General features: G+C 55.1%; 5 protein-coding genes across 9 annotated transcripts; 3 read left to right on the forward strand and 2 right to left on the reverse strand.

Annotated features, from left to right (window-relative positions):
- Positions 1–12,416: 12,416 nt before the first annotated feature.
- SLC12A7 (solute carrier family 12 member 7) lies at positions 12,417–53,251 on the forward strand. Of its 2 annotated transcripts, none has more exons than XM_049767905.1 (24): positions 12,417–12,603; positions 36,273–36,364; positions 36,441–36,563; positions 36,939–37,085; positions 37,605–37,659; positions 38,743–38,873; positions 39,509–39,750; positions 40,170–40,381; positions 40,847–41,020; positions 41,589–41,687; positions 42,171–42,228; positions 43,256–43,430; positions 43,819–43,937; positions 44,027–44,125; positions 45,204–45,323; positions 45,552–45,656; positions 45,884–46,052; positions 46,560–46,755; positions 46,968–47,137; positions 47,613–47,744; positions 47,875–47,982; positions 49,028–49,200; positions 51,716–51,849; positions 52,477–53,251. In XM_049767905.1, exons 1-24 carry the CDS (start codon positions 12,444–12,446, stop codon positions 52,566–52,568), a joined length of 3,285 nt encoding a protein of 1,094 aa, XP_049623862.1. In that variant the 5' UTR covers positions 12,417–12,443; the 3' UTR covers positions 52,569–53,251. The 2 variants fall into 2 exon arrangements, with proteins under 2 accessions (XP_049623862.1, XP_049623863.1); XM_049767906.1 differs by lacking the exon at positions 12,417–12,603 and adding an exon at positions 28,211–28,355.
- A 3,631-nt stretch (positions 53,252–56,882) lies between these two features.
- On the reverse strand, positions 56,883–62,956 carry TRIP13 (thyroid hormone receptor interactor 13). Its single transcript, XM_049767938.1, has 13 exons — positions 62,863–62,956; positions 62,302–62,467; positions 61,406–61,535; positions 61,181–61,236; positions 60,781–60,871; positions 60,565–60,637; positions 59,386–59,449; positions 59,094–59,180; positions 58,133–58,239; positions 57,816–57,969; positions 57,594–57,706; positions 57,392–57,461; positions 56,883–57,313 (listed from the first exon to the last, which is right to left on the reverse strand). The coding sequence occupies exons 1-13, from the start codon at positions 62,952–62,954 to the stop codon at positions 57,218–57,220; spliced, it is 1,299 nt and encodes a 432-aa protein (XP_049623895.1). The 5' UTR covers positions 62,955–62,956; the 3' UTR covers positions 56,883–57,217.
- A 186-nt stretch (positions 62,957–63,142) lies between these two features.
- On the forward strand, positions 63,143–73,821 carry BRD9 (bromodomain containing 9). Of its 4 annotated transcripts, none has more exons than XM_049767921.1 (16): positions 63,143–63,259; positions 63,969–64,183; positions 64,271–64,403; positions 64,837–64,897; positions 65,092–65,236; positions 66,601–66,711; positions 67,472–67,647; positions 68,648–68,780; positions 69,459–69,534; positions 70,093–70,188; positions 71,303–71,435; positions 71,571–71,682; positions 71,964–72,002; positions 72,602–72,701; positions 73,140–73,307; positions 73,424–73,821. In XM_049767921.1, the coding sequence occupies exons 1-16, from the start codon at positions 63,208–63,210 to the stop codon at positions 73,522–73,524; spliced, it is 1,851 nt and encodes a 616-aa protein (XP_049623878.1). In that variant the 5' UTR covers positions 63,143–63,207; the 3' UTR covers positions 73,525–73,821. The 4 variants fall into 4 exon arrangements, with proteins under 4 accessions (XP_049623878.1, XP_049623880.1, XP_049623881.1 ...); XM_049767923.1 differs by having other exon boundaries at positions 67,532–67,647; XM_049767924.1 differs by having other exon boundaries at positions 67,535–67,647.
- Positions 73,822–81,040: 7,219 nt separating this feature from the next.
- On the forward strand, positions 81,041–92,512 carry TPPP (tubulin polymerization promoting protein). Its single transcript, XM_049767944.1, has 4 exons — positions 81,041–81,136; positions 87,617–87,922; positions 91,931–92,084; positions 92,171–92,512. Exons 2-4 carry the CDS (start codon positions 87,621–87,623, stop codon positions 92,363–92,365), a joined length of 651 nt encoding a protein of 216 aa, XP_049623901.1. The 5' UTR covers positions 81,041–81,136; positions 87,617–87,620; the 3' UTR covers positions 92,366–92,512.
- Positions 92,513–96,870: 4,358 nt separating this feature from the next.
- On the reverse strand, positions 96,871–118,270 carry CEP72 (centrosomal protein 72). Its single transcript, XM_049769031.1, has 12 exons — positions 118,189–118,270; positions 115,941–116,068; positions 113,889–114,081; positions 112,932–113,040; positions 105,519–105,697; positions 104,234–104,428; positions 101,902–102,200; positions 101,355–101,439; positions 100,834–100,997; positions 99,382–99,508; positions 97,770–97,881; positions 96,871–97,033 (listed from the first exon to the last, which is right to left on the reverse strand). Exons 1-12 carry the CDS (start codon positions 118,268–118,270, stop codon positions 96,871–96,873), a joined length of 1,836 nt encoding a protein of 611 aa, XP_049624988.1.
- Positions 118,271–139,360: the final 21,090 nt, after the last annotated feature.

Genomic DNA, 139,360 nt, shown 5'->3' on the forward strand with positions numbered 1-139,360 from the left:
CGTGCCATGCCAAGGGAGGCCTCCCCAATGCTAGGACTTTAGACATTATAGTTTACATTAAAATACAACAATGTGGATCTGAGTATTCGCACGTGTGTTTGTGAATGTTGGTGTGTGTTCCTGTGAGTTTGCATTGGCATGTGTGTTTGAGTGTGTGTGAGCGTTGGTGTGTATCTTTGAGTGTGTTTGTGAATGTTGGTGTGTGTTCCTGTGAGTTTGCATTGGCATGTGTGTTTGAGTGTGTGTGAGTGTTGGTGTGTGCCTGTGTTTTTGCATATGTGTGCATATGTGTGTTGGTGTGTATACTGATGAGGTCACGTGTGCTTGTGTTGGCATGTGCACCTATGTGTATGAGTGTCAGCATGAATCTGTGTTCACACTGTGCATGTGAGTGTTGGCATGTGCAACAGGGAGTGTGTTTTTCACATATCACAGGGACTGTGGACCCCATCTCCCTGAGGTCTCCTGAGACCAAGTGTGTCCAGCTAGTCTGAGGGAGCTTTGAGAGATATTGGCTCTTACTCCTTTCCTGTCAGTAAGACACAACCAGCCAATATTGCCTCCTGAGAAATGGAACATTCCAGAACCTCAGAGCTCTTAACAGTACAGGGTCAGACTGAGCATCTCTTTAAGAAATGCCCATGGGGACTGTGGGCATCCTGGCCACAGGGCAGGGTCTGGCCTAGTGACAACTCAGCCTCACCACATGGAATGAGCCATGTGCCATCTTGGTGTCCTGGGTCTGAGCACACAGTCTGACTGCTAGGTGCCCTACAGAGGGCATCCCCAAGCCCAGCCTCCGTGACTGCCACCGCACCTGCAGTGTCCAAGCCAATGTGGCTGGGCCCAGAGCAGCTGAGGAGTCCACGCAGCACTTCCTGCTGACCTGTGTCTGTATCCCTGCCCAAGAGCCCCACCATGTTCACCATGTCTGCCTTATGTGCCTGCACGTGTCTCATGTCTGATTTCCTGTGGTGGGATGCCCCTTCAGGCATGCCCAGCTTCAGGAGTTGAAACTTGATTTTGTTTTCAGGGATTGCGCCATGTTCTGAGAGTCCGGGAGAGCGTCTGTGCTCCAGATGCTGCATGAATGAGGTGTGGGGACTTCTGTGAACCCCACTGAGACTAGCAGCCCCTCAGAGGGTTGAGCCTCTGTATCACTGGGGATCTCACTGACAGGCTCCTTTGTGTCCAGGAGGCCTCACCACCCAGCACCACCATATCCAAGGGCTGTACTTACTGGTCCCCATGTCTGGGGGTCTTCCTGTCTGGGCTTCTGCCTGCCAGAGACCCGAGCCCAGTAAGCTCCAGAGCTAACACAAGGACCCACTGGATCTGGAAAGAGCACATTTTTTTTGGTTTTGTTTTGTTTTTTGGGTCACACCTGGTAGCACTCAGGAGGTACTCCTGGCTCGAGGCTCAGAAATCCCTCCTGACAGGCTCGGGGGACCATATGGAATGCCGGGATTCAAACCACCATCCCTCATCATACAAGGCAAATGCCTTACATCCATGCTATCTCTCCCGCCCAGGAAGAGCACATTTTTACTGAGCCTCACTGTTTACACCAGCTGTGCAGCTGTTGACTTTTGTGGAAGAATCCGGGTTTCATTCAGACAGCCCTTCCTGGAGGGTATTGTTTGGCTCTTCCTGGAGGGTGTTGTTTCCCCGAAGGGACGCTATCTCCAGACAGAAGATAGGCATCCCAACACCTGAGCCAGCTTCAATCCCTGCATCCTAGGGGCTCACCAGGAGCACTGAGGCCAGAGTAGCACCGTGTGGCAGACCAGCAAAGCAGGGTACCCACTGGCCAGAGTCTCCAGAGAGGCCCCTGAGGCTCTGAACACCTTTAGGAGGCCTCTAGTTTATCTTCTTTGGTTTATAGGCCACACCCTGCAGTGCTCAGGGGTTATTCCTGCTCTGTGTTCAGGAGTCACTCCTGGTGGTGCTGGGGGACCCTATGGGATGCCGAAGGTCAAACCCAGGTCAGTGGCGTGCAAGGCAAGTGCCCTCCCCACTGTATTATCTCTCTGCTCTCCCCCACTGCCAAGTTCACCTCCTGATTCTGGGTGGCTGGTGTGTACCCAGCACAATTCACGAGCCCGAGATGAATTCACACCTTCCTAGTCAGCAGGACACAGCTGACCTAAAGGAGTCTCAACGTGGCCACCCTTGGCCTTTGGCTTAGTTCTCCTCGGTCCTACAGGCTTCATGCTCTGGGGAGTCCAAGGGATCTTGTGCTGAGCCCGGTAAAGTCTCAAGAGTGCCAGATCAGACCTGGGACTGGTTTCTGGGACTGCTATTTGGGAAAATGGTAGCTGTACAGGTGCCACGCAGTTTGTTGGGGGGGGGGGCACCAGCAGCCAGAGCCGCTCGGTCTAACCTGCTTGCTCTAACCCACTTGCTCTGACCCAGCCGCTTACCTGCCCTGCCCTGCCTGGTCCTTCCTGATCTGAGTGGCCCATAAACTCCAAAGTGCTTCCCTGCACTTTTGTGTAGCTATAAACGCATTATTCTCATGAGTGCGATGACGACAGCCTAGTCCCAGAATAGCCCCAATTACCCAGGACCCAGTGCCTGGCCTGCTCCAGCCTCTCTCTGTGCTCTTTGGTCACTGACTCAGTCCATACCCAGGGGTTTTTTAGGGCAGGGACAGGATGGACACACACCCACACTGGGGGACACAGGGGCCGAGGGCCCCTTGCACCGCCCTGTCCCCGGCTTTGGTTCACTCACAGGTGCCTCTGCCCACTGACCCTCGGAAGGGCGTGGGAGGCGATGCCCGGTGTGGGCACGTGTGTATATGTGCGAGCAGGTGTGCCTTCCGCAGAGCTGCCAACCAGCTGGGCAGGAGCCAGGCCCAGTAGCTGTCCTGGGATATCCCCAGGACAGGGCAGGGCAGGGCCCAGGTAGCGGGTGCAGTGGGTCCTCTGTGCCCTGTAAAATGGTGACCTTTACCAGGAATGACTTGTCTGCCAGAGGGGCCTGGAGCCACATCCCCTGCTGCCCCTACTGGGTTGCTCCCAGTACACCTCCAGGTCCATCTGACATGGGGCACCACCTCCAGAACCGAGGGATGGTCTAGGACAGCTCCTGACTCAGCTTCAGTGCCTGGAATGGAGCCTAGGATGAGGAAACCCAAGTCCATCTTTCTTCCTTCCCCCAGTGCCCTACCCACAGTGCCCGCCTGCAGGGCTGACGGGAGCACCACCAGCTATTGGGATGCAGACTCGGCCTCTCCCTCAGCCCTTTGCTGCTTCCTCAGGTCTGTGTGGAGGCAGCCTGCTGCAGAGTGAGGTCTCAGGGACAGGATAGCACAGGGCCTACTCCCAGGTCCACCTGCCTCCCAAATGCTGTGGGGTGGTGGACAGAGCCTTCTCTGGTACCTGGGAGATCAGAGCCTTTGCCATGGGGACCTGCCGGCACAGCCCGTGTTTCAGTGGGAAAGGTCAGTCTGCAGCTGGGAGAGGGGACAGAGAGGAAGGACAGTGAGAGTGTGTCACCAGCAGCCCCCATCCCCGGAGCACTGTGTGAAGAAGCTGGTTGGGCCTCAGGGTCTTGCAGGTCCCAACACCACCCATGAGGGTGAGTGGAGAGACCCCTGACAGGGATATGGGACATACAGGCAGGCATCACCCTCTGGGGTACCATCCATGATAGGGTTCCAGGCCATCCTGAGCTCAGCCGTGAGCCACTGCAGAGGGACCTCTAGCCTGTGACCAAATACCATCCTGGGAGACATGTTCTGACTTGGGGAGTCTCCAAGTGACTCAGAGATGAGAATGAGGGAGCAGGGCTGGGGCGAGCCCAGGCTTTTGTGTAAAGCAAAAGCCCTCCCTGATGTATTGTGACCCACTCACACAGGGTGATCCTGAGCACAGAGCACAGATTCAGCCCCTCCTGGCACTGCCCAGCCAGGCTTGTCCATCCTGCAGAGGGTCTGTGAGAGGCCATGGGCGCCCAGCACCCACCCAGCTGCCCCCTCCCCTCCCGACCCCTGGAGATTTCCGAAAACTGGTCACATTGTTTTCAAGCCTGACAGGATTAACCATCAACCACAGGACGAGGACACAGGAGATGAGGTACTTTTCCAAGAGTCATGGTGACCCCTCACTTGCCCTGTGACCCCCCACATGCCTGTGACCCACACACACATTCCATAACTAATCCCACACTTCCACATGACTCTCACATACATGTCCTATAACTCCCACATCTCCACACATATCCCACACCCACACACATGTACTCCCTCATTCATGGCCCACAGACCCCTCACGCACACCCCTCACACTCCACACAAATGCACACACAACCCTTAGATTCATCCCTCCCACAGATTCTCACACTCTCTCGTCATGTCCCTGTACCGTATCCCTGAAAGCCCCCACAGTAGCATTGCTCACATCCTCCCTCACTCCAGACCTGCTTCACCCCCAAACTCACAGAGCCCCTCTTCAGTTACTTTGGTGGTCCCCACTTAATTGTGCAGAGGCCCAGTGGAGGATCTCAGGGCCTAGATGGAGGCCTGGATGGCTCTTAGAAGGTACAAGGGTGCAGAGACAAAGGACACAAAGCCCCTCGCCTGCTTCCCTCCAGCCCCATCAGAGGCAAAAATGGCACCTCATTCCACCTTCTCACCAGACCCTCACACAAAACAGCACCAGGTGGGAGTATTCTCTCATCCATCCACCCACCATCCATTTATCTGTCTGTCCACCCACCCACCCACTCATCAATCCATTCATTCGTCCGTCGTTTGTCCATCTATCCATCAATTGTCCATTCATCCTTCACCCCACCCACCCATTCATCCACCCACCTACCCACATCCATCCATCCATCCATCCCTTCATTCATTCATCCACCCATCTATCCATTAACCTATTCATATCATCCATCTACCCACCCATAGGTGATCTAGTGCACATGTGTACTTCATACATCTGAACACATGTGTATTCCGTGTCTCCCAGTGGCATATATACAGGTAATCTAGTGCATACTTGTGTTCTCTAGCTGAGTCATACACAGTGATGCTGTGTGATTGTGCATTCCAAACAATCAGAACAATTTGGGGGTAGGTGGTCCGAGGAGAGCTGATGAACAGTGGGGCGCAGGGGGTCCAAAGGGTGCTGAGTGGCCCAGGCAGAAGAGACAGCATTGGAGGCGGGGCTGTGCCTCGCTTAGAAGAAGTGGGAGCAGAGGGCAATGCAGGGCAGGGTGGTGAGTCACCTCTGGGGACACTCAAGGTCAGGGCAGCTGACCAGGAGTTCAGAGGGAGGGAAAATGGGCAGGGGTGAAGCAGGAAGAGCAACCCCTACAACCAGGACTCAGGACCACAGGGAAACCCATTCCTCCACTTGGCTCCCTGGCACCAGGAAGAACCCACCCAGTCCCTGTTTTCAGGGTGAAAATCCGCTGCCCACAAACACTCCTCTGCAGCCCCCTGCCCCTTATGCTACCCAGCTTGGAGATCAAGGCTCAGTCCAGGTATCCAGAGCCCCTGGACTGGGGTTGTGGGATCTGGCACCGTCCTAATTGTGAGATGTAGCCCGTGAGGCGTCTTCTATGGGCATCTTCTATGGGGGACCCTCTGTGTGCCTCAAGAAGGAATATTCTGGAGCCTGAGCGATAGCACAACCTGGAAGACTTTTGCCCTGCATTCAGCCAACCCAGGTTGGATCCCCGGCCCCATAGGTGTCCCCGAGACTGCCAGGAGCAATTCCTGAGTGCGAAGCCAGGAGCGCCGCCGCGTATGGCAAAAATAAAAATAAGGACCTTTCTCAAGGAGCACTAAAGATTGGCTTTCTGGAGTGGGTGGATGCAGTGGTAAGGCAGGAGCCTCTGGCACAGCCGTGGGTGCTACCGGGAGCAAAGCCTGGGCGGGTGGTTGTGGTTCCTTCCAAGACTGGTGCAGCACCGTCAGTGGCCAGCAGAGGACACCAACACACAGAGAAAAGTGGTTACAGGAAGGCCAGCAACACACACACGGTACTGGTACATGATGAATGGTATATGGCACACACGGAACATACAGTGGCATGACACAGGCACATGGTACACTTGATACATGCTTACATATGACACACATGGTAATACAGAACATATGACATAGTACACAGTATAGGATACACAGTACATACAGTACACATAGCATATGGAACACACGGAACATAAGTAGATGTGACACACAGGGCACTCACCACACACAAGACATGGCACACATGTTATGTGTCAATAAAGTACATGGCAATGCACAGTATGACACACAAAACACATGCACATGCTTACACATGGCACAGAGGCACACACCTGATACACGCATGGTCCACAACACACTCCTGCTTGGCACATGACACACATCTGATACACAACACAATCATGACACGGTGATGCCTGTTACAATTCACATGACACCACTCACATACATGGTGCACAACATGCATGACAACCTGACACAGGCCAACGCACACATGCACCTGTGTCCCACTCATCCTGCAGATGGGAAGGAGATGCTGGCAGTTTTGGTCACGGTCCCAACAAGAGTCCCAGAGAAGCGTAGCAGCTGTGTCCTTTGGCCTCTGGAGCACTGTCCATGCAGCACTGAGCTCGGCCACCTGGGCTGCCCCACACCCTGAACTTCTGCACCCCACATTCCACGTGCCTGTGTTCCCTCCCACCTGGGGCTAAGCAGACAGTGTCCTGGAGCGCTGGCAGGGTCTGTGGCCTCCACCCTGCACACCCCCAGCCTTGGGCTCAAGCTGGGCCCAGGTGCTCAGCTCACAGGCCACTAGTGCTGAAACCCGAGCTGTCCCCGGGGAGCCCCAAGTTTCCATGTCTCACTGCAAAGTGGGTCAGGCCCACTGGAGGCTGTGAGGGAGGTGACGAGGCACCACAGCCAGGCTCTAGGGCCACACCCGCCCCAGGTACCATGAGACCTGGCACAGCAGTGGGACAGACTCAGCCTAGAGAGGGCACAGCCCAGCCCAGAGTGCAGACAGTCCTGTACGGCCAGCGCAGCAGCGGGTAGATGCCGCCCAACGCCAACAAGTACTCAAACCAGAGCCCCACACAGCCTGGGAGCAGCCCCACGACTCTCCTGATTCCCTGCCTCACCCCGTACCCCCACTCACTGGCCAGACCCATCACCCTCCAATCTAGCAAAGGCAGCATCAGGCTCGAGTGGACCCGGTTGGCTCAATCCTGAGAGGACTCAGGGCGTGGAAGGACATGTAGGGGGTGGCAGCAGGCCCTGCCCACAGCCTCCTCCAAGCTGGATAAACCCCGGGTCACCCCCACACTTCACATGCAACTTGACTACTTTGTAACTTTTGGGCCAGGTTTGTGGTGCTCAGGATCACTACTGACTGGGCCCAGGGGACCGTTGGGTTCCAGGGATTAGATCTTGGTCAGCTATGTGCAAGGCAAGAACCCTCCTGCTGACCCCTTCACACACAAACGGGGGCAGTCTTCTGTTCCCAATAAACCCTCAAATCTGGGCACTGAGACTTTTGGGGAGACATGAAGAACTTGCACTTAGGGAACATCACGTGGCTGTGGTCTATGATCTAAGGAATTTTCTAGACATTTCCAACTTTAGGGATCCAACCATGCATCCATTCACCCATCCATTCATATGTTCATCCACTTGTCCACCCACTCACTCACTGATCATCCATCCATTCACCCACCCATTAATCTACCCATCCATCTGTCCATTTGTCCATTCATTCATCCATCTGTCCATCCACTCATACATTTATTCATCTGTCCACCCACTGATCATACATCTATCCACTATGCATCCAACCATCCATTCTTCTACCCATCTACCCATCTATCCATCCTAATCCACCCACCCATCCTTCCACTCTATATCCATCTACTTAACTACCCTCTAATAATTAATTCATCCACCCACCCATCCATCCATCCATCCATCCATCCATACATACATACATACATACATACATACACACATACATCCACCTATCCATTCACCCACCCATCCATTCATCTATGATCCATCTATCCATTTACCCATCTACCCATCCTACTGTCTGTCCATTGTCCACTAACCGGCCCAATGCTCAGTTCTCTATGCCTCCCTTCATCCCTCCATTCCCACACTCCCATTCCTTCACCTTGCACCCATGCACCAATCCACCCTCTTATCCACCATTCTTCTATCTTTGTTTGGACCTCCAGTGTCAAGTCTCATGGGAGGCACATGAAAGTGTCCCTCAACCCCTGGAGCTCAGCTGGCTGCAGATCAAGAGACACACGATTGCTGCATGTGGGAGTTCATGCCTCACCCTTGTTCCAGAATTTAAATGAATCAATTGCATTTTTTCCATGCTGTTTGAAATATTGGTGCTCAGAGGCCAGTCCCAACTCCTCTCACTGTGGGTCATAGCACACTTCTGGCCTGCATAGCATTAGCCCAAAAGATTCCATGGATTTTGGGCAGTTTGGAGATGGAAGAAAGCCTGGTAGTAGCACTGATACCCTCAGATGCCCAGCTAAGCAAACAAAGGTCTTATCCCCTGTTGACTGGGGGTTGAGGTGGAGCACAGGGGAACTGGCAGGGCAGTCCTGGACCTGGGAGATGCCAGGAGTGAGGCAGGCAGCACTCCAGTATCCCCAGTATTTTGAGGGAACATCCCTACATCAGCAGGACAGGGTAGGGCAGCCTCTCGGGCAGATGCTGCATTTCTCACTGAAACGAGAAGTTTCTTTCCATTTCTCAGAGCTGGCCACTTGGATGGTGCGCTGATGGAAACATGAGACCCAGGGAAGGATCTGGATGTGTTGGGGTGCAGTGATGGGAACATGAGGACCTTAGAGAAGGGACTGAGGGGTCTGGAGTCCTGGATGTGGATGGGGTTATGCTCATCTCCCTGGACCCCTCTCCAACTGAGGGATCTTCCTGTCTTCCTTCTGTCCCCAGCAGAAGAACAGCTGCTACAGCCTTGTGAGGAGTTGGGAGATGGGGTCCCTGAAGCCCTTCAAAATCCCAATAATGGGTTCACTGGGGGACTTCCAGGGCCCAGGTCCTGGACTCACACCTGCTCACCCCTCTGGAGGCCCAAAAAAGTCTCAGCTCCTCCAAGAGCCTCATGGAGACAAGAAGGTGAACATTGGGGCATATTGTGGCAGAGGTGGGCCCGCAGGGACCCCCTGCCTACCAACCTTCACACCACCTGTCTGTGACTCTCCATTTCCCCTATCTGTCTCTCTCAGGCTCAGTGTCTATATTTTTGTCTGTGTCTGTCTATCTGTGTGTCTATAGGTGTGTGTGTATATCTGTTTGTGTCCGTATGTCTGTGTCTATGCCTGCTGTGTCTGTATGTCTCTGTGTCCATCTATGTCTTTCTGTGTCTGTGTGTCTGTCTCTGCCTGTCTCTACTTGTGTCTGTGTGTACCTACATGTCTGTGTCTATGTCTGAGTCTGTCTGGTTGTCTCTCTGTGTCTCTATGTGTGTGTCTATCTATGTCTGTGTGTTAGGTTACACCTTGTTTTTATTTTTTTAGGTTACACCTCATTTTACCTAAAACAAAGATCACACCTGGTTCCTTTTTGTGTTTGTTTACAACTTAGATTTACTCCAAAACAGAGATTGTCTTACTGTAAACCTGAGTGGGTCTGGCTCAGGATAGACTGAACTATCTACACTTACTGCCTTACTGCCCCACCAGCGGGTGGTCTCTGCACTCAATAAAAACATTAGTCTGGCAGGCAGCTTGCGCTACATACGAGGTAGAAAACTGTCAGACTACATGTGTTTCACCCTCAGCCTGGTTTGGATTATTTTATACACGACTCTGATTCAGACTCATTCACCTGAGCTTGGGGGTGATTTTACATCTGTGTGTGTGTGTGTGTGGGTGGGTGGCTATGTCTGTGTATCTGTCTAGGTCTGTGTGTCTATCTGTGTCTGTGTGTCTGTCTCTCAGTATCTCTTTCTTCTGCCCACCTAGTCTAGGCTTTGTTGGTGGCAGAGCAGCCTCAAGGGACAGGAAGGAAATGTGACTGGTGGCCCAACACCCCTGAAGCCCCTGTCTGCTCTGCCCCAAGTCCCCCATCAACACCCCTGTCCTTTGCCCCTCCAGTCCCAGAACTTGGGTGTTATGTGTGGGCCTTGGCCCTAACCTCTCCAGAGACCCCAGTAATAGTCAGTGGAGCCTCATCTGTGTGTCCTGAGCACCCCTGGGCCTGGGAGGGACTTACCTTCCCTGTAGCCAATCTTCTGCTTGGGGAGCACTGGGGTGGCACCTGGGGGGGGGCAGTGGGCTGTGGCCAGTCAGTCTGTGTGATTCGTGACTGCTGTGACCGGCCTGGCTATAAATCCATGTAATAGATATAAAGGTAACAAGTAACGTATTAGGTGATTAATACAGGTGTTTTCAACGTGGCTATAAATTATATGATATATATTAAGGTAACAATGTATTGGGCTGTTCAGGTGGGGCTCTTGGGGCTGGTGTAGCACTAAGGAAGGACCGTGAGCCTCCCACAAATCCCCCTCACTTCCTCCTCCCAGAGTTCTTCCCACCTTTGCTGGCCCTTCCCTCCGTGAGCCTCTGGCCGTGGGTCCAACCTGATACCTGGAGCAGTGCCTAGAAGCTGCCCTAGTCGAGCCTGTGTTTTGCAAGGGACCAGCCCTTTCAGCCACAGACTAGACAAGGTTTTCAGCAAACAAAGTCATTCAATTTGCCCTGGAATATCTAGAAAATTCCAGAACAAGAACAAAAAGGGGGAAAGAAACCAAAAGAAGTAAAAACAACAAAGATAGACAAAGCCATCATTCTCTGCGGTGTAAAAGATCCCTGCGAAGCTTGTGAGGAGGAACTGGAAAAACGGTGCCGGTAGGGCAGGGCAGGGCAAGGCAAGGCAGAGCAGGGCAGTACAGAGCTGCAGGCGCCCTGGAGGAGGCGGCCCTCGAGGTCCCGCCCAGCGCCGGAAAGAGAGGCCGCACCCCTGGGAGGGATGGGGCTGGGCGAGGCGAAGCCCAGGCTGTATTGAGCACCCCTCCACTGAGACCAATGGAGGGGTCTCCAAACCACCTGAGGAGGGAGGGACACTTGCCCTGCATTCGACCTTGTTCTGAATCCGACACAGTTTCGTCCCCAGAATGGCATATGACCCCCAGACTGCAGGTGCCACTTCTGAGCACAAAAACAGGAGCAATCCCTGAGCAGAGCCAGGTATGACACGCCCTGCCAATACCTGCTTCAAGCATCCTGAATGGTCTGGAAAACAGCAGGGTCAGGGAAGGCACAGGGACTATCCACACTGGTGAAGGGGATCTGTGGGGAGACCCAGCAGGCTTCCTGAGCACCCTGAGACCCGGAAGGCTGAGCAGCAAAGAAGTGGGTGTGCCCTGTGCAGAAGGCTTGATGTCGAGCCTGTGGGTGCAGGTGTGGCTGTGCATGCGGGTGAGCCCTGTGAGGACAGGTGTAGCCATGTGGGTGTCCTGAGATCTGCTGCAGACACGAGCAGGTGACACAGGTGACCCTTTTGCTGCCACCAGTGGACATGAGAAGTCTAAGAAGGTGGGCTTGGGGCAAATCACTTCCCAAACCTGGGTCTCTCCCCTTGTTGACCTCACCTCTTCCCCTGCCTCCAACAGGAGCAGCACCTCACAGCTACCCTCGCCCCAACCCAAGAAAGGCTGTGGGTCACCTCTGACTAGGAGAGTAGAGCACTCTGCTCAGCCCAGGGCTGTGCTCCAGGGAAAAGTGTTGACTTTCTGTCCTGCTGGAATGCATGTGTGAGGGGTGGATGGGAGGCAGCCCCCGCAGGCCACCATGTGGGAGTCTGCAGGGCTGTAGCTGAGGTGAGCCCCCTTAGTTATCACCCTGAAGCTAGCCTTAGCCCCTCACTCACTGCACCATCCTGGGACCACTTCTTCAAGCTCTTCTGCAAATTCTACATTTCTGGCCTCACAAGGAAAGCATCAAGGGGTCTTGAGGGCCGAGCCTCGGGCCAAGCTGGGTCAGTGTCCTGGGGTTCCCAATTGTACAAGGGCGTAGGAGAGGCGCGTGTCTCCCCCATCCTCCCCATTTTGTCTCTCCCATCCTCCCCTGTCTCCCCAGCCTTCCCATCCTGGACATGGTGCTCGGTCCAGTGGCGAGTCCCTCCTTTCGGGGATGCTCCAGGCTCCCGGGCTTCCAGCGCGGGCCACCGGAGGGCCCCGAGGACAAGGTCGGGCAGGGCAGGGCAGGCCGGGCCAGCGCCCTTTACCCACGCAGGCCCCGCCCCGCACTCTCGCTGGATCTCTGGCCCCGGGGTGCTCGCGGCCCGCGCCCGGGAGGCCGCCCGCACCCCGCGCCCGCCCCGCCCGGGCCCCGCCCGCCCGCCGCTCCGCCCGCCCTGCCCGCTTCCCTCCTCTGCCTTCGCGAGTCCAGGACGCAGCCGGGCTGTCGCTAGGGGCACCATGTCCCAGCGCTTCATAGTGACCCCTGCCGAGGGGGACACGGGGACGCAGCACCCCAGCCCGGCCGGGACCCCGGAGCCCGTGCCCGAAGAGTCCAACTCGGAGACGCGCGGGGACGCGCTACCCATTCTGCGCTACTGCCACGAGCCGAACCGCTACGGTAGGGGTGGGGGGCGCCCAGCCTGGGGCGGGGTGTGTGTGGGGTCTGGGGCGGGGACTAGCGATCAGGGCAGGGGGGACCCAGCGCCAGGGCGTACGGGGCTGAGCGCGCATGAGGAAACTGTGCCGGTGCCCTCTGCCTTCTCTGTCCTGGCAAGGACCGACTAGAGGGACTGGAACCCTTGGGGGGCCTTGGACACCCCAGCACTGCCTGGTCCCCTGGGTTCTTCCCCTCGGCTGAGTTCCCAGCCCAGCTGGCGACCCCGGGTCCGGGGTCCCCCTCACTGTGCGCAGGGCTGCCCGTCTCTGGTTGTTTCCTGGAGCTGGACTCGGACCTGAAACCCGGCTCCAGGGACTCTGCTTTTCTCCCCCGTGGTTCCCGGTAACGTGGAGCATCACCTGTGGGCCTAATGCCGGACCTGCGTGGGGTGGTGTTAAGGTGTACGAGCTCTGTTGTCTGGGTGCTGCCTCTGGACTCTCCAGGTTTTGAACGGCACCCAGCTCATGTCCCCCTCCTGGATGGACACCCTTTGCCCAGCCTCATGCTGTGTTGCGGCCTTGACATCTGCCCGCCTGTGACTGCCTGCCCCTGCCCTGTAATGTGCCCAGCTGGGCTGTCCAGGGCACTGCCCAGACTCGGTTTCACCTCCCTTCGCCTCCATCCCCTCCAGCCATCCCTGTGTCCCGGCCCTCACTGCACCTGCTGACCGTGTTTGACAGAAGCCCCTGAGCCCTGCGCTGAGGGCCAGTTCCTGCAACTGTCACCCTGTGTGCCCACCCTCAGCGAACAAAGGTCCTTTGATTAGTTGGCGCTGTTGCTCCACCCTGACTCAAGTGGGCAGGAGGCAGCATTGCTGGCATCAGGCCCCTGGGAGGAGGCACCACCAAGTGCCAGGTGGGCCATCACCCAGGATCCCTCCTTGCTTTGGGGGCCCCAGATATCAGTGCAACATCTACCCTGTGCTAACACCCCCCCCCCCTCAGTGATGGCCAGACACAAATTCAGGGCACTGGCTGGCTGGACTAGCTAGGATTGGGGCAGCCCAAACCTTGTGCACAGATGAGAGGGAGAGGACAGGTGTGTGCATGCATGCAGGTGAGGGGAGAGGACAGGTGTGCACCCCAGGTGAAGAGACAGGACAGGTGTGTGCCTCAGGTGAGGTGAGAGGACAAATTGTGCCCCCGGATGAGGGGAGAGGACAGTTGTGAGATGTACATTCCCAAGTGAGGGTTGAGGACAGATGAGCTTCCCCAGGTGAGAGTTGAGGACAAGTGATCTCCCAGACCTGGTTCAGATTGGGGGGCATGTGTACTCTGCAGCCTTTTTTTTTTTTTTGGTCTTTCGAGCCATACCTGTTTGATGCTCAGGGGTTACTCCTGGCTAAGCGCTTAGAAATTGCCCCTGGCTTGGGGGGACCATATGGGACGCCGGGGAATCAAACCGAGGTCCTTCCTTGGCTAGCCCTTGCAAGGCAGACACCTTACTTCTAGCACCACCTCGCCGGCCTCACAGCCTCTTTTATAAACGGATTTGGGGAAGACCTTAGGCTTCTTTGTGGAAGCAGCAAAGCCCCATATCCAGATCCACATCTGGTGATAACCATCGTCACCATCTCCCTTAGTGCTCCCTTCCTTGCCCTTGCGGGGTCCCCTGACCTACAATGACACCTTGGCTCCCCGAATCAGGAGACCATCCCTGAAGCTGGCAACAATGGCAGAAGATTCTGGAGGCGCGGCCAAGGCAGCTGTGGGGGCGGCCATGCTGCCTCGGGCTGGAGGGACACAGCTCAGCTGTTGGAATAGAGATGCTCAGCCACAGCTTCCCCAGAGGGGGCACACTGAGATCTAGGGTCAGCAGTGTGCTCAGGTACCCCTGAGCTGCCCGTGTTCTCCTAGGGTCCTGACTGTCTTGGAGTTGGGATGAGCCTGGGCCAGGGGGCTATCTACAGTTCTAGAACTTGTAGGGCTCATAAGGGTGACCATAGAGCGGACCAGTGGGGAGGGCAGAGAAAGAGGTGCTGGCCAGGGGTGGGGGTATAGGGACCACGTACTTCCTGCTGGGGTCTTTGCCCGGTGTGTGAGTGTGTGCATGTGTGTTGTGTGGAAGCATATATATGAGTGTGTATGAATAAATGTGTTAGTCTGTCTATGTATGGGTATAATGGGTGTGATTGTGCATGAGTGTATGATATGAATGTGTATATATGTGAGTGTGTGAATTAATGTAAGTATGTCTGTTTGTGCATGAATGTGTGTGACTGTGTGTATGTGGGAGTGTGAATGAATGTGGGTATCTGTGTGTGAGTGTATGTTCATGGCTATATGAGTGTATGAAAATGTGTGTATGAGTGAGTTTGACTATGTGAATGAATTTATGCATGTGAGCATATGTGTCTGAGTGTATGAATACAAGTGTCAGTGTGAAAATGCGTGTGAACAAATGTATGTGTCTGAGTATGCAACTATGTGAGTAGATGAATACATATGTCAGCGTGTATGAATGTGTGACTGTGAGTATGAATACAAGTGTGAGCGTGTGTGACTGTATGAATATGAGTGTTAGTGTGAATGTATGTGTATGAGTGTGTGAGCGTGTGAGTGTATGACTGTATTGTGTGAATATGCGACTATATGAATACGAGTTGTGTGAGCGTGTCTTAGTGTGTGAGCTCATGCCTCCGTGTCCGTGAGCCACAGGGTTCGGTGTGGTGCTGCCTGGCCTGCTCTGCTTTCTGGTGCGTGAATATTTCATGTTGCTTTGCGTCTGCTGCCACACCAGAGGCCCTGGGCACGCCAGGGAGGCTGAAGCCTCCTGCTTCTTCAGGGGTTGGCTCCAGTCTGCTGCCCCCTCCCCTCTTCTTACCCATACGAAGACCTGGATCCTGGCCAGACGGGGCTGGGACTGTCAGGCTCAGAGAGAGCTATCTTGGGGTGAAGGGGCCAAGGCGATGGATGGGGTCAGAGCAGGGTGGCCAGGGAGAGTGATCGTCTCACAAGCTGCATGTGGAGACTGAGAGGCCCACAGACCAGCTAAGAGGATGCCCCAGCCTGTAGCCTCAGACTCAATTCTACAGACCTCCCCCAAGTAGCAGGGGGACCCCACAGAGTGGGCCTGGAATAAACCTGTGACCCAGCACCCCACTCACCACCTAGGCACAGGAGCACACTCTGGCAGATAGACAGACAGACACAGTCTGGGAGGGTTGTGCACTAACTGTACCCCAGTAGCCCTTGTGCAGTTCAACAGACATGGAAGACATGAGCAGTGGGGACAGTCAGGGCTCCTGGGCCGGAAGGACATGGGTGGGAGGGGCTGGGTGTGTATTTCCTGGGGGTGGGGGTGGGTCCTGGCTGGGAAGAGGAGGAAGTTCTGGGGGCGATGGAGGTTGACTGGCTGCCACATTGTAGCTTACGTGTATTTTCCTGTAATAGAAGAGCCCAGCTCAGTGCCCCCAGAATGAAGCTGAAAAGGAGGTGGGTAGGGTCCAGGCAGCTTCCTGCCCTGCCCTGTCCTGCCTGGCTTCATTCTCACCCAGCAGGCGTCCGGCATCCGGGCGTGTGCCAGGAACTGCTGGCTGGTCCAGGAAGGTGTGAATGCAGCGCTGGACCTGGCAGGAACTCTTTCCTGCCCCTAACCACCCTCTGGCTTCCTGCCCCCTCTCCTCTGTCCCCACAGGGACCCTGTGCCAGCCTGTGTTCCCTGGGAATGGGGTGACCTCCTGCAGACTCCAGCCAGCCCCTCCCCTCAAGGGGCTCTTTGGTCCCTGCATCCCAAAACCACAGTCCCACCTGGGCTCTGCCGTTACTCTGCCTTCCTCTGGGCAGGGAGGAGTTGTTTGCTGACTTCTCTGGTGCCATCTGGCTGTTGCCTAACAGGGCAGCCTGTCCCCAGTGCAGGACATTGCCCTGGCCTGCCTGTGACGCTGCAGTAAACAGAAGCTCCAGCCTGGCAGTATGGAGTGTGGCCTGGGGCTGGCTGTACACACACTGAGTGTGCTACCTGTCTGCACATGCCTGCTGCCTGTGTGTACCAATGTGCATCATTGTGCATAGGCACATGTAGGTGTGTGTGCACACACACAAGCAGGTGTGCATGTGCTAGTATATGACCTCATATAAACACACATGACACATGTCCATGCATGCTCATGTGTCCATGCATGTCTGTGTGAAGCACACATAACAGTGCAATGAAACCGTGTGTTCACACATACTCGCTAGTGTGTTCGCACACATGTGTGTGCTGGTATACACACATACACACATGCCTGTGTAGATATATGTTCACATGTTACTTGTTCAGGCACATATCTCTATGCTAGTGTGCTTGTTGTGTTCATGTGTGCATGTGCTAATATGCTTGAATACACATGTACATGTACTAGTGAACATGTGTAGAGGTGTGCTTGTGTACGTGTGTACTATTGTGTGCTCATGTACATCGTATGCATGTACTAGTATGTACTGAACATGTTTGTGTAGTCATGTGCATGCTTATGTATGTGTGTGCCTGTATACGTGTGTATGGCCAACAGAGCTCATCAACCACCTGGTAACCTAAGTTGTCTGTGAAGTTGTTGGTGCCACTTTCTGTTGGACCTTAGATATGGTTGTGCCCCCTGGAGTCCCTGGCAGATGTAGAGCTGAGAGCTTCATCCAGTGGCTGCTCCACATGGTCTGTGGAGCTGGATCCCTAAGGTGCCTCTGGGGTTGAGTGGGGGCCTGGAGCAGCCTCCTGGGTTTGGACCTCCTGCCTATGTTAAAGGCATCTGGCACCATGTAGCCAGACAGGTGGCAGAACTGCCAGGTGAGCACAGCGATGGGCAGGGGGAGGTTCTCCATTTAGGAAGCCACAGCTAGAGGCTGGGGCCCACTGTGGTGTCCACACTCAGAGGCTCCCATATTTGGGAGGAGCATCTGCTGGACTCAAAGTCCACAGGTTTAAATATTAACCTTACCCAAAACTGTCTTCACCAGCCCTTCAGAGCACTTTTGGAGCTGAACTGAGGGGTGTGGGCTGAGGGGGTGTGGTCTCACCACAGAAACATGAACCAACGCGCTCAGGAAGCAAATACGAATCTGTGTGTGTGTGTCTGTGCCCCACATAGATGCCTGAACACACAGGCACACACTGTCCGATGCTGCCCTTGTCAGACCTGCATCCGCTGATGGACCAATGGTGCCTTCGAGCAGCAAGGCCTGTGTTTTCTGACTCTGGAGACCGCTTCTCCCAGCCCACTTGGGGTGCTGGGAGCTACATCGGGGGTATGGGGTGTGGCTATCATACGCAGGGGTGTCCATGATTCACAAAGTCAGTTTGAGGCTCTGCATTGCGGCTAAAAGTCGAAGAAGGAACTTTTGGGCCTCGCCACTTCCTGTTTAGCAAGGATGGGTGCAGGAGGCGGGGTGTAGGCACTTCTCAGTGTTCTTCACGGTGACTTCCTCTGCCAGCCAGCCTGATGACCTGCAGCTGGCAGCAAACAGCAACACAGAGACACAAAGGACAAATATTGACACCTGGCAAAGGAGTCATGGTCCATGACATCTGTCCCTTGAGGTCATTGTGTGTGGGGGGCTATGGGGTCTGTCATCATCAGGTTCCCCTCTCACACCCTTTCACTACCAGGGGCTGGAAGCTCCCCACTGTGGCCAAGTCCCTGCATGAAGATGTGGGATGTAGTCCTCCCCAGCCAGCAGGCCCCAGTGGTCTCAGCAGGACAGAGGTGGTGTGGGCCAGGTCTAACTCGAATACCCCAAGGGGCAGTGAGGCAGGCGGAGTGTCCATCAGCAGGACTGTTCCCGTGGGCAGGTTCCTGTGGGCACTTGTGTGGAGGTTTCACTTGACCCGCCACCCTTTCCCACACAGGGCTCGAGCCTGGAGATGGCAGCTCTGGTCAATGTAAGTAGCCAGCTAGGCATTGGCAGTCTGGGCAGGTACCGTGGATACTGGCATGTGGCCAGGGATGCCATGGCTGATAGTCCCATGGGGCACCATCCCATACAGGAAGTGAAAGGTAGGACCAGGCAACAGGAAATGTCCAGAGAAAATCTTTGGATCCTTGGGACAACTCAAAGCTTCTCTTTTTCCGGGCTATAGCAATAGTACAGCAGGCCTTAGCTTTACACACTGCCGACCTGGGATGGACTCAGATTCGATCCCACCATCCCACGAGCCTGCCAGGAGAAATTTTTGAGCTCAAAACCAGGAGTAACCCCCGAGTGCTGCCTGGTGTGGCCCAAAAACAAAAAGACAAAACAAATCGAAGCTTCTCTTTTTCTGTTTCTTGGGGAGCCACACCTAGTGGTGCTCAGAACTTCCTGCTGGCTTATTCAGGGCTTAACAGAACTTCAGGGCTCACTCTTGGCCAGCTTGAGGGACTGTGATGGGGGTGCCAGAACTCTCATCTGGCTTGGCCACATACAAGACATGCATCCTGCACTATCGCTCTGCCCCACCATTCTCATTTTTTGGAAATGGTGTGGAATGTTCTAGAACTGACTCCTAGAAGACTTTCTAGCAACTTTGTCTCCAAGTTCACATCACGCAGCAGTTTTTAATGCCCAGAGGACATTGGAAGTCCATAGGACCCTCTGGTGTCATCCACAAGTGCACAGGACAAGGGTGGTGCTGTGACCCATGAGTGTGTGGTGTGCCTGTCAGTGTGACTGTGAGTATGACTGTGAGGGTGACTGAGTGTGGGATGTGTGAGTGTGACTGTTAGTAGGGGACAGTGAGGGTCATTGAATATGTGCCTATGAGTGTGGGATATGTGAGTGTGACTGAACAGGGGACTGAGCGTGTGACTGTGAATAGGAGACTATACGTGTGCTTGTGGGTATGACTGTGAACAGGGGACTGAAAGTGTGACTGTGAGCAGGGGATAGTGAGGGTCACTGCGTGACTGTGAGTCTCCCTCAGGGCATCTGCCCCAGACTATATAATGCGCTCTTAGTCTTCAGGTTTCAGAACACGGGGTGGGTTTTGCTCATTGAGCACTTGTAGGAGGGGACCTCTTGGGGACGAGGGAGCCACTGGCACTGACACACCCTCTGTCTCTGCTCCCTGGGCCTAGGCTTCCTCCCTGCCACCTGCAGGTTCCCCTGTGGCTTCATCATGCCCAGTTGCCAGGAGACCCAGCACAGCGCCCAGCACGGCTATCCCCCTGGATTAGAGCTGGGCATGGGGGGGTGTCGCTGGGCAGCGCCAGCTTGGCTGTCGCCAGGCCCCTGTCCCTGTGGGCTGCTGGGATGGGAGAGGCCACAGGGAGTGGTGCCTGCTGGGTCCATGAACCTGAGAGGAGTTGAACTATGTCCATGTGCATTCTCATGAGTGGCCAGGTGGCACCTGGGCACAGGGACATGCCCTGCACATGAGGCCATGTTTGAGTGAGGCCCCCACTTTGTGAGCCTGCATTATCCCAAAGGTCCACCCAGATCACATAGTGCAGTAGGAAAACTTTGGAGCACTGATGTCCAGAGTCTCTGTGGCCACTTGGGGGCTGTGATGTAGGGCTGCAGGTCTACCCAGGTCAGCCAGGCTTCTGTAGATCGCAGCGCCATCAGATTTGGGGAGCTGCCTTGAGCCATCAACATCAGTCGGCAACAGAAAAGGCATTCTGGGCTGCCAAGCACTGGGTTTTATCCAAAGGCAAGCTGGTCCATGCTCTGACTAGTGACTGCCTGAGGGGACAGCAGGTTTCTCTTTAAGGCTCTGAGGCCTGGATACTTCTGAGGGTTCCTTTAAGCCTCCAGTTTCTGTTTGCACAGCAGCCCCATGTGCACTGGGGGCTTGTAGCAGCCTGGAAGTGCCCTCCTGAGGACATGTGCAAGCCATCCTGAGCCTGAGTCAAGGGGCCCCCATGGGAGAGGCCTCCTTAGTGAGGTGGGACATCGGTGTTGACATGAGACCTTCGAGGTCTGGAGCCCAGGGATACCCAGAGTTACTTGCACCTGGAGGATAGGATGAAGTTGGAATGGGGCTGTGACTGGGACTTGTGTGTGCAGGGGGTGGGGGGAAAGTGGGGAAATGACTGAAATGTGGGCTGGCTGGGATTTGGCCTGACTGGGATGTGGCAGTGTGTTGCAGGAGCCCCAGGACAATGGATCTTGGACTGGAAACACCAGCCCTGTCCAAGTTCTTGTCACTCCAGGGGTCTGGCCTGCTCCCCATGACATGTCTATGCCATTGGTTTATGGTCCGAGTTCCAGCTGACCTTTAACTCTGAAGAATTGAGATGGCAGGTGGTTATCTTATACCCTAAATCTGGGCTAGGAAGCTTGTCCTGACTCTCAGGGTGCTGGATTGACTGTGGGGCACTGGCACCCCTTACTTTGGCATCAGGCCAGCTGCTCTCCAGGGCTCCCAGCACCTTGTGAGGCACCACTACACCACCATTAGGATCCTGCTGGCCTGGAACTCGGGTCCTTTGATCCTACCGACCCTGGCCCCACCACCCAGTTCTGTCACTGGCCCCAAGTGTCTGGCTGGGATGAAAACAGTCACAGCTGCTCTGCACCCCCTAATTGTGTCCCCAGGACCTCCCACAGAGTTTCTGGAAACCCCTTGGGTGGGGCTTACTGACCCATCCTGGTCATTGTATAATTCTGCTGCCGCCCATGGGCCACCAACAGGGACTCCTACTGGTTACTGCAGACCCCGGAACAGTCTGTGCTCATCCCAGATCCCCAGTTGTCTCTAGCGTATCCTGATTTTGAGGTACCACACTGAGCTCAGGTTGCTCCCCAATGTTTCTGGACAGTTGGCAAGGGTGGGGTGCTGGGGCCATGGGTGGTGATGGCATCCGCTGGGCCACTTGCAAGGCTAGTGTGAAGTCTGGACTATGTTCTGTCTCCTGTCTCCAAGCTGGGCGGCTATCGGGTCATTGGGCAGCTGCTGTGTGTGTGTGGGGGGGGAGAGGAGACGAGGGACATGAATTGTTAGTCTCAGAAAGTGGGGGCCTGGAAAGATGACACTACGGGCACCTGGCCAACCCAGGCTCCTCATAGGTCCCCTGAGCATAGCCAGGTGTAATTTCTGAACGCAAAGTACTGCAGGTGCACCCTGCAAACCTCAGGAGTTTGGCTGTGGATTGACTGGCCGCAACCCAAGCCTCACAGCACCCACTCCTAATCACAGGGGTGTCAGGGAGTCCCCAAACTGAACAGGGGGAAAGGGAAGATTACCTTGTTCTTGGGTTGCACTCACAGGTTCCAGTGCCAGAACTTGTTTCTAGAACCTTCCATGAACCTCACTGACTCTGCTTCCTCCTCTCCTGTGCAGTGCTGAGTTTAGGGGGTGGGTTGAGACAGCTGCTCTCCCCCCCCACCTCACCCCACCACTGTCTCAGGGCCTCATGATGGGCCCTAGTAACAGGCTGGCCAGCAGGGGTCAGGGCAGGACTACAGTGGAAAGGGACTCGCCCATTCTTGGGGCTTTTCACTTGCGGGAAAACTGCTTTATCCTGTCCTTTCTCCCCAGGAAGGTGCTCCCCCTTGCTCATTCAGCCCCTGGTGTCTGGTCTCTGTGTAGTCACCTTTAGACAGGACACCCATCCCAGGCACCCTGCCCTACTGATGCTGGCGCCTCGGCTTCTGGCATCTAAGGGTCTGGTCTGCTGTGGCAGTAAGTGCAGCTGCCAAGTGCCCTGCTGTGGTGGGTACTGTAGTCTCAGCACAGCCATTGGGGAGGGCCTGGCTGCCCGTGGTCAGTCCAGAGCTGTGCTCAGCAGAAACACCCCCTCTCCCCTACCTGTCTGTCTCTCAGTTCAGCTAGATTTGCTCCAAGAGGCTGTTGGGATCATGGAGACTCATGGTGGGTGGGGGGTGGCCAAGGTGGTGAAACTGGCCAGGAGGGCTGGTCCCTTCCCCACACTGGGAACAGGCACTGGGGCTCCTAAGGTGCCTGCTCAGCTGGCAGCCTAGGTGCCTCTTGACCCTGCAAGAGTGGGGTGTCAAGCAGGTGCTGGAGCTTGGCACCCCATTCTCCAGCAGGCACTGCGGGGGTGTCAGAACCTGGGCTTGTTTGGAGCTGCACAAATTCAGGCTCATATTTTACAAGGGTTGGGTCATGCCTGGCAGGGCACAGGGTTGACTCTTAACCCCGTACCCGGGTCATTCTTAGCAGGGTTCTGACTGACGAGGACTCTAAGGGGTGCCGGGGATCAGACATGTTCAAGGCAAATGCTTTAGCCCTTGCACCATCTCTCTGGCCTTCTGAAGTTTATCTTTGGAGTTGTAGCAAAAACACCCTAAAGACTGGATGGGCTGGGCGGAAGAGCGTGGCACAGAAGCAGGATGCAGCCATGGTAGCCAGGACTGGTTTCCCATCTCCAGCACTGCATCCGGTATGAGCATGGCCAGTGTGGCCCTAAACAAATACCAAACAGAGTCCTAGACTAAATCGGTGGGGGAGGGGCAGTGCAGCCAAGAGAGAACCAGACCGACTGCTTCAGCTGTGTTTCAGCCCGGAGCAGCAGCTGCACTGAGGCGTCCACACACGGGCAGCCAGGCATCAGTGTCTCCAGAATGTTCCATCTACCCAGGGACATGCATCCCACCTCCATGGGACATAGGAAGCCAGGTATCCCACAAAGCCAACCTTAGGGTCTCCCAGGAGTGGCCCTGGATGGGCTGATCATGGCCCTCGTGGCAGGATCTTCTAGAAACAGCTGGACATAGTGCTGTGGCATTTCTCATCCACTTGCCACAGCCTGCACCCCACCTGGGAGCAGGATGCATCCCTGGCTGGGTCTCACGCACTGGCTGAATGGGATGGTCTGGCTTCTCTGTTCCTCAAGAAAGTGCCAACTCCCAAGGCGCTCCTTGGCCATTGGCTGTCACAGCACAGGGCTATGGCTGCAGAGTGCACCAGTCCTTGCTGGTAGTATCCCACTCTGCCTGCAGCTGGTAGCTGCCCAGTTCCTCAGGATGGCAGAGCATTGGGGAAAGGTTCCGGATAACCCCCAGGTGTCAGCACACACAGGCAGAACCAGACAACTGTGTCCACACCGTCACAGAAGCCTGAGTATACTCACACACGACACGTGGGTGTACTCACACCCACACACTCAGACCAGCAGGTGAACTCACTTCACACTCACAGACAGATACGTAAGTAAACTCACACCCTTGGACCCAGGTCACTCAGGCTGGCACCCACAATCTCACAAGATAGTTTATGCTCAGATATATACATCACGACACTCAAAAATTCTCACACCCCTCTGTACTCTCTGAAGTGGTGCCTATGTCTCCCCCCATACTCACTGGACACATGCAGATGGCTAGTCAGGTGACTAGATTGGGAGAGAGCCCTGCCTGCAGCACCCCACTAGTGTGGGGCCTGTCTTGGCAAACATACCTTCTATCCTGCCTGTGTTTTCAGTTTTCAGGCAACCCCCAGTTCTACTTCCTCACCTATCCCTGTCCCATCCTGCTCCTACTTGAAAGTGCATCTTTTCTGGATTTGCCTTTGAGATGGGGGGGAGGGGGGAGCTTCCCAGGAAGTGCTCAGAAGATTCGGCTTTTGATCAATCTGTGTTGTTTGGGCCCAGAGGTGCTGGGGACTACTAAAACACACTGGCCATACTTGAGGAAACCAGGAGATGTGGAAGTGAATTGGCTCTTCTGTGTCCCAACCCCCAAATGTGTCCCTGGCCTTGGCTCTGCCTTTCTCATGGGCAGAGAGTGCTTTTGCCACTGTGAAATTGTTTTTTCTGTACTTGCTGTCCCTGCATGGATGTTCTTGGCCCGTGTTTCTGGAAGGATCTGGTGGTAGATGGGATGGGTTGGCTCTTGGAGCTGGACCCATGCAATCTTGTACTTTAATGATGACCAAAATCTTTATCTTCCTTGATGATGGCCATGACTGTGTCACACACTTGGTTATGGTACCAGGGACTCCCCTAAGAACATAGGAAGCAGCGTTTATAACCTTTGTACCAAGCAATATTGGGGAAAGCCTTCTTGTGACTACATGGTGTGTATGTGTGTACACGTCCCATGTATGTACATGACCTTTGTATGTACATGGAGACTCATGGTGGGGGGGAGGTCCAAGGTGGTGATACTGGCCAGGAAGGCCAGTATGTGTATGTGTATGTGCCCACATGTCTGCAGTGAAATCTGCCCTGAGGTCCTGGCCAAAGAGACAGCAGCCCTGGACACAGTTGTATTGCTCAGAAAGAGCAGGCAAGCCTGTGGCCTCTCTGCTGGAGACAAGGGAAGTCAGGAAAGCAGAAGCTGGACTTTGAACTGGAGGCTGCACTCAGTGTGTGGGACACTTTGGCAGTCACTGTTGCTGGTGTGTGTCCCAGGATCACTGCCAGATGAGCTCACGTGTGTTTGCAGGGATGCGTGACTGTGGCCAGCCCTGGTTCTGGTTGCGCATCTTGCCAGACACAGCATTTCGGGTTTGGATGGTTTCATCAGCTCTCGCAAAGTTTTTGCCAGGACACAAAAACTCCCAGACTCTCCTTTCCTCCTTCTGGGTTCCTGGGTGCCTGGTCACAGTCACTGGGACCTCAAGCAGTGCCTGTCTCCCCTTTCCCAGAGGGAATCAGAGTCCTGGGTGGGTCCCTTGGAGGGTGGCATATGACCTTGGGCAGCTATGACCACCTTATCTGAGCTGTGGGTAATAATAGGCACAGCGTGACAGCTCATTTCCCCTGCAGCTCTGTGTTGAGACACTTGGGAAGCGCCTGTTCCAGCAAAGTCCGGGCACCCCTGAGGTGTAGACAGCAGGGCAGCCAGGGGTCAGCTCCCAGCTGCCTACCCCAGTCCATCTCCTCCCTGAGAGATGTGTTCTGCATGTGTGCATGAGCCTAAGAACATGGATGTGTGGCTGTGTATACACATGAGCCTGTGTACACACGTGCACATGTATGTCTGAATGCATGAGGTGTCTTTCATGCTTGTGTACACACATGAACCCACATGCATGGACACACATACTTACACACACCTATGTACACACGGACCATGTACATCATTGTTCATGTACACAAGCCTGTGTACATGTCTATATACATGAATACACTGTGCATGTCCTTTTGTGGGTTTGTAATGAGTCTTACATTGTGCACATATGTTCATATGTATGCACATGTGTGGATATGTGTGCTCATGTGACTATACTAAATACTACTATAAATAAACACTACTATAAATACTACTATATCATAAAAAACTTTAATAGTACTATATCATAAAAAGCTTTTTTGTCATAAGAAGCTTTAAAGTGCTTCTTTTAAAGTGTTTCCTCTTTAAAGTGCTTCCTCTCTGGCTGAAACACTCCCCAGTGGCAACCCTTACTCTCTCAAGAAGTGAGGCTCTGTCGGAGGGTCCGAGCTATCTGGGGCAGAACAGGAGTGATGATGCGCTCCAGGCCAGGGTGTGCCCTTCTGTTTTGGGCTCTCCTTAAAGCCACAGGAAGGATACACTTAAAGGAAAGGTTTCTTCCTGTGTCCGGGAAGCTGAGCTGATGTGGGGAGGGGCCCTTTCCTGTGGCTGAGACCAAGGAGAGGAGTAAGTGGTGGACTGGGAGGTAGGTGCTGGGCACCCACACCTGAGACAGGAGCCCTGGGTCCCACCCTTGGCCAGTCCTAGGAATAGGCAGGGTCATGTGATAGTCCTGGGAGCAGAGGAGAGCTTGTGAGCATACAGACTTGTGAGTAGCCAGCAGAAATGCCTAATCAGTTAGGTCTCCCCTAGCCTGTGCGTGCTCCTGGTTGCTCTACTGAAGCAAATACAGCTTTTGCTCAGAAACTCCACCTGAGCTGACCCTATGGTCTTGTGCTCATGGGCTCTAATGACTCAAGACAGTCTAAGCTCCGGAGGAACTGCCAGCAGCACAACTGGTAAAGACCCAGGTGGCCTATGCTCTGCAGGGTGAGCCCAACAGAAACCGGCTAGGGGTCTCAAACCCGCGGCTCTCGAGTTGTTGTGGCTCTCGAGTTGTTGCGGCTCTCCGTACAACATTTTGTGGCTCGCGGCTGGCCTTCAATTATGCGATTTTTATTTGGTAAGCGAATAATCGCGAGTACTGCGATATTTGAAGGCCGGCCGCGGGCCACAAAATGTTGTACGGAGGGCCGCAACAGCTTGCGGGCAGTGAGTTTGAGACCCTCGAGCCTAGGCAGTTCCAGAGACCCCCTGGGTGGCCCAGACCCTGCCGGTGCTCCTGAGAAGGATGTGGGTTCCTTTTAGTGGGGAGCTTTGCACCTGTGCTGGCCTGGTCTCTGCTCTAGGAGGAGGTACCAGGTCAGGGTTTGGGGGCAGGTGCTATTTGTGCCCTTTCCCCAGGCCCATCTGCATTCACAGAGCTGCACATAAAGAGCCCTGCAGTCCCATAGGTCAGAGTGGGGCCCCGAGAGTGCTCTGCCATTGAACCATGGAAGGCAGTTCTGGGGCTGATTTCCCCAGGTTTTCCAAACCTGTGCCAGCAGGAACCTCCTTGGTATCAATACTGGGTGCAGGTGCTGTCAGGGCCACGGGCACCTCAAGGAGGGTCTGCCAATGGCTTCCCTGGGCCTAACGACAGGTCTGACATGTGGTGGTTAAGGGAATGAGTTGCCCAGGTGAGAATCACTGTCACTCATTGCCTTCAGGTGGTTTGTTTAGGCTGTTTCTCAGCAAATGTCTGCAGCCCTGACTTTCTCTTCTGGTGGGAACACATGGTGAACTGGAGGATCCTCCAGGTACCCAGGGATGAAGGGAGACACTGACCTCGCAACTTGCAGGGGGAGCTGAGGGCTGGTGGGACAGGACAGTCTGGCTGGACAGCCCTCACCCCTTCGGGCCTTACTCTTTTTCAACTCCTCATCCCTTATTCCTACTCACCCTTCACTACTCCCCTGCTCCTCCCTCCTTCTTCCCCTTCTCAGTCTTCAACCTTCCTCACCCTTCATTTCTCCTCACCCCTTCTTCATTTCTCCTCTCCTCGTAGCTCCTCACTCATCTCCCCTCCTCACCCCTCATTCCTCTTCACCATTCCTCACTCCTCACCCTAGATGGCTCCTCACCCTTCACTCACCATTCCTCACCCCTCCGCACTCTCATTTCTCACTCCTCACCCATCACACCTTACCCCTACTGCTTTCTCCTCACTCCTCTCCTCCACAGCCTTCATTGTCTCTCACGCCTCTCCTCCCCCTTCATCACCCCACACTCCTCAGCCCTCCTCTGTCCCTCGCCAGACTTCCTTTTGTGGCAGGAGCTTTGCCCAGGGCGCTGGGCGTCCTGAAGCGCTGACAGGACGGGGCATCCCCGTGAACCGGGGTGCCGCGCGGGCGGGGGAAGCCCGGGACCCCGCAGCTGGGCGAGCGGGCGGGGAGGCGCCTTCCCGGCCGCGCACCCGCGTGAGCGCAGTGGCGGCAGGTGAAGTCACGTGGGCCGGCGGGGGCGTGGCCAAGTCGGCGCCAGAAGGGGCCCGGCCCTGGTGGGCGTGTCCGCGAGGGGGCGTTTCCAGGGCGTGGCGCATCCGGAGCCGCGGGTCCGTCGGCGGGGCGGGGCCGTCGAGGGGGCGTGTCCGGGGCGTGGCATCCCCGCGGGCGGCGGCGCTCACCCCGCCCAGCGCCCCAGTCCGGCGCGGCGTCGGCGGCGGAGCGGCAGCGAGTGTCCGGAACGCGGCCATGCCCACCAACTTCACCGTGGTGCCCGTGGAGGCGCGCGCCGACGGCGGCCAGGCGGGCGAGGCGGAGCGGACGGAGGCGCCCGAGCCCTCCGAGGACCCCGAGCCCAGCAGCCCGAGCGCGGGTGAGCGCGGCCGCACCTGCCCGGCCCCGGCCGCTGCCCCTGCCCGCCGCCGCCGGACAAAGGCGAGGGAGCGTCGGCGGGGGAGGGGCGGCCCGGCCGGAGCCCTCTTCCGGCCCTGGAGCCTCGCGGGTCGCCGCCCCAGCCCCAGCCCCGCTCCCCGGCGCCGTCGGGGGGCGCCCTGGCCCGGGCATGCGGGGGCGCGCGCCGCTGCTCTCCCCGTCGTGCTCCCCGCAGTGCTCCTCCTGCCCCGACGTGGGCCCCGGAGACTCGGGTGCCCCCGCCCGCGTGCTGCCATGGGTGGGGCAGAGGCCGCGCTGGGCAGCCCCGCGGGGCCCACGGTAGCTCTCAGCCCCGTCCACTCCCGGGGTCACGGCCGAAGGGCAGCGAGGGGCCCCCGGGGAGCGCCCGGAGCCTCCCGGGAGCAGCCTTCTAGCACTTTCGCTTTCTCCCGGGGCCACTTCCTCCAGCGCCGTGCCCCTGGCTGGAGTGGCCTTTGCCAGGGACTCCCACTCCAGGCAGGGCCACCCCAGCGCCGGCCTCCCCTTGGTGCTGGGAGGACCACGGGGCCCTTGGGTGGGCTGGTGGTCGGATCAGCCAGGGACCCTTCTGATGGCCATTGGGATCCAGGACAGCCGGCCACGGGTGGTCCAGCATATGGGCCTGAGCAGGGGTGAAGAACAGCCCCCAGCCCGGGAAGGGCATGGCCGCGTGTGGTACCCCAGGCTGCCCTGGGCTGTCCACACAGTTCACTAGGCTGGGAGAGCCCAGAGCCCTGAAATCAGCTCCTGTTCTTGGTCGTCTGCCTGGAGCCTGCATGGGGACGGGTGGAGGCTCCACTGTCCTCTCAGTCCTGACCTCCATCCCCAGTCAGGGCTGACCCTCCGTTGTCCCTGCAGAGGTTGAGTCCCCCACTTTCTCTGTTCAAGGCTGGCCCACCGTCCTTCTTCAGGATGTCTCTGCTCAGGGCTGGCCCACCATCCCTCTTCAGGGTTGGCCTTCTGTCCCTGCTCTGTTTGTTGGGACCCTCCTTGTCTGAGCTCAGTCCTGGGTGGTCTGCGAACCCACACAGCTCTGTGCACACACGCGGGTGTGGAGGCAAGATGTACAGATGGTCATGTGGGTGGTGCAGTGGCCGCTGTTCCTCAGTTCCTCCTCAGCTGAGTTCAGACCTCAGCTGTGTGGAAGCATCCAGTGAGGTCAAGTCCTGACATTGAACTGTGCCATGGCCATGACCGACTCAGGTGGGCATTGAGATTTGACTGGCCGCCCGAGGGGAGACCCAGGAGCTGGTGGCCTGCCCAAGTGGCCCAGGTGGAAATGTGGCCTGTACATTGTGGTGGGGGCCCTGCCTGCTGCCCTTCCATCCCAGTGGGCCCCACATTGCTCCCTCTCAGGTGGCTGGACCATGCTGTTTTGTGCCTAGTGGTGCCCAGTCCTGGGAAGACACCTCTCTCTGGGGTAGGGAGCCAGGGGATGTACTCAGAGGACACTCTGACCTCGGGGTCGGGAGTGATTGGATTCGGAAGAGGAACCTGCCTGGTTCTTCTGCAGCTTTCAGCTGAGGGGGTGGTGGTACAGTGTCGGCACCAGTGGGTAGAGAAGAGGCCTCCCTCCCCACCCAGTCCCTGCAACTCCTATTCCACGGCCACTTCTCAGGCCAGGTCCTTCCGCTGAGACCCTTCCTGTGGCCTATGATTATCTGGAACCCCCATATCTGCCAGCTTGATCTGTGGCCCCAGTGTGACACCACCATCCATCGCCCAAGTGTGATGCCCCACCTGGTTCCGTGTGGTGGTGCTCTAGGTCTAGTGGCTGCCAGGCTCTGCTTGCTGCAGGAGGGACGTGTCCCTGATGCTGGGCTGAGCCTGGCCTTGCCGGGACTGTGGAGGGACAGATGCCACTGGCCTGGCCCACGCCTCACATTTGAGTGAATTTTCTGCCCCTGAGAGGCTTCTGCTACTCAGTGTCGGGGCAGAGTATGGGGACCCTCTGACTCGGGGCATGAACCTTCAGTGGGCCAGAATGGAGACCCCCCTCTGTGGGCTTATGAGGTACCAGATGCAGATCAGAGTGGGGGGGGGGGGAAACTCGGGACCTGGCTTTGGCTCAGGGCAGCTTGGAACCCAGGTATCGCTGCCACTGTGCACATGACTTCATGCAGGTATGTGTGTGCTCACAGGCACTGGGGGGCGCTCACGTGTATGTCTATGAGATGGTGTACACAGGCATGCTTGTGTACTTGTGTGGAGGGTGTCAGGTGTGTACACTTCTGCTCCTGTGGGCAGGCGTGCCTGTGTGTGCAGGATTGTACTTGTGTGTGTGGGATATACACATCTGCTCTGTGTGTGGGTGTGTGTACTTGCATGTGTGCTCATATGTGTGTGTGCACATCTGCTCCTATATATAGGTGTGCACAGGTGTATTCATGTGTGCATGTGTAGGGAGCTGTCTATACTCATGTATATATAGGTGTGTGCTTGTTCGCTCTTGTGCTGGTGTTCTTCATACACCCAGTTCCTGTCTTGGGAGCAGAATGGTATGTTGCATTTTTCTCAGGATCCCCAGGAAAGGAGCTGCTCAGGCTCTTGGCAAGGTGTAGGGGCAGCCAGTCCCTCCAGGAGGACAGTGATCCCCAGACTCTGGGGACAGGCTGAGTTCCTCAGGGGCTCTGATGGACACGGGTGCTGGGGTGAACCTGGACTGTCTGCATGGTGGGTACAAATGGACCTGGCCCTCACCTCTGTCCTGAGTGGGTGATGCACTGTGGTGCTCCCCAGATCCCTCAGAAGACACCCTGGCCCCTGGTGGACAGGAGAGGGGCCCTGGTATGGCTGTTCCTGTGCTTCCAGCACTGCTGACAGAGTCTGCACTATTTATGTGATCCCCAGCCCTTGAAGCCTTTGCTATGCAGGGAGGCTCCTGAAAGGGGTCTCTGGGTCTGTGTGTCTTCAGCTCTCTCTTACCCAAGTACTCCCCATCAAGTGCCACTGGTGCCAGTCTCTGACATGGGAGTGGGCACAGGGCCCTTGCCACTGTTTGGGTCTTCCTTGGCATCCAGAAAGTTGCTGAGTATGTGTGACCTGGGAGGACACTAGCCGGGTAACACTGGACTCCATATTGGGACTCAGGAGTCGTGGCCTCACCATGTCCACCTGGGGCATGGTCATGGGGTTGGGTCCCAACCGTGCCAGGGACAGTTCAGGGTTCCTCCCCCAGGGCATAGACAGGGCAGCAAGGATGAGCCTGCCATGATGAAGACCTGCTGTGACATTGGGGCAGTGTCTGGGTGACAGCCAGGCAGGCCCACCCAGGTTGTGGGGCCCTTATGCTGTGGGTCTAAGTGGTAGGGAAGGTGGGCATAGCTGGGAGTACCAGGAAGAGGTGAGCACTATAGGCCTGGGGTATTTGGGACACCTGCTGGGAAGGCCAGTGAAAACTGGGTTCTCTGCAGGGGGGTATAGTGGCGTGAGGTGGGCAGGGATGCAAAGGGGAGGACCTGAGACAGGGTTGTCCAGGGGAGAGAATGGAGCAGGGGTGCCACGGGTCTGAGTATGGTGTGGTGGCCACGGATGGATGTGCTGTACAAAGCAGGTCACTCCCTGTCTGCTGGGTCTGGCCCTTGAGATAAGGCCGCCCTCCCCTCAGTGGGACTCTGCCTGTTGGCAGGCAGCTGTAAGGCGGGTCTGGGCTCAGCTGCCCTGTGGGTCCCGGGTCGTATTGAGAGTCAGGCGGGGGCCAGTCTCTGGCCTCTGGCAGGGCTGCTTTGCTCATGTTCTATGCTCTACCCATGGTTGTCCTAGATCCCTTCAGGGATCATATGGGAGGGGGCAAATGGCCATCTGTGATAACATTTGAATTCAGGCAGCTTTGAGTTCTGTGGCCAGTGCTGCAGTTTGGGCAGTTCCCACTGCTGGTCACTTCTGACTGCCTGGTGGCCACAGGTTGGGAGGCTCCAGGGCTCCTGTGCCTCAGTTTCCCCTTAGGCTAGTCTGATCCTCCCCCCCAGGCACCATGGCTGCCCCCTGGTAGCTCAGGACACCAGAATGTTGCAGATGGGTTCCTAGGTATGGGTGGTCACTGGGGAGACAGAGGTTGGGGGTAGAGGAGGGTTACTGGGATGATGGAGGAGGAGGGTCATTGGGATGGTAGGGGATGTGACTGGTATGATGGGGGAGGACAGTCACTGGGATCATGGGAAGCAGGGTCACTGGGATGATGGGGAGAATAGTCACTAGGTGCACACGTGTGCCATGTGCCTGTAGTATATGTTAGAACATGTCACTGTGTGTCCCATGCCTTCTCTTCGATGCGGCATGTCCAGAAGTTCCACAGCTTGTGCACAGTGATCCCTCAGGGCCCTGGCTTATCCTGGCTCCAGGTGGGCCCCCTCCCCAGCCCTTGGTCCCCATTCAGCTGGCTGATACCTGTGGTGGCTGGTCGGGGTGGGGGGGCTAGCCTGCAGTGAGGGAGACCTTGGGGTGGGATTTGACACCCCCCCCCCCCCGCAGCATCTGGCTTGGGAAGCCACCCCCCGGGCACCTGCTATGAGGTCAGGACCAGTAGCTACACTGAAGCCTGTCCTTGGTAGCTGTGGGGTGGAGTAGGAATGTGGGAGGAGGAGCTGTTGGGGGATAGCCACAGTAATGGGGCCTGGGACTGACTGCACAGTGGTCTCTCAGGCTGTGATCTTGTCAGCTTTAGTTTCTAAGGTTCTGGTCTCTCAGATCATGGTCCTATTAGCTATAGTGTCTTCGGCTGTAGTCCTGCTAGCCATGGTCATTCAGGCTGTGTTCCTGTCAGCTGTAGTCTCTCAGGCCATGCTCTCAGGCTGTGTTCCTGCCGGACACCTTGATCTCTCAGGCTGTGGTCCTGTCAGCCATGGTTTATCAGGCAGTGGTCCCATTGGCTGTGGCCTTACAAGGTACCTGATGCCCAGCAGGAACCAAGCCTCACTTGCCCAGTGGGGTTCCTTGGAGCTGGAAGGGCCAGGCCTGCACAGCTGTTAGGGCTTCTTCCTGTGCCACACATGAACCCCCCAGGCCGATTCTTCTCCTGTGGTCCCCCAAGCCCTGTGGAGATGAGGATGGAGGGTCCTTGATGGGCTGTGAGGATGTGGTAGTGCTGGAGGGCAGTGTAGGTAGGGGGGCAGAGTGCGAGGTGACTCACGGAGCAGCCCTGCGATGGCGTCCAGGCCTGGCTGCTGCCCAGCTCCTGCTCTGCCCCATGGGGCATCTCAGATGGGGGGAGATGGCGCCTCCAGATAGAGCGGCTGTAACCTGAACCCAGCGGGCTGACCCCCCTGTCAGAGCCTGGCCAGGACTGGAACCGCTGAATTCCACCCATCCTGCCTCATCCACCCCCAGAACCAGTTTCCGGAACAGCTGATGCTCCGAGGGATGACCCAGGCTTAAGCTGGCCCTGAGCTGGCTTTGCTAGGGCACCACCCGAGGTGGGGGGTTATTGGCATTTCTTAACCCCCTCCCCCTTGCCTCTATCCCTGTGACCCCCTAGGGCTGCCTGTTGTGTGTGAAACTCTGACCCCTCCAATGGTGGCTTGTGTGTGGGCCTGGTGGGGCTTGGAAACAGCAGAAGGACTCTGGGTGGAGGTGAAAGCCTGGGGTATCAAGGACGCTCTGGGTGGAGGCCCTGGCCAGTACTGGAGGGTCCATCTGCCCTCTCATCTACTGGCTCTGGATCCATACTCTGCTCAGGCCTGTGGACCAGAACCTGGGTGGGGAGGTAGTCTGAGGACAGCCTTGCTCTTGGCCTCCTGGTGGGCTTTTCCCCACTCCTACCCCAAGGCCCGGCCATGTGGGCTCAGTCTCTGCAGGAGCCAGAGATGAGCTGTTTCATGGGGCAGGTTCCCCTGACATGGGTAAAATGTGGGTTTGCCTGACCTGGGTTTGGCTCAGTACCCCCTCGGCAGAGGCCACCACACAGTGGACTAGGGCTCTCTGTGACTCCTCCCAGTATTTGTCCTTGGGGATGAGTAGCCTGTGAGGGGCTTGTCAGCTCCCCAGAAATTCTGGGCAGTGGAGGCTGGGCTGGCCCGAGGCAGGGGAGTGTCATGGACAGGCCAGTGGGGGCTGGTGTGGCCGGAGGACAGGCTGTGCGTGGCTCCCTGGACAAGGTAGCAGGGCTCAGTGGGGGCTTTCCCGAGGTTCAGGATGGCAGCAGTGACCCCCTCAAGGCTGATCCAACAGGCAAGGGGCTGCCACAGGCCCTGGGTCTCACTCTAAGTCAGGGGTCTCAAACTCAATTTACCTGTGGGCCGCAAGAGGCAAAGTCAGGGTGATCCTTGAGTGCAAAGTCAGTAGTAAGCCTTGAACATTGGGGGGTGTGACCCAAACAACTAAACAAAACAAAACAAGGCCACAAAATGTTGTACGGAGGGTCGCAAATGGCCCACGGGCTGCGAGTTTGAGACCCCTGCTCTAAGTCTTCCTGCCCCTGCCTCCCACCACAGAGCTGACATTGTTGTGCCCACTGGCCCAACTGCACTCCTGGTGGACATGGACTCAGGAGGGCTTAGTGCCTGCTGCCCTCAGAGCTGTGTCCATTGTCCATGCGATGGGGACATTCAGCAGCAGGCGGCAGAGGGGCCAGATTGAGCTACAAGAAGGTGGTGGCTGTCGCATGGCACTGTCTGGATAGGAATTGTCCTTGTGGTGCCCCCGGCCATCACATCGGGGATGGCCTTGTGCCCTGACCTTTCCATGTGGTCCCTGTGGTCCCCACAGTGTGACATGGCATCGACCAGCAGGAGGGCGGCCTGCTCGGGTTTCTGTCCTCGCTGCATTCTTTGTGACCTTCATCTGTGCCCTGGGGCAGTGTCTGCTCAGGAAACTTGCAGCCGTGCCCAAGCAGGAGCTTTTGGGTGGTGTCCCCATTGTGGGTGCCTGGCCCACCCTGCTAGCCCTCACTGGTCAGCCGGCCTCAGTCCCACTGGTACAGTCATCCCCCCACCCAATGGTGCTGCCCTCTCGCATCCACCTGTGCACTCCTTACTCTCGGAAATGCATCCCTGTGCGGTTTTTTTTTTTTTTTGAGTACTGTGTGTTTTTCTCCCCACCCCTTTGGGGGACACACGTGTGCATACATGTGAGTGGGTACACATGTGATGTTTGCACACACATGGTGAGGCACACATGTGAACCACATACATGCATGGTGGGGCTTATATGAGGGGTACATGTGAGATATACACACATGGTGGGGCACATGTTTAATTGTATGCCTTGCCTGGTATTATATGCCTTTGCAGGCTGCAGCTGTCAATATTATGTGAGTCCCTTTGGCAAGGCTACAGCACCCATGAGTGTGACCCACTCAGTAGGTAGCAGGGATTGAACCCAGGCTTGTGACGGGTCTAAGGCTGCCTGAGTCCTCCCATGAGTTTTCCATGCATGGCTGCCTGAGTGCTTCCATGACTGTTCCAGGTTGTCTGTCTGAGTGCTCCCGTGAGTGTTTCATGCACTGCTGCTTCAGTACTCCCATGATTTTTTCTGGCTGCCATGAGTGTTTTGTGCAGCTGCCTGAGTGCTCCAGGTGGCGTGTTTGGGGCCCTTGTGTGCTAGGGACAGATGTGGCTTTCTGGGAGGGGCCAAGGTGCTAGACCCTTGGTTTCATTTCCTGGAGCCCCAGTTGTCTGCTTTTTTGTCTATGGTTCCTCCAGCTTCCTCACTCACACCCTTGCAGGCAGAAAGTGGCCCATCTTGTGAGCCGGCCTACGGGGCTCCCCATGCTCTCAGCAGTGGTGGCCAATGGCCAAGCAGACTTGTGTGGCTGTGTGGATCCTGGTGCCCTCAGGCATACCCTGGCACCCTAACCCTGGGTTCTCTGGGGGGACCCCTTGGCAGGAGAGCCCCAGAACAGCCTGCCCAGTTCCCCCTTTCTGACCTGGTACTGTGTCTGCAGGAGATGGAACCCCGAGGGAGAACAGCCCCTTCATCAACTTGGAGATGGAGCGAGACAGCTCTCTGGATGGTCGAAACATGGCGCTCTTTGAGGTCAGCCCCGAGGTCAGCCTCGCCCAGCCTGCCCACTGGCACTGCCCTCTGCTTGACGGATGGTCCTGCCCCACAGGAGGAGATGGACAGTAACCCCATGGTGTCATCGCTGCTCAACAAGCTGGCCAACTACACCAACCTGAGCCAGGGCGTGGTGGAACATGAAGAGGCAGAGGACAGCCGGCGGCGCCAGGCCAAGGTAGGTGGCCAGAGCTGACCAGCCTAGTGATGCTGAGATTCTCGGGTGGGGTCACCTTTTCTAAGACAGCCATCCCCAGCCCTGGTAGGGCTTGTGTGTCCTTTCCGCTGGGCATCCCATAGCTTGGGTCCCTATTCATCCTTCAGGCCTTGGTTCCCAGGGCCCTGCGCGCACTTCCCACTGGGTTCCGGTGGCCTGGCTCCCTCCTTGTCTTTCCCATGTGCTTCTTCTTCCTGCTTGGTTCTAGGACACTCAGGCCTGGGCAGGGCCCCTCAGCTCCCTACTGACTAGGGTGAAGACTGTTGGTCCCTGTACCCCTGCCCCATGGTGCAGCTGCTCCCTCTGGGCGCAGCCCACCTGCATCTCCCTCCGCAGAGCCCACGCATGGGCACCTTCATTGGCGTCTACCTGCCATGCCTTCAGAACATCTTGGGCGTGGTCCTCTTCCTGCGCCTGGCCTGGATCGTGGGTGCAGCTGGCGTTCTGGAGTCTTTGCTCATCGTGTCCATGTGCTGTGCCTGTGTAAGTGCCTGGCACCTGCAGCTGGGCTCTGTGGGGGACCTGCCCCTTCCTCCTTGCTTGTGGGCAGTTGAGCAGCCTGAACTGGGAGCCCATGGCTCTGCTCACAGCTCTGTTTTGGCCTTGCCTGAGTCATGATGTGGGTGCATATGCCTAACAAGGGTGGCCTGTTTGAGGGTGGAGGCAGCCCAATACCCACACAGGATGGTCCCAGTACCCACAGGGACTCCCAACGGGATTTCGACCCTGAGGGTGGGCGCCAGGGAAGCTGGCCTCAGTGGGGTCCCAGTGAGTGCCAACCCACTTATAGGCAATCAGCCGGGGGTCAGTGGTATGAATTGGGTCTGGTCAGTGCATGTGGATGCGGCCTGTGGGTCAGTGGGTGTGGACTGGGAATACAGAGTGTGGACAGCTGCACTTTGAGGCCAGTGCTGGGTCTCCCGCACTCCTTGTTGTCAGGAGCTGTGGCGTGGGGTCCCTGAACCCCATCTCTGAAGCTCTCTGCCCTGTTTCTTCCTATAGACAATGCTGACAGCCATTTCCATGAGCGCTATTGCCACCAATGGCGTGGTCCCAGGTGAGGACAGGTGGCATGGGCATCGATTGCCCCACCCTATTCCCTTTCTTGTCCTCACTCCTACATCCTTCATCCCCTTCTTCTCTTCCTTCCTCTATGCTCCCTCCCTCCTATTTGGTACCCCCCAGAGTTCGGGGCCTGATTCCAGGTGAATATGGCTGGGCTGGCCGTTGCCACTACTCTAAGCAGAAGTACCTATTTGTGGAAAGGCTAGACTGTCCCCTTGGGAGGATGGGGGGGTTATTCTTGCCAGCGGAAATGTGGTCTGAAGCCTAAACTGTCCTTCATCACCAGGCTCTGCCTTGCTTTCTGGGAGGGAGGCTGCGGGGTGGCCAAGTGGTCTTTGTCTCCCTCAGGATCACTGTGTCTCCCATAGGGCAGGGCCTGATACTTGCCAGTGAGCACCCTTCTGAGCTTCCTCCTACTTGTACCTTACTTTCTCTTTTTGTTTTGGGGACCACACCCAATGATGTTCAGGGGTTTCTCCTGGCTCTGCACTCAGGAATCACTCCAGGAGGCTCAGGCCCATATGGGATGCTGAGGATCGAACCCCGTCATCTTATGCACTTATCTAGTGCCCATTCCTCTGTGTTATGACTCTAGCCCCTGGCACCTTGTTTTCTGCAGTTTCTGAGACTTGCCTGCCCATAGCAGTGTCTCCTGGGACCTCTTGCAAGCTCAGGTCACATAACTGCTAGGCCTGGAGCCTGAGGAATGTTTGTCCCATAGCTATGCCTGTGCCTGGGTGGGTGTTTGGAGGTGCTGTCCTGAGGTCCCCCAGTGTGCTGAGAGGACTATAGTAGAGTGAGGCATGCATATGGGGAGTGGCCTTGGTGGACTTACTTATATAGCTCTGATCTCTGATTTCTCAATTTTGGGGAAACCCAAGGATCCCTAACCTCTACTGCTCCAGGGTCTCCTGGTCGCTGTCTGGGGTGTCAGGCTGTGAGCCTGATCCTAGATCCAAATGCCCTATTCGCTGTGCTATCACTCCAGCCCCCAGGCTCCTAACTGGGTGCATTATCCCTGAGTGAGTGCCCTCTACCAGGGCGTCCCTCAGGCTCCTCTTCCTGGTCTCTACAGCGGGCGGCTCCTACTACATGATCTCCCGCTCTCTGGGACCTGAATTCGGGGGTGCCGTGGGCCTTTGCTTCTACTTGGGGACGACTTTTGCTGGGGCCATGTACATCCTGGGAACCATTGAGATCTTCTTGGTAAGTGTGATGGGACAGTGGGAAGGACCCACCTCCTGTCCCCCATCACAGCCCTAGTGGGACTCCGGCTCAGCACGACTTCCCATCCCCACGGGTATCTGCAGGGATTTTTTGGGTGCCAGCCTTGCCGACCAGCCCCTGAGCACTCTGTCTTCACCCCACCACCCTCCGACCTCACTTAACCTTCATCCTTCTCTTTCCTCTTCCTTCTCCCCCACCCTATTTCCTTTCTTGTCCTCACCCCTACATCCTTCATCCCCTTCTTCTCTCCCTTCCTCCATGCTCCCTCCCTCCTATTTGGTACCCCCTAGAGTTTGGGGCCTGATTCCAGGTGAATATGGCTGGCTGGCCGTTGCCACTATTTTGAGCGGAAGTACCTATTTGTGGAAAGGCTAGACTGTCCCTTTGGGAGGACGGGGGTGTAATTCTTGCCAGCGGAAATGTGGTCTGAAGCCTAAACTGTCCTTCATCACCAGGCTCTGCCTTGCATTCTGGTAGGGAGGCTGCGGGGTGGCCAGGTGGTCTTTGTCTCCCCTGACTGGCCTCTCCCAGGCTTCCTGGCATGTGGCTCAGGGACTGTCTCCCTGAGCCTGCCTGTCCGTGTCTCCATGGCTCACAGCCCACTTTGCCTGCAGACGTACATCTCGCCCAGTGCAGCCGTCTTCCAGGCTGAGTCTGTGGATGGGGAGGCAGCCGCAATGCTCAACAACATGCGTGTCTACGGCACAGGCACCCTGGTGCTCATGGCCCTGGTTGTCTTTGTGGGTGTCAAGTATGTCAACAAGCTGGCCCTGGTCTTCCTGGCCTGTGTGGTGCTGTCCATCATGGCCATCTATGCTGGGGTCATCAAGAGTGCACTGGAGCCGCCAGATATCCCGTGAGTGCGGTTTGAAGGAACATGGGGCCGTGAGAGGCCCCCTACTGGGCACTGGGTGCATGTGCCAGCTCTATTGGGCACCCTGCAGGTGGGTGGGTAAACAGCTCACAATCCACCAAAGGTCTTACCGTGACCTGGGTGCTAAGGCCAAGGGTCAGCGAGCATAGATCATAGCCATTGTATTTGAGCATGGTGACAGGTCACAGCTGTGTGTCTGATCATGATGATAGGTCACAGCTGTGTGTGTGTGAGTGTGGTGCCCCTGTAACATGGTCTTCTCGGGCTTCATCTGTTAGAGACTGAGCACCCCTGTGTGGGCCTGGGGAGGACTATGGCCCTGCTTTGACAGACCCTCCCTTATCTGCTCCTTTCATTGGTTGACCCTCTGGAGCCTGCCTGACCCCTTCGCCTCCATGCAGGGTGTGTCTGTTGGGGAACCGCACTCTTGCCCGCCGTGGCTTTGAAGCCTGCACCAAGGCACTCACTGGCCCTAATGGCTCGGTGAACACTGCCCTCTGGATGCTTTTCTGCAATGGCTCTGCCCTCACTGCCTCCTGCGATGACTACTTCACCCAGAACAATGTTTCTGAGATCCAGGGCATCCCTGGTGTGGCCAGCGGTGTCCTGCTGGGTGAGTCCTGCCCTGTGCCCAGCCTGTGCTCTCCTGCCCTCTGCTCACAGGGCCTGCAGCTACTAGGTGTGGGGAGGGGCTGGATCCCCTCCTCTTACTCCTCTGGGACTAAGAATTCCTTTCAGCACAGAAATTGTCCTTGGCCCTGCATGGTCAGGCATGTGGGCCTATATCTATGACTCCAAGCCATTGGGGTTCTGGAACTGCCTGAATCCCAACCTTGTGTCCATACAGAGCTCTGTGCACCTGGGGTTCAGATGAACATGCCCCTCACTTTTGGAGACAGAGTGACTGGTGTGACCATGAGGCACCTTGGTCTCTGCAGGCTGTGACCAGTTGTTGCTTAGGATAGCAGGCCCAAGATCCACACAGGGAGGCTGACGCTGCCCAGTCCCCATCTCCAGAGCTGTGGCAGTGCTTTGCCAAGGAAGGTTCTGGAGTTGGTCACTGCTGCCCCTCTCACAGAAAACCTATGGAGCATGTACGCAGACAAGGGAGCGTTTGTGGAAAAGCAGGGAGTACCCTCTGTGCCCGTGGCCATGGCTGAGGATAGCAGGTCCAGTGGACTGCCCTATGTGCTCAATGACATCACCACTTACTTCACCATGCTGGTTGGCATCTACTTCCCATCTGTCACGGGTGAGCATCCTCAGAGCAGCCCAGTGGGTGGGTGTGGGGAAGGGCACTGTCCTGCTCTCCGGGCACTGGGCATTGGGAGAAACCAACCATGTGACATCTGATAAGAGGGCACAGAGAGAGGCAGCCTTAGCTCATACAGGACTTCCGGGGTCTGTGAGGAGGCTCATGCACCCAGTGTATGCAGGGCTCACTGTACCCCACAATGCACACACAGGGACTCACTGCTGCCTGTTGCACGCTAAGTGCCTGTGTGACTGTGTGTGCCTCTGTATATCCACAAAGCCTTTCCCCATCCCACAGAGCCATTTGGGGACCTGTAGATGCAGGTTTCTGGGTCTATTTCCCCCACATCATCCCCATGTAGTCCCATCTTACCTGACCTCCAAACCCCAACACCGCCATGTGAACCGACATGCCTGATATTCCCTCTAACCCTGTAACCGTGGCTCCTCTAATGTGATCCTGCCATACCTGACCTTCTTCTGACCCTATAATCCTGATGCTCCCATGTGAGTCCACCACACTTGACCTCCCTCTACAACCCCTCACCTGACACCTCTGCTTGTAGGAATCATGGCCGGCTCCAACCGCTCTGGGGACCTCAGGGATGCTCAGAAATCCATCCCCACAGGCACCATCTTAGCCATTGTGACGACGTCATTTATCTGTATCCTTGAAGGGTTGGAAGACCCAGGAAGACACTGTGTGCATCCCTGCAGTGGGGTAGGGGCTCTGCCTCCATGAGGCTTTAGACGTGACATGATGAACCACATGAGAGACTGTCCCTGTTGCCATCTAGGCTGTGACTGCCTGTCTGTATATCTGTGATGGTGTGTCCCTGTGTCTAGTGTCTCACAGCACTGATGGGAGAATCGCCTCTTTCTTGCAACTTGTCCCTCACCAGCCCTGCCCACTGCATCTGTAGCACTGACCAGAAGAGGTGTGTGGGGTGATGGCAGGCACTAGTTCAGGCTAGTGAGCAGGTGGACAGATGAGGAGTAAGGCAGGTGAACATGTGGGCAGGTAAGCAGTGAGCAAGTATGCATGTGAACAAATGTGCATGTGAGTAGGGGGCTAGTGAGCAGGTGGGCAGGCAGCCCAGGTTAGCACAGATACCACTGCTTCCTTAGCTTCCTTAGCTGGGCTGCAGACCTCTCATGCATCGTCCTCTTCGGAGCCTGCATCGAGGGTGTGATCCTGCGGGACAAGTACGCAGTGGCCTTGGTGTTGGTGTGCCACTGATAACTTTGTTTACAGTTTTGGGGCCACATCTGGCAGTGCTCAGAGATCACTCTTGGCAGGCTCTGGGAACCATATGTGTCTGTGGGGAGGTGGACATCAAAGCTGGGGTCTGTCATACGTCGCTCCAGCTCCATGTCATGATTTTAGGCTGGAAGCTGAGGACACTTTAGCTCCTCCTGAGGCATAGCCCGACTTCCTGTCTAGTCCACCTGCTCGGAAGCCACAGCCTTTGCTGGGAATTGCAGAGTGGTCTGACCCACAACTAGCGGCAAGCTAACAGGTTCCCTTTGCTCCCTCGAGTGTAGGTCCATTGACCGCCCCTCCCCCATTGCCCATCAGTGAGGCCACAGTCCCGCTGTAGGGAGGCCACCTTGGCCCACTGTGATGTGGTCACTGATGCTGCAGCCCCTTCAGGCTGGGGCTACATTCAGGGACCATTCCCTAGCTTGTCTCAACTAACCCTGTCCTCCAATCACCCTTCTCCAAACCCACACAGGCCCTATCCCTCTAATCAGCCATGCCCACTAGTCCTGCCCTACCATGAGCCCTGCCCCAAACTACACCCCTGACTCCATCCCACCAATCAGCTCTGTCCACTAGCCATGCCATTAGCTCCATTCATCTACTGGTCTCACTTTCCAATCAGTCATGCCAGGTAGCCACGCCTCCATCCATCATACCTATTAGCTCCACCCCCAGTCAGCAAAGCTATTCTACACTCTCACCCACTCCTCCACTTCGCCCTGCCCTTCCATTCAACCCTGCTCTTTCATGGCACCACCCACTAGACCCTCCTAATACCCCTCTGAATCCTAGTGCACTCTAGTGGCTCTGTCTTTCTACTCATGGCAGCTGGTTGCCTTCACAGCCCTGCCCCTGTGCTGGTCTCTGCCCCTACTCTCTTTTTCTCTCTCACTCTCTCCTCTCTCCTCTCTCTCCTCTCTCTCTCCCCCTAGCTCCACTTTCTGCTTAGCCCTACCCTTCTGTCCACAGGTTTGGGGAGGCCCTTCAGGGCAAGCTGGTCATTGGCATGTTGGCTTGGCCATCCCCCTGGGTTATTATCATCGGCTCATTCTTCTCTACCTGTGGGGCTGGCCTGCAGAGCCTTACAGGGGCACCGCGCCTGCTGCAGGCCATTGCTCGGGACGGCATCATACCTTTCCTGCAGGTGAGCTGTGTCAACGGAGGAGTCTTCTGGATGGTGTTGCAGGGAAGTCCTATGTTTGCAGGACCCTCAGGCAGCTTGGTAGCAAATGACTGTGGGGTCAGATGGTTCCCATTGCCCCAGGTTGGGAGCAGCTCAGACAACCCTTCACTTCTCTTGGGTAGCATTTGTCCCTTAACACAGGCCTGGGCCTACCACAGGTACAGGACACAGCTCCAAGGCCTTTCAGGACAGGGACAGGACATGGCCCAAGGCCTTCACACAGGGATGGCATGTCTTACCAAAACACAAAGGGACATGTGCCGGGTTGGGCTTTGCAAACATGGGCTTTCCTGGGACAGAAAAGTGTCCCTGACAAGGGAATCACCCAGCGGCCTCCCTCTTGCTGCAGGTATTTGGTCATGGAAAATCCAATGGGGAGCCCACATGGGCACTGCTGCTCACTGCCTTCATCTGTGAGATTGGCATCCTCATCGCCTCCCTGGACAGCGTGGCCCCCATACTTTCCATGTGAGTGATCCTGTCCTTTCTGTGTGGGTGACTCTGTTCCTCTTGTGTGAGGGCATCTGACCCATGCTCACCTGTTCGCACTGTGGCAGGTTCTTTCTCATGTGCTATATGTTTGTGAACCTGGCCTGTGCCGTGCAGACGCTGCTGCGTACGCCCAACTGGCGCCCCCGATTCAAGTACTACCACTGGTGAGTGCTAGCTGCTGGGCACATTCGTCTGAGCACACTGTCCGGACACTCCCCTAGCACAGACCTCTGGGTCTGGCTGTGTGTTGGGTGTAGGGGTCTGTGTGGGAAGTCGGTGTGGGGTCGTTGTCGGGTCAGTGTATGGTCAGTGTATGTGAGGTCGGTGTGTGGGTCCATTTTGGGTAAGTGAGGTCAGTATGAGGTCAATGTCAAGTTAGTATGGTGTCATTGTTGGGTTGGTATGAGGTCAGTGGACTGAGGTCATTGCAGGTCATTGTAGGGTCAGTGCCAGGTCAGTGTGAGGTCATGTCATATTGGTGTTAGGTCATTATAGGGTCAATGTTGGGTCAGTGTAAGGGTGGGATCAGGTCAGTGGGGTCAGTGTAGTCAATATCAAGTCAGTGTGGGGTCAGGTCAGTATCAAAACAATGTTTTGGGTTTTTTTTCCTGACTTTTCTTGGGGTGGTATGAGGTCTGGTTGGTATAAGGTCAATGTCAGGTAGATGTCAGGTCATTGTGGGCTTGGTGTCAGGTCAATGTCAGGTCAGCATGGGGTCATGTCAGATTGGTGTTAGGTCACTATGGAGTCAGTGTCAGGTCAGTGTCAAAACCTAATGTTTTTTTTTTGGTTTTTTTTTTTTGGTTTTTGGGTCACACCCGGCAGTGCTCAGGGGATACTCCTGGCTGTCTGCTCAGAAATAGCTCCTGGCAGGCACGGGGGACCATATGGGACACCGGGATTCGAACCAACCACCTTTGGTCCTGGATCAGCTATTTGCAAGGCAAACACCGCTGTGCTATCTCTCCGGGCCCTAATGTTTTTAATATTTTTTCGGATTTTTCTTGGGATGGTAGAAGGTGTGATTGGTATGAAGTCAATGTCAGGTCAGTATCGGGCCACTGTGAGGTCGCTGTGGGGTCAGTGTGAGGTTGTTATGGGGTCAGCATGAGGTCATTGTAGGATCAGTGTGGGGCTAGTGTGGGGTCGGTGTTGGGTCACTGTGGGGTTGCTGTGGGTTGGATGGGGAATGTGACTTCCATCTGGCCTACCGGGGGCCATTATGAACTGTACTTTCTGCAGGACTCTGTCCTTCCTGGGCATGAGCCTGTGCCTGGCGCTGATGTTCATCTGCTCCTGGTACTATGCTCTCTCGGCCATGCTCATCGCTGGTTGCATCTACAAGTACATCGAGTACCGAGGGTGAGACTCTAGGCACTGCAGGCTAAGCAGGGGGTGCCCACTTCCCTTCATACCTTCCTTCAGGCACTGCTGTGTCCTGGGTCTTGTCACCTGGGTGGAGTTGGGAGCTGCTGGGAGCCTCTGCAAGTCACAGTCTTGGGGGCTTGGATTGTGCCTGACCTGCCCACAGCTGACCTAAAAGCTGCAGGCTACTACCCAGCTGGACCCCCCTGCCTTTGTCCTCCATAGGGCCGAGAAGGAATGGGGTGATGGAATCCGGGGGCTGTCTCTGAATGCCGCCCGCTATGCTCTGCTGCGTGTGGAGCACGGACCCCCTCACACCAAGAACTGGAGGTGAGCCAGAGACAGGGGAGCCCTGAGTGCCAATGGGGGCCACGGTCACTGAACATGCAGCTGTGCAGGGGCCCCCGGGGATGGCATATTGGGAAATTGCACACCCTGCTCTCCTGGGCTACAGGATGGTTATGCCAAGGGCTTAAACTCCACAAGCCCTGCTCATGGCTAGTCTGGGGTTTCCCTACGTTCTGCTACCCTGGAGCGAGCTCCTGACCACCCTGCAGGCCTCAGGTGCTGGTGATGCTGAACTTGGACGCAGAGCAACACGTCAAACATCCCAGGCTCTTGTCCTTCACGGGGCAGCTCAAGGCAGGCAAGGGGCTGACCATCGTGGGCTCCGTGCTGGAGGGCACCTACCTGGACAAGCATAATGAGGCCCAGCGGGCTGAGGAGGTGGGTCCTAGGACTGAGAATTAAGGGGGCAATCTCAGGAAGTGGGCCCCGGCAGGTGTGGGGACAGGACAGCTCAGGTGATGGGTCCAGAGCAGGTGTGGGGGCTTCTCAGAGGCAGAGCCATCTGGGTGGGGTAACCTCCTAGAAGGTGTGTGTGGGTCTTCTGTAAGATATGGGGTCTCAGGACCAGAGCAGTCTCACAGTGGGAAGGGCATTTCCCTTGCATGTACCCAGCCCAGGTTCGATCTCCGGCATCCCATGGGGTCCCCCACGTCTGCCAGGAATGATTCCTGAGTACAGAGTCAGGAGTAACCACCAGGCACTGACAGGTGTGGCCCCAAAACAAAAGCAAACAGGAAACAGGGTCTCACCAGGCAGTAGTTCTCTTAGGTGAACTTCACGACACTCCATTCCTTTTGTCAGGCCACACTCACTCCTGGGTGGTGTGGGCAGGGGTCTGTGGGAACTGGTGCTCCCCTCACTGGTGATCCCTTTCCATTCCTACAGAATATCCGCGCTCTGATGGGTGCTGAGAAGACCAAAGGCTTCTGCCAGCTGGTGGTGTCGTCCTCCCTACGGGATGGCATGTCACACCTCATCCAGTCGGCTGGCCTGGGCGGTATGAAGCACAACACAGTGTTAATGGCCTGGCCGGAGTGCTGGAAGCAGCAGGATAACCCCTTCTCCTGGAGGAACTTTGTAGGTGTGTACCCATTGACTGGGAATTAGGTATGGGGCCTGGCCTCTTCCTACTGGAGGAACTTCCTGGGTGCTGCCTGCTGGTGTAGGAGGAGGGACAGGGCCTAGCCTCATACTGCAGCACAGGACAAGGGGGACCTCACCTCTGCTCCCTAGGGGTGCTCCTGGGACCCTGCAGCCTTCCTGATGTGACCCTTCTCTGATGCTTCTCTGCAGACACGGTGCGTGACACCACAGCTGCGCAGCAGGCCCTGCTGGTGGCCAAGAACGTGGACCTGTTCCCAAACAACCAGGAGCGCCTCAGTGCAGGCCACATAGACGTGTGGTGGGTGGTGCACGACGGAGGCCTGCTCATGCTACTGCCCTTCCTGCTGCGGCAGCACAAGGTACATTGGGAACATCTCAGCACCACGAGGGCTGAGAGCCTGTTGAATTAATTATTAATTATAGAGTCTTAGATGGTGGGTGGATGGATGGGCCTTCTCGGCTCCACCCAGTGCCTTGCAGCCCCTTCCAGCTCTCAGGTCTGTAGGTATCAGGATAATGGTGAGGAGATTATCCACAGCAGTCATGAAGTTTTAGGAGATGTGAAGTTTTATTAATATAAGGCCCTAACCGCCATGTGCTTCTCTCACATGGCTTCTAAGCTAACCTTTTAAGCAGCCTCCTTCAGCTGCCTTTCATCCATCCTGTCTCTGATCTCTCCCTGCTGGACTTCTTGCTCTATTTCCCCTCTCACCCCTGAGGCAACCCCTTTATTAGCAACCACAGACCCCTCCCATCCAGGTAAGATAGGCTGGAAGTTGGGGGAGGGGTTACAGGAGCCTTGCAAGCCCCACCCTCACACACACCCTCCTGCAGGTGTGGAGGAAGTGTCGGATGCGTATCTTCACTGTGGCCCAGGTGGATGACAACAGCATCCAGATGAAGAAGGACCTGCAGATGTTCCTCTACCACCTACGCATCAGCGCTGATGTAGAGGTGGTGGAAATGGTGAGGCGTGGGGTTGTTGGGGAAATTGGGACCTGGGGAAGGGATGGTGGGACCTGCGGGAGCTGAACCAGACATCCAGGTAGTGTGGGGAGCTCTGTCTGCCTCCCAGTGACCACCTGCCTGTGTGCAGGTGGAGAACGACATTTCTGCCTTCACCTATGAGAAGACACTGATGATGGAGCAGCGGTCCCAGATGCTAAAGCAGATGCAGCTGTCCAAGACGGAGCGAGAGCGGGAGGTGTGTGTGCGCACGCATGTCTCTGTGTAGGTGCATGGGTGTGTACAGATGTGTGCTTTTTATGTGTGTGTGGAGGCACATGGATGTTTGTGTGTACATAGATGTGTGTGTTCTTGTGTCTGTGTATGTCTGCATCCGTATTGGGGTCCATAGGTGGGTATGCACATATATACACATATGTGCATATGATCACATCACGTGAACATTGTCCAGAGTCAGGAACACCCTGGTGACTGGCAGCTGAACTCTTGACACATCACAGTGGTTCGGTGTCTCCTACATACTCGAGTGCTGTGGGACTGGGCAGAACCTCGCAGCAGGTCCAGGTACATGTAGGTGACCGAGTGTAGCGTGGACCTGGATCTCTGTCATGGTTGTGGTGGCCCAGGGTCCTAGCATCAGTGATTGCTTAGAGGACATTGGCTGCTTAGGCTTATAGCTATTTGGCCAGGAGCCTCAGACTCTGCTACTGTGGGATGAAGAGGAGCAGTGACCCAAGGGGTTGGCTGGCACTATGCATTGCTGATGGGGTGACATATGGACATATTTTGAGGGGGTAAATGGATGAGTGGCAGGTCAGAGATTGGATACACGGGTGATGGGTAAATAGATGGTGTGGATGATGGATAAATAGATAGTGTGGAGAGTTAGATCTCAGGGATGGATCTGGGCAGGGCCTGAGTGAGGCAGCAATTACATATGTTATGTGTAGTTGATGGCACACGGGGAATGGTGGGGACTAGGAGCACTGCTGGATGAGCAGCAAATACTTTGTCCTGTGACAGGCTCAGGCACTCCTACCTCCTTGTCCACATGGAGGCCCACTCAGTGGCCTACAGAGCCCAGCAGGCGAGCCAGGAGGGCAGGAGGCAGGCATTGCGGATGTTGGTTGGACCCCAGTAGAGAGACAGGTGGCACCACCCAGGGCTCTGGGGCCAGCCACACACACACCTTGTCCCGGCCTCTTTGTTCCCGGGTTCTCCTGTCTCTTGAAGGGGCACTGCAGAGGTGGTGGCCTTAGTGAGCCTGTGTCTGCCCTCTCCAGGCACAGCTGATCCACGATAGGAACACGGCCGCCCACGCATCAGCTGCCAAGACCCAAGCGCCAGCCACACCGGACAGGGTGCAAATGACGTGGACCAAGGAGAAGCTGACTGCTGAGAAACACAAGAACAAGGACCATGGCTCAGCCGCCTTCAAAGACATTTTCCTGAAGCCGTGAGTGCCCAGAGTGCTGAGGGGGACTTCCACTCGGGAGTGCAGATATCCTTTCACTCCTTGGATGTGTAGCGGGCACTGGATTTGGGGCTTCCAGAGGGAACAGGGGCTCCTAGCTCTTATGAGAGTGGGGGTTGCCTCTGTGTTGAGTTCAGGTCCCCATGTCCTTCGGGTGGAGCTGACTCAAGTCCCCCAGCAGGGAGGCTCTTCAGTGGGCGGCTGCAGTGAGTTGTACCCAGTGGTAGTACTGAGCAGCCTGAAGGAACTGACCTTGTGTTTTTCTCTCCTTAGCGAATGGGGAAGCCTGTAAGTCACTCGATTTGTTAAGGAGCTTTTAGTCTTGGCCTTGCATGGACCACATGTGTGCGGCACTTGTGTGTGTGTCCTGAACGCATGGCCTGTGTAAGCGTGTGTGCCCAGCCCTGTGTGTATATGTGCTCCCATGTGTGTTCGAATGTTCATATGCCTGTGTACATGTTCACTGTGTGGGCAAGTATCTGTGTGCATCCCTGTGAGCATGTTTCTGTGTTTGTGAGGACCCATGTACATGTGTTCTTGTGCATATCTCATGTATGTTTCTATGTATGTAGATCCCTGTGGGTGTGCATTTGTGTGCTGTTGTATGTGTACATCAGGCATGTCTGTGCATGTGAGCTCATGTATGCATGTGTTCCTGTGAGCATCTCAGGCATGTCTGCATATGTATGGTCCCTGTGTGTCCATGTCCATGTGTGTGTCCCTATGTGTATCTCAAGTGTGTATGTGTATGAGCCCATGTGTGTACATGCCCATGTGTGTACATGTCTGTGTCCATGCCTGTGTGCATCTCAGGCGTGTCTGTGTGAGCCCATGTGTGTCCATGCCCGTGTGCATGAGCTTTGCCGCAGCTGCCCCTAGTTCCCACTTAGCCTGCTCCCCTGTCCCAGCTGCTGCCAGACCTTACAAGGCTTACCTGTGTGGGTGCCGTGCAGGGTCTGGGGCTACAGGGGCACATACCTGCCATAGTCAGTACATCTGCGGGGTAGATGCTGGGGTGCTCCCTCTTCTTTCTCACCTCCTTGGCCCCCACAAAGCCTGACAGGGGTCAATCCTCAGCTGGGCCCCAGAGGCAGGGATGTCAGGGCCATGCTCTGCTCCCCACACCTGTCAGCATACACCGAGGGTGTCCCTTCAAATACCCAGGGGAACCCGGACTCGACCACATCTGCAGAACTTACTCCTCTCTGCTTACTCTCTTTCTTGGGTTGAGCTGTCAGAAACTTCTAGAAGGTGGCTGGGCCGCATGTGTGGCTTGTGTGCTGGCTGGGGCCTTCTCCACTGCCCCACGCAGACCTTGGCACAAAGCCATTGGTTCGTGGGTCATGACTGATGTTGGGAACAGCCATACCCTGGAGACCAGCCTTTGACCCCTGACCCTACCTGCCCACATCTAAGTTGTATCTGGCCCTACTTGCCTGACTCCACCTCGGTGGCCCCTCACCTGCCTGTTCCACCCCCCAGCCCTTCCTGGGTTTGTGCCAGACCCCACACACCTCATGTGAGCCCACTGAGATCCTCAGACAGGAAGAGTAAGGAGGCGGCTGGTCGGGCAGGGACAGGACAGGCCCCAGGAGGATGCTTAGCATCCTGCCACCTCCCCAGACTTGGGCGAGTGGCCTATGTGTCTGTCTGCAAGTCAGTCTGTTTGCTTGTCCCTGTATGTTCCTGCACGTCTGTGTATCTCTGCATTTCTATATGTGTATCTGCATGTCTGAGTCTCTCTGTCTGTGGGTGTGCCTGTCTGCATTTGTCTGTATGTTTGCTTGTCTGTTTATCTGTGTGTCTGCACATCTACATATTTATATTTCTGTGTGTCTGCATTCCTGTGTGCCTGATGTCTATCTCTGTTTGGCATCTACATTGTCTGTCTGCACGTCTGTGCTTGCCTGCCTGTTTGTATGTCTGCTTTTGTCTGTCTGTCCATGTTGAGACTCTGCCTAGTTGCTGTGTGTTCTTCCTGCCTTAGCAGCACACCTACGAATGTGTACCCCAGCCCAGGTGTGACACGGGCTCTGTGCTTGCTACAGACTGGCTATGGGCATTGACCTGGGCAGAGCACCTGGGGAGCAGGTGGACCTGATACCTGGGGGCTCCCTGGTAGGGATCCTGTAAGCCCTAGGGAGACCAAGGGCATGGCTTGTGGGAGCAGGGGGATCTGCACCCCAGAACACATAAGAGGGGCATATGCCCTGCCCGGCAGGTGCTTTACTAGGAATCCCTAAGCCTCACGAGGACCCTGCTGGCCAACACCCCAACCCCGCTCACACCTTCCGTCCACCCATCTGTGTGAGCTGCTGACATTGCTGCTATGTCCTGCGCTGCCCTGTGAGCACAAACCCTGAGCCCCTTGTGGGGCCCTTGCCCTGGCTCTGCCCAGACCCCTGAGATTGCTGACCCTCAGAGTGGGGAGCAGCAGGGTCTGGGCATGGCTGGGATGGGGGCCAGCAAGGGCTCCGGTGACGCTTGTGTCCTTCAGGAACCAGTCCAACGTGAGGCGGATGCACACGGCCGTGAAGCTCAATGATGTCGTCCTCAACAAGTCACAGGATGCCCAGCTGGTCCTCCTCAACATGCCCGGGCCCCCCCGCAGCCGGCAGGGTGACGAAAACTGTATCCTCCCAGACCCCTAACCCCCCAAATCCTGGCCCCACAGCTGTCCCAAGGACCATATAACTGCATAGGAGTGGCTGGGCATGCTGTGTGGGTGGAGGCAGGGATCCCCCCGAGATGTGTGAGGCAGCCCTGAGACCTGGTGAGGGTAGAGCAGGCAGGGACACAGGCCTAGCAGGCCTGACTCTGGTCCTGGCAGGGAGGTCTTGTGCCCACTGGCCATGGCCCAGAGTGCTGTCCAGATGGAACCCCCCCACACACACTAGCACAAGTTCCAGAGTCCTGCAGCCCTGTAGTTCAGCAGCAAATGGGTATGGAACTGACATCGGGGTTTGCTGGGATTTTTTGGTTTTGGGGCCACACCCAGCGGTACTCAGGAGTTACTCCTAGCTCTGGATTCAGAATTCGCTCCAGGCAGGCTCTGGGGACCATATGGGATGCCAGGGATCAAACACAGGTCCATCCCAGGTTGGCCACATGCAAGGCAAATGCCCTATCACTGTGTTCTCCATCCTGCCCCTGACATCAGGGTTTGCACAGACCCCGAGCTGCCAGTTAGGGCCTTCCCTCCCCTCCTACCCCATGCCCCATGTGCAGAAGCAGCTATGACCTTAACTGTCCCCCCAGATATGGAATTTCTCGAGGTCCTGACTGAGGGGCTCAACAGGGTTCTCTTGGTGCGGGGCAGCGGCCGGGAGGTGGTCACCATCTACTCCTGAGGCCCCCGAGGACACTGGGGCAGCCATCTCCCAGCCTCGGTGACCACAGTGCTTGCCTCGGCCACTCCGACCACGCCAATCACGCTCTAGAAACCGCTTCCTCCTGCTGGTCACCTCATGGACACTGGGGGGCCGTGAACAGGCTCCAGGCACTCACAGGGGTTCACTTGAGCCCTGACTGCCCCAGCCAGCTCGGGCTACAGGCCAAGATTGGAAACGTCTTGCCTGGCCCCCAGGACCTGCACTGGATCTCTGGCATCCAAGGGGGCCTCCTGGGGCCCATCACCCCTCCAGACTCTGCACTTTACTTGGCTCTGCTTCCTGGGTGAGGGAGCAACCTCCTTACCCCATATGCTCACTTATTTATTGAACCGCTCAGGCAGAGGGGACCCCAGTTCCAGGCATTGCTCTAGGGTGTGGCCTGTGCTGAGCTCACAGGTCCTGGCTGTGTGCCTCTTGGGTCGTCATGCCCCCCTCCCCCAAGAGCCAGGCAGGCCAGTGCCAGGACCCACCATGTGCCCGTACATCTATCACCAGTCCTGCTCCAGCACAGCAGTGAAGTTGGCACGAATGGAGGTTCCATCCCTGGCTTCCTGTTGCCGCCCTGCAGGGGCCTGTTGCCCTTTCGTAGGAGATGCGTCTTTGTATGATTTTTTAGTAGAATAAAAATTATATGGAACCTGTGTGTGCTGTTCGGCAACACCAGGCCCAGAAGAGAAGAGGGGACGGGAGGGCAGATTGGGAGAAGGGGAGGGGAGGTGGGTCGGCCTGATTCCTACAGCCCCTGCAGATTGTCTGGTGAGTGCAGAAGAGACGGGTTCAAGAATTCTCGCCAGGTTTCAGCGCCTGGGCCACACCCTGCCGTGCGCCCTTCCTGCCCTGGGGAACCCAGCGAGGAACTCAGCACTAGTTCTGGTTTGCATTCAGAGCCTATGTGCGGGCAAGAGCTGTGGGCAGGGAGGGTGGGTGTGCCTGATGGTTGCTGGTGGATGGTTCTGGGTCTCGGCCTGGACCACTGAGGTCCTTGTGTAGAGTCCAACTGGAACGTCATGTCTCGGCAAAGCAGTGCAAAGGAAGGCTCCCCCAACGCAGGTTAATCCAAAAGGCAGTGGCCTGTCTGGTACCGGCAGGATATGCAGGAAACAGCCCCTGGGCTGTCAGAACTGAACATTCTGGAGCCTGTGCTGGCCCCCAACTTTGCTGTTGTGAGCCCAGTGGGCAGAGCTGACTGTCAAACTCAAGTGCTGTGAGCACTGCAGGTGGCACTGACATAGATGGGTAGAAGGGCACTTGGCAGTGCTGCCCAGGCAGTACCCGCCCATGCCCATGTCCCACATGGCTTCCTCCACCCACGGCCATGTCCATGCTGCCATGGTTCTCCCCACTGTGCCTGTGTCAGCACAAGCCCAAGACCTTGTTCCTGCTCACCCTCAGATTTTCTCTGTGCCACCTGCTGGGTGCCGCCTGCCTGCCCTGGGCCACTTGGCGCTCCCAGCATGGGGATGGGTGTTGGGGAAGGTCAAAGAATCTAGTTGACAGCAAAGTGGGAGGAAGATAAAGGAGTTTATTCGAGGGGACCAGGTTCAGGTCATCGTGGAAACTCTCGGTGCTGAGCAAGGGTTCACTTTGTTTAGGTTTGTAAAAGCGGAAGCAAACAAGCAAGGGGGGTAAAGGCTCATGTGGTATCAAACAACAAAGACTGTTTTGCTTCCTCTTCTACACTCTGGTACCCCCATCACTTGCAAATCTTCTCCACCTTGTTTTCACTGTGACTGTAAATATTCACCCGGTTTCTCAATTTGGTGTTCATAAATCCCCATCAGCTGTTGCTCAGTTTTCCTCATTACCCCACAGTTACCACAGTTACCTCACAGTTGCTGTGATGGGACCCAGCCCTGCCCTCCTCTCTTCCCAAGCTCCCAGCGTGCTGGCTCTGCCCACTGAGTTGTTCCCACATTACTAACTCACCCCGTGGACAGACCAGGTTTGAGTCCTAAACTCCAAAAACAGGTCCAAACACTAGATTGTCCACATGCAGCCACGAGTCTGCCCACTTAAAGTCACCTGAGTATACCTGTCTCTAGCAACTTGCAGAACCTTCCGGAACTTTCTGCTCCAGTGAGAACCAGCTTGGGCTGAAAGGCGCCTTTGTGAATGATTCCCTTCAGCAAAGGAGCTGGGAGAGTGCTCCCGGGTGGGGGACGGGGACTACATCCTGGCAAATATTTGCCTTCAGCCTCCGCCTCGGGCTGGGCAGACACAGGAGTATCCCCCGGAAGCAGGAGCCTTTGTCCCACCTGGGCTGAACCTCCTTCCACAATTCTGCAAGGTCCATCGCCACTCCAGGGGCTGAGGTCGAGTGTGCGCCACTCCCTGGAGGAAGCAGAAACAGCTGAAAACGGAGACCGTCTGGAGTGCCCCCTACTGGCCACGAGGCGTTAGAGCAGGCCAGGCTGTGGCTCTGCAGCACTTCCTAGGGAGCCTGGTCTAGGGATTGGAGTCCAAAGCCCTGTGGCTGCAGATGGACTTGCTGAACCTAAGGAGGCCTTGGAGCAGGCCCGGGCCATCCTGAGAATGGGGCAGCCATGCCAAAACCAGCTGTGCCACACAGACTTTTGGTTTCCAGCGGAGCCAGAAAGGGCCCCCCATATACAATGTTGAACAATTCTTTTCAATGTTGCATTGTCATGTTTTGCTATAGAAGAGGTTCCTAATCATATTTGACTTCTCAAACCATTTCAGAAAAAAAAAATCAACTCTAGAAATAAAAAATGGGCCCCCTAGTCTAGACATAGGATCTGAGGGCACTGCCCATGCCCAGCTATCCTGCAAAACCCAATTCCAGTCCCTGGAATCACTCCTGGATTCACATGGCCCCAAGGCCCATGCAGGACACAGAAACATGTGTTCTGGTCCTACAAACACACCTGTAAAGCTGTATGCACATGAATACATGCAGATGCACATTTATTCATATGGCACATGTACACAGGCACTGGGTATATGTGCACGGGTATGACAGGTGTGGACACACAACAGTAAAACCCATAGGCACGTGTCCACGGGTATGACACAGGCATGTGGACAAACATGTACAGAGGCACGGTACATAATGACGGAAATGAACACGTGCACGTGGAAATGACAGAGGCTTGAACACAGGCACTTTCAGATCTGCGAGCCCAGAGAGGGCCTGTGGCTTTGTGGCTGCACAACAGGGCTGAGGTCATGTACAGTCTCCCTGGAGGCCTTGGAAATCGATGGGACCCTCAGCCCTGGAAGAGGGTCTGGACTGTCCTCAAAGACCCAATGCTGCCTCCTCCAGGCACTTCCTTCCCATGTGGGACTGGACTCACGTAATGACGTGGTTTGGGAATCCACCTGCCTCATTCCAGATCTGGGTGCAACCCAGCCCATTTTCTCCCACCACCCTTGCCTCCTCAGCACCAAGAACCACTCCACAAAACTGAATTCGGGTCAAATCAATTTCAGCACTGATTGGTGTGGCCCAACTCCCCCCACTAGGGGGAAAGTGGTAGCACAGTGGTAGGACGTTTGCCTTGCACACGGCTGACCCAGGACAGACCTGGGTTTGATCCCTGACATTCCATATGGCCACTGGGTGTGGCCCAAAAACCCAAAACCAAACTAAACCGGGGCCGGAGAGATAGCATGGAGGTAAGGTGTTTGCCTTTCATGCAGAAGGTCATCGGTTCGAATCCCGGCGTCCCATATGGTCCCCCGTGCCTGCCAGGAGCAATTTCTGAGCATGGAGCCAGGAGTAACCCCTGAGCACTGCCGGGTGTGACCCAAAAACCACAAAAAAAAAAAAAAAAAAAACCAAACTAAACCAAAACAAAACAAAACAAACTCCCCCCCACCGAAAAAGAAACTTTATTTTTTTAAAAGTTTATTGATCAACTGGTTTTTGGGCTCAGAGGTTACTCCTGGCTCTGTGCTCAGAAGTCACTCCTGGCAAGCTTGGGGGACCATATGGGATGCCAGGAATCAAACCAGGTCCGTCCTGGGTCAGCTGCATGCAAGGCAAATGCTTTACTGCTGTGCTATCTCTCCAGCCCCCGAAAAAGCTTTTTTTTTTTTTTTTTTTTTGGTTTTTTGGGCCACACCCAGTAACGCTCAGGGGTTACTCCTGGCTATGCGCTCAGAAGTTGCTCCTGGGGACCATATGGGTCGCCAGGGAATCGAACCGCAGTCCGTCCAAGGCTAGCGCAGGCAAGGCAGGCACTTACCTCTAGCGCCACCGCCCGGCCCCAAAAAAGAAGCTTTTAATGAAGCCACAGTCGAGTGAGAAAATGAAAAAGAAACTGAAAAAGTTTTTTAATACTCAAACTGTGACGAGACCACACACTCAACAAACACTGAGAGGGAGGAAGCTGAGCTCAGGGCACCCTACCACCAGACGGGATCCTCAAGGAGCCACTGACACGCCTATGTGCCTGCACACAGACCCGGCGTGATGCCTATCCCAATCAGCTCCCAGATGTTCTGTCAGCAGTGGCTACAGCCAAGATCCCCGAGACCCTGGAAGCCACGACTCTCCTCCCCGACCCCCTGCAGTCAGCGGAGCAGAGGCAGCCGAGAACCCCACGTCCATTCCCGAGACAGACGCACACCAAGGAATGCCCACGTCACACACAGGATGACAGCTGCCGCTTCTCCTCAAACTGCTTGTCCACGGCCAGCGAGAGGGCCTGGAGGAAGCCCTCGATGGTGACTGTGGGTGCCTGGGAGGAAAGCAGGGTGGTGATCCCGTTGCTCCCCCACCAGGGCACAGGGCTGGAAGAGGGCAGGGCAGGGCTCACCTGGATGTACAAGGCATGGGCCAGGAAAGGCAGCTTGCGCAGGACACGGCCACTGAGGCCCTCGCTCTTCCTGTGGGCAGGAGACCCACAGGGCTATGACAGGCTGACAGACAGGGACAACTACCCTGGGATGGGCATGCAGACCCCACCCCCGGCCTGCAGACTCAGGGGCTCCAGTCCTGGTTCCCAGTCCCAATTAAACCTGGAGATGTCACTGAGCAGCAGGCTGAGGCGCGACACATTGTTCTCGATAAAGCCAATCATCTCCAGCTCACGAAGTGTCAGCAGCTGCTGCCGTGGGTAGATGATCTGGCACTGGGCCAGCCAGGCACAGGGAGTCAGCACAGGCTAAGGCCTGAGCCCCCCTCTGCCCCCATGCTTGGACCCTTCACAGCCCCGTGCCCGGCCTGAGGCACCTTCATACCTTCATCAGCTCCTCCAAACATGACAGGTAGATCTTGAAGATGGCAGCGGCCGAGGGCGGCCCAATGTACTGTCTGATGTCCGCGCGATCCACGAAGGCCACGTCGATTTTCTCAGTGATGTTGGACGTGGTCAGGATGATCACGTTGGAGTGTCTGGAGGGGTGGAGAGAGGGCTCAGGCCTGGGGGCCCCACACCTCCCTCCACACGCCAACCCCACTGACAGAGCACACCAGGTTCCAGCACCAAGATTTCCCCATGTGCTGATGGACCCCACGCCCTAGACCTGACACCCACACACCCCTGTGGGGGCCGCACCGCTTGATCTGGTCAATCTGGGTCAGGACGGCATTAACCACTCGGATGGCATCGGAGGGCTCTGCGCTTGCCCTGCTGGCACTGCGGGCAGCTGTGAGGCTCTCCACCTGCAGGGAAACCAGGTTGTGTGCAGAGTCATGTGTGTATCTGTGGACCCATGGTAGCATGTACATGTGCCCCTGTGCCATATGTATGTCATGTGCCCATGTGCATGTCTCTGTGCATGAGAATAGATGTGTTCATGTATTTGTATGTAAGAATATACTCTAGGGGGCTGGAGAGATAGCATGGAGGTAAGGCATTTGCCTTGCATGCAGAAGCCTGGCATCCCATATGGTCCAGAGTCTGCTGGGAGCGATTTCTGAGAATAGAGCCAGCAGTAACCCCTGAGTGCTGCCAAGTATGATCCAAAATCAAAAAAAAAAAAAAAAAAAAGGGCCGGAGAGATTAGCACAGCAGTAAGGCGTTTGCCTTAGACGAAGAAGTACGGTGATTCGGTTTTTTGTTTTGTTTTGTTTTTGTTTTTTTGGGCCACACCCGGCGGTGCTCAGGGATTACTCCTGGCTATCTGCTCAGAAATAGCTCCTGGCAGGCACGGGGGACCATATGGGACACTGGGATTTGAACCAACCACCTTTGGTCCTGGATCGGCTGCTTGCAAGGCAAACGCCGCTGTGCTATCTCTCTGGGCCCGAAGTATGGTGATTCGAATCCCGGCATCCCATATGGTCCCCCGAGCCTGCCAGGAGCGATTTCTGAGCATAGAGCCAGGAGTAACCTCTGAGCACTGTTGGGTATGATCCCCCCAAAAAAGAATATACTCTAGGAGCACATGTGTCCATGTATGCATGCCTGTGGGTGTGTTTATGTGTCCATCCATGTGCATAAACGTGTATAGAGACGCGTACACTGTGTCCAGATGCACACCCACATATCTGTAGTGCACGTGCCTTTGCCCCACCTCATCGATGAGCACAAACACCAGCCCATCCTTATCGTCGATTATGTCCTGAATCTTCTGGAACATCTTGGTCACCAGCTTGCCGCTCTGCAAGGGGTACAGGACCAAGAAGTGTCTGCCCACACCCCTCAGCCCATCCGATAGGAACGCGCCTCCGTCCTCTCCCCACAGCCTCTAGCAGGGAGTCCGGAATGTTTGCTGATCTTCCTGGTAGTGCCCAGCAGCCTTCCCATCTACTCCCCCTAAACTTCAAGGGGACCCTGCAAGGCAGTTGCCAAGGGTGGGGCCTCACCTCTGAGAACCACTTGGAGAAGAGGCTGTGGCTGTTGATCTCGATCAGCTGCCCATAACGGAACCTGTAGACATGAAAAGCCGGATGCAGGTGGAACTCGGCCCCAGCACTGTGGCTCTCAGCACCTGGGCAGTGCTACCCCAAACCCTCCTGACAGATGGGGGGAGTGACAGCCCCGGTCCAGAGCTCAGGGTGGCAGGGAAGACCCTAGGACAGGAAGAGATAGCTGTGTCCCTGAACCATGACAGCAGGCCCAGAGTGCGGGGTGACGGGGACAGCCAGACCCGCAGAAGAGATCTTCAGACTCAGGTGGAGCTGGGCCCAGGCAAGTGGCCCATGTCCACCCAGGTTCTCTGAATCCAACCACACCCTGTGCTAAAGGCAGAGAATGTTTCAGAAAGCAATGGTCCTGGGGTGTTTGAAGCAGAGCACCATTGGGTGAGTGGCCCTGTTCTGGGGTGCTGGGCTCACAGCTGAGCTCATAGCCAAGCACATTACTGCTTCAATCCTGGGGGTGGGGGCTCCTCTGAGGAGTAGGTAAAAAAGGCAGGAGCAGGCCCGGAGAGATAGCACAGCGGCATTTGCCTTGCAAGCAGCCAATCCAGGACCAAAGGTGGTTGGTTCGAATCCCGGTGTCCCATATGGTCCCCCATGCCTGCCAGGAGCTATTTCTGAGCAGACAGCCAGGAGTAACCCCTGAGCACCACCGAGTGTGACCCAAAAAACAAACAAAACAAAAAAATAGGCAGGAGCCTGGAGTTGCACGAAGTGCCTGGACCCAGGGTCCTCTGTCAGCTTATCCCAGATGGGTGGGAGCAGTAAGTAACATGGTCTCGGGCCCGGAGAGATAGCACAGCGGCGTTTGCCTTGCAAACAGCCAATCCAGGACCAAAGGTGGTTGGTTCGAATCCCGGTGTCCCATGTGGTCCCCCGAGCCTGCCAGGAGCTATTTCTGAGCAGACAGCCAGGAGTAACCCCTGAGCACCGCCGGGTGTGGCCCAAAAACCAAAAAAAAAAAAAAAAAAGTAACATGGTCTCAGGAAAGGGGGCAGGTAGGGGCCAGACAATGCCATGTACACAGGTGTGAGAGAAGTGGTGTGGAGATGCTGGGCGGCAGAGTTGGGGCCTAGGCGATAGCTTCAGGGAGGGTGGGGATGCAGCCCCTGCTAGGTTACGTACCTGTTGGACAGCCGAATGCTCAGCTTCTGGGCCAGAGCTTTGCATAGTGAGGTCTTTCCGGTCCCTGGTGGCCCTGGGAAGGTGGCAGGGGTATGAGGTCGGCAGGTCACCAGGAAGATTCAAGGCCCCACATTCCATCTCTCCCTGCCCTGCTCCCTGCTCTGGACACCCAGTGTGGAGCCAGTGTCCAGCCTGAATGGCCTGGGCCCCACCTACCATGCAACAGCACCACCCGGTTCCAGGCCACGAGGTTGCTGTCCACCTTCTTGTCTGAGAACAGCAGTGTGGTCAGCATATAGTCCAGGAGCTGCAGTGGGATGGGAGCCAGGGTATGAGGGAGGAGGGAGGGGGAAGAAGGGAGGGGAAGCTGAAATAAGGGGGAGGAAGATGGGGAGATGGGGAGGTACTGCACCCCAAGGCCCACGTCAGGCACTCCTGTGGACAGGCTAAACCCACACAGGCCTCGCTGTGCCAAGGGTTCCATAGGGGGGCCCAGGGTGGCAGGAATTGGTTATCCCAGGTGACTCTCCTTCCTGGGCCTCAGACTGGCTCCATGAGGGTCGACATGGCCCTGATGGAGTGGTTCCCAAGTGTTCCCCAAGGGGCAGTGACTCACATTTGACTTGACCTCTGCGTCATACACAAGGCTGTCCCAGAGCCCATGGAACTCAGCTACAGGGAGAAGGATGAGAAGTCATGGGTCTGTAAGTGGCGCCAGGACCTGCCTGTCCCAAGTTCTCGCCTGGCCTTCCTCAGAGCTTAGATGCGAGCACAAGCACCAGTCAGCCCGTGGGGCAGTGGGGCGGTGGGGGCTGTCCCAGGGCCAAGGCTGTCCACACACCTGCTGGCAGGACCCAGTGGTTGGCGGCCACGATGCTCTCGGTCTCCTCCTCCAGGTTCTCACAGGTTGGGCTGTCCTCGTTCAACTGGAAGATGTGCAGTGCCACAGTGCAGGCTCTCAGGTCAATGGGCTGTGGGGAAAAGGTAATGGTGGGGGGCCAGGCCCTCTCCATGCACATCCTCCTCACTTGCTCATGAAGCACAGCCACAGGAGACACGCAGCCCCACAGCGACCCGACCCCGGTATCTCAAAGCTTGTGCCCCAGCAGCTGTGGCAGCAGCTTACCAAGGGTGGCAGGACAAGTGCTCAGCCGAGATGCGGGAGCAGGGCCGTGCATAGACTCTGCATACAGCAGCCCCAGATGCACCCTTGGCATTGCTGGCTGCTTCCAGGAATACTGCCAACTCCTGCCTGGCCCATATGGTAGAACCAGAGACCACTCACTCCCAGAAACCCCAAGGAGAGGAGAAAGAAGAAGCTGACCCTCCAGCCTGGTCTGCAAGTTGCAATATAGCTTCAAATACAGGGCCATTTTGTTTTGGGAGTCACATCTGGCTGACTTGCGGATCACTCTGGGAAGCTCAGGGGACCTTATGTCGTGCCTGGGACTGAAAGGAGTAGGCTGCATGCAAGATGTCCTGTCAGCACCGCTCTTCCCACACCCCAGAGCCTGATGAGACAGCAGGGCCTGGCCTCAAGTGGTAGACCTGGATGGAACCTGTGACGGGTTACACCCCTGGAAAGAGCATTGCAGAAGGACCCCCCCTGGCTCCTCACCGCAGAAGAAACACTGCAGGACCCCCACCCAACCCATCACCCACAAGAGACATGGCAGCTCCTTGCTCATGGAGGAGATATTGCAAAAGGACACCCCCCGCCCCCGCCCTGTGGCTGACCTGTGGGTCTTTTGCTTTCAGCTCCGTGTCCACGATGGCCACAGACTGCACGTTCCTAGTCAGGAAAGGGTCGTCGAACTCAGTCCAGGTATAGTCCCCGAACGCAATGTTGTGACGGTTGAGCAGCTTCTTGACACTCTGTCGGATGTCGTCTTTCCTGGCGGTGCTGGTGGCAACGGGAGGGGGTAGGGGAGGGGACCGTGTCAGGGGGTGTGCAGGAGGCAGGGCGCATCAGGCAGGTGGGGGAAGCACCTGGTGTGCAGAAGACTGGGTTCTGCAAGGGGCTGGGGTTTGCAAAAGGACCTGTCATGTGCAGGGCAAAGGGGGCCTGTGATGTGCAACGGGCTGGGGGCATGTGCCAGGACCGGGGTGTGCAGGGATCGAGGTGTGGGGTGTGTACCGGGGACTGGAGGTGGTCAGGGGCGCACAGCCAGTCGGGGCGGGGCTCAGCCCCTAGAGCCGGCCTTCCCGAGCGGCCTGCACCCGGGCACCGGCGCTCCCCGCCCAAGTTCCAAGGTCCCCGCCTCCCGGCGGGGTGCCGTGGTCGCGGGCCGCGCTCACCTGCCCGCGCGCTGGTGGACCTCCACGTGCACGGCGGGCGTCTCGGCCACGCAGGGCAGCGCCTGCTTCAGGTCGCCCACGGCCTCGTCCATGGTGCCGGCGGGGACAGCGGGAAGCCGAAGCCGAAGCCGAAGCCGAAGCCGGGCAGAGCGCGGCCGTCGCAGCCGTCGCAGCCGCTCGAATTGGCCGCGCGCAGCCACGACCCGGAAGAGCTCGCGGCCGCGGGCGGGGCACTTCCGGCCCGGCCCGGCCCCTTCCGCCGGCGGCTGCCCCACTTCCGGCGCGCAGCGCCCTCGGCGGCAAAGCGGGCGCGGGAGGCGGCGGCGACGGGGACCTGGTCACACCATGGGCAAGAAGCACAAGAAGCACAAGGCCGAGTGGCGCTCGTCCTACGACGGTGGGTCCCGCGGGCCGGGGTCCCGGAGGGTCGCCTTGAGCTCCTGGGGTCGTCGCCGCTGGGCGGGCGGTGGAGGCGCTGCAGGCGGAGGCGGAGCGCGCCGGGGGCGGGGCCTCCTGCGCGCCCGGGTGGGGCTTCCTCGCGCCGGGCGTGGCGGAGGGGCGTGGCCTCTGTGGGTTTGTGGGCGGAGTCGGTGGGCGGGTCTCCTCGCGGTGGGCGGGGCCTCGTTCTTCCTGCACTCAGAGGGTCTGGACCCTCTTGCAAGCCGGGAGCTGTACCTGGGGTTGGGGTCGCGGAGCCTTCTACCTGAGGACAAGGTGGTAGAGGTTCTGGGCCTGGGGTTGGGGGTGGATCTTGCACTCAGGCGGGTCTGGGTCCTGCATGCAGGGACGGGGCCAGGCGAGTTGTAGGGATGGGATCTTCCTTTGCTTGGAGGAGCTGGACCCTCTTGCCTGCTGGGGCAAGGCCGGGTCATGGGGTGGGGCTTCTGCATGCAGAGGCGTGGTGAAACTGCTAGTGGGGCCTCCTGCTAGCCTGGGACCTGTACAGATCTTTTGCCCACTGAGTAGTTAGTTGGCTCCTCTTGTTGGGTGGGTTGGGGTGGGGTGAGGGGGCATCAGGACTGGGACTGTAGCGGCTGGCAGGTTGCACTGGGAACTGGGACCTTGTGGGGCTGACACCGGGGCAGCTGCTGAATCTGTCTCCCCAGACTACCCAGACAAGCCTCTGGAGAAGCCGCTGAAGCTGGTGCTGAAGGTAGGGGGCAGTGAGGTGACGGAGCTGTCGGGCTCTGGCCATGACTCCAGCTACTACGACGACCGGTCCGACCATGAGCGCGAGAGGCACCGGGAGAAGAAGAAGAAGAAGAAAAAGAAAGCGGAGAAGGAAAAGCACCTGGACGACGAGGAGCGAAGGAAGCGCAAGGTGGGTAGGGAGGGTTAGGATCCCGGACTATGGCAGGTGGTGTGGAGGGGCCCTCGGGCGGTTGTCCCACGGGCCTCCTCTGTGCAGGAGGAGCGGAAGCGGAAGCGTGAGAAGGAGCATGGGGACTCGGAGGCGGAGGCCGATGTCTTCGAGCCGGGCAAGAAGGTGGAGGTGGAGCCGCCCCCCGACAGGCCTGTCCGAGCCTGCCGGACGCAGCCAGGCAAGTGCAGGGTCCAGTTGCTGCTCTTGAGGCCTATCTGGCTTGGGGTGTCCAGGAAGCAGCCCTCCAGCTCCAGAGCTCAGCCACCCCCCTCACATTTGTCAGGGTGCTTGGACCCCAACCAGAATGTGGACAGGCATCCAGGGGCCTCCTTTCTTGAGGACTTGTGAAGACCCTGGACCACAGATGCCAGCCACTGCACCAAGGGACGTGGGAGGGAGGGTCCTTGTTTGATCAGCAGAACTAGGCTGAACAGCGCATGCCTGAGGGTCATGAGGTGAGGACCTGGATCCCCACAGGGCACGAGAACTAGACATTCCAGTGCACTGTGGGGGCACTGAGTACAGAAAGACTGCAGGTGCCTCCTGGAGCTGGGCACTGGGCGCTGGATTTGCCTATGCTGATGGGTACTGGATTGGTTGTCATCTTGCAGCTGAGAACGAGAGCTCACCCATTCAGCGGTTGCTGGAGCACTTCCTGCGCCAGCTGCAGAGGTGCGTGGGGTGCCAGGGAGGTAGCTGTGGGGGTCGGTGCCCCATGCACAGGGTATGGGCTCAAGGGGTGGGTGTGGGCTCCCAGCTGGAGAACCAGGGAGCTAGTTGGGTAGGCTGGGGGCATTGCCATGGCCCATAGTTCCGGATCATTTCCCTGGTTCTTGGTTGCACCAGGACACCGCCTCTGTTTGCAGGAAAGACCCACACGGCTTCTTCGCCTTCCCGGTCACGGATGCCATTGCTCCCGGGTACTCGATGATTATTAAGCATCCAATGGATTTTGGCACCATGAAAGAAAAGATTGTCTCGAATGAGTACAAGTCAATCACCGAGTTCAAGGTAACCGGCCACCTTCAGTACTTGTTCTGGCATGGTCAGGGCTGCCCCTCTGGGCTTCTACTTCATGCCTTGCCTGCCTGCCGCAGCAGCAAAAGGGAGGTGCAGTGCCCACAAATCTCTAGCACAGCCTCGAACCCCATTCACGGAGGTAGTCTTCCTGGCTCTTAGCCTCACTTGGCAATCTCTCGCATTTCACTAGTTTCCAGATGCCTTTAGTGTTGTGTTTTTTGTTTTCTTACTTTAGGGCCTCAACTGGCAGTGCTCAGGCATTACAATTGGTTCTGTGCTCAGAAACTACCCCTGGCAAAAAAAAAATTTTTTAATGGGGTTAGAGTGATAGCAGCAGGTAGGATGCTTGCCTTGCATCCAGGTTTGATCACCATGAATGACCTCTGATCATATAGCCAGGAGTAAATCCTAAGTGCCGCTGGGTATGGCCACTCCCCCCCCCCAAAAAAAAGAAAGATTTATTTCTGGCAGGCTTGGGAAACCATATGGGATGCTGGGGATCAAACCCGGGTCAACTGCTTGCAAGGCAAATGGCCTCCCTTCTGTTCTACTGATCTGGCCCCCTTAAATGCCTTTTGTGTTGTTTTCTGGTTTGTATTTAGGGCCATGTCCAGAGGCATGCTAGAGCACCTGTGTGGTGGCAGTAAGAGGATTGGGCTCTGGTGTGCACTGTAGCCCTTTGAGCTCCGCCCTGGCCCCAGCAGGACTGAGATGGTACCTCAGCTGAGTCCTTAGCTCCTGACAGCAGAGCAGATCTCGGCAGACCTCGGTCTGCTGTTATCCCTGGGGGAGCTGCACCTTCTGGGCTCTCAGCTCTTGGCAGTGCACCTTTGCACATCGTCTTTTGAGGTCCTTGTTTCAAAAGGATTTGCTGACCTGCAGGAGCAACATAAGGACTGGCAGGAAGGGAGAAAGGTGATGCCGCAGGGCCTGCCTTTGTTTTGGGTTAATAGCTGGGTGTCTTCTTACAGTCATAGACCCTCAAAAGGCCAGCGTGGAAGGTGTCTGCCAATAGGGCAGCAGGCACTGTGGCTCGGCTGGTTCACGAGGCTGCAGAGTTTCTGGTTGATAGCCAAGTCCTGAGTACCCTAAGCTGTGCCTTCGTGCAGACAACTGGTCCTGCTCTCCCCGCTAGCTGTGGCTGGGTTTTTGGTCCTCCCCAGACTGACTTTCCACAGAGAGTCACAGTCCCGGCACATCCTGTGGTGGTGTCCGGGCCCCAGGTATCGCCCTGCACACAGGTGAGGCAAGATCTGGAGTCTGAGAAGAAGCTAGCAGGGCGAGAGCTTCTCATTCCCCAAGTGTTGTCTTCTCGTGGCCGTGGCGGCTCACACTAGTGCACCCCTTGATTCCAGGCCGACTTCAAGCTCATGTGTGACAATGCCATGACGTACAACAGGCCAGACACTGTGTACTACAAATTAGCCAAGAAGATTCTGCACGCCGGCTTCAAGATGATGAGCAGAGTAAGGGCTATGGCGGGACCACCGATCGCCGTGTGTGCCCTGCCCGCACGGAAACTCGCTTCCATCATCCACCCGGCCTCAGAGTAGACCCCTGGGCTCTGGGGCCAGTGTCTGACCACGTCCCGTGTCCCTGTGTCCCACCCAGGCACTGCCCCCGTCCTGGCCTTGCCCTTCCCAGGCACTGCCCCTCCACCTCTGCCTCCTACCCTCTTCCCACTTCAGCTAATAAGGCTTTTCTTTTTCCTTTTTTGTTTATTTTGGGTCCACACCAGCAGTATTCAGGGCTTATTACTGGCTCTGTGCTCAGAAATTGCTTTTTTTGTTTTTGTTTTTGTTTTGGGGGGCCACACCTGATGATGCTTGGGTTACCCCTGGCTCTGTGTTCAGGAATTACCCTTGGCTGTGCTCAGGGGATCATGTGGGGTGCCAGGGATTGAACCCAGGTTGGCTGCATGCAAGCCAAACACCTTCCCCTCTGTTCTCTTACTCTGACCCTGTGACTTTTCCAGTAGCCTTGGAAAGTCGCAGATCTGGGGGCTCGTCCCTGAGTTGTCTCCAGTCACTGCCCCACTTGGCCCATCCAAGAGACTGCCCAGGTCTGCCCACAGCTCGGCTGCATGTGCCCCAAGCTCCATCCCTAGCAGCCCCCCCCCCCATGGCAGGTCAGCTGGAGGCTGGGGCGTGGCCATGTCCATCCGTCATCATCACACGCCTGCCGTGAGGAGGGGCCAACCCCTGGCGCTCTGCTTTCTGGTTCTAGGAGCGGCTGTTAGCTTTGAAGCGCAGCATGTCGTTCATGCAGGCCATGGATTTCTCTCAGCAGGCAGCGCTTCTGGGCAGCGAGGACACGGCTGTGGAGGGGCCTGTGCCCGAAGTGGTCCCCGTGCAAGTAGAAGCTGCCAAGAAATCCAAAAGGCCGAGTAGAGAAGTGATCAGGTAAAGCGGGGCCACCGGGCCGGCCGCCGCAAAGAGGCAGGTGTGGTGCAGCTGTCACATCCCAGAGTGTATCTGCACGCGCAACACAGATGGGCACCTGTGTGCTGGCAGGCACACCTATGGGAAGGCACATTTGCTGGGAAAGCACACATGTTCTGGCAGGTACACATGTGCTAGGAAGGCATACATATGTCCTGGCAGACACGTTCTTACAAGCATAGGGATATGTGAGGGTTGTACTCATTGTGTGGACTACAGGTATGCATGCGCACATGCATATGGAGACCCATCTGCACAGGCACATACATTGCTGGCAGGCACACGTACATCCTTGCAAGTGTAGGGACGTGCGCACATATTCATGTGTCATTCATGTACACGTGAAGGATTGCATGCATGTGTACACAAATGTATGCAGGCACTTGTGCACAAGAACACACACAGATGCAGGCATGCACACATGCACAGGCTCATGGCCCAGATTTGTATGTTGAAGATGTCCTCAGGCACGTGTACACGCAGGTAGAGGCAGGCAAATGTACCCAGCACACGGGTCCATGTTGTGGGCCTGGCAGCTTATTAGGTTTTGAGAGCCTGAGATGCCCCCTGCTGGCCGGCACCTTGTGTGGGATGACAGGTTGGTAGGAGCTCTGGAGTTGTGAGCACCCACGGGAGGGTCGGCTGGCTGCACGGACCCCACAGGCTGCCACTGTATTGGTGAATACATGCTGTGCGCAGCCCCTGCTTGCCCACCTCAGCACCGTCTGCTCCTGAGCCTGTTCCTGCCATACTGAAGCCCCAGGCTAGTAGGCTTGGGACCCCACCCCCCACCCTTAGGCCTCTTGCATCTCTTGGGAAGGGCATCCACCTGCTTCAAGAGACCTCAGCTTCTTTGGGGTTACTCTGGGACCCTCTGACTTCAGTAATCCCAGCTCCTTCTCACGGAGTCTGAGACCGGGACAGGAGTTGGTTGTGCCCCATGACACGCATCCCCCCACAGCTGCATGTTCGAGCCTGAGGGCAGTGCCTGCAGCCTGACCGACAGCACCGCTGAGGAGCACGTGCTGGCACTGGCAGAGCACGCGGCTGATGAAGCCCGCGACAGGGTCCACCGCTTCCTTCCGGGAGGCAAGGTATGGCCGCAGAACAGGAGCCTGGTGGGTGGGCAGAACAGAACTGACCCCAGAGTACAGGGGAAAGGTGGACAGAGCCAAAACTGACCTGTGGTACAGGGGGTAGCGATCAGGCAGAGCCAGGGTTGACTCCCATGCAGGCTCCTCCCAGGGATACCCCCATCCAAAGGCCTGGAGTTGGAGCAGGAGCTGGGAAGAAGGGGCTCAGGCATGTGGTCTCAGCTCCCTGGGTGCCCCTCTGCATTCTTGTGGGGGTTCGTCTGCAGTGAGGGGTTGGTTGCGTTCTGATCTGGGGCTGGCCCTGCACTAGTGGCGCTGCCGTCTCCCTCACCCAGAACCCATTCAACCCCATTCCTGTCTCCTCAGACCCTGCTATGTCTGAATCTCAGGCTGGTGGGGCTGGGGTTGCCTCTCAAGTGGAAGCAACAGTTTCCCTGTGGGGTGGGATCAGGCCTGCAGGCAGCAGCACAGCCCTGTTTCCTGGGTTGGAGCTGAGACCTCCATATGTCCCTTTTGTGCTCCTGGGCCCCACTGGCTGCCCAGCTGTTGTGGGTGCCCCGGGCCCCTCCGTGGGCTTCTGAGGTTCTGGCACTCATGCCAGCAGGGTCCCTGTCACCAGGGAAGGGTGGGGGAGTGTCTGGCTCTGGGCCTGCAGCTCAGACCTCTGTTTCCCTGCAGATGGGCTACCTGAGGCGCGCTGGAGACGGCAACCTGGTCTATAGTGTGGTCAATGCGGCCCAGCCCGACGCAGACGGTGGGCGCCCACCTGCACTTGCTGGGGTGTGAATGATGAAGGGATTTTCCGGGTTGTGGACACTCACAGACACACTTAAGGGGTAGACACTGTAGGGCCACATCTGTGGGTGGGCATCTTCAGGGGTGTGAACACTTGTGGGCACACTGCTGGGACATGACTAGGAAACCCCAGGACTCCTGCTTAGCTGGACTAGATTTGGCTCAGCTCTGTGGCCTTGATAGTGGGCACCCTGGCCTGTGCCAGCTTCCTCCATATAGACCCCTGCAGGGCAGGAGCTTATGCACCTCTTCCAGCCCCTTGCAGCCCCTTTGGCTCCAGTAAGCCCCATGGAGGCACCAACTGGTTTTCTGGCTCCAGCCAGAGCAAATCTTGGTGGTCTTCAAGGAGACAGTCTGGTCCACACTGACTAGAATGGCCCTGACCTGAAGGTGCACTGGGAATGACGTCTCCTCGGGACTCCCGAGCCATGCTGGGTGCTGGGGCAGAGGTGGTTGTGGAGATGAGTGGGGTTCACAGTGGCACCCTGTGACCCTTCACCCTGCACTGGCCTTACAGAGGAAGAGACGCACCCTGTGGACCTGAGCTCACTGTCCAGCAAGCTGCTACCTGGCCTCACCACGCTGGGCTTCAAGGATGAGCGGCGGAGCAAAGGTGAGGCCACAGCCGCAGACTCCTCAAGCCTCCACCAGGAGCCTGGACCTGGGATCCCTAAGGGGGTCCTGGAAACCTGGAGAAGGGGTCTATGTTTCTCCCCCAGAGACCACTTAGGCTGTGTTTTCTGCTTTGCTTCAGATACTCTGGGTGCATCGCCTGTATGATGGCATGTACACCTGTGCCAGGGCACATGTCACACATGTCACTGTGTGTGTACCAGGGTACAAGCCATTCTATGTGCATGTATGCTGGGTATGCATTATATACTGGGGCACATTTCACTTTGTATACTGACAAGTGTACTGGGACACTGATCCTGTATGCACACATGTGCCTGGCATGTGTGTGCATGGTGTGTGTGTACTGAGCATGTGTCCCTGTGTGTGTGTGCCAGGACATGTCCCCCTGTGTGTATGTGTGCTGGGCTGGTATACAACAAGGTAAACATTGGTTTGTGCATCTGAGCCCAAGATGGACTGAAGGTTGTTCTCTCTGCTGCTTATGTGCACACGAGTATGTAGCAAACGGGCAGGCCCCATTCCCACCCACCCCCGGCAGCCAGTTTCCTGTCACTGAACCTGTCCTTAGCTTGGCTGCCATTTTTGTCATGTGGGAAGCGAGTGTCTGAGCCAGTCCACTGACTCCCAAGTGGAGCTTCTGCCCGTCGTGTCTGGAAACATGTCATCGTACTGATCGAGTCCTGTTTATGCTTGTCTGTCACTATGGCATCTTCCTGGGCCTGAGCTCAGCTCTGGTGTTCCCCAGGAAGGCACTGCTATCTCTCCCACTTAGCTGGCCTGGCCCTGATTCCTGCTTCTGCTGCCCACAGTGGAGGAGGTGGGGAGGTCCTGCCTGTAGATACACAGAACTGCTGGGCTGGGCTGACCCCCAATCCCTGACACTGCCACCCTATGGACCCTTGATTGTGGCCTGCACTCCCCTACCTGCTTTGAGAAGCAGGAGGTAAAACAGTTGTCATCTACGGTGCCCACTGGCATTTAAAAAAGAGAGGGGCCTCTGGGACAGGGACAGGCCGAGGTAGGCAGTGCTGTGAGCAGGGCCTCAGGGACCGGGTGGGATCACCCACTAGCCCTGCCTTGGTTGCCTGCAGTCACCTTCCTGTCCAGCACCAGCTCTGCACTCTCCATGCACAACAACTCTGTGTTCGGCGACCTCAAGTCAGAGGAGACAGAACTGCTCTACTCGGCCTACGGTGACGAGACGGGTGTGCAGTGTGCACTGAGGTGAGTGGGCGCTGGGTGCTTCTCCCTTCCTCTGAGGTTCGGGCCCCTGGCCCATGACTCACCTAAGCTTAGCCGTGCCTCTAGGACAGGAGTGTGGGGACACACAGCTCTCTAGGAACTGTGATGTCTGCTTAGTCTGCAGGAATTCGTCAAAGATGCTGGGAGCTACAGCAAGAAGCTGGTAGATGACCTCCTGGACCAGATCACGGGCGGGGACCACTCGAGGATGCTCTTTCAACTGAGGCAGGTGAGGCTGCTTGTATGGAAGCCAACCGGGGCACATGGCCTTTTATTCAAGGGATGAACTAAAGGTTCTTCCAAGTCCTCACCTCCCCTTGGAGACTCTCGGGTAATCCTGAGCTGAGCAGTTCTTGGTGCCGTGAAGGGCTGTGGATGGAGCCAGGCTGGGGTGCTGAGCCCCCACCCTCCCCAGAACTGAGCTGCAGGGGTGGCGTAGGCAAGGCAGGAGCTATGTGGGCCCCTGAGAGCTATGCGGCCTGTGACTACTGTCCTCCCATTTGCCCACAGAGGAGAAGCATCCCCATGAAGCCCCCGGATGATGTCAAGGTGAGCTTTTCTGCAAGAGGGTGGGGGTCCTGTAGACATACCCTTCCCACTCCCCAGCCCCGGCCCCTGTGTTGTGCAGGGGCCCAAGTTCCATTTTGGCACCACAAACCCCCAGATCCACCGATTGTGGGTCCCAAAAGAAAGCTAATGTAGCAGTCAGCACTGCCACGGGAGTGGCATGCAAGTTCAGAGAGAACATGCGAGTCCATGTGGGAACACACAGTACATATGGGAGCACACAGGAACACATGGAAACATGGGTGCATATGGATACACATGGGAACACGTGGGAGTACACATAGACATGAGTAGGCAGGAACATGTGTATTTGGGGGTACACACAAGTACACGTGGGAACATACAGTTGCACGGAATTCTTGGGGGTACACACCGACGACATATGAGCATACATGAGCACGGAAGGTCATGAAGTGCATAAAAACCCCTGTGCAGCTCTAGCGAGGGTTGAAGGGAGGGCTAGCCCTATTGCGGAGCGCTGAGACTGAGACAGCTGGGGCCCCTTGCACTCTGGCCTGCTGGTTCACTGGGGCCAATACAGGGTGGGGCTGTGCCCACTGACAGCTGCCCACTCTTCACAGCCTGGTGACACCCTGGGAGACGGTGGCTCCGTCTTGGATTTTGTGTCAGTGAAGCCGTACCCTGACGTCTCCCTAGACATGACTATGCTGGGCACCCTGGGTATGTGTCCCCTCCACCCTGGCCTGGGTTGTCAGGGGTGTCCTCTGGGACGAGGCTTCCTTGGGTACTCACTGATGAGCTGTCTGCCTGGGCCCAGAGCAGTGCCCAGTGCTCTGAGTCCCCTTGGGAATGACCCCAGGTATCCCTGCCCTGGCATTGCTAGGCCCTTTGGTGCCCAGTCTGTACTTGCCCTGAGGTGGTGCTGCTGTCTGGTGTCCCTCCCTATGTCCCACGTCCCTCCCTGTGTCTTGCCCACCCCTACATCTCTGTGCCTATGTCCCTATGACCACACCTATGTCCCCATGACCCTCCCTGTGTTTGTGTGCTGCCTCTGCTCTAGCTGTAGTGCCAGGCTACCTGGTTCCATGCCCAGAACATGTCTCCCGGCTCGCCCATGGGACACATGTCCTGAGCCATCGTGCACATGCGTCCCTGCAGGGAAGGTGAAGAAGGAGCTGGAGCCAGAGGATGGACCGCTGCCCCTGGACGAAACAGCCAAGCTGCTTCAGGAGCTGCAAGAGGCGCAAGCGGAGCGTGGAGGCTCACGGCCCTCGTCCAACCTCAGCTCACTGTCCAACACTTCCGAGCGTGAGCACCATGGACTGGGTATGTCCCCATCCTCATCCCCCTCCCCACTGTCCACTCCCGCCTTGGCCCGATCAGGGGCCAAGGTAGGTCGCCAGGGCTGTGGGGCCATGTCTCAATTCTGTCTCATGGTGCAGGGAGCCCATCACGCCTCAGTGTCGGGGAGCAGCCAGAGGTGGCCCACGACCCGTACGAGTTCCTCCAGTCTCCAGAGCCTGCTCCCTCCGCCAAAAGCTGACCACGTGGCCAGGCAGTACCTTATGAGTCTCACACGTAGCATTCTCACCAGCACAGCTGTGTGTCCCTGGGCCTGGAATGTGGGGGAGCAGCCTGGGGTGCAGGCACATCCCGTTTGCACAGCTGTCCCACGTGCAGGCTGGGTGGGGCTGGGGCTGGCAATGGGTATGGTCACCCGTCCCCGGGTGCTGTGTCACTAGGGCTGTGTGGGGTTGGGGTATGGGCTCATTCCCCGGTCCACCCTGGTGCCTCTCGGTTTTTGCCGAACCCCCAGGTGCAATAAAGAGGCTGAGCCTTGTGTGTGCGTGGGGGTGTCCTTGGGCGTCAGACTCACTGAGTCCCACAGCTACTGGAATCTGCTGTGGGCACTCCAGGGTCGGGCAAGTGGCTGGTTGGAGTTATCATGGGATCACAGGACCTGCTCCCAGCACAGTTGTTCTAGGCATGGTTGTGCCTGTGTCCCTGCAAGGAGAAGCAGCAGAGTAAAAGACTGGGACAGGGAGGGAAACAAGATATCTCCCCCAGGAGAAGACAGTGCTGGTATGGGGCTTTAGCCATGATCCCAGAGCAGGCCCAGAGCCGCATGTGAGGGTCCAGCCTCCAAACAAAGGGCAAGGGAGGACATGCTGGGACATCTCCTTCCTGCAACTATGGCAGGTCATGCTGTGCCTCTACCTCTGCTGCACCCCAATAACCCGACAAGGTAAATCCTCACAGATCCTTAAAACACTGTACATCTGGAGACACTTTCTCAATGGGCTGATTCCGTTGAGGGTCCTCATGTCTCTGGAGGCAGCTTAGACAGATTGACTCAGCGTGTGGGAGCTCTTCTGTCCCCTTCCCTCCAGCCTAGGCCCAGCTTCTCTGCAAGGGGTGGTCCCAGGTAGCCTCCAGTCACGCCCACCTTGTCCCCAGCTTCCCTGTCCCATCCATGCTCCTAGGCCAGTCCGGCTGCACTCGGCAGTTCCTGGCCGGAAGTGAGCGTGGCCAGCGGGGATAGGAAACAGGGCAGAGGTCACCGTGCCGATCCCTGGCCCAGCCTCCTTCCCGTGACTTGGCAGATCGTTTAGCAGCTGCCTGTGTTGGGGAGGGGGATACCATGCCCACAGAGGGCCCAGAGCCTGCATTCTCCCCATTGTTCCCACTGGACACTGGCCCCCTTGGTAGCTGGTAGACGTGACCCAGCATCTCTCCCTGGGCTGCGGCTTCCAGGCAGGGGACAGGAAGGTGGCAGGCTGGCCTGAGGGTGGCTGGCGTCCATGCTGCTGTTTACCAAACACAGATTGTTGCTAGGGGACATCCAGAAAGTTCTGGCTCCTCTGCCCGGGGCAGGCGCCTGCTTCCTCTGGAGGAGGCCACTGTGCTGCTATCAGGGAACCTGAGCCTGAAGATATGGTGGCACCTGGGCCACAGGGACACACTGTTCTGGGTCGCCCACTGGTACCTGGTGCCTGCCTATGACTTGTGCCCGATGGACATGCAGGATTGGCTGTCTGGAGCTGAGTCTCCATGAGAGCTGCGGTGCCTGCTGTCTGCATGGTCACCTCCTGTCCAGGCTGGCCACATTATGTCCTGCCTCATCTCACAACTCTTCTCTGGCCAGAGCATCCTGTCATGTCCTCTGACCAGGCCCCCACCTCTGTCTTCTGGGACCACACTGCCCCCTCTCGCTGCTACCTCTGACCCCACGTCCCTTATGGGGGGGAGATCTCACCTTCCTGGTAACCTGAGTGCCAGGTTTGTCTTGGGGGGGTCTCATGGATTAGGCAGGGCACATGGGACAAGGTAGGGAACTTTCAGCCCCCCAGTCCTTGCTACTGCCATGGGGACACTCAGATGTCTCCAACCCTCCAGAACTCACAGGGGGGCCATATCCTCAGGGTTTTCTGCATGGGGGAAGGTGTATCCTGAGGGTCCCCTGCATGGGGGAATATCCCTAGGGGTCCTTGGCACAAGCTTTGGCATTTGCTATGCCTGGCTGGAGGGCCTCCAAGGAGACCCCCATAGCAAGGCTCCCCATGGTGGGAACACCCCATCTCTGGCCCCTGAGCTGACCTTGTGTGCTGTGTTTTGTGGTAGGGACAAAGCCTGTGCAGGTAGGAATGGGGTGACCCGGGCGACATCTACCCATACACTTGTGTGTGTGTGTGTGTGTGTGTGTGTGTGTGTGTGTGTGTGTGTGTGCAGCTGTGCAGGGCCCAGGACCAGGCATGTCCATGCCACAAGCCCTGGGGATAGGACACCTGGAGGGCTGGAGTGTTGGAGGATGGGTGGGGCCCAGTGCTTCCTGGACCTTCTGCCCCACTCCCTTTGGCATGCTGTAGTGTCTGGGTTGGACACCAGGTGTTCTCTGTGTTGGGAGCACAAGAGGTGTGGGCTTAGGAGAGGGCAGAGAGCTGGTTGTGACCCAGAAAGGCCTCACTCTTAGCTGTTGGGCGCAGCCAACCAGTATGAAGCCAGGGCTGCTGTGGAGGCACAGACTGAGGCTGGGCCCTGCTTGCTGGGTTGTGACTAGCTGGAAAGCAATGGATGCCCTGCAGAAAGGGAAGCCCTGGCAAGATGCCCACGCTCAGGTGCTCAGCCCTGTGGTGTGGTTTAACAAAGTGGGGACTATGAGCAGGGAGGACAGCTCTGAGAAGTGGCAGGTGGAGGGGAACACGAGTCACCATGACAATGGGACTCCAAGGGCACCTGATCTGTGAATGTGGGTGTGGCATGGATCTGGAGGGCAGCAGGGAAGGGCCTCAGGTGCTGGGGGGATGCAGCAAGGAATCTCTCAGATGCTGTATGGGGGTTGAGAGTGGGGACAGCAGGGAAGTGTCTCATGTACTATGTGGGGTGTGGGGTGCAACAGGGAACCTTTCAGGCGCTGTGGCCACCCTCCCCCACCCCGACTCACCCCCCCCTTTGACTACAAATAGGCTTCTGTGGGAGGTGCTTCCCACCCAGAGACTAGACCATCTGCTGGAGAGGACGGAGCAGGGCGGCTGGGCAGCCCAGGGCATCTGCACCAAACCCACCACTGCTGCAGTGGGCCCGACTCTCACTGCCAGATCACTGCCTGCTGCCTGCAATGCTGTCCATTGCTTGTGTCTGTCCCAGCTTCTCCAAATACCCCTGAGAGTGGCAGGTGGTGTCCCCAGCTGACCTCGTGGTCTCAGCAGCAGCCAGAACAGATACCTCAGCCCTGTCTGCAGGAGCCGTATGAGCATGTATGCATCCATCTGTGTGTACATCCTGGTGTGTGTGTGAAAATGTCCATGTGTGTATATGCATCAGTGTGTGTGCATCCTTGTGTGTGCCTACACTTACGTACATGCATCCGTTTGTACACATCTGTGTGTACTGTACATCCATGTGTGCATATGTCCACATGTGTGCATCCTTGTAGGTGCCTATACTTATGTGCATGTTTCCACATGTGCATGTCTGTGTCTACATTCATATGGGTGCACGTAACCATGTGTGTGTTGTGTGTATGCCTGCATCCATGACACTGTGCCTGACTCCATAGACAACCCTCCTGGTTCCAGAGCTGTGGATAGCTATGAAGAGAGGAGGGTATCCTGGCTCTGGGCAGTCCCCAGGTGAAGGCACAGGGGCTTCAGGGCTGCGCCACCATGCGGGATGAGCCTGGCATACTCCTGCCTGTTGATATGGTTTGTGAGCAAGCCCATTACCTGCACAGGCGTGCAAGGCCAGGTGTGCGTGTGCAAGCAATGTAAGGGGAGGCTGAGCACAGGTGGCCTTACAGGGTGTCGTAGAGAGAGGCACCCCACATCCTACTGCCCCATCTCTTTTTTTTTTTTTTTTTTTTTTGGTTTTTCGGGCCACACCCGTTTGATGCTTAGGAGTTACTCCTGGCTACACGCTCAGAAATTGCCCCTGGCTTGGGGGGACCATATGGGACACCGGGGGATCGAACCGTGGTCCTTTCCTTGGCTAGCGCTCGCAAGGCAGACACCTTACCTCTAGCGCACCTCGCCGGCCCCATACTGCCCCATCTCAACACAGCCAAGGACATGGGGCCCAGCCTTGCTCAGGAGAGGAGCTCCTCCCGCCCCCTGTAATCTGAGGCCCATACTCTGATGGTGGCCCCCAAAGCAGTACACGTGATGCTGACACTGGAAGGGCTCCACTGCTGTGGCTCAACCTGCCACGGTGAGAGGCTCTGCCCATGTACATGATGGTTCTTCGTCATCCACCCCTGCTGTTGGTGGCTCGTTACCTGCAGGTTTTTGCTGTGTTTGGGTGACAGTGTCCTGTTTGCCTCAATTCCCAATGGACACTTGGCGCCATGCTCCCCTCATCTTCAGCAGTACAAGCACCATAGAAGCCATCTGTCATGCAGGTCCAGGATTGGGGGGGGGGGGTGGCCCTGTGGCCACTGAACTCTTCCTCCTCTCTTTCAGGACATCAGGGATGCTTTGATTAGCTGCATTGTTAGCACCTGGGTTCAAGGAGTTTCTTGGGAAATTCTTCAACTTTAGGCAAAGCAATAAAGCTCAGATTGCATGGAGGCAACCTGAAGTTTTTCTTGGCTTGGGCACTTTTGTTTCCTCATTGCTTCTCCTGGGGTGAACAGCTGGGCAGGTGGCTTTCCCATCACTTGGGGCCCTCACTCTCCAGGTCAAGCTTCTCTCAGATGGGGAAGCATCCCTCATTCCCACAACACCAGCAGGATCAAGACCTACCCTGAACCTCACACTGCAGGAACTGCCTTAGCGCAGCTGTGAGCCAGAGAAATGAGACCAAAGGCACAGCACTTGCTTTGCCTGCAGCCAATTTAGGTTCAATCCCTAGCACTGCATAGAGATGGGGTGGAGCCCAACACCACCCAGGAGTGATCCTGAGCACCACTAGGTATGGCTAAAAAATAAAAAGAATCTATACATGTTTCCCACTAGCAAAGGGGTGGCAGGACTGCTTTCATTCTGGCTGTACTTGTGCACCTGGGTGACCCGTGTGTGAGCCCACACCTGCTAAATCATGCCTGGGTGGCCCATGTACATGCCCACACCTGCTCTAGCACATCTGCAGGCCACACCTGTGAGGCCGTCCCTCCAACATCGCCACCTACAGTATCATATGCTGTCATCTATCAGGCAGGCTCTGAGTAGGTGAGCCCAGTAGTCCCTACATGCCCTTCTCTCCATCCCTTTGAATCTGCCTGGCAGCACAGACAACCATGTGGGTGACTCCATGGTGTCAACCCAGCTCCCTCCTCCACCATCACCTATCTTGTCCCCATCTTCTGGGTCAGGCAAGTACTCTCCTAAGAGTATACCCAGAAGCCCCCATTGGCACAGGGACAGCTTCAGTGCGGCTGTCCTGCTGGGGTGTTCTTCCCCTGCTTCTCTAGTCCCTCCAGGAGGGAGGTCAGAGGAGGAGCAGTGCTGGGCAGGGCTGGGTGAGGCAGGAAAGTTAGCAGTGAGGCAGGAAGTAGGGCATCACCCCTTTGGGCAGGAGGAGAGTGTTGGGGAATGACCAGCTCTGTTTCACTACTGGTCATGAAGGTTGAGTCAGGGCTGTGGGGCAGAGCGGAAGCTCCTAAGTCAGGACAGGGGACAGGAACAGCCAGGCTGGGGGGGACAAGGACAGTCACCAAGTTGGGATCCAAGTTAGCAGACCAGTGTGGTAGGCATTGGTCTTTGTGGCCTCCATGGACATCATTGTCCAGGAAGTCAGGTGGACACTTGGGACACTGTGAATCGCCATAGCAGGAACCTACAGGAACTTCCCCTTAAGTGTGGGAGCAGTGTCATCTGGGACACCAACCCAGATGCAGGGGATTGGCAGGAGCAAGTGTGCCCATGTGCTCAGTTCCCAGTGCTTGGGCCTCATGTTCCTGCCCCAGAAGGCACCCTCAGTTGGATCACCGGGTCACCCTCTGCACAGGTGTCTCCCATTCTGCACCAGCTGGGCCCCAAGAGCACCAGAGTGTTTGGGCTGTGGGGCTGCAGGCAGCTGCCTGGGGCTTCACCTGCTACCCTGCTCTCTGAAAAGGGCTGTGGGGAGTGAGGAGCAGAAGTCTCCAAAGGGATGCGGTTTTCCCCATCTTCACTGTGGTGCTGTGACACCCAAATCAGGTGATGCCTCAAGCTAGTCCGGTGGGCTTGGGTCCCTGGGAGGTGCTGCATGCTATTCTTGGAAAGCCCCCAGACATGGGGTTTGAGAGTGGAGGAGTCCTAAGACAGGAACCTGGGAGTGGGTTGCCTCAGACATGGGGTCTGGGAGTGGGGATGTCCTGGACATGGGGGCTGGGAACTGGGAACGGGGGTGTCCACAGAAGGGAATGGACACTGGGAATGGGGTGTCCACAGACAGGAACCTGGGAAAGTGGGTGTCCTAGACATGGGGGTTGGGAAAGGAGGTGCCCAAGACATGGGATCTGCTAGTGAGGGAGTTCTAAGACAGGGACTTGGGGATGGGGGTGTTCTGGACATGGGGACTGGGAGAAGGGGTGTTCCAGACATGGGGGATAGACATGGAATAGAGCTGTTTGACAGACAGAAACCTGAGAGTGAGGTGTCCCGGACATGGGGGCTGAGAATGGGGGTGTCCTAAGACAGGAACTTGGGAGTGGGGTGTCCCAGACATGGGGGCTGGGACTGGAGGTGTCCAAGACACGGGGTCTGAGAGTGGGGGTGTCCTAGTGTCTCAGACATGGATGGGGTCTGGGAATGGGGGGTGTCGTCCGCAGACAGAAGATTGGGTGGGTGGGAGCAGGGGTGTCCAGGCAGGGGGCTGTGGTGGGAGGCTCTGAGGTGCGTGTAGCGGGCGTGTGGTTGAGCTGGGCGAAGAGCTGGGCCAGGCCCTCCGGAGGTCGCTGAGGTGCGGGCACAGAGGGCACGGAGACGTCTGTCGTCCACACCCCGCGCGGCCGTGAGGAGATTCCGGGTGCCAGGTCATCTTCCTTCGGGCTCTTCACAGCAGCCGGCGCGCGGGGCCCTCATTCGGGGAAGTCGAGGCCTCCCTCAGCTCGGTTTCGGGGAGACTCTGGAGAGCGGTTGCCGCGCCCCTTCCCGCCGCCCGTCTGCGTCAGAGTCGGACCCCAACCCACTCCGAGGCCGGGCCGGGGCGGGCGGCGCGCGACGGAGGCGACCCTTGCTTCGCGGCGTCTCCTCTCTTTTTCCTCAGGGGCCGCCAGGGTCGTCCCCCCACTCGGCAGGTGCGGGCGCGCCGCGGTGCAGCTGAGGCGCAGTGGCCTTATAAGGCAGAGGCGCAGGCCCGCCGGGCGCCGGGAGGGCGGGGCCTGTTTGGGAGACTAATGAGCGCTCGCGGCCGGCCGGGAGCAGCCAATGAACCCGCAAAGTGGGTGGCCTAGGGCGGGGCGGATCCAGAGGGGGCGTGGTCATAAGGGGCGGGGAGAATCAGAGGCCACCAATGAGCTTGCGGGCCGGGACAAGTGGGGCGGAGCCCGTTCCTGGGGGCTGGGCGTTCCGGGAGGGGACGCCAATGAGCGCGGGGCGGGGCGGGGAGGGCGGGGCATCCTCGGCGGGGAGGGCGGGGCCAGCGGGCCGGCGGGCCGGGCGGGCGGAGGCGCGGGCGCTCGGCGGGGCAGCGGGTCGCGGGTCCAGTGGCGGAGTTGCTGCTGCCGCCGCCGCCCGGAGGTGAGTGGCCGCGGGCTGGTGCGGGGCCGGCGGGCGCGGCGCTTCCCTTCCCTTCCCTTTCCTTCCCCGTCGCCGGGGCTGCGGGGCTGTCACCTGCGTCCAGACCAGCCTGGGAGTCCCGCTGGGGCGCACCGTCCCAGGACGGCGCTGCGGGCGGGCCCGGCCTGGGGATCCTGCTACCCTGCACCGTCCCCGCGCTCGGACCCACACTCGGAGCCGCGCTCGAGCCCGGACCCGGGGGGCGGTCTGTCTGTCCGGGCCCGTCACCGATGACAGCGCCGGCTGTCATCCCCTCCCTGGCACGGACGTCACACCTTCCCGGTGCATCTAGAAGCTTCAGCGGGTGCGTGCGTGGGAGCGCGAGGGCGAGGTAACCGGGTCGGCGCCGGCGTCTTTGCACGCACCTCGGGCTGGCGGGCGCAGCGGATGCAGCTCGATTATGTAAATGTAAATGGGCCTGCGGGGGGCAGCCTCCGGGAGGGGCCTGGGCCGGTGGCTCCCCGCATCCGGCACCCCGCACCAGACCGCCCGACCCCGCGCGCAGACACCTTGGTCCCGGGGCCAGACTCCCAGATGTTCAGAGCCTTACCGAGCCTGGGGGGTCAAGATGCTGCATGGGCCCCAGCTCTGGCCTCCCCCTAGTCCCCTCTGCCCTGCCATGGCCCAGCTCTGCAGAAGACAAGTGGGGGCTCCGGAGGGACTCTGGGGGCTGACGGGCAGGATTAGAGGCTAGAAGCGAGGTGGGATGCAGGAGGCTGCTGACCCTGCACCCCTTGCTAGGGTTGCTGTTGGTTAATTAGCAGGTTACTTCCTCTTCACATCACATTCCCAGTGGCCTGGTGGGGCAGCCACAGTAAATGTGCCTCAGAGTCAGTGTGAGGGACCCAGCCAGGTCTGCTCCCCGCCTCTGCAACCTGAGCAACCTGATAGGAGAAGCTTCTGAAGCAGCAGGAGGGTGCTGGGGACCTGGGTGCTAGGCATCTCGCTCTGCAGGGCAGGTCCTGGGGGCAAGGTTCCTTCCCACTTGCCCAGCCCAGTGCCACTGGAGCCCCTCCAGATCCAGCATCAGCGTCTGAGTCCGTGCCAGCCCATGAAGCCAAGGCAGACTGTCCTCCTGTTTATTTGGGGGTTCTGGGGAGGGGCCACACGGATGTACGTTTACTGTAGCCAGGTTGGTACTGGCTGTGCTGGGGCCCCGCTGAGAGATTCAGGTCTGTATGCCTCTGCCAATGGGGGTTTCACACTCCCCCCCAAACTGGCTCAGCCCCTCCTCTAGGGCCCTTGCTTGTTTGGTTTGTTTTGGTTTGGTGGCCACACCCAGTGGTGCTCAAGGCTGACTCCTAGCTCGGTGCTCAAGGCTGACTGCGGCAGGGCTCAAGGGAGTGAATGGGGTCAGGGTCCTGCCCTCTGTCCTGTCTCACCCAGGCCGCAGCGTACATGTAGACAGTGGCCTTGCTCCCACCTGGGACCCATCCTGCCCCTGCCATTCTCCGTAGCACTGAGTCCTAGGCTGAACCTGCAATGTTCCCCAGGCTGCTCTTGGCTTGCCTGCCTGGGCCAGCAGCCCTGAGCGGTGTCTCCTATACACCACTGCCCTGCTGATATTGAGCTAGGGTGCTCCCTTCTCCTGTCACCCCTGCCCTGTCCCCAGGCCTGCTCCTCACTATCCTTCCTGCCCCTGCCCTCAGCCTGTGCCCCAAGTCCCCCCATTGCCCCTTCTCCTTCTCCTACATCAGTCTCTGTGTGTATATGTGTGTGTGTGTGTATGTGGGGGCGGGTGTCTCTCCTGCTGGCCTGGGCCCTTAGTGGGGTCATCCCACCTCCTGCATGCAAAGACTCGATCAGCCCTCAGAGCTATCTCTCAGCCCAGGCATCCCCAAGTTTTATCAGATCTAAAACTACAAACGAGGAACTGCAGAGACACAGAGACGCCCTGCATGTAGCTAGCTGGCCCCAGTTCTATCCCAGGTTCTAACCCCATAAGATCTCCTGAGTATCACAGGGTCTGGCTCAGAAACAGAAATAAAATGGACTTTTTTTTTGGGGGGGGGGGTTGGGTCATACTAGGTGGCGCTCAGGGGTTATTCCTAGTTCTGCGCTCAGAAATCGCTCCTGGCAGGTATGGGATACCAGGATTCGAACTACTATCTGTCCTGGATCGGCTGCATGCAAGGCAAATGCCCTACCACTGTGCTATCTCTCCAGTCTGATGTAGAAGTTTTTAAATGCTGATGACTTTAGGGAGAATTGCTGTCTTACATATTCAGCTTTCAGGGCAAGGTTATGTTGTAGTTGGCAGCTTTCATTTCTTCTTATTTAATTATCTAGTTTTTGGGCCACAGCTGGTGGTGTTCAGGGGTTACTCCTGACTAAAGGATTACTCCAGGCTCAGGGGACCATTTTGGATGTCGGGGATCGAACCCAGATCTGTCCTGGGTTGGTCGTGTGCCAACTCCCTAAGTCTATGCTATCACTCTGGCCTCAGCTTTCATTTCTTCTAATGGTGACTTTGTTCTTGCATCTCTTCTGTGCATCTTGGCTGAATTCTGATGCTGTTGGCCCTTTGAATATATAATTGTTTTCTAATTCCAGAAATTTTACTTTTATCTATTTGTTACATTTAATTTGCTGAATTTTGTTTTCTAATCCTTTTATGTTGGTTAGCATAGCTTCATGTGTGTGTACATTGTATACATGTCACATGTGTACACATTACTAGTCTGTGAGTTAGTATAGTCCTATGCATGTAGTTGTGTGGACTAGTAGATGCGCAATTTGCTGACAGGAGCTGCATTATAATGATACCAATGTGCACATGTGCAGACTGTTGGCCTGAACCTCTTCATGCATACATTCATTTGTGCTACATTACACGGGGACATGCACGTGGCACTGGACACAGGCACAGCACACAATGCATGTATAACAACACCCACAAACATATCTAGGCATGATGCAGACCCATTTACACTTATGTACATAGCTCACATGGTACAGCACTGGTAAGCACTTGGCTTGTATGTCTCATGAATCTGTCTACCACATGTATGACACTAAATGAAGATACAAGTGTGTTGGACACAGGCTTGTGCAGATATGTATGCACACTTATGGGTGTATCTGCCTGTGTAGACATAGCCAACGTGCATCTCACTCCACTCTCATCTTCAGGCACAAATATAGGCATGAGTACACCTATGTTATATGCTCAGATCTACAGGTGCATGCTCTAAATTCTGGTGTGAGTGTGCACCACACATACCTACATACATGCAGTTATAGTAGTCTCATGCCAACACTGCACACTAACATCACATACTTTCACATATAGATGCCAGTGTGTACATTCACTGTGTACACAGGCAAATCCATGCATCATGCAATGCTATCTACACACACATGCAAAGAACATTTATCACAGTCAGCTGTGTAAATGAATACATACATGTACTGCATTGTGTACTCATATTTATTGAGTCCTGTGCAGCTCACACTCTCACATGTATTTCGTGTATGGACATGTGCTTACATTTACATGTAAATTCACATGTATGGTCAGTACATTTCCATAACTGCACACAGACATATGCATGACACACATGGCATTATTGCATGCTTGTGTACCACATGTGAGTACATTATACAGGTGTGTAAGCATGTTTAGACCATGCTATTTCTAGGAATTTGTGTGTGTCATATACAGCACATGGCACCTGAACTGCACATGCCACACACGGTATACACTGCACAGCGCCTGACTGCATGTGTCACACTCTACACACAGAACACAGTGCCTGGGGTGTGGCTGTGTTTCCAAGAACATGCTGATGTCCTCTCTGCTGTGAAAGGCTCTGGAAATTTGGGCCTGACTGTGGGCTCCTCACTGACTCTCTGAGAACACAAGGAAGCAAGAAGGCTGCTCTTGGCAGGCTGTGGGGTAGGGTGGCTCCAAGTCCTCAAGCTCCCTGTTGGGGTCTCGCACTTCCTGGTATGACCTGACTCAACTAAAACTGTATTTGGAGTGTGAGGTGGCTGCAGGCAGTCTCAAGCCTGGCTTTCTGGCCCTGTCCTGCCCCCAACCTGCGCCCCCCCCAGGCTGGCACTTCCATCATCCAGTGACAGGCCTGCTCACAGCACACAGGCACACCTGTAAACAGACACACGTGCCCTGGGAACATAAGTCATCTTAAAGACACGTGTCCATGGGCACATGTATTAACACATCTATCTCACATGCACAAGTCATGTCAACTCACACACGTCAGCTCACACACATCAGCCACAGGCACATCTGACCATGCCGTTAGCCTCCCCCAGCGTGATGTTCTGTGTGTCCCAAGCTCGTCTGTCTGCTGGTGGATGGAGACTGCTGAGGAGGTTAGCATCAGACCTCAGTTCTGAGGGTGCCCTCCACATTGTCACCCCAGAGCCCAGGAAGCCTTAGGCACAGTGACCTGGGTCCCTCCGTGGGTCTGAAATTTCACCCCTGACCTGTCTCTGCCTCAGGAAATGCCAGCCAGGTCATCCAGCACCACACCCACTGCTATAACTGTCCTCTGACCCCGGGCAGCCAGGCCCTCCTGCCCAGCTCACCCTCTGCCTGCCTGTACACCTGCCCTTGGTTCCCCACACCCTTTCCCTCCTTGAGAACCAGCCACTGAGGTGGGGCTTACGTGTTCAGCTTGCTGAGAGCACTGCTGCCCCAATTTCCCATGCTGGTGCACCCCTGCACCCACTGGGAGCACCTGAAACTTACCTGGGAGCACCTGGCACTCCCTTGGGAGTAACTGGTATTCACCTGGGAGCACCAGGGAGCTCCTGAAACTTACCTGACACCCTGACACTCCTTAGGAGCACCTGGTACACATCTGGGAGCACATGACACTCACCTGGAACAGGGCTGCACACCTGCAGTGTAGGCTGTGTCCAGAGCACGGTCTTCCCTTTCTGACACAGCCACTGTGAGGTCCTGTTGCCACCAGCCCACCTGCTTCTTTTTTTTTTTTTTTGGGGGGGTCACACCTGGCAGTGCTCAGGGGTTACTCCTGGCTGTCTGCTCAGAAATAGCTCCTGGCAGGCACGAGGGACCATATGGGACACCGGGATTCGAACCAACCACCTTAGGTCCTGGATCGGCTGCTTGCAAGGCAAATGCCGCTGTGCTATCTCTCTGGGCCCAGCCCACCTGCTTCTTAAGTAGCATCATCTCACCTGGACCTGCCCCCTTGCTTCTTGCTGGGTGTCCCTGTGTCCAGCAGAGGGTGACCCTTGGGGTGGACGGAGCTTCCTGCACCTGATGCTTCCTGGCTGCAATGTTTCCACTGGCTCAGCCTCGGGCACCCAATGGACAGGGAAAGAGATCCTTCTGTTTCCTGCCACTTCCACTCCCCCATCACAGTGTGTATGGGAGGACTCGGCTCCTGCACCCCTCCCATCTGTGCCAGTCCCCTGCTTGGGGACCTGGGAAGTTCAGGGCTCTAACAGGCTGCACTGACTGCATCCATGAGTGGAACTGGGGTACACAACACCCCAGCATGGAGCCATCCATCTGTGTGGAGTACCAAATACCCCCAAGAGGCTCGGAGCCCCAGAGCAAGCCCATACTTCCTGATGCCTCAGCAGCTCCTGGGGCAGCCAAGCTAGCTCCTGTTTCTGAGAAATGGGGTCACTGATAACAGGTGTACCCGCCCAAGAGGCCGTTCTGCTAAGCCATGCCTCTCTTCTCTGTACCCCATAGCTGCTGGGGATTTGGGCTGCCTGGGGCTTCCCCCCAGGCTGCTGCTCTTTCTCTCGGTTCCTCCCTGACCCTCCAGGGACTGGGAGAAAGTGAGCCTCTGCTGGAGAAGGTCTGCCCTCATATTCAGGGGTCGCTGTGGATCCTGCTATGTGGCAGGAGAGATGTGAGTGGGAGGGTGGATTAAGAGAGGAATCATCCCATCCTCCTCCATGGCCACTGCACAACCTCTGGGAGGGGGGCTGGATGTGCTGCTTCCCTGTGGGGACCGAGACATATCAGTTGACCCTGGGGGCGCTTGGACTTGTTCCCGCAGGAGAGGCCCCTGGATGTGCTGATCCACAGAATGCCTGGACATGTGTCCTGTTATCCTCCAACATTATACTGGAAGGGGATCTGCAGGGGCTGGGTGTCCCATGGCTGAGCATCACACGAGCGAACTGCAGGAGGCAGAGTGGACCTTTGGGCAGCCCAGCCTATGTAGGGCCCCCAACATGCAGCTCTCATGTGCACACAGTCCTAGGTGCATGCAGTTCCTGCACGCACAGTCCCCACAAGCACACAGAGCCCACATGTACATAGAACCTACATGCACACAGTTCCCACAAGCACACATGCACACCTCTCCCCCTGCAGTCCTATCCCATGCACCCGGGGTCTGAGGCCCCACTTCTACTCCCTCTCCATCCTACTTGGTCTGGGGGACTCAGGCAGGCCTAGTAGGTGACCTCACCTCCCTTCCACAGCAACATGGCCGACACCAAGTCCAAGGCTGCCAACAGGACACCCCCCAAGTCCCCAGGGGAGCCTGCCAAGGACAAGGCAGCCAAACGACTATCGCTGGAGTCAGAGGGCGCTGGTGAAGGGGCGGCCTCGGCGGAGCTGAGCGCCTTGGAGGAGGCCTTTCGGCGGTTCGCGGTGCATGGGGACACCAGGGCCACTGGCAGGGAGATGCATGGGAAGAACTGGTCCAAACTGTGCCGGGACTGTCAGGTCATTGATGGCAAGAACGTCACAGTCACCGACGTGGACATCGTCTTCAGCAAGATCAAGTGAGTGCCACCCTGGGTGCTGGTTGGCTTCAAGGTTGGGAATCAGGGCCCAACGGGGAAGTCCTTGTGAGGGCTGGGTCTCAGTCAGGCCCTGTGCCAGGGGTGAAGTCACCCCTTTTAGAGCAAGGTCCATAAATCTAACCTGAATCTCCTGTGTGTGGGTGGCATGGGTCTCCAATCGGGGACACTAAAGCTCAGGGTGTGTAGGGGGCAGATAATTCACATGGCAGAGCATGATTGGGGGCTGTGGCATCATTGTATGACCCTGGAGCCTGTCCCAGGCTCATGCCTTGTACATGTGAGAGCTTTTACCTGTATACATGCCATGTTCAAACCAGTATATATTCCAAGTGATCCCATATGTAACAATTACTGTGTCACCTGGTGTGTATACATTATGTGCTAATATTGGCATGTCATGTCCTTTCTGCCATGCAGGCACATTTCATATACATGTATATTCCTGTGCATATGCTCCATGGTTGTGCTTCCTGGGAGTACTTGTGCCTGTGTGCTTGGTATGGCACTGTATGTGTGCACACATATGCCAAGTGCTTGCTCACATGTTCTCTCCTAAACAATGAGGTACTCGTCTGGGTCTTGCCTCCTGCCTCATAGGTTGGGACCTACAGTTCCTCCCTGGTCTTTCCCCAACAGTTCAGCTCACGGTATAGAGGGGGGATATGGTCAGCATGGCATGGGGTTAGCATGGGGATGAGGCCAATGTGGAGGATGGGGTCAATGCTGGGGTCATCCCAGGGTCAGCATTTGAAGTCCTGACCCAACACTTACCACCCTGAGTGTGTGTGCATATGTGTGTATAAACACACATATGTGTGTGTGTGGCATCCGTACAGAGGCTGGAGGTGTCATGCCCGCATCAGACCAGGACCCAGCTGAATGCCATCTATCCAGTGCCCAGGCCCACAGGATGCAAGGGAGGCAGCCTGGAAGAGAGGAAAGCTGGGGGGTGAATGAAAGGGTTTGCACCTCCAAGGCCACATGAAACTGGGCTGTGGGTCCCAGGAAGATGCTTCAGCTGCTGGTCCTCCTCCCTTGACCTTAGTACCTGTGTTGGTGGGGGCAGGTCCCAAGTAAAGGGTCCAGAGCTGTGCCCTTGGCAGGCCCAGAAAGGTTTGGGAGGCAGGAGGAGGCATCCATGTGTGCTCACATGCCAACTGAGCATGAAGGGACAGGGCAGACGGCTGGAGCCTCGCCCTTGATGTGGGTGAGTAACGTGGGCGACACTGAAGTTGGTTTTCATGAAGCCACATCCAGATGTGAGCAATTGGTGATCCACACTGAAGTCAACATGCTAATCTCAATCCTTTCGGCTGAAAATTCCCTTGTGCAAATATGTTCACATGTGTTTAGATATATACCACAGGCGTATATCCAGATACACACAAGGCACACATGAGCAGGCATATACTCAGCTCACCTGAGCAGATATGGCACAAATACATGAGTACAAGAGCCCACATGTGGGAAGACACACAATGCATGAGTGAACAAGACATGTACCTGTGTCCACACAAGTGGAGACATGTGAGCAGTCATGTATACAACATAAAATATGCAGTGTGCATGTAAGCATGTGCATACATGAGCTCTAACGTTTGGAGAAATCTTCATAGGTATGTGTAAGTGGGCATTAGTCCATAAGTTGATATGTGTGCAGTACATAAGTTGATGTGTGTACACATGTGAGCAGGCACGTGAATGACCCAACATGTGTAGATATGAAGACACCTGAGCAGGCATGTGCACATAAGACATGTAGATACACAGACACATGTGGGAAGACATGTTCACGCAGGCTAACGGATGCACAAGGCACAGGAACAGACCTGTACACATAGGCAGACAAGGCACATACGAGTGGGCATGTGCACACAAGCTGACACATACACACAGGTACATGTGAGCAGGCATGTTCACATGAGCTGTGGGCAGAGATGCACACGGCACACATGAGTAGGATATACACACGAACTGACGTGTGTAAGGCATACATGAGCAGGCATCTACACAGATCACAAAGTCCACGTGAGTGGGTATGCATTCACCTGAATCCATGCATGTATAGGCACCACACACACGGACACACGCCCAGGGCAGTTGCCACTGTGGGTGTGGCTGCTGGTCTGGGTAGAGTGGGGCCTCTGTTTGTGCAGAGCTAGGCCAGCGGGTCCGAGTAGCCACTGGACCCAGGGAGGCACCGTTGGCAGCTCTTGGTGGCTGGGCGGGGCGGGGGCGGCCTTTGTGAGGCAGTTGTCATGGCAGCGCTGTTTGTTGTGCCGTTGCTACAGTGAATCTCAAACAGGCTTTGCAGCTGCACCAGGAAGAGGCCGAGGGGCTCCGGGGACCCCCGCAGACCCAGTCCAAGCAGCATTTCCCCCAGAAATGCCAGGAGGAACTGCCTGCAGGCCTGGCTCTTCTGGGGGCGGGGCTGGGGACGAGAATAGGGACTGCGGTCTCCACCAAGTGTGGCATGATGGGAACTACAAGACCCTGGTGGAACCCATCAAAGCCCACGAGGAGCAGAGGGGCGAGTGGGTACGTCGCCTGTTCCCGCCCCTTCCAATAGTAGCATTTTGGGATCCTTGCCTCAGGTCAGGGCTCCAAGCCAGGGCCCAGGCTGTGGGTTGTGTCATCAGCTGTGTGTGCTCTGAAGCTCCACATAGCAGGGTTCACAGGCAGGACTGGGCAGGTGGTGGCCCTGAGCCCCAGCTAGAGTAGTATCTGTGCCCCGGGGGCTCAGCAGACAAGAAGTCGGGAGACCCTGGACTGCAGGTCAAAACCTCCACAAGCCCCCGAGATTAGTCACAGTAGCACTGTGGCAAGTTGGCTTAATACTGCAACCCACTCCTGCCTCTGGCTCCCAGGGGCCCCAGAGAACGGTTATCAGTGTTAGGCCACCCAGTCCAGGCCCACAGGAGGCACTGGGGACCCCAGGACCCCACCCTGGCATCTCGTGCCAGACCCAGTCCCTAGGAGAACCCTACAGAGCCAAGCAGATCTGACCAGGACTTGTCTGAGGGACCCGGCTCATGGAGGAGACAGCCCGGCCAGGCGCACACTTGCCCCCGCCCCCGCCCCCTTGCTCTGGGGATCCGGGGACAGCCTGGCAGGTGCACAGGCAGCCGGGGTCTGTGGGGCATCACGTCACTGAATGCAACTCTGACCCACTGTGACTCAGGCTGGTGGTGCCTGGTGCCAGACTGCATCAGGCCTGGCACCCACATGCCAGCCCAGCAGGGCCATGAATAGGGGACAGACATGCCTTTGACGGCCAGGACAGGGTGAGGACCATGGGGGCCAGAGGGTGGACACTGTGTCCTGGCAGAGCAGTGGGAGTCAGCAAGGACTACGTGCTACATGTGGTGCCCAGAGCCACCATATCCTAAAGCCCGCCGTGGCCCTGATTTGTCCCTTCCTGACAGGTCACGCTATGTGGGTCCTAGTGTATACCCGGCAGGGTGCGGTCCCTGCACGGATGCTGGCCTATGTACCATATGGTGCCTGCCTCCTTTCTTGCTTGGCCATGTCTGGCTCCCACGCTGGGATCCCCCTTTCCCCCTCCTCTGAACCTCCCCTGTATTCCTCTAAGACAAGGTGCAGGAAACATAGCTATGGCACCTGGGGTGGGGACGCTCCAGGGTGTGGCTGGTCTAGTACCTTGGGAAAGTACTGGACTTCTCATCTTGGGGGCCTCAAGCTCTCCCTTCAGGGGGTGTTAAAGGAGGGCAGTTGGTCCCAGCTCTCCAGGTCATCCAGGCCTTGGGAGGCTGCATTCAGCACCCTAGTTCCCACCAGGGATGCGCCTGTAACCCTTTTTCAGTTTGTAAGCTTGGCCGTTGCCCCTGGCAACAGCCTGTTGGGTGTAAACAGGGCCTGGGGCTGGGGTGGGGCCACCCGCCACCCTGTGACCTCCAGCTTCTGGGCTGCAGTGGGGGGTGGGGTGGGAACACCCCAACTCTTCCCCTGCCCTTCTCTCCCTCCCAGGAGCAAAGGCAGCCGGACCATCACCTTTGAGCAGTTCAAGGAAGCGCTAGAGGAGCTTTCCAAGAAGAGATTCAAGGACAAGAGTGGCGAGGAGGCCGTTCGTGAGGTGCACAGGCTGGTGGAGGGCAAGTCCCCCATCATCTCAGGAGTGACGGTGAGTGGGTGCAGTACCTACAGGATGCTCCAGGGTGGGCAGGAGTCAGGTTAAGCCTCATACCCCTGACCTGTGTGTCCCCGCAGAAAGCCGTGTCCTCGCCTACCGTGTCTCGGCTCACAGATACCTCCCGGTTCACGGGTTCCCACAAGGAGCGCTTCGACCCATCGGGCCGGGGGAAGGGCAAGGCTGGCCGTGTGGACCTGGTGGATGAGTCGGGCTACGTGCCGGGCTACAAGCACGCGGGCACCTACGACCAGAAGGTGCAGGGGGGCAAGTAGCCCCGGCCTGGGCTCCCTCAGGCCGGGTTCTGCCCTCACACTTCTACATTCCTGTCTCGCCTGGGCTGACTCGGACCTCAGGGACCTCGGGGACCTCAGGGGGCGCTACAGAGGGTCCCAGCACACTTCTCTCCTACCCCAGGTGTGCCCCAGACCCACTCACCTTTCTAACCCGCCTCCCAGCCTGGAGCCCAGGAGCTCCAGACCTCCCCAACCACACCAGCCACCCAGCTCTCACTGGGATCAGGACCACAGATGGGAAGAGTGCCACAGCCTGTCAGAGCCTCCCAACCTCAGAGCCACAGTTGTATTAACACACTGATGAGGCAGTGCACTAAGGCAACCCCAAACCCAGCACAGTTCCTGCCCCAGGTGGGGCAGGCTACAGAGACATGCATGCTCTAGGACTCACTCACAGGCTCATTCCTGGACTCACACATGCTCATGCACTCACTTATGCTCCAGGACTCATACCCAGACTCACACACAGGCTCACTTACTCACACTCCTGGATCCACACATAATGCAGGACCCAAACACGGGCTCACACAGTCTGACTCATGCACTCATGCACTTACTAATGCTCCTGGATTCACATACATGTTCCAGAACTCAACATATGGAATTACAGTCTCACGGACTCACACATGCTCCTGGACACATACATGCACATGGACACACATGCTCCCAGACACACACTCACATACACTCTTGGACACACACAGATTCACACATGCTCCCAGACTCACACAAATGAATGAACTCATATTCCTAGACACTCGTGGGCACTCAAAGACTCACGTTCATGAGCACACATGCTCACAGACATGCACAGGCTTATGGGCACACATGCTTGTGCACATATCTGCTCATGTGTGCATCTGTTCACACAGTTCATGACCCCAACAGGCCCACCAGTGGAGGGAGGGTGGCCAGTGCCTGGGACTGAGAGAAAGGGAGCTTGCAGCTATGCAAGAAAGTGCCCAGCAGAGTGTGGTCAGTAGGTGCAAGCAGAGGGTGCGAAGGAAGCTTGCATATGGCTTTTGAGAAACCAGAAATAATGCATCTATCCCTGAGCATTCCTCTGCTGTCCCCACGGGCCACCTGCTCCAGGTATCTGAGGCCTTCTGGAGGGAATCTCAGCCCTAGAGCTTGCCCAGTACAGATGGGAGCCCTTGAGAGAGAGTGCCTGGCCTCAGAACCCTAGCCAGCCTGCCACACCCGAACCAACACTGCCGGGGCCAGCCTCAAAGAGCCTAGAAGACAAATGCATTCAAATCTCAGCTCTCTCCAGATGGGGCTGTCTGGCTAGGTGCCCTTTCTATAGCAGAGAACTGAGACCCAAATGTGCAGCCTTCCCAGTCTGACCACTTGCACATACCTGAAGGTAGGCCTGGGAGGGAACTGCCACCCTCAAGGCCACAGGAGGTGCCATGCCTGTAGCTCCAGGAGAGGCAAAGTTGGATTCATGCCAGAGAATCCCACTCACAATTCAACCCTGTCCCAGCATATCACCTGGCACCCGCTTGAGGGGTTCCCCGCCCTTCCCAAGCTTTCCATGGGCCAGGCTGCCTATGTCCACAAACAGCAGCCATCTCTGCCCCTCCCGGTCAGAGCAGGAGTAACGGGATGTCACAGCAACTTCACTGCCCTGCACAGAGCATGTGCTTGTTCTTACTGGCCGCTAAGCCAGGCACACCAATGCATGCTGCATTCACTCGCTTCCTCTCACTAGGAACACAACCTTGTCGTCCACCTGTGACCCAGTAAACTGCACAACCAGTACCCAGGGCTTCCAAGGCAAGGGGATCACGGTCCAGAGCACCCAGCACAGACCAATGGTGGTTTCCTTCTAGTCACTGCCAGAGTGGTTGATGAGAGTCACCTTCCCCAGTGGGGGTATCGGACTGTCCATGAAGGGCTGCAGCAGGGCAGCTGGGGACAGCCTGGGGGACAGTTTGATGATGGTGACTCCAGGTTGAGGCTCATGCAGGGCTGCATTGGCAGCATGTTCTCAGCCAGGGCTTGAGAGCAACCCGAGAGGCCACTGCAGACGTGAAATTGGAGGCTCATGGGTGCTCTTCAACCTGGAAGTGCTGTGTGTGCTCCTGACTTTGAAAGTCCAAGTGAGCCATAGGCAAAGGAAACCTGCATAGCTTAGCAGCCCCCAGAAGGGGATCAGGGCTGATCGTTGGGTGTCTGCAGGAAGAGACTGACGTGCAGGTTGGGTCTGTTTTCTGACAGTGGGGCAGTGGGTACAGCAGGCAGCTCGCACAAGCCCCCAGTCGCTGTCAGGCCTGGTGCCACCCCTAGTGATCAGCCCTCAGTGTACCTGCCGCTGCTGTGTCTCAAGTCACTGTGTCACCATGTCGTGAGAATAAAGGTGTCACTTGTGCGTTCCGTGGTCTCCATTGGCTTCTGGAGGGATTTGAGGGTGGGGCAGAAACTTGAATGTGTCCAGCAGCCCTCAAAAAGGAACTGCAGTTGAGTAAAGCCCACCCAGAGTCAGCCATGCCCAGAGCACCAAGGCAGCTCATGGGATTCACCTCTGCTCCTCCATAGCAGGAAACAGCTGACAGGCTCATCCCCATGGCCAACCCAGGAGCAGGCCTGGGCCAGGCAGGCTGTGCTGCCTGCAGGAAGTTGGGCAGTGAGGTGCCAAGCTGCTGTTGGTTCATGGGATGTGCCACAGAGACTCCAAGGAGGAAGAGGTGCCATATCCCAGCAGAGGGACTAGTGTGGATGGTCTGAGGCATAGGCAGGGAGGCCAGGGCCATGGGAACAGCAGGTAGCACACAAGTAAACATAAGCAGACAGCAGCTTTAGGTGTGGGGCAGGTAGCTGATACCAGGGAGCCTATCTGGAGAAGGTTTCAGGCTGCCAGTCCACAGGCCACGCCGAGAGCACTGGGTCTGAGCCAGGGAGAACCCTCACCTCTCTGTTGCCTATTCGCTGTGTCTCTGCACGGGGCTTGGTGGAAAGGAAGTTGGAGCCTGCCTTTGTTTTGGGTAAAAGCAGGTGTAAACTAACAGGTTCCAACTTCAAATGTTGATGTCACTGAAATGCCATTGAAGATCGAGGATCCAAGAAAGGTACCAAAAGGTACTGTAACAAGAAGACTCCAACAGTACAGTAAGCACAGGCATGACACAGTGTTCCCTTTTTTTAGAGCCCCCAGGACAGCAGCAAAATGAAGCTTGGAGAGTGGCGACCCAGCCAGTGCCCTTCTAGGAGACAGGCCTCACCAGGGGTACATGAGCTCCTTGCACTGGCTCAATCTTGGGGCTCCACCTCACACAAAGGGGGCAGGAGCAGGACCAAACAGTTCCTTAGCCAACATCTCCCAAAACAGTGCAAGGGCTGAAAGCACTCGCAAATCCCACGAACACCCAGGTAGGATCCACAATTTACCCAGCAAGGGCAGAGGGGGCTGGGCCCCTCCTCCAAAGCCATGGAGGAGACATGGCAGTGGTGGGGAGGAGAAGGGGAGGGCTGGAGAAGCTAGAGTCCCCTTGCTGTGCAGGAACAAACCTTCCATATACCACTCCCAGGAGTTGCCCCTCTCATTCAAGGACACTTGGTGACTTCACTTCTCTGACCCACTAGAGGCAGGAAAGGCCTTTGGGTCCCAGAGCCCACTGCAAGGTGGTGGCCAATTTCACCACGCCAGAAAAGACCTGGAAACAAGTCGGGAGCATCTCTTCAACGGCTCGTCCTGCATCAGATGTTACAAGTCACTAGGCAGAGACAGCAGCAGGGAAGACACTTAACTCATCTCGCAGAAGGCTGACCCCAATTGGGTCCCCAACTTCCCACTTGGTCCCTTAAGCCCTACCAGGAGTGATCCCTGAGTGCAGAGCCAGGAGTAAGCCCTAAGCACTGCCAGGTGTGGCCCTAAACAGCAGTCACTTTGGGCAGAGACAGGTCGTGTGAAAGGAATTACCTAGCATGTGGCCCACCCAGTTTCAGTCCCAGCAGCACATACGGTTGCCTGAACTCCCCTAAAAGTACCCTCGCCAAGCAGCCTGCACATTGCTGGAGCTCCCTCCCTACCCAAAAGAGGTCTATTTACCAGAGATCACATCTGCCTATGACAGACATTCCTCAAAGAAAATGACATCTCCTTGGTCCTTCAGGACCTATAGTTTTCAGAAGTGCAACCAAGGCACAGGATCTGGGTTGTGACTTCACTGGGACTTGAATCTTGCAAACTGTTTCTCATATTCCCACGACTATCATATTGCTTTTACCAAGTCCAGGAATTTCCTTGTTCCTGCTTATTGGAACAGCTGGTTTCGTAATTCAATGACAAGTTCACCTAGAACCTAAAAGGAGACACTACAGAACAGCATAAGAATTTATTAAATAGTTGCTTGGGACTTTCTTCAGTCAGCCTGTACAGTTGTCTCTGGCATGCAAGCAAATGCAGCCTCTGCCTCTTCCTCGATATGGCTGATAAGCAGCAGTGGTGTCTCACTGTGGGCAGGAGCAGTGGAGCCCCAGGGTCAGGACCGGCAGCTGTTGAGGGAAGCGCCGGTGGCTGGGAACAGGGCCAGGGTCTTCTTGAGTTCCTTGTAGCTCCAGTGCAGCTGCTCCACCTCGGCCTGGTGCTGCGCCCGGGCCTGGGCTAGCTCCTGCAGCAAGTGCTCGTTGGTGCTCACCAGGGAGCTAGGGGAGAGGCTGGTGATCAGCTCTGTATACACTGCCACAACACCCTGCTGCACAGCCATGCCTGGGTATAAGCGGGCCTGCCAGGGGCGGAGGCAGGAGCAGCCCCTCTACTGCACTGTGTACACTCAGCCAAGCCTCAGCCAGCCCTGCAAACCTGACTCTAGCAGCACTGAGTCCTGTCCTGCCATCACCAATGGAGCAGGCTCAGTGCTGCATGTGGTGGCACTTCCTCACCCATTTCCCCAGTGCCACCCCACAGGGCAGGGCAGCGAGGGCACCCTGTTTCTAGGACCTCTGCAATGACCACTGGCAATGATACTCCACTGTGCCAGTCAGGTGCCCCAAAGCCATGTTGTGGCACAACACCCCCTTTTTCCTGCTGCTCTTCTGGTAGGTTAGGGCAGGGGGTATGCTATAACCTGGAGCAGACCAGGGAGACCTCTCTCTCGGGACCCCAGATTTCCCTAACACTCAGCACAACTCAAGTCACCCACAGTTTTGCTATACACTCAGCTCACATAACCCTCCCCTGGCAACTTCTCAGACGGTGTAACAGCAGCCACCTCATGCGTCATGTCACTTATTGCCATCAAACCATCTCACGTGACATTATTCCACCTTCATGTCACAGCCATCACCACACAAAATCACACCACACTCACACACTCACATCACTCATCACATGACACGCTGTGTCAGCAGGGGGAGGCTGGCGGAGGCACTGGTCAAGTACCTGTGGCTCTCCTGGAGCATGTGGATGAGTTCCTGGATCTTGTCATAATGCTCCAGGTGCTGCTTCAACTCTATCAGCTCCTCAGAGAGTCGCTGGACACTCGTTTGCAGACCTGCAAGACAAAAGCAGGCGATTCCATCAGTGTGGGCTACATGCTTCAATGGGGCTCAGGGGACAGGAAATGGGGACTCTGGCTGGAACTGGGTGGCTTTGGGATGGAATAGATGGGTTATGGGCTAGAAAGGGTGGACTATTGCTGGAAAGGGTAGGCTGTACACAGAGCACAGAGCACAGCACAGCCCTGTTGCCCTATGCCAGCACCTACAGTCATTCTTCTGGGGATCCCACCACAGATGTGTGCTGGACCCCTGTGGAGGGAAGCTACAGCCTGCAACAGACCCCCCAGGGCTCTGGGTCCCCAAGCAGCGAGTCAAGCCCTATGGAGAGGGCCTATAGCTCTGCAGAAAGCCCTGGGAAGCCAAGTGCCCTCTGACCGTAGAGTCTGTGGGGACGCAACCCCAGAACCCAAAGGATGGAACACCAGGAGGACCAACATGGAGATGGAGCTTAGACAAGGCAGCACCCAGCATCCAGGAGCTCTGAGACAGAGCTCTGAGTCTGAGTTTCATGGGTATGGGAAGCAGTGAACAGGCCTGAGGACGGGACCCCAGGGTCAATCCCAGACCAGCTGACCTGGGGAAAGGTTGGCTTGGCTGAGGCTGTAGGTGCCTGGATGAGAGGAGTCACCCTCAAGGCAGTCTGCTGACTGACCACATTGCCATCAGGCTAGGGTGCCACAGGAGTGGACAGCAACCAGAGTGGCTGTGAGGGAAAGGCCACATGTGTAAGCAGGCAGGAAAATTTTCCCAAGAAACTCAGGACAGATGAATGGACTTTTCTGAATTTCACTTACTCATTAGGACTGTGTGTAAGATTCCAGGGGTCCTGCAGGAAATGTCACCAGTACTGGCTCAAACCCAAGTTAATTTATAAGATACTCAGGGGACAAACACAGGCAATGCCAGGAATCCATGGAAGGGAATACCAAGAGTACACGGGAGGGAACTCAAGAGAAAGGGTGTGTGCAAGGAACACTGGCAACAGGGTACATCTTTCTTGCCTTTTTTTTTTTTTTTTGCTAGTGCTCAGGGATCCCTCCTGGTAGGGCTTGGGGACACCATGGCGTTCCAGGATTGAAACCAGGCCAAGTGCCTTAACGCCTGCGCCCTAACGCCTGTGCCCTGGGAGGGGACATTTCTGAGAAAGGACAGAGACTGACCATTGGGTGGGTGATGTGTAAGGACAGTGATAGAGACACAGTGTCCTTCCCAGGGACATGCCAGTACAGGGCCCAACATATACTGCCTGGTCCTGGCAGGTGGTTTGGAGCCTGAGAGACAAGAATGGCTTGACCCGGAGGCCTGGGGGATGGTAGCATAGAAGGCACAAGTGCCTCCCATCAGCCCTTCTGCCTCCAAAATCCCGAGTCTCAACTCGAAACACTAAGTGTACTTTGGTGAAAGCTGCCAGTCAGAAGCAGGGAGAGGAAATGCAGAGCCCTGGGCCCACAGCAGTCGAGGCCTCTGCACCAGAACCAAGGATAAACACGCACCAGAGATCTGCAAATTGAGGGTGGCTGAGGTGTCTGCATTCTTCACTTCTTTTTTCATGCTGAGTAAGAGTGATTTCAAGCTGCTATTCTCCTCCAAAGATCTGTCTAAATGCTGTCTCAGGTCATCCTAGGGACACAGGAGGAGAGGCAAGAAAAGACAAACTCAGCAAATGCCCCACAGCCAGAGAGGGGGTGGCTGCCCCACGTGCATCCCTGGCAAATGGTGGTGAGGATGGAGCCAGCCCTCCCACACAACCCTTTCTATGCTGCTTCATTTTTTGGTTTTGGACCATATCTACTGGTACCCAGGGGCTACTCCTGGCTCTGCTCATCAATTACTTCTGCTGACTCATGGCGCCATACAGGGTATCATATAAAGCTGGAGCAGTAGCACAGTGGGGAGGGTGTTTGCCCTGCACACAACTGACCCAAGTTCGATCCCTGGTATCCTATATTGTCCCCTGAACCTGCCAGGAGTGAGTCCTGGGTGGAGAGTCATGAGTCATGCCTGAGTGCCACTGTGTATGGCCCCAAACCACAAATCAAAACCCATATAGGTACCAGGGATTGATTGAAGCTGGGTATATCCTACCTACTGTATTATATCTCTCTGGCCCCAGAATCTTCCCATCTTCTGAGTCTAACTGGTAGTTTGTTGGAAACAAATGTTTCCATATACCTGACTCCATCTCACCAATTATTCTGCTGCTTCCTGTTCTCTACCTGAATGAGTCCCACCTCCTTTTCTTTCTTCAGCTCACTCAGGGTGGGGGATTAGGACTGTTCTTTTCCCAGTTCTAGGCTCTTTTGTGAGTGCTTTCTCCCTCTGAACCTACAGGCTATTTCTGCTGCTGTTCTGGGGGAAAGGAGGGGCCTCCAGGGCAGTGCTGGCTGTGCAGCCCTGCAGTGCCACCTGGTGGACGTCTGCACCCTGGGGCAGCAGCAGGCCATGCTCCATCCTGGGCCTGTCCTTTGCTTGCTATGGGTGTGTGCAGTGTGGTATAGATGCAGTGTCTGGGTTGAGTGATGTGTGTGCAATATGGTATAAGTGGTTGTGTGTGTGTGTGTGTGTGTGTGTGTGTGTGTAGTGAGCAGCTGCAGTGATGTGTGTGCAATATGGTATAAGTGGTTGTGTGTGTGTGTGTGTGTGTGTGTGTGTGTGTAGTGAGCAGCTGCAGCCTCTATCTCCCATGAGGGGTGTGTGTGTGTGTGTGTGTGTGTGTGTGTGTGTGTGTGTGTGTGTGTGTGTGTGTGTGTGTGTGTATGTGTGTGGTGAGCAGCTGTAGTATCTATCTCCCACTGAGAAGTCCCTGAGGCTCAGGCAGCTGCCTGGGAGAAGCTGAGCCCAACAACCACAGTACAGTCTCCTGGGGGTCGGGCCAGCAGGAGGGTCCTCCAGGGCGGGAGGTGAGAAGATGCTCTACCCCATCCCCAACCCCGGCTCAGGCTCACCCTCTCCTTGCGTGTGCTGCTGAGTTCTGCTACCAGCGCAGCTAGCTTCAGGCTATGGGGCTGCTGCTCCACCAGGAACAGCCCGTCCTGCTCCTGGTCTGTAGGGCTGAGGTCTGTAGAGGCGGCCAGTTCGGACACAGAGGCCAGGACACGTTGTGCTTGAGCTGCAGTGAAAGCAGGTCTTAGAGCAGCCCAGCACACACCCCGCCCTGATGCCCTGCAGAGCTGGAGGCTGGTGTCATCTTCTTCTTAGCTGTACTGTGGACAGCAGTGCAACCTTGACACCTGCCGAGGGAGGGGGGCTGAGGACCCAGGAGGGTGGATGTCACTTCAGGATCAGCTGGGAGAGATGGAGACCATCCCCTGAGACCTGGAGGCCTCAGCTCCCAAGGGATCCTCCTGCCCCTCCACAATCGGGCCTGGCTCCTACAAGTGCCTGTAAGATTTGAGACCATAGCGGCAGCCTTCAGGCTCGACACTGTGCTGGGACAGGTTCCCAGAGCCCCACACCAGACCCTCACCCAGGAAGGCCTTGTCACTGTGGAGGGAGTGGCAACCCGTCCAGTGTGTGTCCACCAGGTCCAGCAGCGCCTCCAGCAGTACCCCCTGCAGGCCAGGGAGTGCAACTGCACGTGACCTGGGCCTAACCTGCCAAGAGACAGCAAAGTAACAGCTCAGGGGGCATCTGAGAGACCCACTTGTGGGTGGTAGAGGCCTGGTTCTATCCCAGGGGCACAAAGTAGTACCACCCAGGGGAGCAGGTGGCACTCTCATCTCTGAAGCCCAGGTCTTTGGACTGGATCCCACCCACAGGAAGGTTGGTGTAGGGCACAGCCTGGGGATCAAGACCCCTGTGCCCTGCAGAGCCTGTGTCATGGACACCAGCTCCAGGGCACAAAGGGCCACCCAGCCCCTCAGCTCTCACAGGGCACCTCCTTCCCAGCTTTCTACTGATCAATTAAGCATGGGAAAACAGTGGAGAGGCCAGGAGTGTACAAGGCTGGGACACAGAGAAGGGTTATAATAATGGTAAGGGCCGTGGATGCCGGGCTCCTGCATCATCCTCACCTCTTTGGCACCACTCCTGCTGGGGGGTCGAGGATCAGCCGGCTCAGACGCCTCCGATCTCTCCTTCTCACTCCTTCCCTCAAGGTTGCTCTGCCTGCTCTGTTCAGGGCTCAGGACACCGTCAGTCCTTGCCAGGCAGTTCAGGCACTCCTGGTCTAGAGGGGCCTGGAACCTTCCACCAGGCATTCTGCACTTCCTGTACTTGTCAGCAGCAGGTCCAGGATTCAGCAGCTTCTGTGACGACAGACTAGACCTGGACTTCAGGGAAGACGTACTTGTGTCCTCAGTGTCCACAGAGTCTGTAATGGGGACATAGCTGTCAACCAGCTCCTGGCCCAGGGACTAGGAATAGAAATAGGGACTAGAGCTAGAACGGGGCCATGTGTGTGTGTGGGGTGCTATGTGCAGGTATAGGTGTGGATGCACATGCACCCGAAGGAAGACCCACCCAAGACCAATGAGGCTGAGTCACACCTGCCACAAAGAGTAACCAGTCATAACTCTTTCCTGATGATAAGTCATGTGAGTGAGAACAGTGCCTTTCTGGGTGGTGAGGGGGAGCAGGCTGGGTCCATTCTCCTGTTACTACCTCAGCATGTAAGGCCCTAAGTCATGAATAGAGCCCACATACTACATTTCCCCTGGAGCAGCCCCACCCCATGCCCCTCAGGCTCCTGCTGGCAGAGGCTTTGGACACAGCTGAAGGCTGGGCCACAAGCTCTTCAGGGCCTAGACCTGCCACACTGTACACATTAGGCCCCAAATGCCAAGGCAGAGTGCCACTGTCCCGGGTGCCCGACCTTGCATCTGCACACCCTTCCTTCCCCCATCCATCCCACAGTCTCTGTATGGGCCGCCTCCAAACACAGGCCAGCAGCAAGGAAGACAAAAACAGGGCCTGCTCCAGGGGCCAGAGTAGGAACAGCTGTGTGGGGTGTTTGGGAGGAACCTGTGCCAGGGAACAGCCCAGATGTCCGGCAATCAGGGACATGTGAGCAGGGGTTCCACAAATACTCTCCTTCTAGAGACTTCCAACTGGACTCCAGAAGCCACATGGAGGCTCAAAGCAAGAGATGCTGCTCCAAGAACATTCCCAAGAAATCAATGAGAGCACACAGGCTCACATATATCCACAAACTCACAATAAGACATGCACGGGTGCACTCAACAGGCACATACAACTCTTAGGAAAAAGTGTCCAGGCACAACCCACATAGGTATATCTACCACATGCATGGATACCCACATCACAGAGATAGATCCACACAGCTCACATGCAGAAATATGTGGATGTTCAGGACACATATGACCTCAGGAAAAAATACCTGGGCACAACCCACCACACATGTGTATTCTTACCACACACATGTATATCCAAACAAGCACCTTCACATGTGTATGGGTGCATACATCAGACACATATGACTTTAGGAAGGAATCCTTGGGCACACATACACCATACATGCACACCCACCCCATACATGTATACCCACCACACATGTGTACATCCACACACGTTCACTTGCAGACATATTTTGGTGCACACAACACACAAGGAGGAATGCCCAGGCTTACACCTTTCCCACATGCATACATATATTTTACAAACTCTTCACACATGTACAATGCCACACATGAACATTCAGTTTACATACGTATGCACACATAAACCAACATGCATGTGTACACATACTGTACAGGTACACCAGGACAAATATATACCTGATCATGTGCACAGTGAACACAGCAGTCTGACGAAAGACACTTGTGGGACTCTGGATGGAACAGAACTGACAGTTCACAGAAGACTAAGGAAAGGGGCCGCCAGAGTGATAGCACAGCAGTAGGGTGTTTGCCTTGCACGCGACCAACTCGGGACCTGAGTTCAATCCCCAGCATCCCATATAGTCCTGAGCCTGCTGGGAGCAATTTCTGAGTGCAGAGCCAGGAGTAAACCCTGAGTACCACCAGGTGTGGCCCTCAAACAAGCAAACAAATAAAAAAAGACCAAGGAAGGAATACAATGTGTGGACTGAGCTGTGTCAGTGGGGTCTTGGGGTCCCTGGTCATACATAGTGCCCCAACTCAGACCTGAGTGATCAGGTCTAGTGGGATTAGACATGGTGGCCCATGTGGCCCCGTCTCTGGGAGCTACAGCCTGGTCCAGCCATACCTGTGCAGGTTACATGGCAGGGAAGGGCAAGCACCCACCCACCTGTGGCCAGGCACGTATGTCAGATGATGCTAGAGATCTGGTGCTGTTAGACTCCACCACTGGCCGTGGTGACAGGCCTGTTAGCAGGCAGTGGATGGGAGCACAGGCCCTGCCTACCTGTGTCGGGAGGGAATTGTCCAAGCTCGAAGGCTTCCGGCTCAGCTCCGGGCTGCATGGGGAGCTCTCCACACAATTGGCTCCTCTTCTCTATATAGCAACCCTGAGAGCTGCTCTTCCTTCTCTCTTGGCTCTTCCTGCCAGCGTCCCCACACTCCAGCTGCAGTGACCGTGGGCTCAGCAGGTGTCGGCTCTCTATGAGTCAAGAGATTTTTTTTATCAAGTCCTGGGCAGCACAGCACAGCACAGGTCATGGGGAGGCACAGCCATTAGCACCATGGATAAACTGTCTTGGAACAGCTCCACAGCCATGAACAGACCATGTGGAACAGCTACAGAATGTGGACAGACCATCCCAAGGCTGCTTCTTTGGCCTGGATGGACCATCTTGGGGCAACTACATGGATGTGGATAGACTACCTGCAGAGTTACAACATGGTCACGAGAGATACAGACAAGGCAGAGAGCACACAGTTTAGACCCACCAGCCTCATGGCCCAGTTACACCCACCCACGTGGTGCCAGACAGATGGCCAACGGCCACCCTAAAGAAAGAAGCCCCTTCCTTACAGATACCACTGTGATATCATACATAGGAAGGCAGCCTGAGCCCTGAACCGCACCCTACCCCTGCTCAGGAGCATCTTCAAGTAAGTCTATAGTAGTTTCTTCATGAATGGGAAGCAAAGCCTCTCCAAAGACCTGAAGCTGTAGCTGAGGATGTGTGTTAGCACCAGGAGGGATGCAGGCAGAGGCCCAGACCTAGTTCCTGTGTGCAGACCATACAAATATTCCACCCGGAGGCTAGGGAGAGGAAGGGGCAGTTGTCCAGCCCGAGGGAGCATGCAGATTCCCGTGGGAGCTTGGGGAGAGGGACAGGATCAGATCTGAGAGTTCGACATACACAGCCCAGGCATCTTGTTTTGGGGGCTTCAGAATAAACCAAATGCATCTCTAGGCAAGGTCCACATCTCCACCATCACTTGGTGCATGAGTTCAAAGCTGCCCTCACCCTACCCTATGCCCCAGGAGCTGCCCTCGGCCTACTCAGGAAGCAACCTAGTTGCAAGAATAGTCCTAAGCAGAGTTCAGAGATAGATGCTTGAGTTGACACTTAAGTAGCATCCATGGTCTCCTGGTCTGTGAACCTTGTTGTCTGCCGCCGTGGCCACGAACACTGCAGACACGAAGCCACGTCATACAGACATGACATGGTAGGAGAGTTGACTCCCAAAGAGTCAGGAAGGTGACCTGGACACACATGCTGACCATGTTAGTCACCTACCATGGGAGGCATGGCAATTGGCTTCGTGCTCCTGTTGGCTGGAGCTGGAGCTGCATGGGGGGTTGCTCAGGTCCCACTCGCACTCGGCAATGAGTGTCAGCACTGCCTCGTCGTCTGCATCCATCACCAGGCTCTTCTTGGCACTGAGGTCTGAGTTCTTGGCTCTCAAGGTAGGTGGTCTGGGAGGAAAAGCAAGAGGCTGTCACTCCAAGGGTGCCCACGCCAGCCACAGAGATCGAGAGGGGAGCAGAGATCAGAGCCTGGCCCATCTTACAACCATGGAATCCAAAAGCCTAACACAGAGTTAGGCTTTCTTTGTAGACTTCAAGCTTGAGAACTTTTTTAAAAATATCTTTAAACACCATGATTACAAACATGAATATAGTTGGATTTTAGTCACAAAAATAACAGCCCACACTTCACCAGTGCAATATTCCCACCACCAATGCATCCTTTCCACCCATACACCCTGCCTGTATTTGAGACAGGCATTCTACTTCTCTCACTCATTAATATTGTCTTGGTAGTTGTTAGTATTCTAACTGCACTCACCCCTCCTTGAGGTGAGCTTCATATCATGATCTGGTCCTTCAGGCCCACATCTCTGGGCATTAGTACAATAATATCTTTTATTTTCCTTAAAACCCATAGATAAGAGACTATTCTGGGCCCGGAGAGATAGCACAGCGGTGCTTGCCTTGCAAGCAGCGGATCCAGAACCTAAGGTGGTTGGTTCTAATCCCGGTGTCCCATATGGTCCCCCATGCCTGCCAAGAGCTATTTCTGAGCACAGCCAGGAGTAACCCCTGAGCAACGCCAGGTGTGGCCCAAAAAACGGAAAAAAAAAAAAAAGAGAGAGAGAGAGACTATTCTGTGTGTCTCTCTCCCCCTCTGGCTTATTTCACTCCGCATAATAGTTTCCATGTCCATCTATGTATAGGAAAATTTCATGACTTCATCTCTCTCGATGGCTGCATAATATTCCATTGTGTATATGTGCCAGTTTCTTTAGCCATTCATCTGTTGAAGGACATCTTGGTTGTTTCCAGAGTCTGGTTATTGTAAATAGTGCTGCAATGAATATAGGTGTGAGGGATTTTTGTATTGTATTTTTGTGTTCCTAGGACATATCCATAGGGATGGTATAGCTGGATCAAAAGGGAGTTCAATTTCCAGTTTTTTGAGAAATCTATTGATTTCCATAAAGGTTGGACTCGATGGCATTCCCACCAGCAGTGAATGAGAGTTCCTTTCTCCCCACATCACCACCAGCACTTATTGTTCTTGTTCTTTGTGATGTGTACCAGTCTCTGTGGCGTGAGATGGTACCTCACTGTTGTTTTGAATCGCATCTCCCTGATAATTAGTGATGTGGAACATTTTGCATGTGCCTTTTGGCCATTTGTATTTCTTTGTTGAGGAATTATCTGTCCATTTCTTCTCCCCATTTTTTGATGGAGTTAGATTTTTTTCTTGTTAAGTTCTGTCAGTGACTTGTATATCTTAGATATTAGCCCTTTGTCTGATGGGTATTGGGTGAATAATTTCCCCCATTCTGTGGGTGGCTTTTGTGTCCTAGGTACTATTTCCTTTGAGGTGCAGAAGTTTCTCAGCTTAATATAGTCCCATTTGTTTATTTCTGTTTCCACTTGTATGGAGAGTGCTATTTCCACCTTGAAGGTGCCTTTAGTCTCAATGTCATGGAGTGTCATACCTACATGTTGTTCAATACACCTTATGGTTTCGGGTCTGATATAAGTTTGAGAACTTTTTTTTTTTTTTTTTTTGGTTTTTGGGCCACACCCGGCGGTGCTCAGGGGTTACTCCTGGCTGTTGGCTGTCTGCTCAGAAATAGCTCCTGGCAGGCACGGGGGGACCATATGGGACACCGGGATTTGAACCAACCACCTTAGGTCCTGGATCGGCTGCTTGCAAGGCAAACACCACTGTGCTATCTCTCCAGGCCCAAGTTTGAGAACTTTTCTTTTTTTTTTTTTTTTGGTTTTTGGGCCACACCCAGTGGTGCTCAGGGGTTACTCCTGGCTGTCTGCTCAGAAATAGCTCCTGGCAGGCACGGGGGACCATATGGGACACCGGGATTTGAACCAACCACCTTTGGTCCTGAATCGGCTGCTTGCAAGGCAAATGCCGCTGTGCTATCTCTCCGGGCCCGAGAACTTTTCTAATTGTTTCCTACCATCTCTTCTTTCAAAAGACACTAAACAGCACACAAAAACTTGTGTTTTGTTTTTTTTTTTTAGTTTCTGGGTCACACCCAGATGTGTTCAGGGGTCAATCCTGGTGGGCTTGGGGACCATAGGGGTACCCAGATGAAACCCAGGTCCAGTGCATGCAAGGCAAGAGTCTAACCTGCGTTACTCTCTCCCCAGCCCCTCAAGAATACTTTCTGCCTCTGCTTCCTCTAGGAGTGTCTTCCATGGTCAGAGCCATGGCTCTCTTTTCCAAACAGATGGTGACAGGCCTCTGGGCAGAAGGATCTTTTCAGGTCTGTTTTCTCCACAATGAAGACCAGCTCAGAAAAGTGGGTTTTCTTCAGAATCAACCCATGTAGAACTTCCACATGGCTTCAGCTACCCTTACTCAGTTCTGGCAGCTTCACCACCCCTTTCTATATCCAGTGATAAAGAAAGTTCCAGAGCCATCTGACTACTCAAAGAAGCAGAATTTCCACTCTGTCTTGTCCTCAGGATAGCTTGTTTCAACACTGCACTTGCATGTTTCCAAAGGTGCTGAGGGTTAAGTCTCTTCAGGGCTCATAGGCAGCCCTTGAGACATGGGCTTAGGCTCAATGCAGCCAACCCTCAGCCAGGCCATCTCTCTCCAGGGTACCTGGTCCGATGACAAGTGATAGGCAGGGACTTGCCTGAGAAGTGACAGTCGTATGTCATTTTCTATTGCTTCCTGAACACTGTGTATGGCATCTGAGCAGCACACTGGCAGAGAATTGTGTGTATTTAGGGGCCATGATGACTAAACCACACAAGGGGTGAGAAAGGCAAGAGGACAAGATGCCATCAGCAGACACCATCATGTTGTGTGCTGACATCATGAGGCAGGAGGCATCTGGAACTGCTGATGGAATCATCAGAGGAAACGGATGGCTGGATCAGGAAGGGAACTATTACTGAGCCTTCTAGATAAAGGTGCTCAGGCAAATGCCATGATGTGCAGGGAGTTTGAGGGCCTTGAATAAAAGAAAAGCCATGGACACTCATAGTCCAACTCCGAGAGGTGCTCAGTCAGAGCAAAGGACAGAGTGTGGGATTGGGGCAGCCAGGCACTAAGCAGAGAAAGTGTCTGTTGAAGGAGAATGACACTTAACTTTCACAAGATGAAAAGTATTTCAGAGATAAATGGGTATAAAAGATAAATATATTTATGTTTTTATGCTTGTTTACTTTGTTTTGGGGCCATGCCTATTGATGATCAGCCCTTCAAGGAGTGATATCTGAGCACAGAATCAGGTGTAAGCTGGAGAAATGATGGAAATAGCCCCCAAACCAAATCAAATCAAACATTTCTTGGACCAGGGATGTGGTAATGATATAACACTTCTCTGCATGTTAGAACACCTGGCATTGATCCCCAGAACTGCAAGAACATTTTCCTTTTCAGAACTACAGTTTGAAAAGCCAGAGTAAGCATCAGAACTAGGCTCAGACATGGCAAAATACTGCCCTCAGACCGGGATTCAACGTAGTTTGGAGTGAAATGATGAACAGACAAAGCTGATAACTACAATGAGCAGTAAGTTAGGAAGACTGGGAAGTAAGCTCGTCCTGGAGGGGAGAAATGCTAACGAGGAACCAAGAGTTCCTGGGATGGACTCTCAGATGGCTATGTGCAGCTCTGGGAACCTTTCCACAAACACTTCCAAAACTGCAAAGAGAAGGAAAAAAGACAAAAAAGCAAGCAGAATACTCAAGGATCCTGGGTCAAACTATGATGGAGCACAGCCATAGTGAAAACACCTGAAAGAGGAGAAGAGAAGCAAGACCCAATGACATGCTGCCAGTGAGGAAGTCACTTCTCAGTCAGACCTAGATAGGCCAATTAACTAGGAAGTGCAGAGGTAGGAGGACACTCTCCTTTAGTTTCTTCAGAACTCTCCAGACTGCTTCTCGGAAGCTACATTAAAAAAAAAAAAAAAAAGCCACTCCCACCAGTAGTAAAGTGGGTCCTCTTTACCACATCCCACCAGCACTGGCTGCGGCCAGTTTTTGGATAAATATCGTCTCAGGGATATGAGGGATCTTACTGTTGTTCTGATTAACATTTCCCTGATAACCAGTGACAATAGACATTTTTTTTTTTTTTTTTTTGGTTTTTGGGCCACACCCATTTGACGCTCAGGGGTTACTCCTGGCTATGTGCTCAGAAATCGCCCCTGGCTTGGGGGGACCATATGGGACGCCGGGGGATCGAACCGCGGTCCTTCCTTGGCTAGCGCTTGCAAGGCAGACACCTTACCTCCAGCGCCACCTACCCGGCCCCAACAATAGACATTTTTTTACATGTTTATTCATCTTTACTTCCTATGTTTTTTGTTGCCTTTTTTTTTTTTTAGCTTTTTGACTGTTTTATCTATTTGGATGTGTGCCTTTATCTAATTACCACAGGGTATGCAAATATTTTCTCTAATTTAGAGAACATCTTTTAAAAACTAATAGTTTCCTTAAACCCATTTCGCAGCTTCTGCCAAGAATGCAAATCATTCAAAAGACACCTGCACATTTATCATTGTAACACTAAAATCATAATATCCAGGATATAAAAGCAATCCAAATACCTAACCAGACAAAAGGACAGAGAGCCTTTATTGTATACTTTAAATACACTGTATAAATTCTATGTGGCATACAAATTACACATAGCCTGTATGCACAATGGACCACTATGCAACCACAAGAAAAGATGAAATCCTGCCGTTTGCAGTTATGCAGGTGGAACTAGAATGTACCAGTTCAGTGCAATACAAATACTAGATACTCCTCCGTGGTAAAGAAAGAAGCGAAAACAAAGGGACAAAACAAGACTAAATGGAGTCAACTCTTGGCTTTGGGCTGCAAAACTGTGATTGCCTGCCAAGTAGGTAGAAATGGAGGGGTTGAGAAGCAGCCGAGGGGTGACGTGACAACAGTAGCGGAGGATCTCTGACACTATAGCATTCCTCAGAGCCATAAAAGTCAACATTTTCATCACTTCCCTCAAGGAACAGAATAAGGTGCCATGCTGGCATGAATCAAAGGCAGATGAATATATTCACTGGAGTGGACTCAAAGCAAAAGAAGTGACATGGGTAAAGGGAGTGATTCTCCCAGGAAATAGCGTCCCCAACAGGTCCTTGTAAGGACAAACTCCCAGAGGCCCAGAACTCTGAACACTAGGTTCCTGGGCCAGTTCAATGGGCAGAGCCCTTCCAAGGCAGGGCTGTCTCACCTGGAGCCCTGACACAGGAGCTCTGGTGGCCCAAGAATCTTATATGGCTGGCTGTGATGCAGGAAGATGAGTTCCATTCCTTGCACCACAAGATCTTGAGCACCAACGGTACGACCTTTGAGCGCAGAGCCAGGCTTTGTCCCTGAGGACTATGTAGTGGAGCCCCTAAACAAAACAAGTCACGAGAAACAGACCATCTGAATGTACCTGTGTTTATTAAAGACACCGATTCAGGTCATGGAGCAACAGTATAGGGAGTAGGGCATTCACTTTACATGTGGCCAGCTCAGGTTCGATCCCTGACATCCCACACAGTCCTGAGCCTGCCAGGAGTAATTTCTGAGACTAAGACAGGAGTAACTTGAGTGCTGCTGAGTGTAGCCCCAAAACAAACAAACAAAAGATAGCAATTCAGTAATGAACAGTATCCCAATATAAGCAGAGCTGAAAGGTTTCTTGGGGAATTCTTTTTTTTTTTTTTCTTTTTGGCTTTTGGGCCACACCAGGCAGTGCTCAGAGATTACTCCTGGCTATCTGCTCAGAAATAGCTCCTGGCAGGCACGGAGGACCATATGGGATATCGGGATTCGAACCAACCACCTTAGGTCCTGAGTCGGCTGCTTGCACGGCAAACGCTGCTGTGCTATCTCTCCAGCCCCTTCCTGGGGAATTCTAACAAAATATTGCAGGGTGACATCCTCGCATCTCCACAATCTCTTGCAGAGCTAAAGCAGAAGGGGCACATCATAACTCACACTATAAGCAGGGTCACCTCAGAGGCAGGACAACAAAGACTACTCAAAGACAACTAGAGACCTCTTGTGAACCCAGATGCCACTATCTACGACAAAACATGAGTAAAGGAAACATTGCATAAAGAAACAGACACAGGAAGTCTGAGAGTCAGGAATGCCGTCATTACCTGGAGAGACTGAAAAAGAAAACCAGATCATACATAAGACAAAGACAATAGAAAGAAAGGCCAGTATTGGCCCTAGCAGAAAGTCACAATGGGGGTTGGCAGTTAGGTTAGAGAAGGGACCACGATGACAGTGCTAGTGGGACGTGAACACGATGGACAAGAACTGGATGCTGAAAAGAGGAAAAATGATATGCATGATACGCTTACAGTAATAGTATTGCAAACCGCAGTACCTAAAAGGAAAAAAGAAAAGTATCTGCCATAGAGGAAGGCTGGAGAGCAGGAGGGAAATTGGGTACATTGAGGAGAAAAGTGGACACTGGTAAAGAGATGGGTCTCTACTATTGTACCACTGAAACTCACGCACAACTCTGCATCAACTTTTTATCTTGTGGGCATTCAATAAATAAAATAAAAAAAGAAAACCAGAGCATCCTGTTAACAGGAAGAAACTAACATATTGTCAGCAAATTACAGAGGGTGTGAATTACACGACACACCTCAGAAGCAGCTATGAGTTACTTCCTGCTACAATTAGGAACCAGGATGTCCCCTCTCACCACTGCCATTCAAGGTTCATGGGACTCTCAGGGTGTGTTGGGGACCCCCATGGCTTATGGCACAAGAGCAGAGCAGATGGGAGCTGGAAGCACATGGTGGGGACATAAAAGCTGGGTTCTGCGGTACAGAGCACAGGCAGTAGCTACAGACCCAAGCAGATTACTTTACCTCCTTTCAGCACCCAGTTCTTGTCCACAGTGATCACTTCCCACAACCATTGTCACAGAGATCTCTTCTCTGACAAGAGAGGCAGAAATGGTTGTCCAAGTAAAGAGGTTTTCTGGGGCTTAATCCCTCACAAGAATTTTGGCACTGTGGCTGATCCCTGCACACTGGACTGGAAAGGCCAACACCATCCCAACCAAAGCTGCTGCACCTCCTGCCTCTTACCCAGGTCAGCCCTCAGCTACGCTCAAACATGGAGTGACCGTCTCCTGTCAGTGATGCCATCCCTGAGGCCCACAACATACCTGCTGGCTTGGAAAACAGTAGAGACACTGTGCTCTGAATCTAGAGGTTCCTCTGCAGTAAAGTGCAACTGGGAAGACTTCCGTTCACTCTCTCGCACCAGGCGGTCATCTGTGGGAAAATCCACCTCCAATCTAGTAAGAGGCACTTCTGGGCAATGACTGGTCCCTGGAGGTATCTCCATCCTCTTGGGAGCAAGGCTGCACACTCCCTGTGACCCATCCGCCACCACTTGCTCTGGGACAGACCTCCCCTCCACTCCCCACCCTGCCATTGAGCCTGTGCAATTCTTGACCCAGTGACCAAGCTGACAATGGGTCCCCAAGGGCTCCTACCATAGAGGCTGCTCTGGAGTCTGGGGAGTGGGGCGCATGTCACTATGCCAGGAGGCAAGGCCTACCCTCATAAGCATTCCTGATGCATAACTGACCAGGCCTGAAAGTTCTCAGGTCCAGGTCTGTGCTTCCCCAAGTCTCAATGCCTACATAGAGGCTGGCCAGAGACACCCTGCCCCATGCATCCTAGCCCCAATTCGTCCACAGGAGCTGGTCAGATACATGCTGCACACTGCTACACCCTGTACCTGGGCCTTATCAACTCCTACCTCCAGTGAACACTGAGGGGATTCCTAAGTGCTCAAGGAGTCAGATACCTCCTCAACAGAAGGGGCAAAAGAAAGTGGGAAAGCATCTCAGAAGCTCTGGTGCCAGCTTAAGTGGCAGGGGTGATCACATTCACCTCCTTTCCTCTTGCCACCCAGGAGAAGAGCACATGATTCTGTAGTCCTCTGGGTAGAGATCTATACCCAGTGGTCCCCAGGAGTGGGCACAGAAAGTGAGGAACATGTCCATGCCAACCACCGGGCACGATGGGTTGTGCCCCTCACCCATCACCTGCCCACCTTTCAGTCCACAGCTACCATAGGGGAAAACCGCCTCCCCCAGCTCCACACTGCTCACCCAGCTGTCTGAGCTTTGGCAGCATGTGCACCATGAAGAGCCGGTAGTCAGACTCATTCTTCACCACTGGGTTTAGTCGGAAGTCCACCTCTGCCAACTTGGTCAAGGGGTGCAGCCGGAACACCTCGGTCAGCGAGGAAATGCAATTGTAGTAGAGGTTGAGGCTTTCCAGAGCCACCAGGTACTGGATGCCCTGTGGGTGGGACACAATACTTGAGTGATTGCTCTACATGTAAGAATAGGCCTCCTATTAGACACCTCTGTAACACCTACCATGAAAAATACTTGGTCTCGGAAGACATGATAGTGGCTGTATTTTCTGATAAGTGCTGAGCAGCAAAATCCTCCATTCTGAGGTGTGTGTGTGTGTGTGTGTGTGTGTGTGTGTGTGTGTGTGTGTGTGTGTGTGTGTGTGTGTGTGTGTGTGTGCGCGCGTGCATGTGTCTGTGTGTGTCTGTTTTAAACGCCTCTGCTTACAGACTCTCAGTTGCAAGATGTGGGAGCTAGCATGGGCCCCACTAGGAGATACACTGATATTTCAGGCAGCGACAGGAGAACATCTATACAGCAAGTATTGGTGCCCATAAAACTAAGCTCAGACACAGAGCAGACACAAGCAACATCTGAACAAAAGAGAAATGTCGGGGCCGAAGAGATAGCACAGTGGTAGGTCCTTTGCCTTGCAAGCAGCTGATCCAGGATGGACGGAAGTTCAAATTCCGGCATCCCATATGGTCCCCGGGCCTGCTAGGAGCGATTTTTGAGCACAGAGCCAGGAGTAACCCTGATCGCTGCCAGGTGTGACTCAAAAGCCAAAAAAAAAAAAAAAAAGAGAAAGAATAATGTCTATCTGCAGTATTTCTAGCAATATATGCCTGTCACATCCTGGCATGTGCCGTGACTCCTAGGTCTGACTCACTGATAGAAGTCACATAAGCATCTAATACATAAACCTGGTTAAAACACCAAGTCTTTACTCTGGGGTTTTCATCTCTTCTTTGCAAGCATCTTATTCTCTTAATAAACTTTTATCTGTAATTTGCTATAGTAACTTCATCTGCAATTTATAAATTCTTTCACAAACATACACCTACTTGTCACTTCAAATACTTTACACATGCAGAGAAAGGAGGGAAGCCATGTGAAGAAATGGGAGAAAGGAAGTCTGGTGCAGAAGGATGGTGAAGATAGCTGGGGTTGATGGTGGCAGTAGAGATGACAGTGAGCAAAATCATGTGGAAAACAGGAAGTCACATGAAGTCTTGTGGGAAAATGACTTCAAGGAAAGTCACATGCAGATGGTTTGAGATAATCTATGTGAGAATGGTTGTGAGGGAAGACAGGTAGAGAGGCAGCTACGAGGGAAGCTTGGGAACCCTGCCTATGTGACAGAGGATGATTGACTGGCCATCCTCAGGAGTCATATACCACTAAAGACATTCCATCTGTGCCATTGGAATGTAGCCTAAGTGAGCCCACCACCGCATCCATAAGTATCAGAAAACTATGGCTGCAGAGGCTACACGCAGGGTTTTGCTTGCGGCCAGAAGGGTCTGTCCCTGCCTATTCTTCTGGGCCAGACTGTGGTGTCTAGGGCACTGCATGAGTCAGACTGGAGAATGGGCTGGGGACACAGGGCAGGGGCCCACAGCCCGGAGCATCTATTTTCTCTGTTCATGGAAACAGCCACGGCTTCTGACCACAAGACAAGGTGCCACGAAAGAGAATGTACTGCAAGCTCAGGTCAGAACAGAAGCCCCCTGTCACCACTATAGCCCTTCACAGTGGTGAGAATCAGGTGGTACTTCTTTTTTTTTGGTGGGGGGGGATTTTGGGCCACACCCGATGATGCTCAGGGGTTACTCCTGGCTGTCTGCTCAGAAATAGGTCCTGGCAGGCACGGGGGACCATATGGGACACTGGGATTCGAACCCACCACCTTTGGTCCTGGATCAGCTGCTTGCAAGGCAAACGCCGCTGTGCTATCTCTCCGGGCCCCAGGTGGTACTTCTGTGGCAGCACTGGGCTCTTTGGAACATGCAGAAAACTCACCTCCAGACTGACCAAGGAGTTGCGTGAGAGATCTAAGGATCTGAGACCAGTAAGATTCATCAGCGAGCTGCCCAGGTGAGTGATCTTCTCTTGGTAAGTTCCAGGAATAGATAATGATTGAAGTTCAGCTAAGAAGGAAAAAAATGACTTTCATTTTGGGATATCTGAGCGTGTGTGTGTGGAAGGGAAGGTTTGGACTACCGCAGGCAATGCTCAAGGAACCATATGTAGTGCCAGGAATTGAACTAGGGAGTTCTTGCTTTATCTTCTGCACTATTTCTGGCCCCAATTTTAGTTACTTTTAATTGAAAAAAAAAATCATATCAATAAAACCAAGTACAGAGTAACTTTCTGTTTTGTTTTTTTTTTGGGGGGGTCACACCTGGTGGCGCTCAGGGGTTACTCCTGGCTCTGTGTTCAGAAATAGCTCCTGGCTCGGGTACCATATGGGATGCCAGGGATCAAACCCGTGTCCATTCTGGGTCAGCCGCATGCAAGGCAAATGCCCTACCACTGTGCTACCTCTCCAGCCCTAAGTAGCACTGAAGAGTGCAACTGTGGAGAGAGGGAGCTGGCTCAAGGACTGGAGGGATGGGAAAGCTTGGCTACTGTCCTGATTAAGTCCAAGGGGCCAGCCTGCAGAGCCATGCAGCAGTGGGTGCAGGCACTAGGCTGCACAAAGCCAGGCCAACTGGCTCCCTGGCCTTCCAATGCAACTCAAAGCTCAAAGGCCAGCACTGGAAGCATGACACGGGCAGCACAAGCTTTTGTCCCTCTCAAGTATCTCTGGCTCAGCTGCTCCTCTGCACAAATTCTGAGACATGCTGCCCATTCAGTCCAACTTCCAGCAGGGCCCAAACGGGCTAACTGCTGAGCACTCTGCTGCTCTCTGCACCACAGCTGGAATATGAATAAGGAGCTTGAATATGAATATAAATTCATAATAAGAGTAAGAAAGTGCCAGAGTGGTGGCGCTAGAGGTAAGGTGTCTGCCTTGCAAGTGCTAGCTTAGGACTGGCCTATCCTATCCACCAAGGTTTGATCTCCTGGCGTCCCATATGGTGCCCCAAGCCAGGAGCGATTTCTGAGTGCATAGCCAGGAGTAACCCGAGTGTTTTTGTGTGTAGCCCAAAAACCAAAAATAAAAAAAAAAGGAAGCTTCAGGCTGGCAATAGCACAGCAGTAGGGCGTTTGCCTTGCACACAGACGACCCAGGACAGACCTGGATTCGATCCCCAGCATCCCATATGGTTCCCTGAGCCTGCCAGGAGCGATTTCTGAGTGCAGAGCTAGGAGTAACCCCTGAGCACGACTGGATGTGGTCCCAAACAAACACCTTTCCCCCTCCCGCCCCCAAAAAGAATAAGGACGGTTCTAAACCAAAGCCTCAGAGTGGGCCATTGTGCACCAATTCTTTCCCTGGAACATGGATTTTTGCACCTTACTCAACTTTAAATTAGTTCCCTGCTTCCTGTTCCAGACAGTACAGCGGGCTCATGTCACCCAATTCTTTCCTCTTATACCCAAAAACCCTGGACAAAAATCACAGAGAAACAGCCCAAGAAGGCTGGCGAACCAGGTGGGAGCGCCAGCTTGTGTGTCCTTCTTTTTGCTCCTGAGATTTCCAACTACTGTTACTTTACCAAGTGCTTACAGTGAGGCCCAGGTGACGAGCCTTCATGCTGTAGGACCCACCAAGGCCCCTCAGACTCATCCTCGAGTGCTCACTTACGCTCTAAGACTCACTGCACACCCTCAGACTCGCCCTCAAGTGCTCACTTACACTCTAAGACAGGGGTCTCAAACTCGCAGCCCGCGGGCTGTTTGCGGCCCTCCGTACAACATTTTGTGGCCCGCGCCCGGCCTTCAAATATCGCAGTTTTCGCGCTTATTTGTTTACCGAATAATTGCAATAAAAGTCACATTAATAAGAAAAAATTGCATTAAACATTCGCATACCCCGAACAGTTCCGTTCGGGGTATGCAAATGTTTAATGCGATTTTTTGCGATTATTTTTCTTACTAATGCGATATTTTATTGCGAATATTCGGTAAGCGAAATCCCTTATGCGGCCCTGCCTCGCCCCGACTTTGCCTCCTGCGGCCCCCAGGTAAATTGAGTTTGAGACCCCTGCTCTAAGACCACCCTCACCCCCCTCAGGTCATCCCCGCCAGTCCCTCGGGCACGCCCCGGCCCCTGCACCCTCGACCCCCGGCGCCGCCGGGTCTAAGCCGCCTGGGCCCGCACCCAGGTCGCTGTGAGGCGCCAGACCGCTCTTGTCTCGGACCTTCTCCTCCAGCAGCACAAGCCGCGGGACGGCTGGCGCCATGTTTTCAAACGGCGGAGCGAGCGCCCGCGCCTGCGCAGTTGGACAGCCCAGCTCGTGGGCGGGGTTAGGGGCGGGGCTAGGCTGACCGGGGTCAGAGGGGCGGGGTTAGGATGAGAAGGCGGGGTGCGGGGCGGGGATAGGTGGGCGGGGATAGGACTAGGGCGGGATAAACTGAGCAGACCAGGTGGGCGGGGATAGGCTGAGAGCGGGGTCAAATGGGCGGAGATAGGCTGAGACGGCGGGAGGCTGGGCGGGGCCTGGTCACTGCCCACACTGCACCCGGGCTTCTTAGCATCGCAGCTCGGTGCTTAGGTGCTGGATCTTGCATGCCTGTGCGGACTCCTCCTTACAAGGCCCCTTGTCTGTATGCCAGGCTCCTCTGGTTCTGACCCGCAGTACGGGTCACTACCTGACTGCGTTCTCTCCTGTGCCCCCACTCCCTCAACTTCCAGGAGGCTCCTGGTCCCCTACTAATTTAAAGGTGACCTATTCCAAGTCATGTGGAGGGCATCTTTAGGGTAACTAAATTCTAAAGGAGGAGGAGGACACCCTTGGGCACAGGTGTGGTGACACTCTCACCCAGATCCCAAGGCTGCAGTGCCACTTACGCATGCCTCTCTGTAGAGTGTCAGGGAGGACTTGTCCCCGAAGAGTGAGCTTGCTTGGGAGGCAGCACTATGCCCCAACTCAGCTCTGGATGCCTGCAGCACTCACTAGCCCAACCCTGAAATCTTCACTCCCTCAGGGCTTCAGCCGCCTCCACCTCTGACCTCAACCCGAGATCCTGGGCAAGCCTTCTCCAGCACCCCCTGGCCTGGGAGCAGAGCCTGCAGGTGTCCTTGAGGACCCTCGAGAGAGGGGCCCACCTAGGAGGGGCTGGAGAGAGGTGGTGACTCCTGTCTATGCACCCTGCCCACCAGCAACTCTTTGCTCTGGCAAGACTAGCTTGTCCACCAAGGCTGGTGCTGTTTTTTTGTGTTGATTTAACCTCAGGCAACCGTGTAGGACAACCTCTGTCGCTGCACTGGTCGCCTTCAAAGCTCCCTCAGTCTCTGCGGCAGGAAGCAATACCTTTAAAAAACCAATTAGTCACACAATTTTGCACGTTAAATAGAGCTCTTTGCTTTGGACCCAAACAGCATCTAAGATACAGGGAACAATGGGCCTGACTTAGGCTCTCACAGGTCCAGCCCCTTCCGGCTGGACCTTTGAAGTCCCAGGGCAACACCTGTGCAAGTGACCCTGGTGCATAGACACACCCGTGAGTCCAGCAGTTGGGCGGCAGGTCCCTCCTCCAAAAGCCCTGAGAAGGGATGCACAGTGGAGGAGGGTGGCCTAGGAGAAACAAGAGGTGGCAGAGCATTCTAAAAGGTCTGCGTCCTGCTACCCCTGCCATGTCCACCTTGGGCATAGCCTCAGGGCCTCCATCATGGCCTGTCTCCTGAGCCTCTGCTACTTCAGTGTTCCCTTTGCTCATGGGGCAGGGTTTCCAATGCCCATGGGGTGGGACTTTCGGTGTTCATGGGCGGGGCTTCCAATGTCCACGGGGTGGGCCTTTCAGTGTCTGTGGGCAGGGCTACCTATGTTCGTGAGCAGGGCTTCCTATGGAGCACTGGACATGTGTGTTAAAGGAGCCTCATCATGTTAACAAATTCAGAACATTTCTCCAGTGCTCACTGGCCCCAGTCCCTGGCCTAGGTGCTGGTACACAGGTACCCATCCCTTAGCCCCCCTGCTGCCCATTCAGTGGCCTCAGTCCTGAGTCCAGGTCAAAGTTGGGTGGAAGAAAGGTTGGTTGGGCTGCAGGTGACAGGACAGACAGACAGACAGACCTCAGGTGGCTAGAATGGAGCTGTAGCTTGAGCATCCTGGAGATCCAGGAAGAGTGTTCCAGGGAGAGGAGCCAGCAGGGATCCTGGTGGAAGCATTCTGATAAACTGACTTGGCTAAGAGACGGGTTCCCTGGGTTGCAGGCGCCAATCTCTGATGCGGCACCATCATTCCCCACACCTCTTCCTGCATCAGTCCTGGTTGCCTGTGCAGACCTGGTGCTCTAGTTTATTTGCTTGTAGACACAGCTCCTCAGTCTCTGCATCTGTCTTCCTCCTGGGCTGCCGTTTGCTCTGAGTAAACCAGTTGCTTCTGGCAGGTTCCATCCAGTAGGTTCCACGTCCTTCACACTCTGTGGCTGTGTTCACAGACCCCCTGATGTCAGGCTGAGGCTGTCCACTGAAATGCTGCTGGTAATCATTCACTGTAGAAAGTGGTATTTTCCCTCCCTGTACAGGCAAATGTGCGTGTCTTAGAAGTGTATTTAGGACATTCTCCTGATGTGGACTTTACCGGTTCCCAGATTCCACTCCCTCAGTGGTAGCCTTGGGTGCAATGGGGGAGGGGACACTTTTTGCTTGTTCTAATCAAGAAAATAAAAACCTGGGGGTGCTGAAAATCTTGCTCCTGAAAAAAAAGGGCAGTGGAAGAGGGCTGGTACCCACAGAGGTCCAGGAGCACCTGATTTCCTCACAGCCCCATCATCCAGTCCTGTTTTCTCCTGCTATGTCCTTGGCATCTCCACTGTACTTTTCTAACCATGCCAGGGGCGACATGTCTGAGTTTATGGAAAATACCAAGACCTGGCTCACCATCAAGTGATTAGCCCAGGTGTTCACTCACTATCTTTCCGAGAAAATGTTCTGAAACTTGGGGAGTCAGGTCAGGGCTTTGCAGGGGTCAGGGCAGGTCCAGTGTGCACAAGGCCCAAGACTGGTCCAGATATCAACATGATCCCCAAGCCTTGTTCATGTGAACCTGCCTGTCCCCTGAATCCCTGGGCCTGAGCAAAGCTGCCTCATTTTAGTGTCAGTCACCCGGACAGGTTGACTCAATGTCACCAGCATGTCCCCTGATTCCCTGAGCACTGCGTGAGATGGGACTCACAAAAAAGAAAAGAGAAAATGGTGGGAATCCACATCATGCTGCCTTTGGTGGCTAACAGCAACTGTGTCACCCCATGTGGCATCTCTTCACCCCTCTTTAGTGCGGTGTTAGTTAGATGGGCTGTCGGGACCATGCTTAGAGCTGAGTACCTTTCAGATCTCATTTCTGAGGGGAGCTGAGAGGACCATGGCATGGCTGAGGCGGGGCCCCAGCAGTGAGGCTCCAGTTTCCTGCAGGGTCTGTGGGTGGTGAGACAAAGGGGCAGCAGCAGATGTTTCAGACAGCAGAGATATCCTGGGCCATGCACTGCCCCACACCCTGTGTGACCCAGTCCAGCCACAGCTGCTCAGAAGGACAGCACCTACTCCTGTGTGTAAACTGAGGAAAAGAGGCTCAGCGCCCCTGACCCTGAGGCTATGGGGCTTCTGGGTGGCATCAGCCTCTCCACGGAGGCAGGGCCTTCAGACCTCCATTTTATCTTGGGGTGCTGAGAGCAGGCAGGGGGCTGCCAGGGCAGAGTTAGGATATCTGGTGGGCGGGATGTGCCTGGTTGTCTGAGAAATTCTGACACTGCCCCAGTATTGACCTGCGGACCTCCCTCTGGGTAGCAGAGTGTGAAGGAATGCAGTCCTGGTTCTGTGCCTGCCCCTGCCCAAATCTTCTCATCATGGCCCCTTACCAGAGTCCAACTGTCCCAGACATAGGTGTGCCCTCCATCATCTGCCTCCAATAGTGAGTTCTGGGCAGCAGTGAGCACTCCAGCAGTCTAGAGGCCACTGGGTCTTTCCTCTGCTCCTGTCAGCCAGTCACAGACATGCTCTGGCACAGATGCTGCCACCAGCAACCCATGAGGGCCTTAGAGCACCAGTGAAGGAATAGAAGTGACCAGTGGGAAGAAAAGTCCCAGGAGAGCAAGAGTGTGCACTCACACATATGTGAGTAACATGTATGGGCCTTGTGGGTACACATTGTTCTGTATGTAAACATTGTAATGGAATTATGTTACTGACCCTACCCTGATTGGTGATTGTGCCCTACCCTAGGGTGTGACCTGGCATTCTGCTCCCACCCTAGGGTTTTACCTGATTCTGCTCCCACCATAGGGTGATACCTGATCCCACCATTGGGTAGTACCTGATTCTGGGGCATAAAAGCAAGGGTCTGTGGAGTGTTTGCTCTGAGATGTGTGTGCAAGTGTGCCCTCAGATATGTGAGTCTGCATGTCTGGGTGTGTACTGACAGGCATGTGCGTGAGACTAGGTTCAGATGTGTGTTCATGCATAATGTGAGTGTGCAGGTATGTGTTTTTTGTTTTTTTGGTTGTTTTTTTTTTTTTTTTGGTTTTGGGGCCACACCCGGCGGTGCTCAGGGGTTACTCCTGGCTGTCTGCTCAGAAATAGCTCCTGGCAGGCACAGGGGACCATATGGGACACCGGGATTCAAACCAACCACCTTTGGTCCTGGATCGGCTGCTTGCAAGGCAAACGCCGCTGGGCTATCTCTCCAGGCCCCAGGTATGTATTTTCAGACCTGTGTGTACATGCATGTTTCTGAGTGTGCTCTGGCACCTGTGAGTATGCACTCAGATACGTGTTTATGTGCCTGAGTATGAGCACAGGATGAAACAGGATGAACCTGTTTTCAGGTGTGTGTGCATATATGTGCCTGAGTGTGTATGCACACGTGTGTGTTTTCTCTCAGATGTCTGTGTGTGCAGTGTGCACTCAGGCATGTGTGTATGTGTGTTCTTAGATGTACACATGCATATGTGTGAGTGAGGGAGAGCTTAAGAGACACCGGGAGTCACTCCTCAAGACTGAGGATGCCTAAGTGCTTTCTGTCACTCCAGGGAGCACTCTGGCAGACGTCCAGCCTCCTTATTGCCCTCCCTCTCTTCCAGCTTTTAATCCGGCGCCAATAGGAGCATGATCTCCGTGTGAAGGTGCAAGACCTGGGCTATCGGGTGCCAGCAGGAAGGAGAACAGAGAACAGAGTCTACACCGAGGGCACGTGCTTCTGGAGCTCTCACTCCACGTTGGGTGGAGCTGGGAGGTGGTGGCAGGAGTTGTATGCTGTGCGTTCGTGTGTGTTCGTGTGTATGCATGCACATGTTCGAGAGTGTGAGGTTTGTGTGTGCATGTATAGATTGTGTGAATCAGAGAAAATGGCCCAGGAGCACCCATGATCTTTGTGGTGCTATATTTTGAGCGGAAATGCAGCTTTGCTGAGTTATAACAGCAGCAGGAGAGGCCTCTGCAATGCTGGGGGTGGGAGTGTCCATCCCTACAGGATGAGTGCACCTTCTCTCTAAGGAGTAGCTCTATACAGTCCTAAATGGAGTCCCAGGGTGTCTGAGGCAGACATGGGGGAATGAGGTGGGGGCAGATGGGTCTGAGTAGGGGTGGGAACGAGTGGGGAGGGAGGACACCTGATCCAAGAAAACCCACCTTTCAGGCCCAAGCACTGTCCTGGGAACTGCAGGTCCAGAGCTGGGAGCTGGGGTCAGGTTGTTGGACGTTCTTAGCAGAGGGAGCTCAGAGTAGTAGTGTAGTCTCAGCCACGGTGGCCAGGCTAGAAGGAGTCTCATAGGCTGGACGCTTCATCCCATCTCCTTGTGGCCTCTGGTTCCTTCGAGAAGTTAAGGGAGATTAGGATCTGAGATTTCCTCCACAATTCTCAGAGTCAGGCAGTGTCCCCAGCTAGAAGCATAGGGGCATCACAAGTTGGTAGTGAGGTGGTGATGTCTAAAAGGCCTCCTGGGATCCAGGGCAGGTGCGAGGCTGTGGTCTGTAGGTACAGTCTGCAGGGTGGACATTTGCAGCCTGTGACCTGGCCAGGCCTATCATCTTGGGGACATCAGTAAGCCTGGATGTCTGACCTGATGGTCTGACTCAGACCTCCGTAGGGAAAGTGTCCTGCTCTCCACCTGAGTGTGCACACACACTGAGCCTGAGCACAGTAGAGTTAGCACGCAGTAGGGCCACACACATAGCAGGTCTTGTGGCCTATACATAGTAGGGTCTGTACATACCTATACACAGTAGGATCAGAACACAGTAGGTCCACACACCGTAGGGTCTATACATGATAGGATCTGTATGCAGGAGGACCCATACACAACTATATAACAGTAGAGCCTATACACAGCAAGGCCTACGCAAGTAGGTCCTGTACATAGTGGAACTTACACACAGTAGAACTTGTACATTATAGTGTCACATAGTAGGACCCACATACAGTAGGACCCTCACACATTAGAATTGACAGACAGTAGGTCCTGTACACAGTAAGACCTACAAACAATAAGTCCTGCACACAGCAGAATATGTGTACATGTACACAGCAGAACCTACACAAGGTCGAACCTGCACACAATAGGTCCCATACACATCTATACAATTATAGGGCCTGTATGTCTACACATAGTAGATCTACATATAGTAGGAACTCCACACAGTAGGTCCTGCACACAGTAGTTGTTGTAATAATAGGACATGCACACAGCAGGACTCATACATATCTGTAAAACAGTAGGGCCCAGGGCTGGAGAGATAGCATGGAGGTAGAGTGTTTGCCTTGCATGCAAAAGGACAATGCTTCAAATCCCGGCATCCCATATGGTCCCCCTTGAGCCTGCCAGGAGCGATTTCTGAGTGTAGAGCCAGGGGTAACCCCTGAGCACTGCTGGGTGTGATCCAAAAACCAAAAAACTAAAAGTTAAAAAAAAAAATAGTAGGGCCTGTACAGTATACACATAGTAGGACCTACACACAGTAGGGCATGTAGGGATGTAGGGGAACTGTTGCTGTGTCAGGACGGGAGCTGGGTGACAAACTTGATGCCAACCATCAACAGGGTGCCACTGGTAAACAGGTCAGCTCACAACCAGGCCATGCATGCAATACCTCTGTGAGCAAATCAAATGCCATTGTTTCACACCAGGTGTCTTAGAGTTCTCGCTGGTACCTGATTTTTGCATAAGTGTGTGAAATAATCAAATATTTGCAGAAACAAATCTATTTTAAGACATATCTGTGGGGCCGGGCGGTGGCGCTAAAGGTAAGGTGCCTGCCTTGCCTGCGCTAGCCTTGGACGGACCACGGTTCGATCCCCCGGTGTCCCATATGGTCCCCCAAGCCAGGAGCAACTGCTGAGCACATAGCCAGGAGTAACCCCTGAGCATTACCGGGTGTGGCCCAAAAAACCAAAAAAAAAAAAAGACATATCTGTACATTTTTGAGGCCCCCACATGCAGTTCTATGGATCCTCCCTCTGCCCCACTTCTCTGGGGCTGGGGTTCCTCCATGCCAGCAGATTTCCTGGTTCCCTCATCCCTAAACCCTCCAACCAGGCAAAGCTGCTCCTTTCCATCCCCTCTCTCCTCAGTTCCAGGCACCTTTCTGCTGACCTGGGGTGGGATTTTCTATTTCTCTGGGACTAAATCTCTCTGGGACTAAATTTTCATTGTAAGTGACTCTGGACTGTGTTCTCTTCTGGATGTTCCGCTCCTTAACATCGCAGCTTGAGACTTGCCAGGGGGGCAAAGCTGCAGCAGGAGGCAGCCGAGGGGCAGGACAGGAGGGCACAAGCAGGGTGGCCCCTGGCTCTTTGCTCCCAGCTCACACTCGGTTTCCCTGTGTCAGACTCACCAGCCCTGAGTCTCTCGCTCTCTGCTGGTAGCCAGCATGACACCAGACAACAGGGTGTGTGGGACCAGACCGGGACTGATAGGAGCATGGGCCAGCCAGCTGCAAGGCATCTGCACTGTCTCTGCAGACTCCTCTGATGCCAGGGACAAGGTGACAGTGTGCCTGACTTGCTGGAGACCTCAGGTGCTCTACCCAGATCATCTGCACGATGCTTTCTCTGTGGCTGGCAAAGCCATGCTCCGTCAGCACGCTAGTTCCTTCCGATGGGCCAAGCCCTGTGTCGCTTCCCTAGCATGCATCACTGCTCTCCCCTGTCCCTCAAAAAGGACATGCCAGTTGCTGTCTGGAGTCGTGAGTCACTCTTTGCTTTTTGTCTCTGCAGCTGCTAAGGGCCCTGTGCCATGCTTTCTTTGCAGACGCTGGCCCACAGCACTACCCCTTGTGGGCTTGCTCTTTGTGCTCCACCTGATCCCGTTCTCAGCTCTCCTCCCACCCGCTGTGGGTTCTGCTTGTATCCCTCCTTCCTCCACAACCTTGCTCCCATTCAGAGGTCAGCAGGCCCCGTTGGAGGAGAAGACGAAGACGCCCGTGTAGAGGTGACCTACACTCTCTGTTTGGATCCTACAAGTGGGAGGGGACTGAAGGGTAGGGCCCTGGAGAGGGACAAGGCCGTATTGTCTCTTTCCTCTGGGAGACAATGCCCAGCAATGTTCCGAGGTCACACTTGCAGGGGCTCCAGGCTGGCCTTCATAAGGGGCCGTGAGGAGGCGGTGGGCAGGGCGGCTGTGCTTGTCCACAGCCTGGGGCTTGGCTCTGTGGGGACAAGGAGAGTCTGTCCCAGAAGGAGGCACCTTTGCCTGCTCCCCGGATATCCAGGGCGTGTCTGACTCTGTGGAGATGCTGAGAACAGATTTCACCTGCTTCTCGTGGAAAGATCAACATTGTCATGGAAGGTTCCAGAGGGGAACTTTGCAGCCAGAAGGGCCCAACTTGCTGAACATCTCACCCTGCTGAGGGCCAGCTCTTGGTAGTGCCAGTCCACAAGATCCCATGTTTGAACTCCCAAGAAATCAGGCCGGGAGGGGAGTGGTGGAGTAACAGAACCACTGCCTAGAGTGATATAAGGAAGATACAGGGGGATACATGGCCACTGAAACCTTGGGAGTGTCAGGACACTTGGAGAATTTTTTGCTTTAGGGTCACACTGGTGGTTCTTGGGGCTTATTATAAGCTCTGCACTCAGGAATCACTCCCAGTAGAGCTCAGGAGTCCTTTTGTGCTGCCAGGTCTGCTACATGCAAGGCAGAGCCTTACCCACTGTACTAGCTTTTTGCATTTTTTAATCACTCAAAATTTTTGTTTGTCTTGATTTGGGGGGGCACACTCAGTGGTGCTCAGGGGTTACTGCTGGCTCTGCACTCAGAAATTACTCCTAGCAGGGTCAGAGAACTATATAAGGAGTCTGGGGATTGAACCCAGATCAGCCACATGCAAGGCAATTGCTATACCCATTGATGCTATCTCTCTGGGCCCCCTTTTTTCACTCAGACTTTTTTTTGGGGGGCATACCTGCCAGTGCTCAGGAGTTACTCCTGGCTCTGTGTTCAGAAATCGCTCTTGGCAGGCTCGGGGAACTATATGGGATGCCAGGGATTAAATCTGGGTCCGTCCTGCGTTGTCTGCATGCAAGGCAAATACCCTATTGCTGTGCTATTGCTCTGGTCCCTCACTCAAACTTTTTTTTTTAACTTTATTTATTTATAGATTTATTGACTGATTGGTTGTTGTGCCACACCAAGAAGTGCTCAAGAGTTACTCCTGGCTCTGCATTCAGAAATCGCCCCTGGCAGGCTTAGGGACCATATGGGTGCTGGGAATCAAACTGGGTCCCTCCCAGGTTGGCCGCATGCAAGGCAAATGCCTTACCGCTGTGCTATCTCTCTGGCCCCCCTCACTCAAACTTTTAAACCATCCTTTATCCATTATATTAACATTCATCTTGCAAAGCATTTCATATTTGTTGGAGTAATTGGTTTTCACTTTATTCAGGAAAATTCTTCTTTGCTGATGCTTGTGACTGGAAGTTATCCTGGATTGGTCCTTTACCCCACCTGTTCTCCACCCTAAGGGGTGGTCCTTCTCTTCCCACTCTTGGGTCTCAGGGAGAAGCTAGTTAGGTTTTGTTTCCACAATTAGTCTATCTGCCTGTTGATACCTTTTGCTAGTAAGTGGAAAGCTTGTGGTGGAATTTTCCAGATTCTGTTTTATTCTCTTCAATCTTGTGTGGATTATTTCCTATATCAGCATTTGCTTCCAGATCTGCACTCCCCAATCCCTCGAGATTGGTGCATGAGGTACCCACTTCACATACACAAATATTAAGTTAGATAAGAGCTTTACACACATACCCCCAAAAATCTCTGCCATCTCTTTGATATATTATATGTACATATATATTTATTGTTGTTGTTTGTTCATTTGTTTTTGTTTTTGGGGGGCCACACCTGGCAGTGCTCAGGGATGACTCCTGGCTCTACTCAGAAATCACTCCTGGGGCCAGAGAGATAGCATAAAGGTAAGGCATTTGCCTTTCATGCAGAAGGTCATTGGTTGGAATACTGGCATCCCATATGGTCCCCTGAGCCTGCCAGGAGTGATTTCTGAGCATAGAGCCAGGAGTATCCCCTGAGCACTGCCAGGTGTGACCCCCCCCCCAAAAAAAAAAAAAAGAAATCACTCCTGTCAGGCTTGGGTGATCCTATGAGAAGCTGGGAATTGAAACTGAGTTAGCTGTATGCAAGGCAAATGCCCTTCCAGATGTGCTATTACCCCAGCCCTTCTTTTATATTTTTGAGTAGTTACAGTAGATTCAGGAGATAAGAGAAAGAAGAAAGAGAAAGAAGTTTAGGACTGTTCCCACCTGGACAGTACAGGACACTAGAGACAATGTAGAAGTTTGAATGATATTCAAAGTCCGAATGAATGTGTTCAGCTGTTCAGAACAACACATGGGCCAGATGTCATTCCTACAGGGTTGATAGGGAATGTGCTTCCTGGAGCAGAAAAGGTCTAATATTTAGAAACACCCAAGGAGTATGGGTACTGTGCTGCATGGCAACAGGTTCTGTGTCAGATGCTCTAAGAATCATTGGGCTGTTTCTCACAATGGCTACACCGGTTTACAGTGTCCCCAGCCATGTTACATATCTGGATAATAACTGTTGAGACTTCCAGCATCGTGTCCCATTCTGAAGTGATACGCCTCTGGACAGCAGCCGTTGACTTGGGCATCCCTCTGCCCAAGTCAAGACCTCAGGAAGCCATAGTGATGTGGAGAGAGGAAGGAGCATTCGACAGCTGAATCAGAGCTTCATAACAAAGCGGCTATGACCAGAACAACATGGATAGTCTGAAAGCAAACACAAGCCTTTGGAAGAAGGAAGAGCCCTGAATCGGCCATGAGCATCTGGTCAGTTCACTGATGGGAGCCGACCACACCTGGTGCCAGGGAGAGCCTCAGAGCTTGGCCAGGGATCCTGGTGACCAACCTTGATTCTTTCCCCCAATCCACCTGGTCTCCTGAGCACTGCTTTGTGTGACCACAAACACATAAGAAAACATGGGAAGGGGCAGCCTTTAAGATAAAGAGGCTGGGGAAAGTGGAAAGTGAACAGCTTCCCAAATAACACAGGGCACACTCGGCAGAGGGATGCCAAGTCAACGGCTGCTGTCCAGAGGCGTATCACTTCAGAATGGGACACGATGCTGGGAGTTTCACCAGTTATTATCCAGATATGTAACATGGCTGAGGACACTGTGGATCGGTGTAGCCACTGTGGGAAACAGCCCAATGGTTCTTAGAGCATCTGACACAGAACCAGCTGCCATGCAGCACAGCACCCACATGTGGCCCTGCACCCACAGACAGAAACATGGACTCAGACTGTAAAATAATATAAACAGGAACCGGAGAGATAGCACAGTGGTAGGGCATTTGCCTTGCAAGCAGCCAATCCAGGATGGACAGTGGTTTGAATCTCAGCATCCCATATAGTACCCCATGCCTGCCAGGAGCGATTTCTGAACACAGAGCTAGGAGTAATCTCTGAATGCTGCCGGGTATAACCCAAAAACCAATAAAATAATATAAGATATAAAATTCACAAGTTGGGTGAGGCTGCCTCAGGCACCTCAGATGGATGGGTCTAATGAAGCAGGGTAGTGGTAGAGAAATAATACACAGCAGTCAGAAAAGATATTTATTAAAGTCAGCTCACTTTATTTCTTATGGCCTTTCTCTGCCATGTTCAGCCTCTGCCATGTGCTGCCTATCTGCCATGTGTTCTCTCTCTCTCTCTCTCTCTCTCTCTCTCTCTCTCTCTCTCTCTCTCTCTCTCTCTCTCTCTCTCTCTCTTCCCCACCCATGTGCTTTCTCTGTCAAGCTCCCAGACAGACTCTATTATCCAGAACCCCACCCTCCAGGGTTGGGGAAGGCCCTGTAATCCAGGTATGGCTTTTACATACCAAAATAAAGTTAGGGAAACAGGAAGTTTGGGGAAGGGTTACATCAGACATTGCCTGTCCCATCGCAATTGACAGGGCCTAAGACATGTGTGTCCAGGATAAATCTACACACGGAATATATCCACCCGCTGTGGAAATTGCCCTTGTAATTCCACAGAGGGGCCCACAGGGGCTGCCTTGTGAAGGAAGCCACACAAACCCCTAAACCCACTTTAATGTGAAAATAAAGAGAAAAGAATGGGGGAGTGGGCTGAGGATATGGGGTACCAAAGACTTCATAATAGAGCACATGCTTGCCAGGCTGGTGTGGGCTGGCCTGGTGAGGGCAGGCAAGTGGGACTGAGAGCCAGATGCCCGCCTCCTGGCATGTTTCCTCATGGTGTTTGCACATCCCATACTGTGGTGGCGCACCCCCGAAACTGATACTCTTGAGTGTCGGTTAGGCCTTGGAGGAAAGAGGCAAAGGCTGGCCTGGCATGGTCAGGTATACAAGGGAGTTGCTGCAACTCAGGCGGAGGAAGGGAGGCTAAAGGACAGGACTGGCGGTGGGCTTGTCAGTGGCCACTCGAGCAATATGGAAGCCAGGAGGCCCACCTGAGTGCACCTGCCCAAGTCCTCTGTCTGTCTGGGGAGTGGACAGAGGGGCCCAGATCTGTGAGGGGAGTGGACAGAGGTAGGTGCTGAAGTTTTTGCCCTTCCATCCATTGGCATGTCCCTTTCTGAAATAATTCTGAATTAGTACCTCCAGAAGAACCACATTCTAAAGACTCCTTACAGATCCCTCCATCCCTGAGGGAACTTGTTATCTCAATGGTCCCCACTACCCTGAGGTCCCTGCCCTTCTAGTGGTGCTCCCTGCATCACAACAGCTCTGTTCATCATTCCTACCACCCGTGTATGCTCCTCATGTTGGGAGTTCCAACAAGAACCCCAAACAATAGGTGTGGTACTTGCCTATCTATTCTGTTTGCCTGGCTGACCAGGACCCCTCTGAGACCCCTCTCTAATAATAAGGATCCCTTCTGTGATCATATAGGACACCCTAGATGTCCAACAGGACCCCCTCTCTGACCATATATGACCTTACATGACCCTAGTTGATCTTATCTGACCTTACATGACCCTTTATCTGGCCTATTGGACCCCCTACCTCGCTATACAGGATCCAGGTGCCTCCCTGAAGAGGACAGCCTCTCCATGCCCAGGCTGGGGAGAGAGCTGGGGTCTCCTAGGTGAATCCAGTGGGCACAATTCTGGGTAGAGCTGTCAGGCCTGTGGATTGCTTGGGACAGAGCCATGTAATGAAATGTAGGAGTGACACCAGGGTCCTCATCAGTGTAGCCATCCCATGACTCTGTCCAAGCATTGCCCACCCAGTAAGGTGCCCATGAATCCCCTTTTTTCACCTATCTTTCTATTTTTTTGCAGACTTGGAGCCTGATCTCAATGGGCTGGGCACCCTTATCTCCCAGAAGTGGCATTTTGAAGGCCCATGGGCAGCACCTGGGGCTGGCAGGACTCAGGGGGCAAGGCAGGAGCATCCTCAAGTCCATAGAGGCGATGTCCTTGGTATTGCCAGACCCGACAGGTCAGAGATGGGTCAGACAGTGAACACAGCAGTCTGTGGTTGCAGGTCCACCAGCCCCGGTTCGGCTGCTACCCTCGAACTGCTGGTCTGGCTACTGGGCTCTGCCCAGTCTTTAGAGCCCTCCCTGAGCCACAGTGGGGTCCCAGTGGGGCACTTCTTCTAGGTCCTGTAGCCACTCATGGCCTTTTTGTCCATCCCAAGTAAGACATGAGTGCCTCTCTGACTAAAGCTGCTGCTCTATCCTGTTGGTCAGCACCCCAAGTGTCCTTGGCTTCATGGATGAAAGCATCCTTAGGTATGGACAGAGGCTGAGGTGGGGGTGCTGGCCTGAGGGTGAGGGTCCCCTGAGTCATATGTGAGTATCAGGGAGTCCCATCCTGTGTCAAATCCCCATAGCTGCAAAGCCTCTGCCGCTCCTGCCCCAAACTGAAATGCCCAGTGCATCCCTGATATGGTGGCACAGAACAGGCTCAAGGGTCACAGGAGCCTGTCCAGTTCGGAACTGACCAAGGCACACGCCCGGCAAGGGGCAGGGACAGAGCCCTACTGTCAGCCCTAGGTCAGAGCCTTTTTGCAGCTTCTGACACTTAGAGTGGGTACTCAGGAGTCTGGGGGGACATAATGGACCTTGTGGGACCAGCAACAGTGGGAAGAAGGCCCAGGGACTGAGGCATCTGTGATGGGGCTTAGATCGGGGCTTGTGTGATGAGGTCCAGGGCTGGCCAGAGGAAGGAGCAATGGGTGGAGACATGCAGTGAGGAAAGTGGAGAAAGGAGATGAGCTTTGGGGGGCTGCCCCCCTTTTGGGGCTTGCTGAGGGGATCTGGGGTGTTCAAGGGAAGGTGATACAGGGACAGACACTACCTTCTGTGCTGGGATATAGGGAGATCCTGGAGCCCAGAGGCCATGGAGCTGAGACTGTGGTCAGCAGGGATGGGACTAAATCCCTCATAGCTCTACAGACAGGACTTGGTGTTGTCAGAGTCCTATGAGGCCCTGGGGACTCCAGCCCCTGGGTTGGGGGAGTCCCTACAGGCAGTATGTCAGGCCTGTGTGTGGGCCTGAGTAGACCTGGTCATGGCCTCACAGCCCAGCCCTGCCTACACAGATGCACGGCTCCATCACACAGCCCAGCCCCACTCACCCAAATTCATGGCTCTATCACACAGTCCAACCCCATCCACCCAGACTCATGGCTCCACACAGCCCAGCCTTCCACACCCAGACTCACGGTTCCATTACACAGTCCAACCCCACACATTCAGACTCATGGCTCCATCACATAGTCCAGCCCCACGAACATAGACTCAAGTCTCCCTCAACACTCAAGCCCCGCCCACCCAGACTCATGACTCCATCATACAGTCCAACACCGCCCCCCCAAACTCATGGCACCATCACACAGTCCAGCTCTGTTCATAGACTCATGGCGCCATCACACACCCAAGCCCTGCCCACAAACAGACTCACAGTTTCATCACATAGCCCCACCCCATCCACCAGATTCATGCATCTATCACAGTCCAGACCCGCACACACAGACTCATGGCTCCATCTCATAGTCCAGCTCCACATGACCCAGACTCACAGCTCCAGCACAGCACGCAACCCCACACACACTGATGAGGTAGACTCAGGGCTCCCTCACACACCCAAGCCCTGACCACCCAGACTCATGGCTCTAGCACACAATCCAGTCCCACACACCCAGACTCACAGCTCCATCACACACTCCAGCCCAGACACCTAGACTCACAGCTCCACACAGTCCAGACCAATCCAATCCTGCCCACCCAGACTCAGGGCTCCATCACAATCCAGCCCCGCCCACCTAGATTCATGGCTCTATCACACACAATCTAGCCCCGCACACCCAAATATGTACATGAATATGTCACATGCACATTAACATCTGTGTGCATGGGCCCGGAGATATAGCACAGCGGTGTTTGCCTTGCAAGCAGCCGATCCAGGACCAAAGGTGGTTGGTTCAAATCCCGGTGTCCCATATGGTCCCCCGTGCCTGCCAGGAGCTATTTCTGAGCAGAGAACCAGGAGTAACCCCTGAGCACCGCCGGGTGTGGCCCAAAAATACCAAAAAAAAAAAAAAAAAAAAACATCTGTGTGCACAGACAGGCATAAGACGTCTATCCTGTGTGTATATAGGCATGTGTTATAATGTGTGTACAGAGACATAGCATGTCTATGTCATGCATGTGTGCCTGTTGTGTTGCATGTATAATAAACATGTTAAATGAGTATTTAAATGTCTATGGTAGGGGCCGGAGAGATAGCATGGAGGTAGGGCGTTTGCATTGCATGCAGAAGGACCCCAGCATCCCATATGGTCCCCCGAGCCTGCCAGGAGCGATTTTTGAGAGTAGAGCCAGGAGTAACCTCTGAATGCTGCTGGGAGTGACCCAAAATGTCCCCCCCAAAAATGTCTATGACAGTTCAAAGTGCACATACATTGCTGAAGGTGGCTTCTGTCCTACAGCCATCAGTGGAACTTCGATGAATCCACTTTAGGAAGAGTGGGTTGCACGGGCGGTGAAATATGAAATATGAAATAATGAGAACACACCTGCATCTGCAATAAACATGAGATGAATTTACTCTCTAGGCTGGGAGTATATAAAGGGTAATGGGACAGTCATATCATAAAAGGAATGCCCACATTTGTTTCTTTCAAAGTACAGGAACTACAAATACACATGGCTTTAGGTGGTTTGTAATCTTAGAATAAAGTTCAGTTAGGAGCCAGAGGATAAAAGGAAGGCTAATTTCTTACAAATCAAAGTAGTTCCTGGCCCTATGTCATTACTGATGTAAAGTAAGGATAGGAGGAACCCTGATTTTCTTTCTAATAACAAGTATTCTTAACCTGAGGAAATAGTTTTCTAGCTAGGGGCTAAGGCCAACTTACTATGGTCTGGTAATAAGAGATAAAACTTATGATAGGGGTACAGAATTCTACCTAGTAAATAGCCTGATTCTACACTGGCCAAACCTGTTTGTTAGCAGGTATTCAAAGACAGGGAAAGCCCCTGAGGCAAAGTCATCCTGCTGTGGTGCTCAAAGACAAGGAAAGAAGAGATTGTCTTGAAGATGCTATGTTTTGATTTGGCCTTTAGAAGTAAATAGGCCGACAGAAAGAGACCAAGTTTGTCTTATTTGGTGCGGAAATTTCTCTGGGAAAAGGACTTTGATAGAGGCCCTATTTTGGCCTGTAATCTTTACAAGGGAGAGAATGTGCCAAATAATAAGAAATTGTGGGGCCGGGCGGTGGCGCTGGAGGTAAGGTGCCTGCCTTGCCTGCGCTAGCCTAGGACGAACCGCGGTTCGATCCCCCGGCGTCCCATATGGTCCCCCAAGAAGCCAGGAGCAACTTCTGAGCGCATAGCCAGGAGTAACCCCTGAGCGTCACAGGGTGTGGCCCAAAAAAAAAACCAAAAAAAAAAAAAAAAAAAAAGAAATTGTGATGTCGGGGCCGGAGAGATAGCATGGAGGTAAGGCGTTTGCCTTTCAGGCAGAAAGAAGGTCAGTGGTTTGAATCCTGGCATCCCATGTAGTCCCCGGAGCCTGCCAGGAGCGATTTCTGAGCATAGAGCCAGTAGCAACCCCTGAGCGCTGTCGGTTGTGACCCCCCCCCAAAAAAAAAAAGAAATTGTGATGTCACTATCATGTCATGAATATCAGAAATATTGCCAGTAATCCACGTAGAGGGTATAATTAACATCCACCAATCGAGCCTGCTGGCTAAAATATTTCTTGGGGGAATATCAGCTCACTGCACCAGGAAAGTCAATTGACATGTCTGATGGGCTAGCTTCCCCTATAATGTAGACATCTAGCTGCATGACATGACAATACATATGGTGTGCATGTGTGTGAATGTATACATGTTAAGTTTCAGTGTACATCATGCACACATATAGCTATATATGTTCGTGCAGTGTGCACACATGTGCATAAGGATGAAGCATATTTGAAAGTCTGGACCATGAAGTAGGAAGCCTGTGTGCTGTGCAGTTCTAAGGTGCGGATGCAATAGGGTGCTGTGTGTTGAGCAGAGGTGAGGTGTTATTTTAAATTAATATGTAAAGTCTAATGTCCACACATCTGGGTGAGGCCTTTCTCAGCAAGGCACCGGTAGCCACCTCCGCTGGTGGGTATGGAGATGCAGGATAGCAGCGGAGAAATAATTTCACAGGCAGTCAGTTAAAGTTTCAGGAGTCAGCCCACTTTATTTCACGGGTCTTACCACCATGTGCATTTCCTCACATGGCTTCTATGCTAAGGTAATTCCAAGCAGCTTTTTCTCTGCTGCTCTCTGTTGACTTTCTACTGCTTTTTTTCTGGATCTCTCTGTCTCCCTCTCAGCTGCTCTCCATCTTCCTTGATGCTTTTTTTCTCTCCCCTCCCTGAGACAGCATCTTATATTCTTTATTCCAAAATGCAGACCCCTCCCAGGTGTGGGTAGGTGGGTCTGACCATCCAGGTGGGATAAACAGGAAGTTGGGGGAGGGGATACCCACAGTAAGGGGCTGTCCTGGTGCAGAGCAACTGGCCAGTGGGTACAGGAGAGGGCAGGATGACAGGCTGAGGACTGGCAGAAAAGCTGGGTGGGCTTTGGGCACTGAGAACCGCAGCCCCACCCAGACCCCCATCTCTGGGGAACAAACACAGAGAGGGTCTTCCCAGGCTCAGACTCGTCTCTATGGCAGTCCCACAACCCCATGGGGCACTGCTGCTACCAGGGCAAACCAGGCCAGGTACCTGTGTCCCAAGGGTAGGGTCAGAGCCACTGAGCGGGGGATGAAGTCTGGGTGGGATTGCAGGTTGGGTGGAAAATATGGCTAGGTGGGTCACACGCTATTTGGTGGCAATGCACCTTCTGCATGGTCAAGACTGAGGCTGCCACCAGGAGGAACAGGCTGCAGTGTGGAGAGGGCAGCCTGAGTCTGTCTGAGTTGTACAGTGAGATTTGGGGATTCTATACATTGGCATCTGTTCAAGGAGAGTCACTGCACTGGGTGTCTAGACACTGGTCAGTGTATTGGGAATTTTTGTAGGGGGAGGTCAGTGTATTGAGCTGTCTAGAGTGGGGGCCTGTACATTGGAAGTTTTGTGCAGGGATCAGAGCTGGAAGCTGATTCTGACCTCCTTTCCAGATGTCCAGCAATGGGGTGTGGTCCTATGGACCCCACATGATGCCTGTTTCTGCCCAGGGTGGTGGTAGGCATACCCTTCTCCCTCCCCAGGATCTCGCAGTGTCACCTAGAGGGGCAGCAGAACCTGCCTGCTCTGTGGTGGGTTCTCAGTCGCCTGCATTGTCTTCCCCAGAGACAGGGTGAGGCAACAGAATATCGGCTTTGGTGGCAAGTCCTGTGCACCAGGTATGTGTGGTCCACACTGGTCTCTGTAACTACCCCTTTGCACCCAGACCTCAGGATCCTGGCCCCACTCTGCCTGACCCCTCTGGTGCCTCGGGGACAGGCTGTGGCTTGCCCTACAGCACTCACAGGCCACAGCGCCCCTAGTGGCTGCACGCCCAAGCACTGAACCTGCTCTTACCTGCACAGAAGTGGGGTGGGTGTGCCGACCTAAGGGAGGGGCGCTGGCCTTCTCCTGGATTGAGGGAACAGGGCTGGGACCCCTCAGGGGCCAGGCTGTGCTCTCTTGGGCTTGGCTAAGGTTAAGGGGGCAGCAAAATAGTGGAGGAGGGAGATCAAGAAGTGGGGAAAAGGGAGGGGATAGGAGTGAGAAAGGGGGGTAAAGGGAGGAAGAGCAGTGAAGGGGAACAGGGAGGATGCCAAGGTGCAAGGGACGAGAGAGGGCAGCAGCTGTGCTTGTTGTTCCAGGATGGGGGAATGTGGGGACACGCCTAGTGCACCGTGGGGATAGAGAGAGGCCAGGCACCTCCTGGGAGTACTGATACTCCAGCACAGGCTTGACCAGTCAAAGAAGTGCCGACCTGGCCCCCTTCACCCTGGTGCACCAAGAGCCCTGGGGGAGGGGAGAGTCTGGGAGGGTCCTCAGAGAGAGTATCTCTGGGCCACCTGCTAGGACTCAGCACTGTCATCCTTGTACCCAGGAGCTACTGTGATGGCAGGACTGGATAGGAGGGTTTTGATGGATGTGTGTGTGTGTGTGTCTGTGGGCCAGGAGGACCCGGATGAGGGTCTGTGCATCACTCCAAAGGGCCACTTTGTATGGCCATCACAGGTGAGGGGAGAAAGGAAGAATCATCCTGGCTGAGGGTGCGGTCTCAGGGCCCAGAGGTTCAGCATCCCAAGGCCACAGGGTGGGCCCCTAACCTCTGTACCCAGCCCAGGTGCCGCCGTCTGCTCTATTTATAGACGCCCCATTTCTTTCTATTTTAGTCTCTGGTGCGGAGGCTCCTTGGAAGTGACAGGACCCACCCTGAGACAGGGCAGGTTCCATGTCATAAAAGGTGGCGCGACAAGGCTCCTTCCCAGCCGGAAACTCTGGTGGGGGGAGTCTCCATGCATTGGACTGGGCAGCAGTGGGGGGTGGAGGACTTGCTCATGTGGCTGTAAGGCTGGTCCTTGCCAGTATGATCTGGCACCCAACTCTGGCTTGAGAGAGGGACCCCAGGATAGATGGATCCCAGGATGGAGAGATCCCAAGAGAGGAGACCTCAGGACAGGAGAGGAGAGGGCCATACTTCAGCCCCACATTCCTGGAATCCCAGCCCCCCCACTCATAGTCTCTCTGGGGCCCAGGTCACACCTGTGCCTGCAGGTCTCTGTAGCACCCCTTGGGCTGGGCTGGGCTTCCCTGCACTGCTGGGGGCCTGGAGGTGCTGGACCTTGTTCGGAACAGGAAGTTGGCTCCTGTGGGGCAGCGGGCACTGGGGCTGAGTGCTCGGAAGCTGAGGCCACCTGCTGCCCTGCACACAGTGACCTGTTCCTGGGTCACCTGACTCCCCTCGCCAAGGAAGCCCAGTCTTGCCCACCTTTCCAAGGTCCCTCAAGTTGTGCATGTGAGGGACAGAACTCCCAGCTCTGAGGCTCCTCAGTCTTTCTGGGATATGGGGGACAGAGACCCTAACTCTGTGGCCCTTAAGTCTTCCTGGGTTTCAGGGGAGGGTCATGTTGGTTTCACCTGAGTGGAGGCTTTGTCTTCTGACCACATAGTTATGGGGATGCAGACCCTCCCTGTCCCTTCTTCCCCCATTTACCCCTTGGCCCCTGTTCGATGTTGGATGGGGCCCATGGACCCTCTCATGGTCCATGTGGGTGACTGGCCCTTAGGGCACTGGCTGTCACTCCAGCCTCACTGACACCAGATCACATCCTTCCAGAGTGCCCTATACTGACACCCATGTCCATACTAGACCCCTGTCCAGAGCATCTCTGCACCCACA

This window comes from Suncus etruscus, chromosome 2 (assembly GCF_024139225.1).
Source record: "Suncus etruscus isolate mSunEtr1 chromosome 2, mSunEtr1.pri.cur, whole genome shotgun sequence".
Lineage (NCBI taxonomy): Eukaryota > Metazoa > Chordata > Mammalia > Eulipotyphla > Soricidae > Suncus > Suncus etruscus.

Excerpts from the sequence above, each read along its gene's own strand:
- SLC12A7 (XM_049767905.1), top strand. The coding sequence starts at position 12,444 with ATGTCCCAGCGCTTCATAGTGACCCCTGCCGAGGGGGACACGGGGACG. Across the intron at positions 39,751-40,169 it reads CTGGAGCCGCCAGATATCCC|GGTGTGTCTGTTGGGGAACC; the intron begins GTGAGTGCGGTT and ends GCCTCCATGCAG. Across the intron at positions 46,756-46,967 it reads CTCCTGGAGGAACTTTGTAG|ACACGGTGCGTGACACCACA; the intron begins GTGTGTACCCAT and ends GCTTCTCTGCAG.
- TRIP13 (XM_049767938.1), bottom strand. The coding sequence starts at position 62,954 with ATGGACGAGGCCGTGGGCGACCTGAAGCAGGCGCTGCCCTGCGTGGCC. Across the intron at positions 61,536-62,301 it reads TGAAAGCAAAAGACCCACAG|CCCATTGACCTGAGAGCCTG; the intron begins GTCAGCCACAGG and ends TTTTCCCCACAG. Across the intron at positions 57,462-57,593 it reads CTGCTCAGTGACATCTCCAG|GAAGAGCGAGGGCCTCAGTG; the intron begins GTTTAATTGGGA and ends TCCTGCCCACAG.
- BRD9 (XM_049767921.1), top strand. The coding sequence starts at position 63,208 with ATGGGCAAGAAGCACAAGAAGCACAAGGCCGAGTGGCGCTCGTCCTAC. Across the intron at positions 71,683-71,963 it reads TGCTCTTTCAACTGAGGCAG|AGGAGAAGCATCCCCATGAA; the intron begins GTGAGGCTGCTT and ends ATTTGCCCACAG. Across the intron at positions 72,702-73,139 it reads GACTATGCTGGGCACCCTGG|GGAAGGTGAAGAAGGAGCTG; the intron begins GTATGTGTCCCC and ends GCGTCCCTGCAG.
- TPPP (XM_049767944.1), top strand. The coding sequence starts at position 87,621 with ATGGCCGACACCAAGTCCAAGGCTGCCAACAGGACACCCCCCAAGTCC. Across the intron at positions 87,923-91,930 it reads ATCGTCTTCAGCAAGATCAA|GAGCAAAGGCAGCCGGACCA; the intron begins GTGAGTGCCACC and ends TCTCCCTCCCAG. Across the intron at positions 92,085-92,170 it reads CCATCATCTCAGGAGTGACG|AAAGCCGTGTCCTCGCCTAC; the intron begins GTGAGTGGGTGC and ends GTGTCCCCGCAG.
- CEP72 (XM_049769031.1), bottom strand. The coding sequence starts at position 118,270 with ATGGCGCCAGCCGTCCCGCGGCTTGTGCTGCTGGAGGAGAAGGTCCGA. Across the intron at positions 114,082-115,940 it reads ACTCCTTGGTCAGTCTGGAG|GGCATCCAGTACCTGGTGGC; the intron begins GTGAGTTTTCTG and ends TCCCACCCACAG. Across the intron at positions 101,440-101,901 it reads GCAGGAGTGGTGCCAAAGAG|GGGGTACTGCTGGAGGCGCT; the intron begins GTGAGGATGATG and ends CCTGGCCTGCAG.